Raw genomic sequence first — 121896 nt, forward strand, 5'->3', positions numbered from 1 at the left:
GCCTCCCGAGTCAGTGTGCAGAGGTGAAAGCCATCCAGCTGGCCTCGGCTATCGCCGAGCGAGAAAGGTGGCCAGTGCTCTGTCTCTGCACTGACTCATGGGTGGTGGCAAATGCGCCATGGGGGTGGTTACAGCAGTGAAACGGAGCCACTGGCAGCGCAGAGGCAAACCTGTCTGGGCTGCTGAATGATGGTGAGAGATTGCTGCTGGGGTAGGGAACCTGGCTGTGAAAGTACGTCCTGTAGATGCTCACGTACCCAGAGAGCTGGGCCACTGACGAACATCAGAACAACCAACAGGTGGATTAAGATTAAGGTGGCTCGAGTGGATCTGGACTGGCAGCATAAGGGTGAACAATTTATGGCTCGTTGGGCCCTTGACTCCTCGGGCCATCAGGGAAGAGATGGAACATATAGATGGGCTCATGACCGAGGGGTGGCCTTAACCATGGCTGCTATTGCACAGGTGATCCATGAATGTGAGACATGTGCTGCAATCAAGCAACCAAACGGTTAAAGCCCATTTGGTATGGAGGATGATGGTCAAAGTATAAATATGGGGAGGCCTGGCAGATTGATTATATCACGCTCCCACGAACTCGGCATGGCAAACACTGTGTGCTTACAGTGGTGGAAGCAGCCACTGGGTGGCTGGAAACTCATGCCGTGTCCCATGCCACTGCCCAGAACACCATTTTAGGCCTTGAGGAGAAAGTCCTGTGGCGGCATGGCACGCCAGAAAGGATTGAGTCAGATAATGGGACACATTTCCGAAACAACCTCATAGATGCCTGGGCCAAAGAGCATGGCACTGAGGGGGTGTATCACAGCCCCGATCCCACACCAGCCTCTGGGAAAATTGAGCGATACAATGGGTTGCTAAAAACTACACTGAGAGCAATGGGGGGTGGAACTCTCAAACACTGGGACGTGCATTTAGCAAAAGCCACCTGGTTAGTCAGTACCAGAGGATCTGCCAGAGCAGAAAAACCTGGACATACACACATGCACGAGTACAGCCCACGCTCTTGCCCAGACTTTGCTGACAGGAGTCATTTACTCACTAGTAAATTTTGCCCTAAGCATTCTTTTCAGATGAGGTGTTTGGGCTTTTTTGTTATTATTTTCTCAAGGTTGCGAATCTCCCTGCCTTGACTATCCAGACAGTTTGTTTAGTAGAACCAGTAACCCAAAGACCTGGCAGAATGAACAATTACATGAAGCATAAATTAGAAGGTAAACAGAGTAATATGAATCCAGGCACCAGCAAAAGGAAAAGATGGGAAGCAAAAAGTTTGACTAGGGAGATATTTTCAAACTCTAAGCACAGGTAAGAAATCAAGAAAGAAATTCAGGGCGCCATGCCTGTGCAGCACAACAAAAGCCCCGGTGATAACCCTTTTCAAACAAAACTTCATAGAAATGCACAGCTGGACCTTGATGTTCAAGGGAGGAGCCTGTGGAGAGGCAAGCCTGCTTGGCAATACAACGCTGCGAAACAACCGTTCCCCTGTCTTGTTCAGGGGGATGCTTTTTTTATAATTATTATCTTTTAAGACTGCATCCACTTTAGGGATTCTCTCTTCTGCCTACAGCTGAGACAGCCCACCCCTGCCCCCACCCCCTAAGAATTAAAAGCACAAGATCTTTGCTCTGTTTGTCACTGTATATAAAGCTCATCGACTATAAAATTACCATGCCACAGCTTCAAGAAATCACCCAGCAATAATCAGGCCTTACAAAATTGATGTAGAGACAGATGTTTAATAGTTACAATTGTCTGACTCCTCATGGTTTTACACAGACCACCGCTGTCAGGGTTAAAAATAAATTCTATGCAAACATCTTAATGATTATTCAAAAATTTGCTCCACTGCAATAAAAAAAATAAATAAATCTGCCAACACTAATATACGATTTGAAGCAACGTTATTGCCCAATGGGATTTTTTGACACTATATCCAAGTCATTTCATAAATTGCTTTCTGGAAGAAAAAGCTAATGCACACAGTGCCTCAAAGATCAACTTTCTGAAAGTGGGAAAGGAATTCTGATGACCAACTACCAGCAACCTCTTTGCCCCATGAAAAACCGCAGCCAAACTGGAAGTAAGCCAGAAAGCTGTCTTGCTGCACATCCCAACCGTGTGCTAAAAGAACTGGGAGAGCAACAGATACAGTTTAAGTACTCTAAATATTTAATTTTAAATAATTAAGATAGCTATTTCCAAGGAAGCAAGTGTGTGTCAGGGCAGGCCAGTGGTTTCTTCATGAAAGGAGAAACAACCGAAGGGCAAATAGAACTCAAACACTGAAATTCCATGTACAAAACACCGGTGCAGCTAAAGCTACCTGATAAATGCAAAATCCAACAGCTTGCTTCTTATTTACTGCTTGTTGAGCACACAGGCCACATACAGCAAGCTAAGGTGGTACCCACGGCCAACAGCCGTATCCCAGGATAAAATACTACCTGGAGTAATCTAAATGTGCACAGCCGACCTTAACGAAAGGTCAAAAAACACAGCTCAACTCTACAGTCTAAGAATTCCTTTCGAGAGTAAAAGCTCTAGGATTTTATTGTGGCTTAAGGCCACAAAATGCACCTATACACTCAGCATAATTACCTGAGTCTTTCATCATTTTGACTAGAATTAGGTAAATCACTAGAAATTGGCCACAAGCGGGCCCCCAGACAACCCCTTAATCCACACAGCTCCCCCTGCTCCAAGAGCACAGCTAAAAAGAGGCAGGTGAAGCTTGGGAGTAAACAGCAAAGCATCTCGAAGTGTTAAATAATCCTATCAATCTACCAGAGCTGGAAGTACACAGCCACAATCCGTCAGCTGTTTGCATTTTAGGAATATTTCCATATTTGTCACCAGCTCTCATACAGAATGCGTTATTTGTCACTAGTGCTGCCAGCACAGACCAAACAGGAGGTTCTACACATCCTGGCAAACCAGGATGTGACCCGAGTTATTCAAACTCTGCTGCTTTCCAACCTGAGCCACAGCAACGTCATGAACTGGCACATTGTCTGCTGGGCTTAAGGGGTCCCAGCACTGGGGGCTCCTGCACGAGGCCTCTTCACGGAAGGCAACGGCACATGCCAACGTTAGCCTGGAATAGAAACTTAGGGGAAATTTAAAGCAAATTAGGGGTTTTTTTCTGAAGTAACTGAATAAAAGGTTAATATAATTCTGAATGTGCAAAGATTAAAAGGGTTTATATAGATTTTCCCACAGTTAGAGAAAATTACACTTAAGACTTATTTTTCATTTTCTACTTCAGTTTTTAAGTGATGAATACCACCACGGTATCTGAGCTCCTTTTTTTAACCACCTCAAGGATCAAGGAGAAGAGTAGTAAGGAGTTAAGAGTATCTGAAAGAAAATACGCTTTTTTTGTTGGAGGGTTTTCATGCTTTTGAGTTCTGTTCAGCAGTTTGTATCTTCTGTTCACGCAGAAGCTGCTTAAGTCACCCCATAAATTTATTGTTACCAAGACGACAAGAAGCAGTTTTAAGCAAAGCAATAAATGGTTTTCCACAGCTTCTCTTGATAGTGTTTCTTCTGCAGGGGAATTAATCAACAAGTCAGTATGAAGGCTACGCAGGTTTGATCCCAGAAGGAGAGCAAAGTGGAGCAGTCAATGATAATGCAGACAACCTGGTCTCAAAAAAACACATAAATCAGCTTTCAGGAACATCAAAATCTCAGACTGATTCTCCAGTAGTAGGCCCAAAGCTATTGGTGGTCAAACTACTGGCAAAATCTCTACTAAACATAAATTCCCAAATTTCAGCAGAAACAGGCTCCATGTCCAGCAGCACAGCCTTATGTTGCCAGAGAGGAAACACTCCTCCAGCCCCAGTTACCAAGCGATTCAAAGAAACTTAAAAACACCCAAAACATCATTATAGACATGTTTCATCAGACCCCCAAGAAAGAAAGTTGCAAGGCTTGCTTTTTAAAAAAACAAACAAAAAACCCCCAAGATGTCAAAGCCTCTTGAACGAACTAGTTTTGTAACAACCTTAAAGTACTCAGTGAAGAAACTGGATCTGATGTCAGAGGTTGGTTTTCAAGACAGAGTCTAACCAGGGCAATAGCTGGAACTTGAGCCTTGTTTACAGTAAACCATGTGGATACCCAACCTTAATGATTCACTGCGTCAGAGCTCTGGCCCTTTAACAATCAAGGAAGACCAGAATAACGCAGCACTGCACAGAAACCTCACAAACCATTCAAGCTATTAGTCAACCCTGCATTTTTATAGTGTTTGCTGCCTACTTGAATAAGCAAATTATTTAAGAAAAGTTACACTCGCTTTGGTCAAGTCAAAAGCTTTGCAGTTCTGTGTAAGGCTGACTTACTGACCACTAGAAGTGGTATTAGGAAACTGGAAAAAGGGCTTTTGGGTGTTTCTTGGGATAACTGCTGGGAGAGGAAAACATCCTGTCAAGTGACGGGTTAGTAGAAGCTGTTAGTAGAAGCTGTAAGACAGCTTCTAGCCTACTGCAGCAATAGTTTAATAAACATTAAACAATCTAGTTGTGAAATATTAATTTTTAAACTCCAGTTTTCCACCTCAGCCATTTAGATCTGAGCAGTGAAGCAAACTGAGATATGGACTCAAAAGTGAGCCTGTCTCTAAACCTCCAGCCCCTCCGGTAACACCTCCGCTGCCTGTTCTCTCTCACTGCTCCAGACAGCGCTGCCGAACTGAGGGCAAACCTCTCACGGAGGTCGCTTTCTTTAGTGCCAAAGGCATCTATAACCTCACAGTCTGGCCTAGGAAGCCTGGTTTGCAGCATCATCACGCTCTCCTCATTAGTTCAAAACATAAACAGAAAACACGACGCATACTGCCATGCCTCCCAGACTTTGCTTTGACATCTCGTGCATCGCTGCTGTTTCTCCATCCATGAATTGTCGAGCATATTTTCCCACCACATAGCAATATAGCAAAGATTAGGGAGATAAGATCACACCTGAAGTAAAAATAAAGGGCTAAAATTCACTTTCCCTGGGGTAACCTGACAGATAAACCCCGCAGACACAACAGACCCTTACAGACAGCAAAAACCCCACCAAGTTCAAGGTAAAAGGACAAGCACAGTCACACATCAGAGCGTCTGAACAGCCTGAACTGTGACAACAAACCTTCTTTTGAAAAAAAATTCAGAACCATGAAACAGTTTGGGTTTTTAGACCAAAGCTTTCCCCTTCCCTGGTGATCCCACCACCCCCTCCAGGGAAATCGGCCCCAGCCCCTGTGCTCACCCACTGCTAGGCCGGGGCCACCACCACTAGTGCTGGGGCTGGGGCTGGGGCTGGTGCCACCTTTGCAGGAGAAAAATTCATTCAGCCATCCAGAACAAAGCGGGTGTTTGAAAAGGAGGAATTCCCACTTGCTGGGTGAACCAAATCTCTGCCTGGAACATCCCTCAGTGCAGACCACAGAGAGCTGGAGGACCTGCTGCCTAGGCCGCCTCACTGCAGACCATAGAGCCCTGGCAGACTGTCGGCAGGAAGTAGGCCCTGTGGGGGCCAGGGGTACCCCCACAGGGGCTCCAGCACGTTGTCCCCCCCCAGCACCTGCCCACACTCCGGCCTGTGCCGTGAGGGGGGATTGGGGACCTGGGGGGATTATTGGGGGGGACTTACTGGGGTTCTGTGGGAGTTGTGGGGGTTATTGGGGTCCTGGGGGGGGGGTTATTTGGGTCCTAGAGGGAGTGTAATGGAGTCAGGGAGGGTGGGGGGGTCCTGGAGGGGTTTGGGAGGTTTATTGGGGTCCTTGAGGGAGATATTGGTGTCTGAGGTGGGGTTACTGGGGACATCCTGGAGGGGGTTCTGGGGGAGATATTGGGGTCTGGGGGAGGGTCTTGCTGCTGGGGGGTGTTATTGGAGTCGTGGGGGAGTTGAGGGGGTTATTTGTGTCCGGGGGAGGGTCTAATGGTCTCCTGGGGGAGGTTTCTGGGGGAGATATACTGGTGTCCTGGGGGACAGTAATGGGGTGCAAGAAGGGTCTGGTGGGGGCTAGTGGGGTCCTGGGGGGGATCTTGTGGGGAAAAATGAAGTCCTGGGTGTCTCCTGGGGGGGCTAAGGGGCTTAGGGGAGTCCTGGGGGTGGGCTGGTAGGGTCCCAGGGAGATATTTGGGCTCTTGAGAGGTAAAATGGAGAACTGGGGGGCAAATAGGATCTGGGGGGGCACTAATGAGGTTGGGGGATAGAGGGGTGCTGAGGGTGTTTTGGAGGGACCTGAGGGTGGCAAATACTGTTTGGGTGGGTTGCAGGGGGGAGTTGGGATTCCTGGGGGTCCCAGGGGTACCTGTCCCCCACCCCCCAGCGGGTGCTGCTGCCTCAGGTGTAGCCTGAGAACATCAGCCCCGACTATCTCCGGTACCAGTGCTGGGACGCCCTGCAGGTGCTACTGGGAGCACTGGGAGGGACTGGGACAGGGCTGGGGGTCACCAGGAAGGGTACTGTGTGGGGGCTTGGGGGGATTTGGAGGTGTTGGGAGGGAGTGGGGGGGTCTGGGAGGTAACTGGGAGGGAGGCATGGGGTACTGGGAGGTAACGGGATGGCAACTGGGAATACTGGGATGGGTTGGGGGTTACTAGGAGGTAATTGGGAGGCAGCTGACGGCTACTGGGAGGGAACTCAGGGGCACTGGGATGACCTGGGAGCACCAGCAGAGGACTGCAGACACTGGAAGGTGGTTGGGGGCCACTGGGAAGAGCCATGGCAGTGCTGGGAGAGACTGGGAGGTAACTGGGAGGGAGGTGGTGTAGGTGGGGGTAACTGGGTGGTAACTGGGAGCACTGGGATGGGCTGGGGGTCACTGGTAATTGAATGTGGTGGGGGACTACTGGGAGGTGTCTGGGGCTTAAGGAGAAGGACTGGGAAGTAGCTGGGAAGGAGGTGGAGCAGGTGGGGGTAACTGGGAGGTAACTGGGGGTGACTGGGAGCACTGGGCAGGCGCTGTGCAGACCCTGATGGGCGCCCTGGCCACCCAGGTGGTCCTCCAGGCCGTGGGGGTGGGGGACGGCTCGGCCACTGTCACCGGGGCCACCCTCACCTGGGTGCTGTGGGGTGAGACTCCCAAACCTCCTTTTCACCCCAAAATCATCCATGGCCCCAGGATCCATGTTTCACCATCAAATCCCCCAATTTTACCACAAAATTTCCATGTTTGACCCCCAAATCTCCCTTTTTTGACTCCCAAATCTCCCACTTTTGATCCCAGAATTTCCCAGTTTGACACCAAATCAGCCTCAGCATCCCCCAAAATCCTATTTTTCATCCCAAAGTCTATCTTGAATCTCAAAATTCCACAGTTTTACCCCAAAATGTGCACCAGCACCCCCAAAAGCCCCCCACTTTTACCCCAAAATTCTCTTTGGACCCCAGAATCCCCCAGCTGGACCCCAGAATGTTCTAGCAACTAACCAGTGCCCAGTCAAAACCAGCCCAGCTCCCCAGTACAAGAGAGGATTTTGGTGCTGGGACAAATGGGGACGTGCCAGCTTGGCGCACGGGTGCCTTTTTGTGCCCTGAGGTGTCTCGGGAGGGGCAGGATGGGCTAAAGCTTCCCTCCTCCTCCTCCTCTCCGGGCTGGGACCGGGTGCGCGGTCCTGGGGGCAGCGGCAGAGGCCGGGGGGGACCCTGCTCAGCACACTCAGGGTGGTCCCCATGGGAAGGACACTATGGAGTCCCGGTGGCTTGTGGCTCCAGCTTTATTTAAAAAAAATAATTATTCAAGTACAGCCTTTTTCCAGAGAATTTCATCTCTGGGAGGCTCAGAAGGGCCAGCAGCACAGCGACCGCAGGCTCCATCTTGATATCAGCCTCCGCTCTGTTGTCAGGACGGAGACAGTCTCGGCTGCCAGGGACCTGACGGACAGTTCAGTGTCTTTCCTCAAGGGCAGGAGCGCTGCGAGAGAAGGGAGCAGAGCAGACGTGAACCCCCACTGCCCGCAGGGACCCCCAGGACCCCCCTCCAGCCCATGCCAGCCCCATCCATCTCCTTTCCTGGCCAGGAGGAGCCGGTGAGACAACCAGAGAGGCTGAAGCGGCTGCTCGGGAATGACCCGTGTGCCCCCGACACACAAAGGAGCTCAGGACTGGGCCAGGCCACAGAGTCATTTTTTCGTTTGCCGTACGAGCTACTCTAGAGTTGTGTGTGCCCTCAACGAGCCCGTGTATTGATCTGAGCATCACAATGTGGAGTCTGGACATCATCAGCCTCCTGGCAAGGGGCAGGACAGAGACGGATGTTCTTTCCCCACAAATTCCCTTCCTTTTTTGGTGAGAAAACAAAATTCCTCCCATTTCAAGACCTTACTAAAGAGATATGCTAACCTATGTGTTAGGACACAAACAACTTGTGAAACTGCTCTTGAAAAAAACCTTCTGAAACTGCTCGTCTGCCCCCAGAGTGTTTTCCTGGAGCGGGGCCGGGCAAGGCAGCACCTGCCCGGGCTCTGTCCCCTACTCACCGTTGCAGATCTGCCACAGCCTCTCCTGGCTGAGGATCCTCCGGCGCCTCACAGCAAGCCCTGCGACACAGAGCTAATATCAGAGCTCTGCTCGCCCTCAGCAGGGCTGTCCCCCAGCAAGGACAGCTCCCGAGGGTGCTGGGAACCACCAAGACCCCCAGCGAGCCCCACCAGTGGGGACTGGGGCTGGGTGGCCAGAAATGGGTCCCCGGAGACTCACCGATGAACCGCACGGCTGCTTCTCGCACGGTGGCCTGAGGGTTCTCCAGGTAGGGCAGGCTCTGGAGCAGATATTCATCCACCCTGCTCCTGTTGTGCGTTATCTGAGGGAGCACAAGGGCACAGGGCTGGTACGGACCCTCCGCAGCCGTCCGGACCAGTCCTTCCTGCCAGCACCCCCGCTCCCTCCCAGTGACTCCCACCTCCCAGCCAGGAGCCCCGTGGGGCTGAAGGCCAGAGAGAGCTGCAGGCAGAGGGGGCTGGGGGTGCTGAGACCCCTCCGTCCCGCTGCCAGGGCCCAAATGGGCCGGGGTCTCCTGGAGAAGAGCCCTTGGGGCTGCGTGCTGGAGGGCAGGGAAGGGGGATGCAGCTGGAGCAGTGGGGTTGGAGCAGGGCAGCGATGCAGAGCGGCACAGCCCCCTCCACGGCACGGCTGCAGCCCCCGTCCAGCCCGGCCCTGGGGTTTGGGGGTTGTCCTCACCAAGCACTCTCCAATCAGGTGTGTCTGCCATGTCTTGGCCACGGAGCTGAGCTTCCTCCAGCCCAGGAACTCTGCACAGGCGCTGAGGGTGTCCTGGGAAGCCTGTGGAGAAGCAGAGGCTGGGAGATGGCACCAGAACCGAGGGAAGGACACCTGGCGTCCTCCTCCTCTGGGCCTGGCTTTGAGCTGGAGGGATGGGGTGATCCCAGGATTGGATCCCCCTTCATTCCTGGGGCCATCCCGCATTCTGAGAGCTGGCCCTGACTGAGCAGGGAAGTGTCTGTGCCAGGTTCTCTGGCCCTGCTCATGCTGGGGCTGCAGGGACCCTTCCTGTGGGCTGAGTGGGACCCCACCTCCCCATTCAGCTCTGCAGCTGGTGGGACCAGTGCAGCGGGACCCTGCGGTGACACGCAATCCCATTGTCCCTCACACCCAGCCCACCCCCGTGGTGTCAGCACGCCCTTCCCCGCGACACCAATCGCTGGTCACTGCACCTTGGCCACGCTCTCGATCTGGTCGCTCATATGGAAGAACAGTGGGAGCAGGACACTCTGCACTGTTTTCACCATTTTTTTCTTGTTTCTCCCCACCGCAGTCTTCATCACATCTTTGAAGAGGCGGATGGAGACCTCCCGCAGCTGTCTGGACTCCTGGCAGGGAGGAGGACAGAGGGAGCTCAGCACCCTGCCCACGGGGAGCAGGGGGGTTAGCGTGGCTGATGGGAGAGGAGCTGCTCCGGGGTTGGATCCTGAACACAGGAGCTGCCAGCCAGACCTTCAGCTCCGGCTCAACGGCCCCAGAGACCTGAAAGACCCCGGAAGAGGAGCGGGGACGGGAAGAGCCCCAAAAGGCTATGCAAGAGGAGCAAGGGGGGGACCCCTGCCCAAATGCTTCCCGCATGGCCACACTGAAGGGCAGCCATCTTGCACCCATCGCCTCGGCTCAGGCTCCCATGGCAGCCTTACATCATCAAAGAGGGGCAGGATCTTCTCCGCCAGCCTCAGGGAGAAGAGGTTGGCCTCTTCCCTCTTCATGTGACCCATCACGTTGATGAACAACACCAAAGCCTTCGTCTTGACATCAGCATTGGCATCTGTCAGGGTCTCCAGTATGTCAGGCAGCAGCACCGGCATTTTTCTGGCCTGTACGAAACACACCGTTGCCTTTTTGTGAAGCGGTGAAAGAACCCCCACCGCCCCAGCCCCCGGCTGCCGATGTGGCTCCCCTTGCCAACCCCCCGCTCACCGTTTCAGGTGTTTTCGAGAGCGTGATGAGGCCCGTGAGCACCATCGAGAGCATCACTGGGCTGGGACGCCTCAGGTATCTCTGGGCTTTGTACAGGGAAGCAAACTCCTCCGTGTCAATGTCGGCGCAGACCAGGAGCTAAAATGGAGACAGTGGTGAGAGACGAGCAGAGCTGCGGGGCTCCCTCCCCACCACCAGCACGGTCCATGGCAAGTGTCTCCTCTCCCCCTGAAGTCAACTCAGAGTCCCCACATCTCTGACCCAGGACCAGCAACTGCCTTGACTCTGGTTTCTTCCCCTTCCCGGGGTCTCCAGGTTGCAGAGCTGGGCAGGGGGATGCAGGCAGGGGGGAGGGCAAAGTGCTGCCTGTGCTGGGACAGGCTTGGTGGGGCCATACCAGCATGGGGTGGGCCCAAGCATGTGGCACGGGGGTCTGGCTGGTGCTGAGCAGGGGAAGGAGGAGGAAGAGGAGGAAGGCAGAGCGCTGGGGCTGAGCGTGTGTCACTCACAGCCAAGGGGTAGATGCAGGCGTCCTCCGTGGCAGAGCTGAACACCCTGCGCACCCGCCAGTCCTGCAGCACGCTGAGCAGCTCTGACAAGACGCTCCACAAATCCCAGGGCGTGGAGATCATCACCTCCCACATGGCCATGGCAGCGCTGCAGAGCCAGAGCAAACTCGGTCAGTCGGGCTGCCTCGGCTCCTCCGCACCCCGGCCCTGCCCACCCCCCTCATTTCGGGGTGCCCGGGGAGGCAGAGGGGGGGTGAGGTTCTGTTCCCATGGGCAGGGGCTCCACTTTGGCCAGCTCTGGCTGATGGGGGAAGCATGGTGGGATGGAGAGCCCTGCTCCTCGGGGATATCCCGCAGTTTTCCGTGGGTCTGGCAGCCAGAGAGTCTTTGGGCCACTCTCCCCGTGGGGAACGAGCCCTCAAGGCTGTCAGGGACGGTACCTGTCACACGTTGGAGAGATCCTCAGAAGGCTCCTGACCACCTCCCTGGGGCTCCACCTGGTCAGCAGCAGCAGCAGTGAGTCCAGGCTGCGCCGGGCTGGCTCCGTGCAGATGTGCTCCACATTGTTGTGGATGTGTCTCATAATTTTTGGCACCTGGAGGGGACATGGGTAAAGATGGTGCTGCTGTTCCCACCCTTCCCTGCTGCCTTGAAGTGGTTTCGGGTGCCTGAGAGAGCCGGGTTAGGGCAGGAGGGAAGAACAAGACTTGACACGTCTTGATGCAGGAGGACAAGCCAGCCACGGGGCACTTACATCCATCAGCCAGGACGCTGGCTCTCTCACGGCCATGTCCACGACATCGCTGCCCATCTGCCTGTCGAGGACATCGTCTGCCGTCAAGGCCTCGATGGCCACAAGGAGAATGTCCATCCTCTGAGAAGGCCGCAGGTATTCGCCAAACACCTACGGGAGGAGACATGGCGGGGGAAGGCGTGTCACTCCGAGCATGCCGACGGTGCTGCACGGCTGAGCAGCTCCACCATCCCTGGGACCCTTTGCTCGCACAAGCTGATGCCAACGGACAAGGGGTCCCTGCGAGGGGGGAGCTCATTACCATTGTCATGTTGCTGCTGTCAAGCGAAGAAAGCAACCAGGTGCTCTCAGAATCCTGTCTTGGTTGGAGCTCTGGGTGCTCGGGATTCTCCTCCAGCAGTGTCTCACCTACATGGAAACATGGAAGAGTCGGTAGGACACACCATCTTCGCCAACAAGCCTCCCGGACAGCAAAAGGAGCTTTAAATGGCACCATGCTGAGGAAACGGGGTCCCGGCATTGAGCCAGCCCCGGGGATCCCTCTACTCACTGATCTGCAGCAGCTGGACCGTGGACACCTCACAGGGCTCTGGTGGAGAGCTGCTCTCCTGGGGAGCATCCACCTCCTCCCAAACCATCCTGGGGCAGCTGGGGGGTCTCTCTGCCATCCTCAAAAATGGAGGAAAGTGGTTGAGGGACAGTGGGTGGGTTCAGCTTAAGGGAAATGACGGGGGCGGTGGGAAAGACGGGGGCTGTGCTCAGGAGTCTCCTCGCTGCGCTCCTGCCCTGTCCCTTCCCCGTCTTGTCAGACACTGCGGGGCTGCGCTGCTTAGATACGGTGCCATGGGGTGACACGGGAGGCGTGTCACAAAGGGGTGTCACAAAGGGGGGTCACATTGTGACCCGTCACCCAGGCCGGGTGGGGCAGGGGTTCCGCTGTGGGGGGTAGGGACCCAGATCGCCATTGGGCCATGGCTCCTCTCGGGGTGCCCCCAGGCCCCCATCATGTCCCCTCAGGACCTTCCTGTACCCCCCGGCTTGTCCCAGAGGGTTCACACACCCCAGCACGGCCCCCGGACCTTCTGCTTTGATCCCAACAGAAACACTCCAGACTGCCCCGTCTCTACTTTGTGGTCACCTGAAGCGTTTGCTCGCCTGTGTCCAGTTCTTTCCCACACTCACAGAGTATGTTTAATCTGCTACAACAGTGTCCTGGTTTCAGCTGGGATAGAGTTAATTTTCTTGAGCTGGGAGGGGGTACAGCCGGAGTGCCAGGCCCAGACTGGCCACTGGAGTGTTCCATATCCCGTGACGTTATGCTCAGGATATAAAGCAGGTGCGTTCTCTCTTGCTTCCAGTTTTGCAATGGCGGGATTTCCGTTCTGTCGGGATTGCTGGCCGGGAGCGGGCTGGGTATCGGTCGGTGGGTGGTGAACAGTCGCCTTGTGCATTACCCGTTTGTACTTTCTATTGTTGTTATTGCTTTATTTTATTACAATCACTAAACTGGTGGTTTTTTATCTCAACCTACGAGTTTTCCTGGTGTCCCTCCACTCTCTTCCCCCATTCCCCCGACGGGGGGAGGGTGAGCGACCGGTTGTGTGCTGTTTGGCTCCAACCAAGTTCAAACCATGACAGTCCTTTTTGGCGCCCAGCGTGGGGTGCGAAGGGTTGAGATAACGGCAGATCTGGTCAGTGTGTCATAACAATTTGTTAGAAGCATTCATTATATTGGGTTATCAATTGCTGGTCATAATGTCAATCACTTGGCTCCTTAAAATTTCATCATCTCATTTGCTGTATATAGTCCCCGTGCTGCTGCTCACCACCCGTGGGAGCTGGATTATGTTGTTTGTTTTGCCGTACTATGTAACACTGATGAAGTTGTTGGTCCTGAGGCTACTTACAACTGCGTTTGAGAATTTGGGGAATTTTGAATATCCTCGGAGTGCTGAGACTAACATTGTCGTCTTACCACTGGGAGCCAGCATGTTCCTGCATGGGTTCAGGCTTTGTTCAGGGTTAAGCAACTATTTAAGAGTATCACCCAGATATCTACCCCAGGGTTGGAGAATTATGAGTGGCTGGGGGCGTGGGACAGCATGGGCAAGTACCCAGGACAGTGGGCACCTCTGGTGTATTGGAACTTCACTCCCAAACAGGTGCAGAATCCCAAAAAACTAGTAAAATATTTGGAAAACATATGGTGTCACCCGGGTAATTCCAGAGAGACACAGCTCACTGCAACGTGCTGGGGCCTGGCCTGTGCCTCCCGAGTCAGTGTGCAGAGGTGAAAGCCATCCAGCTGGCCTCGGCTATCGCCGAGCGAGAAAGGTGGCCAGTGCTCTGTCTCTGCACTGACTCATGGGTGGTGGCAAATGCGCCATGGGGGTGGTTACAGCAGTGAAACGGAGCCACTGGCAGCGCAGAGGCAAACCTGTCTGGGCTGCTGAATGATGGTGAGAGATTGCTGCTGGGGTAGGGAACCTGGCTGTGAAAGTACGTCCTGTAGATGCTCACGTACCCAGAGAGCTGGGCCACTGACGAACATCAGAACAACCAACAGGTGGATTAAGATTAAGGTGGCTCGAGTGGATCTGGACTGGCAGCATAAGGGTGAACAATTTATGGCTCGTTGGGCCCTTGACTCCTCGGGCCATCAGGGAAGAGATGGAACATATAGATGGGCTCATGACCGAGGGGTGGCCTTAACCATGGCTGCTATTGCACAGGTGATCCATGAATGTGAGACATGTGCTGCAATCAAGCAACCAAACGGTTAAAGCCCATTTGGTATGGAGGATGATGGTCAAAGTATAAATATGGGGAGGCCTGGCAGATTGATTATATCACGCTCCCACGAACTCGGCATGGCAAACACTGTGTGCTTACAGTGGTGGAAGCAGCCACTGGGTGGCTGGAAACTCATGCCGTGTCCCATGCCACTGCCCAGAACACCATTTTAGGCCTTGAGGAGAAAGTCCTGTGGCGGCATGGCACGCCAGAAAGGATTGAGTCAGATAATGGGACACATTTCCGAAACAACCTCATAGATGCCTGGGCCAAAGAGCATGGCACTGAGGGGGTGTATCACAGCCCCGATCCCACACCAGCCTCTGGGAAAATTGAGCGATACAATGGGTTGCTAAAAACTACACTGAGAGCAATGGGGGGTGGAACTTTCAAACACTGGGACGTGCATTTAGCAAAAGCCACCTGGTTAGTCAGTACCAGAGGATCTGCCAGAGCAGAAAAACCTGGACATACACACATGCACGAGTACAGCCCACGCTCTTGCCCAGACTTTGCTGACAGGAGTCATTTACTCACTAGTAAATTTTGCCCTAAGCATTCTTTTCAGATGAGGTGTTTGGGCTTTTTTGTTATTATTTTCTCAAGGTTGCGAATCTCCCTGCCTTGACTATCCAGACAGTTTGTTTAGTAGAACCAGTAACCCAAAGACCTGGCAGAATGAACAATTACATGAAGCATAAATTAGAAGGTAAACAGAGTAATATGAATCCAGGCACCAGCAAAAGGAAAAGATGGGAAGCAAAAAGTTTGACTAGGGAGATATTTTCAAACTCTAAGCACAGGTAAGAAATCAAGAAAGAAATTCAGGGCGCCATGCCTGTGCAGCACAACAAAAGCCCCGGTGATAACCCTTTTCAAACAAAACTTCATAGAAATGCACAGCTGGACCTTGATGTTCAAGGGAGGAGCCTGTGGAGAGGCAAGCCTGCTTGGCAATACAACGCTGCGAAACAACCGTTCCCCTGTCTTGTTCAGGGGGATGCTTTTTTTATAATTATTATCTTTTAAGACTGCATCCACTTTAGGGATTCTCTCTTCTGCCTACAGCTGAGACAGCCCACCCCTGCCCCCACCCCCTAAGAATTAAAAGCACAAGATCTTTGCTCTGTTTGTCACTGTATATAAAGCTCATCGACTATAAAATTACCATGCCACAGCTTCAAGAAATCACCCAGCAATAATCAGGCCTTACAAAATTGATGTAGAGACAGATGTTTAATAGTTACAATTGTCTGACTCCTCATGGTTTTACACAGACCACCGCTGTCAGGGTTAAAAATAAATTCTATGCAAACATCTTAATGATTATTCAAAAATTTGCTCCACTGCAATAAAAAAAATAAATAAATCTGCCAACACTAATATACGATTTGAAGCAACGTTATTGCCCAATGGGATTTTTTGACACTATATCCAAGTCATTTCATAAATTGCTTTCTGGAAGAAAAAGCTAATGCACACAGTGCCTCAAAGATCAACTTTTTGAAAGTGGGAAAGGAATTCTGATGACCAACTACCAGCAACCTCTTTGCCCCATGAAAAACCGCAGCCAAACTGGAAGTAAGCCAGAAAGCTGTCTTGCTGCACATCCCAACCGTGTGCTAAAAGAACTGGGAGAGCAACAGATACAGTTTAAGTACTCTAAATATTTAATTTTAAATAATTAAGATAGCTATTTCCAAGGAAGCAAGTGTGTGTCAGGGCAGGCCAGTGGTTTCTTCATGAAAGGAGAAACAACCGAAGGGCAAATAGAACTCAAACACTGAAATTCCATGTACAAAACACCGGTGCAGCTAAAGCTACCTGATAAATGCAAAATCCAACAGCTTGCTTCTTATTTACTGCTTGTTGAGCACACAGGCCACATACAGCAAGCTAAGGTGGTACCCACGGCCAACAGCCGTATCCCAGGATAAAATACTACCTGGAGTAATCTAAATGTGCACAGCCGACCTTAACGAAAGGTCAAAAAACACAGCTCAACTCTACAGTCTAAGAATTCCTTTCGAGAGTAAAAGCTCTAGGATTTTATTGTGGCTTAAGGCCACAAAATGCACCTATACACTCAGCATAATTACCTGAGTCTTTCATCATTTTGACTAGAATTAGGTAAATCACTAGAAATTGGCCACAAGCGGGCCCCCAGACAACCCCTTAATCCACACAGCTCCCCCTGCTCCAAGAGCACAGCTAAAAAGAGGCAGGTGAAGCTTGGGAGTAAACAGCAAAGCATCTCGAAGTGTTAAATAATCCTATCAATCTACCAGAGCTGGAAGTACACAGCCACAATCCGTCAGCTGTTTGCATTTTAGGAATATTTCCATATTTGTCACCAGCTCTCATACAGAATGCGTTATTTGTCACTAGTGCTGCCAGCACAGACCAAACAGGAGGTTCTACACATCCTGGCAAACCAGGATGTGACCCGAGTTATTCAAACTCTGCTGCTTTCCAACCTGAGCCACAGCAACGTCATGAACTGGCACATTGTCTGCTGGGCTTAAGGGGTCCCAGCACTGGGGGCTCCTGCACGAGGCCTCTTCACGGAAGGCAACGGCACATGCCAACGTTAGCCTGGAATAGAAACTTAGGGGAAATTTAAAGCAAATTAGGGGTTTTTTTCTGAAGTAACTGAATAAAAGGTTAATATAATTCTGAATGTGCAAAGATTAAAAGGGTTTATATAGATTTTCCCACAGTTAGAGAAAATTACACTTAAGACTTATTTTTCATTTTCTACTTCAGTTTTTAAGTGATGAATACCACCACGGTATCTGAGCTCCTTTTTTTAACCACCTCAAGGATCAAGGAGAAGAGTAGTAAGGAGTTAAGAGTATCTGAAAGAAAATACGCTTTTTTTGTTGGAGGGTTTTCATGCTTTTGAGTTCTGTTCAGCAGTTTGTATCTTCTGTTCACGCAGAAGCTGCTTAAGTCACCCCATAAATTTATTGTTACCAAGACGACAAGAAGCAGTTTTAAGCAAAGCAATAAATGGTTTTCCACAGCTTCTCTTGATAGTGTTTCTTCTGCAGGGGAATTAATCAACAAGTCAGTATGAAGGCTACGCAGGTTTGATCCCAGAAGGAGAGCAAAGTGGAGCAGTCAATGATAATGCAGACAACCTGGTCTCAAAAAAACACATAAATCAGCTTTCAGGAACATCAAAATCTCAGACTGATTCTCCAGTAGTAGGCCCAAAGCTATTGGTGGTCAAACTACTGGCAAAATCTCTACTAAACATAAATTCCCAAATTTCAGCAGAAACAGGCTCCATGTCCAGCAGCACAGCCTTATGTTGCCAGAGAGGAAACACTCCTCCAGCCCCAGTTACCAAGCGATTCAAAGAAACTTAAAAACACCCAAAACATCATTATAGACATGTTTCATCAGACCCCCAAGAAAGAAAGTTGCAAGGCTTGCTTTTTAAAAAAACAAACAAAAAACCCCCAAGATGTCAAAGCCTCTTGAACGAACTAGTTTTGTAACAACCTTAAAGTACTCAGTGAAGAAACTGGATCTGATGTCAGAGGTTGGTTTTCAAGACAGAGTCTAACCAGGGCAATAGCTGGAACTTGAGCCTTGTTTACAGTAAACCATGTGGATACCCAACCTTAATGATTCACTGCGTCAGAGCTCTGGCCCTTTAACAATCAAGGAAGACCAGAATAACGCAGCACTGCACAGAAACCTCACAAACCATTCAAGCTATTAGTCAACCCTGCATTTTTATAGTGTTTGCTGCCTACTTGAATAAGCAAATTATTTAAGAAAAGTTACACTCGCTTTGGTCAAGTCAAAAGCTTTGCAGTTCTGTGTAAGGCTGACTTACTGACCACTAGAAGTGGTATTAGGAAACTGGAAAAAGGGCTTTTGGGTGTTTCTTGGGATAACTGCTGGGAGAGGAAAACATCCTGTCAAGTGACGGGTTAGTAGAAGCTGTTAGTAGAAGCTGTAAGACAGCTTCTAGCCTACTGCAGCAATAGTTTAATAAACATTAAACAATCTAGTTGTGAAATATTAATTTTTAAACTCCAGTTTTCCACCTCAGCCATTTAGATCTGAGCAGTGAAGCAAACTGAGATATGGACTCAAAAGTGAGCCTGTCTCTAAACCTCCAGCCCCTCCGGTAACACCTCCGCTGCCTGTTCTCTCTCACTGCTCCAGACAGCGCTGCCGAACTGAGGGCAAACCTCTCACGGAGGTCGCTTTCTTTAGTGCCAAAGGCATCTATAACCTCACAGTCTGGCCTAGGAAGCCTGGTTTGCAGCATCATCACGCTCTCCTCATTAGTTCAAAACATAAACAGAAAACACGACGCATACTGCCATGCCTCCCAGACTTTGCTTTGACATCTCGTGCATCGCTGCTGTTTCTCCATCCATGAATTGTCGAGCATATTTTCCCACCACATAGCAATATAGCAAAGATTAGGGAGATAAGATCACACCTGAAGTAAAAATAAAGGGCTAAAATTCACTTTCCCTGGGGTAACCTGACAGATAAACCCCGCAGACACAACAGACCCTTACAGACAGCAAAAACCCCACCAAGTTCAAGGTAAAAGGACAAGCACAGTCACACATCAGAGCATCTGAACAGCCTGAACTGTGACAACAAACCTTCTTTTGAAAAAAAATTCAGAACCATGAAACAGTTTGGGTTTTTAGACCAAAGCTTTCCCCTTCCCTGGTGATCCCACCACCCCCTCCAGGGAAATCGGCCCCAGCCCCTGCGCTCACCCACTGCTAGGCCGGGGCCACCACCACTAGTGCTGGGGCTGGGGCTGGGGCTGGTGCCACCTTTGCAGGAGAAAAATTCATTCAGCCATCCAGAACAAAGCGAGTGTTTGAAAAGGAGGAATTCCCACTTGCTGGGTGAACCAAATCTCTGCCTGGAACATCCCTCAGTGCAGACCACAGAGAGCTGGAGGACCTGCTGCCTAGGCTGCCTCACTGCAGACCATAGAGCCCTGGCAGACTGTCGGCAGGAAGTAGGCCCTGTGGGAGCCAGGGGTACCCCCACAGGGGCTCCAGCACGTTGTCCCCCCCCCAGCACCTGCCCACACTCCTGCCTGTGCCGTGAGGGGGGATTGGGGACCTGGGGGGATTATTGGGGGGGTCTTACTGGGGTTCTGTGGGAGTTGTGGGGGTTATTGGGGTCCTGGGGGGGGTTATTTGGGTCCTAGAGGGAGTGTAATGGAGTCAGGGGGGGTGGGGGGGTCCTGGAGGGGTTTGGGAGGTTTATTGGGGTCCTTGAGGGGGGTCTTGAGGGAGATATTGGTGTCTGAGGTGGGGTTACTGGGGACATCCTGGAGGGGGTTCTGGGGGAGATATTGGGGTCTGGGGGAGGGTCTTGGTGCTGGGGGGTGTTATTGGAGTCGTGGGGGAGTTGAGGGGGTTATTTGTGTCCGGGGGAGGGTCTAATGGTCTCCTGGGGGAGGTTTCTGGGGGAGATATATTGGTGTCCTGGGGGACAGTAATGGAGTGCAAGAAGGGTCTGGTGGGGGCTAGTGGGGTCCTGGGGGGGATCTTGTGGGGAAAAATGAAGTCCTGGGTGTCTCCTGGGGGGGCTAAGGGGCTTAGGGGAGTCCTGGGAGTGGGCTGGTAGGGTCCCGGGGAGATATTTGGGCTCTTGAGAGGTAAAATGGAGAACTGGGGGGCAAATAGGATCTGGGGGGGCACTAATGAGATTGGGGGGTAGAGGGTGGCTGAGGGTGTTTTGGAGGGACCTGAGGGTGGCAAATGCTGTTTGGGTGGGTTGCAGGGGGGAGTTGGGATTCCTGGGGGTCCCAGGGGTACCTGTCCCCCACCCCCCAGCAGGTGCTGCTGCCCCAGGCGTAGCCTGAGATCATCAGCCCCGACTACCTCCGGTACCAGTGCTGGGACGCCCTGCAGGTGCTACTGGGAGCACTGGGAGGGACTGGGACAGGGCTGGGGGTCACCAGGAAGGGTACTGTGTGGGGGCTTGGGGGGATTTGGAGGTGTTGGGAGGGAGTGGGGGGTCTGGGAGGTAACTGGGAGGGAGGCATGGAGTACTGGGAGGTAACAGGATGGCAACTGAGAATACTGGGATGGGTTGGGGGCTACTGGGAGATAATTGAGAGGCAGCTGAGAGCTACTGGGAGGGTACTGAGAGGCACTGGGATAGACTGGGGGGGTACCAGGAGGGGACTGGAGACACTGGGAGGTAGTTGGGGGCTACTGGATAGGGCTGGTGTTTTACTGGGAGAGACTGGGACGTAGCTGGGAGGGAGGCTGGGTGGGCGGGGGTAACTGGGTGGTAACTGGGAGGTAACTGGGGGTGACTGGGAGCACCGGGCAGACATGGTGCAAACCCTGACAGGCGCCCTGTCCACCCACGGAGTGCTGCGGGGTGAGTCCCCCTGACCCCAAACCCCCCCTTTTCACCCCAAAATTGCCCTTGGTCCCCAGATCAATGTTTGACCACCAAATCACCCAGTTTTACCCCAAAAAATTCCCCATTTCACCCCCAAATCAGCCTCAGCACACCCCAAAACTCCTATGTTTCACTCCAAAAATCTATCTTGAAACTCAAAATCCCACCGTTTTACTCCAAAATCTGCTCCAGCAACCCCAAAAGCCTCCCAGTTTCACTCCAAAATCCTCCTTGGACTCGAGAATCCCCCTGTTTTACCCCAAAATGTTCTAGTTTGGCTGCCAAATCTCCCGTGCTCACCCCAAAATCTCTCTTGGATCCATAAGAATCCCCCAGTTTGACCCCAGAAATTGCTCCAGTACCCCCAAAACCCTCCAGTTTCATCCCAAATTCCCCCATTTCACCCCAAATCCCCCCATAGCCACAATAATAGGCCCTGAAACAAAGTTGACCTCTAGATGAGCCTCACAACCAAACATTATCCATTATTATTATCTGCTAATTAGTAAAATCTGCATTACCATTAGCATTAATTATTAGTATCTGATCATTAATGAAATATGAATGCTCACTAGTGACAGATGCAGCTTGGACAGAATATAATCAGCAGTGAGGATGAAATGTCGTGAGAATGTACCCAGCTTCCCTCGTTCAGCTTGTTCAAGGCTGAGAACCCAAGTGTTTGCCTTGTTAGAAACTCCCTTGGTTCTCCCCCGAGCCCTGGCCAGGCTTTGGGTGGAATCCAACAGGAGGATGAAACCAGATGTTTCTGCTCAAAGAAAAGTGCAAGTCTTTCTGCCTTGCTGATTTTTGGTCCCTAAGGCCAGACCCACTCACAGCGACTCTGGCTGCCTCAGCTACGGGTGGACGCCCCGCGTAGGATTTCCCACTCGCTGGGAAAGGCTCAACAAATCCTCGCTGCACCTGGGGCTGCCCAGCGCCTGCGGGGCTGGATGGTGGGAACGGGTGCGAGTGGGGATGGATCTTAATCACTATTCTCCCCGTCGTGTAGTAATGATTAGGTGCATTACCTTGCTTATTCTTATTTTTCTATAATTAACTGTATGGAGTAATTATTAAGTGTACTACTCTGTATTTTTCTTATTGCTTATTTTCTGTATTACTTGCTTATCTCTTTTAATTATTAACAGTAAAATAAGCCTACTCTTTTTCCTCTGGTGTCTGAATTTAATTGGCATCCTCAATCAGCAGAGCAATTCTTAGCTAGCAATTTATAATAGCATGCAAATATTGTATTGCAAATTGCTAAAAAATATAAAGGAAGCATAAATGAGTAACTTCTGAAGTAAGTAACTTGGGTTTCTATAGCTTTTTGTGTTATCAGTTGTCCTTGGACTATTGAGGGAAAAAAAAGAATATCCCTTTGCTGTAGTAAAAATCTCTGCTATGTGAAAAAGACATGTCTTATATTTAAAAGTTCAGGCTTTATTTTTTTTATTTTAGCCTTCAGTGAATGTGGCTCTTTGTAGGGATTGCTTTTTGCTTTGGTGGTGATCGTGGGTTTTTTCTTCAAATAAGGAAGTGATACAGAGTGAAAAATGGAAAGACAAAGATTTCTGCTGTGTTATTTTTATACTTCCTGTTTAGGATGATGAAGGGAGTTTTGTCAAAATTAAAGGAATTGCATAACAACAATCATCTTATGCCTTTTTTCAGGATTTACAGACTTGACAAATCAGCAGGTGGTAACTGACCTCATTTCTTGGGGTGCACAAGTGGTCACCTGGTTCTGTGGACCCAGTCTCCTTCCAGAGGGTGTAGGTGAGCCTGAACCGTGACCCGTTTGTGACCAGGAGACTCTCCAGTGAGTGATTCCGACGAACACGTGCTCAGCCCTGTTTCTGTACATGTTTCATCGATAACAAGTCGTGTTGGTTCAGCTGCAGCGTGTGTTGAAATTCTGTTCGTGAAACTGAGACTGGTCTGTTTGTTCAAACAGTGTAGAATAATGCAAGCAGTTTCTTTCCTGGATGTTTTTTAGAAAGAACAGTATGCCTCTGACTTCAGGGAGTTGCTTGTGTCCACAGCTTGAAAGACTTGTAATTTCAAACATATTACTATTAAACAAGAAATACTGTAATGCTTGTTTTTACAGTAAAAGCATTACCTACATGTTTTGAACTTTTTATTTATTGCTTGAGGAAGAAATACACCTTGGACAAACTTCTTTATTTGGATAGATTAGAAATTCAATTGTCAGCCTTAATTGTCTTACAAATGCTGATGTGACATGTTTAAAAACCATTCCCTTTGAGAATTGTTGGGATTTTTTTATAGCGACCTTCAGTTTACACTACATATTCTGAGTGCTACATCAACTTGACATGGCACTTGAGACAAGAAGGAATTGAGTCTTGTGTCTTACATCTCTTTTAGCAAAGGCAGAAACAGGACTGGCTTCTTTCAAAGTTGGAGTCTTGCCTGTGCTTGAGGCTCAGCTTGTACGATCTTCTGTCTTTTTAGTCCACAATTTTAGTTTAAAACTGTGATGTTACTTCTTTACCTTGCTTTTACTTTATTGCCGGTAGATGATGACATGCATTTGTCTAGACCTTTCTACAATTATCCTCTGATTCAGAGCTGCTATACTGGTCATCGACAGAAGCTTGAGCATTTATCAAGGTAAGCTAGAACACTTCCACTGCAAATTCAGGAGCCCTCACTTTGTTTCACTGAGCCTTGTTCAGAAATAAAACATACCAAAAGTTTAGTGTCAATGAGTCAAAGAAAACCATCCCTCTCCTCAAAAGCCTGCCCAAGCAGCAAATGATGCTGAATTGCGTTGCTCTTGTTGTTGCCCCCAGGACTGTTTGCAGCTGGGGTATGAACAGAGGTTGCCGGGAAAGGACAGGTTAGTGCTGCTGGGTGAGCACAGCACACGGGGCGCTGCCAGCCTCCGTTACAGAGGTGTCCTAGAAGAAAGAAACAAAGTGTATGATTTTTATTTTTGTTGTAAAATCCCTCATTTTCTTTGCATGGTGAAAACCTCTCAATGGGGATTTCTTAATGTCACTTCCCTAGAACCCTGCAGATAAATAATAGCATCTGCCAGTAGAAACAACAAATAATTTCAACAAAACAAGACTTCTCTTATCCTTTGAAGTTTCTGAAGAAGCACCTCTCCCCCCTTTCCTATCCCTTGCAGCCGAGCTGTGGCCTTTTCTTTCTTTTATCTCCCCGTAGTGGCCCCTGTGCTCGGCTCAGGACCGGAGGAGTCAAACCTGGTCTCCATGACCGTGGTGCCCACGTCATTGAGGTGCCTACAGACAGCTCTCAGATCACAGGGAGGGGGATGTGGCAGAGAGAAGTTCCTGTTTTCTGGACCAAGGTGGCTTTGGAAGTCCTCTCGGAACCGCCGAGGTGAGCCTGTGCTTGTTCTGCAGCGTGGCAATGGGCTTCACAGCTACAGCGCAGCAGGGCGTTAGCCAGCTGGGTTACAAGGTGCCCCATTTCTCACTGCTGGGGCAGCTCACCAGGGTGTGTGAGCAATGCAGAGTTAAGATTTTTGACCCCAAATCCTACTATAAACACTCGAGCCCTTTTTAAACCTGGAAAGCATTTCCTATCGGGAGACTTGAATCAGAATCTCCTTTTCCTTTTTTAACGGAAACTGAAAGCTGTAGACTGCATGGTCTGCATTAGGCAGGCTGAAAAATAAACCTCTGGGCACTTATGTCAAGCAGCTGGGTGTACAGAAGCTTGATGTATATGTCAACTGTGAAATAACACATGAAAAGGTGACAGTGAGTGAGCCTGTCATTCATTCTGTCTGATCTTGGCATAGAAATAAACATAAATTGTAGAAGACCCTTGCTGTATGAGACCAACACACTATTTTTTTTTTTATTTAAGAGGGACTGAGCGTGGGAGGAGAGGCCACAGCTCAGACATGACCTGGGGAAAAAAAATTGGTTTAGGGAACCTGGAGGTTTTTCTTCAGTCAACCACTTTCTCCCTCTTGTTGCTTGACAACAGGACTCCTGAGCCCCTGATGTTGCTTCCCTGTCAAACAGCAGATGATACCAGAGTTCCTGGGTAAATTCATTCCTTGCTCTTGCAGACCTGCTTGGGGCTGCACATTGAGCAGGACTTTGCACATTTGACTTCTCCCTTGTGCTGCCCTGAGGTTGGGGGCATGTGTTGGATCTCCAGACTCTTTCTGGCCCCTGGAGAGAGGTGGTGGGTGCAGGCACTCACAGGGCCCTCAGCCTGCCGCGGGGGTCTGCCTGCTGTGGCACTAGTTGGCAGAGGTGGGAGAAGAGCTCTGAGACCGTCTACCCAGCCTGACTCGCCGGTGGTTAACATCATGGCTCAAGTCACCAGCTGTAGTTGTCTGATTGCAGGGCAGCCTTCAGCGCTGTTTTATGCATTAGAAGATGAGTCAGTTTTGGCCAGTGTGTATCTGCTAGGCTATGCCTAGTTTTAAATTGAATGAAAGTGCCTCTGCTCTTTTTCTTGAGAGGTTTTTTTTTCCTCCCCATTGATCTTTGCTGCACTCTCTCTCCTCTATCACTCATAACAGTGCTGAGTGATAAAATGCCTCTTGCCTTTGAAGTCAGGTCTAATAACACCAATTTTTAAAGCAGTTTGAACTCTTTAGTGGAAGAAGATAGGACAATGATATGGCAATCATTAGTTTCTTGTTTGCCCCTAATCTGGTAGAATGTGTCTTGTGGCCTTTGATAACTGTAAGCACAGCAGCAAATAGTGATGGGTGTATCGCATTAGGATCTGCCATCTCAGTGATCATATTCTGCTTCCAGACGCCTTACAGGTCACAAAGTAATTTAACATCCAACGGCGATACATCAGGATGGTGCAGAAAATTCCCTCCTCCCTTTCAGAGAGATGATCCAGGCTGTTTGGAACCTTGGAGCAGGAGCTGACTTTTCCAAAGTCCAGCAGTATCCCAACCTGACCGTTACTGAGCAGGCTGCTGTGTAAAGGTTAATGAACTTGTCTGCCTGGATTAGTTGGAGGGGCCGTACAGGGACCAGCAGGGGGAATGAAATTCAATCTATACCAGCAGAAGAGTGGGAAAGTGACTGAAGGGGACGGGGTGTATTGGAGCTTTGGTAATAGGGCACTCCCTGTTGTGGGGTGGAGGTTTTCTTAATCCAAAAGCCTTTAAAATTTAAATATGTTTCTATTAGTTATATTTGTTTGCTGCTGGTTTGCATTCCACACTCTGGCATAGGAGCTAAACAGCACGGGGTGGCTTTTGGAGAGTAGTTAGGGGGCGGGCAGAGACATGAGTGTAACAGTAATGTGCCCTGGAATCAGAGGGAGGCATGCTGGTGCAAGAGGTCTGGGGTGAGTGTAAAGCAGGTGTGATTACGGAGGAAGTTAAAATGTCCAGCTCTTGTTCCCAAAACCTTGTAGGAAAGACTGAAAACAGCAGCAGAAGTGGTGCACTGGATGTGGTGGAGAACAGCTGTACCTTATACGAAGAACAATCGATCCTTCTTTGGAGGGTTGCTTAAATTACTTTTGGCCTCTCTGAAATGAGGAAGGTAAATGTGTCCAGTTGAATTTCCCCTTTGCTGTGTGCATAAACAAATTTAGAAAAGTGAATTTTTGCCCAGCCACAGGATGTCCTGAGATGAGTATGAGAGCAAGTGGGATAGATCGCTTCTGAGGAGCGCCTGCTATTTCCTACAGAAGTTAAAAAGACATGTCAACTTTTACATGTCTAAAGTCAGAAGAGATCTCAGTCTTTGGGGAGAGTTTGTAAAGCATTTAAGAGGATGAAACAGAGGAGTGGTTAAACTGATCGGTTGAGTTACCTCCTTAAATTGCATGTGGGTGTGTTGTTACATCTCTCGGGCACTTCAGAAAATAACCCCCTTTTCAAGAGGTCCTAAGCTGGTACCCTTCTAGACTGTGATTGCACGTAAGGATGTAATACTTCCAAGGAGAAATAGAATTTTGTTTTACATTATTTAACAAATTTGCCTGTGGCCTATCTACTACTCCCTGTTTTTCTGAACAGTTCACAAATGTGCCAGTTCTGTAGTTATGGGAATATATATAAAAAGTAAACTGTGCACACAGATACATTAGAAGAAACCAAAAACATTACACTTGAATATGAAAAGCTGCATCTTGGGATGTAGCATCTGAGCACACAACAACACAGATATGACTGAAGAGAAATACCCATGAGATCGGTTATTTACTGGAGTGTAGAGTCTGGGCCGTGCTGGAGGGAAGTTAGTGCAGGCAGAAGAATGCAAGGACGAAGACAAGGCCAGCAAAATAAGGCTGGCAAAAACACACAAGATAGCAGATAAGTGAGAAACACCTGTGGTCAGCAAAAGCACACAAGTCTGAGCAAAACAGGGTATGAGATAAGGGAGTTTTGGCAAGTTTGGGGCTTTACGTGCTAATTGCAATTAACCAATGCAAATGCTTGTAGAGGCGCATGAACAGCGCGTGCAGATAACCTGTAGCCTATTAGAAGATAGATGAGTGCGTGTACGGAACTTAGTAGAATATAAATGTAACCAGGATTGGGAAATAAAGGTGGACGATCTGATCATCACATTGATGTTGTGTCGTTCCTGTTCCCGCACGGAGAAATAAGGACCCGGGCTAATGGTGACCCCGACAAATGGTGACCCCAACGTGCCAATGTGCTGATGTGCCAACGTGCCAACATGCCGACGTGACCTGCTATCAACATGAGTGATCTGCTACCGACGTGATCAGGAGAACTGTCCTTTTGGAGCCGATGTGATTTACTATCGACGTGATTTATGACGTGATAGAATCGTCGCTGATTCGGATAGAATCGTCTGAACAGAAGCCGGAGGAAGGCGGGGGCTGTTGGCCGGCGTTACTGGAGGTAAGCCAGGCTGCCCAAGAGAGGCAGGAGCGGATCCGCGCTAAGCCGGGAAAGTAGGGGCTTAGATACCGACAGCATGGGGCTCGCTGCATCAGCGACAGAAAAGGCTGCAGTTCGAAGTTTGATGCAGCTCGCAGAGGAGAGAGGTGGATCTCAAGGAAGGGGATTTAGCCACGCTGCTTCTCTGGTGTAGACGTAGGACATTAATCACTAATACTGATCAGTTGTATGATGAAGAAGTTTGGCAATCTGTTGGGACTGATTTGTGGGAATCGATTCAAGCAGGGAACAAGGAAGCGAGAAAATTAGCACCTACTTATCGAAGTGTGCGAGTGATATTGGAAGCAATGAAAGGTCGGGCTTGTGTTGCTGCTGCCGCTGCTCGCGCAATTGCTGCCGCTGAGTGGAAGGAGAGTGACAAGGAGGAGAAAGAGAAGGAGGAAAAGAACTTGTTATTTGATGGTGTGCCTGCGTCCTCTAAAGTTGTGTGTCCTGTGTCAGAAAGGGAATTTTGGGCAGGTCCTAGGATTGAGATAGAACCCTGGGTGCCGCCAACAATGCCCTCTGCCCCACCTTTGCCTGGTTCATCTCCTCCTGATACTTTGTCGAATTCCATAGACCCAGTTAAAGTGCCACTCCCTACGGATGTGGATGATGAGTCGTCTCGGGCAGTCTATCCTAAACCTCATTCTGAACGCCTTGCTAGTCTGTTAAAAGAACAAGAGAAAGCAATGTCTGACCTTTTGGATGAAATGCAACGGCTAGATCGTGGGTCAGCCAAACAAGCTATTCGTGAGGTGTATGGAAAGGCTCATGAAGCCATAAGGGATGGTTTGAAAGCAGTCGAAGAGAGCGTCTGTGGGCTAGAAGCTAGGGGTGTGCCTGGTGGGCAAAATAATTCTGAGAGACCCCCACAAGAGACTCAGATTACTGAGGAGAAATTGAGAGAGAAGGAAAAAAGAGCCAGAGCTTGGGTAATGCAGTTGTTAGAGGATGGAGAGATGACTCCAGAAGAGGCGGATAATTATCTGAGAGGTAAATTTGGAAATGGGCTTACATCAAAGGAACGGCGAGCATACGCAAAGTATAAAGAGTTAGAGAAGGGAGGAGGGGAAGTTAGTTCAAGGACTCCATTAAAATGGGTTGCTGGATGGCTGCAGGGTAAAGACGAAAGAAAAGGACATGAAAACAATGCCGCTTCTTCGGCATCCAGTCCTCCCGTGCCTGATCCGCCCCCCCCACAGCACCCTAATTATACTGTCGGGCAGAGATGGAAGGGGGTGATTGAACATGCAGTCATAGAAGGGCAGATGCTGCCACCTAGTGTCACTGCAATGCCAGTTGTCGTGCAAGGGAACCAGCGGGTGTGGCATCCCTTTGACTGCAAGACTGTGAATCAGTTACAAAGAACAGTCATGGACTTTGGGTATGATAATAAACAAGTTATGACCGTGATACAATCTTTTTTTCGCAATCAAGATTTAGTGCCAACTGATATCAGAGCACTTTTGGAGATTATTCTTCCCCCTACTGCTTTTATGATGTTTAAAGATAGATGGCAGGAAAAATGTGAGATTTCAATGGTAAACAACCTCCATCAGTTGGATGGACATGATCCTTTAAGATTTGTTACACTTGATCAACTTATGGGGACAGGACAGTATTGTAATGGAGCAGCACAGGCAGCCTTGCACCCTCGTATAACACAACACTCTCAGGCACTGGCCTTAGAGGCGCTTCAAGAGCTGCCTCAAATTGGAAAACCGAGACTGCCTTATCATCAAGTGAAGCAAAAGCCAGATGAGCCATATATGCAATTTATTGATTGATTGAAAGAGGCACTGGATACTGCACCTAATCTTACACCTGATGCTAAAACAGCAGTGGGGAAAGATCTGGCATATCAAAGTGCAAATCAAAGATGCCAACAAGTGATTGCCAGTCTCCCACGAGGTGCTAGCCTGACACAGATGGTTGAGGCATGTTCACGATTGCCACCGTTATTGGAGGAGCAAGAAAAGGCTACTATCCACGCAAGAGCCCTTGCTGCAGCTTTAAGACCTGTTACAAGTCAGGGAAAAGGAGATCCTGGACATAAAAATGCTAGCAAAAAGGAAGGATGTTTTTCATGTGGTAAACCTGATCATTTTAAGCGACAATGTCCTCACGCAAAGAAAGCTACCATAACAGCGCCATGTGCCGGTACCTGTAACCGATGTGATAAATTTGGGCATAAGGCCAGTGAGTGTCGATCAAAATGCAAGAAAGACGGGAGCTCCTTGCCGGGAAACTCCTCGCAGAGCGCCTTTCCGGGGGGCGCCAAGACACTCAAATTCCCCCAAGGGGCGGCTGCCTTGACGAGCTCTCAGCAGCCACCCGAGGAAGTGCAGGCCTCGATTTGGCCGTGGGAGTTGACATCACAATAGTAGATGATTCAGTGCATGTAGTTCCTTCCGCAGTTACAGGACCGTTAGGACATGGACTTAGTGCATTATTGATAGGACGATCCTCGGCATCGAAGCAAGGAATTATGATTATTCCTGGATTAATTGATTCTGATTATACTGGACAAATTGGGATAATGGTGAGAACTCTAAACCCTCCAGCCACATTGCATAAAGGTGATCGTATTGCTCAATTTATTCCGTTTCGAGCACATGTTATTAAGAGTCAAGATCGTGAAAGAGGCGATCAAGGATTTGGGTCTACTGGACCAGTGACTGTTGCCTTTTCACAATTGATCACCAACAATAAGCCTATGAGAACAGTCACAATACTTGGGAATGATGGAGTTAAGATCTGCTCTGAACAAGTCATGCTTGACACTGGAGCTGATGTCACCATTATACCATATGCTGCATGGCCACCTTCTTGGCCTTTGATTATGGCATCCAGCATGGTTGTAGGAATTGGAGGAGCATCCCCTACACAGCAAAGTGCACATTTTGTTACCATTATAGATGACAAAGAAGGTCTCAGAGCACAAGTGAAACCATGTGTACTGCATACGACACTCTGGTTATTAGGGTGAGATGTCTTGTCTCAGTGGGGATGGGTATTACAAACGCCTTTCTAGGGGCGGCCATTGTAGTGAGCGACTCCCGTCCTGTTTTAAAACTGAGCTGGTTAACTGATACTCCTGTATGGGTGGAGCAATGGCCGCTACCAACTGAGAAGCTTGCTCATTTAAGGGATCTCGTGCAAGAACAATTGAATGCTGGACACCTTGTCCCTTCTACCAGTCCATGGAATACACCTGTGTTTACCATCAAAAAGAAGTCTGGAAAATGGAGACTGTTACAAGATCTGCGAGCAGTTAATGCAGTTCTGCAGGACATGGGAGCACTTCAGCCAGGATTACCCAATCCATCCATGCTCCCTCAGGGCTGGGACATTATGGTTATTGATTTGATTGTTTTTTTACAATACCTTTACATCTGGAGGATTATGAAAAATTTGACCTCTCTGTCTCTTCTACAAATAGAGCAAAACCTTCTGAGAGATATCATTGAGTAGTGTTACCACAGGGCATGAAAAATTCTCCCACAATATGTCAATGGTATGTGGATTTAGATCTACGACCCCTTTGAGAACATCATATCAACTGTATTTTGTATCACTACATGGATGATTTGTTGCTTTGCCAAAAAACACCCATTTCTGAAGAATTGATTCAAGAACTGATAGAAGGTCTAAATATAATGGGACTCATTGTGGCCCCTGAAAAGGTGCAACGGACTGAGCCATGGAAATACCTAGGGATGACTATCTGAATCTACTGTTAGGTCACAGAAGCTATCAATAGTACAGAAAGTAGAAACATTAAATGATCTACAGAAATTGGTGGGAGATATTCAGTGGATCCGCAGTATTTGTGGCATTACTAACACAGCTGTGTAGAAAACCAGGGCTCGAAAACAGAACTGCTTCTTTTCAGCTCATCAGTGAAAATCCCCCTGCGAAGAGCCTGGGGCACCTTCTTCCATCTTCCCATTCCAGTGATTCAGGGAGTTCCAGAGATGGACTCTCCCGGTGGATCCCACCTCGCCTAAGAGCCAACACACGCACACGGCAGTGAGGAAGTTCACCAAGTTGGGACAGTTCTGGATCAGATCCCGTCTATCGTGCCAGCCGTGGGAGTGGGTTAGGGTCTGGGTGCCAGCAAAGGGCACAGGTGACAGTGAGGGTCTCAGCTCCAGCCGCTGGGACACGACCAGTAGGTGTGTCCCGGGTGCAGCTACTGGAGGAACTGGGTGAGTAAAGCGAGCAAGTTGCGGCAGCAGCAGGCGAAGCAGGACTGCAGGTCACAGCCCGTGGGCCTGGTGCTGCCTCTGGGGAGCCAAAGCGATCGCATCTCCCCCAGACGCCAGGAGAAGTGCGGGGATGTCACGTTTAACCGACTCCAAGGGGGGCGGCTGGTGAGCAGGAGGCCCCAGGAAAGCAGCACCGCGGCGGCAGCACCGGCGGGACAGAACACGGCGCGCTGGCGGCGGCAGCCCCGGGACCCCCCCCGGTACCCGCCAGGTCCCGGTGTCCGCTGCCGCCGCCCAGAGGGACGCCCGGCCCCGCTCCCCGCCTGCCCGCGGGCGGGAAACCCGCCCTCCAGGCCGGGCGGCCTCAGGCCCGCCGCCCCCCCGCCCCGGGCGGCGCGCTCGGACCTGCCCCCGCCGCGGCTCCCGCCGGCCCCGGCACGCCCCGGGCGGCAGAACGGGCGCGGGTCCCGCCGCCCCGGCAGAGCCGCGCCGCGCCGGGCCCGGCCCCTCCGCGGCCTCCTCCGCTCGGCAGCGCCCGCGGCCCCCGGCCAGGCCCAGCCGCCGCCGCCGCCGCCGCCGGAAGTGACGCTACGACGGGGCGCCCGCGCGCCGCTCCCGGCAGGCAGCGGGGGGCAGCGGCTGCCATGGCAACGGCTCCCGCGGCGTCGGTCCCGCGGCAACGCCGCCGCCGCCGCCGCCCGCTCGGGAGGAGCCGCAGGACACTCCCGGCTCCGGACGCTGCCGGGCGCGCCGCGGGCTGGAGGCGGCCGCGGCCCCGGCCCCGGCCCGGACGGGAGCGGTGAGCTGGGGGCGGGGAGCGGCGCCGGAGCCCTCCGGGTGGGCCGGCGGCCCGGGACGGGGCGGGCGGGAGGCGCGGGGGAGGGCGCTGGGCGGGGCGGCGTCCCGCGGCGGGCGGGCGCTGTCGCCCCGGGGAGGCGGGAGCCCCTTTCCCCCCCTCCCCGTGTCCGTGCGGGTGTGCCCCGGGGTGTGCGCGACCGTCCCTGTCCGTGTGTCTCGCTGCCCCGCACGGCAGACTCGGTGCCCGGTGTCCGGCGGGCGGGTACGACGCGCTCCCGAGCTCGCTGGGAAACCCGGGCTGCGGGTCTGGGAGCAGCGCGGGGACTGATCTCCGCTGCGGAATGCCTTAAGGGAATGGGGATCCCCGAAATAACTGCAAAATAGGCGGATTTCTGGCCAATCGTGCTCGACAGCCTGACTAGATCCACAGGTGGCGTGTACCCGAGGCTGGGGGTGGGAAGGACCCCCGGCTGCTTCTGCTTCACTCCTGAAAACAAAGACTCGTTTGGGCTGGAAAACATCCCTGGGGGTGGCTCAGCCCAAGGAGCCGTATGTGGTCCAGCACGAGTGCCCGGCAGAGGCTCGTGCGGCTGCTCGTGGGCAGGGGGCAGGAGCAGGACAGGGCCAGCACAGCTTGGAGAGTTTAGTTCCAGCGCAATTACTTGGTTTGACTTTTGTCAAAATATGCTCTCGTCTTTTTCCTGTCTAAACCCTGGTCTCCCTTGGAAGTGTGTTTCAAAGGACACCGTGTTAATCATAAACTCACTGCATCCAAGCAGTTGTTTATGAGTGGGGTGGCAGACAGAGCCCTGCCTGTGCCCTTCACACACACCGGCATTAGTCACGCTCTGTTCAAAACTTGAACCCTGAAGAGCCAGATCTCACCGTGAGGAGAAGCCAAGCCGAGCGGTCAGGTCGTGCTGCGTCTCTGTTCGGTTCTCTCGGTGCCCACACAGGGTTCTGCAGCCTTGAAGGTGACTGTTAGAGGTTCCTGTGTCTAAACTGTAACATTTTTGTCTCTCTGAGATAGCGATGATCTTTGGTGTCTTTCTCTCGTAGAACATGGCTTCAGCAGATAAGGAGTTTTCAGAAGATGGCAATTTTTCGCCAAAAGGTGGCACCAGCAAGCTGCCAGCAGATGCATCTCCTGACTCGAGATGCCCCATCTGCTTGGACAGATGTGACAATGTCGCCTATCTAGATCGCTGCTTGCACAGGTTCTGTTTCAGCTGTGTGCAGGAGTGGTCAGACAGCAAAGCAGAATGCCCCCTCTGCAAGCGACCCTTTCTTTCCATTTTCCATACGATTCGTGCTGACGATGCCGTTGAAGAGTATATACCCAGCCCGTCAGAAAACAGCTCTGCCTTAGCGGGGGAACGCCGCGCTGGCAGTTCACCTTCCCCAAGGACGCTGTCACCAGATAACGGGGTACTGTTTGACGGGCTGTCTGACCAACCCGTGCGGGAGAGGGTCGGAGAGATCCAGCTTATGCTAAGGACTCTGGCCTGGATGAGGCAGGCGAGCGCAGAGGGCACCTCTCTGCCGCGGATTCCGGAGGAGGACATGATCAGCTTCCGCAGAGCTCTGTACCGCAGCGCTGGGTGGATTCGTAGCATTCAGGGCGGTGGCCGCTATCGAGACGTTTCAGCAGAGTTTTTCCGCCGCAACCCTGCTTGCCTTCACAGGTTGGCTCCTTGGTTGAAGCGAGAACTTACAGTCCAGCTCGGTGCCCGAGGATCGTTGGCAAACGTTGTGCAGCGCGTTATCGTGAGTAACGTGACCAGGTATGATCTGGACAGTCAGGCCTTTGCTGACGAGCTAAAGCCATTGTTGCTGAATCGCACTGAACGCTTCTTACATGAATTCATCGCGTTTGCCCGGTGTCCTTTTAACTTAGAAGCATACGATCTACACGCCAATTATGACTGTCCTGCACCATCATACGCTGAAGGAAACCACTCAGACTTACCAATTCTTACATCCCCAGATATGGCGTATGGGCTCCACAGAGAGACTCGGATAGATTGGATCGGTGGCCAACGTCAACGGGATGGGCTTCAACAAGGGCAAGTGCCAGGTCCTGCACTTGGGCCACAACAACCCCCTGCATGGCTCCAGGCTCGGGGAGCTGTGGCTGGAGCTGTCTGGAAGAGAAGGATCTGGGGGTTCTAATTGACAAGTGTAGGGAATGGCACTCGGAAGATCTCGCGATGTACGGAAAGAGTAGTTACAACCTCCCCTCCTTTCCTTTGTTACTAAATAAGGTAATGGGTAGGCCTGTAATGCCGAGGGCACACCCACGGAGGAGGTGCTTGGCGAGCATATATATGCAAGTTGGGCAGTTCAATAAACAGACATTTTGTATCCACCACATTGGTGTCTGTACTGATGTCCCCGAGAAGGTCTTAACCCCCTGTGGTATCTGGCCCTGCGACCTGAGCGCCACCAACAGGTGGATAGGCAGGCTTAAAGATGCAGAGCCAGCTACAATAAGTGGTGACCCCGACGTGATCTACAGTTATCGTCGTCGGTGCCCAGCAGGGGGTGAAGGAGCTCCACGCAGCACGGGAGACCCCCCCGGCGCGCCATGGGTGCCATAATTCAGGTACTGAAAAGATGGGGTGAGCAACATAAGACTTCTATGAAGTCAAAGACACTGAAAGCTATGCTACAAAAACTGATAGGGCTCGGCATGTTGCCGGAACCAATAGACTGCATGAAGCCGGAGCTCTGGCCACAGATAGAGGCGGTGCTGACGGAGCAGGCGAAGCTGGGAAGGCCAGAGCACTTAGTGGCTTGGGGGAAGGCAAACGCGATGATGATAGCTACCCGGGAGGAGCAACAGGCGTGGCGGGATGCGAAGAAGGGTCTGCGGGGTCTCGCGGAGGAGACCACCCAAACGGAGGAGCTCACAGCGAGCTCCGACGATGAGGAGGGGGAAGACATAGTAGGGAACTAGAGGCGTGGCCCATAGAAGGCAAGCCATCGGGGGGAGACGGGGGCGGAGAACAGGGGAAGAAGGGTGCGATCCCGTCTGCGCCCCCGGCACCCCCCCCGTGTACCCTTGGGAGGAGATGTGGAAGGTGGAAACCGAGTGCGTAAACAAGAATCAGCAGAAAAGGGGCGCGCGAACATGCAGCGTTCGGGGGTGGATATGGGGGCGGTCCGGCAGCCACAAGAGCAGGGGCAAGTCGCCCAAGGGCCGGGCCAAGGAGGGCAACCTGGGCAGGACCCGCTCCTTGATTGGTTGCCGGGTGCTCCTCAAACCCCCGTGCGTGCCCGCCATGGAGTGCAGTGGGGCCGGCAGAGCCTCGCCATATAAGGGAACTGAGCGACCCGTTCGCTCATTGGCGGGAGCCAAGGACCCGGATAGGGTCGGATGGCGAATCGGAGAGCGACGAAGCAGAACATGACCAAAAATGGAAGCATGAGAGAGGTTGGGGGGCGCGGCCCAACCAGCGGGAGGTCCAGTCACCGTTAGAGCCGCCGGCGGAGGGAATGAAAGGGCTGACAACGAACTCGCTAGGGCGGTGCAGGAACTATCCGCTGCAGTTAGAGAGAACAGGCGGCTGGTGGGGGGGGGCTTGGCGCCATCCTCTGTGCCAAGGACACCCACAGATTGGCAACTCATAGCCAAGGAGTGCATTATGTTGGCGGTGAAGCTTGAGCCTGCAGCAATACATGCCTACCCAGTCAGGGTTACCCCCACAGGGCAGCAGGAGTGGTATCCGCTTGACGCGAAGGCCGTGCAAACCCTATTTAAGGCAGTTGCTGAACTTAGGACACCCAGGAACAACTTTGCTATTAGAAACCGTTTTGGCATTGCCACTGACCCCCTCTGACATGCGACAGCTGGCGAAAGCGGTGTTAAAACCGGCAATGTATTTGCTGTGGAAGGAGGCATGGGGAAGCCGAGTTACTGCTGTAGTCCATGCGGCCACCGATCAACAGCACCCCTTACATGGGCCTACCCATGACCGCCTATTAGGGCGGGGCGCTTTTGCAACGATGCCAGCTCAGTTACAACTGCGGCCCAGAGAATTCACGGCCGCTACGGAAGCTGGCAAACAGACCTCACAGGACGTTTACGCAACATGGCTCTGTTACACTTTGGAAAGGAACCTGATACAATCCTCATCCCCTGGAAGCAGCAGATGTGGGAAAATATGGTTGCTCGTTCTGAAGACTTACAATGTGCCATCTTTGACTTTCCGGGCTCCATAACAACAGGAAAAGGCCTACAGTGGATTACTCACCTGAAAACGCTCCAGTTACAACTTACCCTACCTCTATCAATGCGCCCTCTTCAGGGCACAACATATTTTACAGACACCTCGTCGCCATCTCAGACAGCCCCAGTTGTGTGGAAGACTGAGGGACGCTGGGAAAAGAGGATGTGAACCCAGACCGACAAATCTGTACAGTGGCTGGAGGCCAAAGCGGTACAAATGGCACTCCAACAGCAGCCAGAAAATCCTATTAATGTTGTTACGGACCCTTTGTATGTCTATAAGCTCGTGCACAAAATGACAACAGTAGGGTTCGTGCAAACGGAAGCCTCGACTCTACTTTATGAGGCTCTACAACAACGCACAGGACAGGCCTTTATTACCCAGTCACCAATCCCTACCGGGTCCAATTATAGAAGGCAACCATCAGGCGGATCAGGCGGCGCAGGGTGTGTGGTCAAGAGACGCCGCAAAGAACCTACACGCCTTCCTACACCTTGGAGCGAAAGCCCTAGCAAAAACATGCCAGACTCCCCTGTCACAAGCAAAGAATATAGTGGCACTTTGCCCCTATTGCCAAAAAGGCCCACTGTGGGAGGCAGGCGTCAACCCGCGAGGCCTCTCCTCTAACCAGATTTGGCAAACCGACATAACGGAATGTGACTTGTTAAAGCCAAATAAATACCTTATAGTAACTATCAACACCTTTAGTTCCACAATACTAGCCACGATGAGTCGTAAACAGACAGCCAGACACGTCATTGTTCATTGGGAGGGCGTTATTGCATTATTAGGAAAACCACAGGAAATCAAGACAGACAATGGCCCTTGCTTCATTGCTAAGCGCACAAAAGAATGGTGCGCGTTATGGGACATCAAGTTAGTACACGGCCTCCCTTACAATAGTCAAGGTCAAGCCGTAGTGGAGCGTGCACATCGCACCCTAAAAACGAAACTCCAACAGCTTGGGGAGGGGGAAGGCCACGCAGGAACAATGCCTGTAGACCGCCAACAAGCTCTCCTGTCACGCGCCCTGTATACTCTAAATCATTTCGTTAGGGGTGAGGAATCCACACCTCCCCTGTGGAAACACTTTATGCCAACGCAGGAGACGAAAAACTATCCCTTAGTCCAAATCAGGGAACCAGGCTCGATAACTTGGGAGACGGGGTGGTCGCTGAGAGTGCTTGGGCGTGGGTACGCGGCAGTGGAAAAGGATGGTATAATTAAGTGGGTACCTGCACGGTGTGTAAAACCTGATCTAACATGAGATGGAGCTTTGTTTTACAGCATTGGTGGTGAATCACCCTCCTTGGCTGTGCATTGCTGAGTCACGCAGGACACTGGAGGGAGTGGGCGCGAGCACGTCACCGCAAAGACGTCTGCTTTCCCTTAGGTACGGGAGCGGAATCCTGCTATGTCTTCATCACAGCCGCCTTTCATAACGGGTCTAGAGAGCCAGTGCCCATATCTGAATCTAAGTATGGAACCGAACTCATGCATAAGGATGTACGAGAGCGCTTCCAAAAAACGCAGTATGTCTTAGAGACCATTAACATGCTGATTGACATAACTGCGCAGGGAGGCTGTAAATGTGTGATGTTTAGAAACATAACCTTTTGTTGTATACAAGACAAAGACTATGATAAAATTGGGAGAGAAAATGTACTAATTACGCAGCTGTTGGAGAACATCAAGAAAACAGCTACCTTTACGAAACCGGAATGGTTTGGGCAGCTTGACAAGGTGTGGGCTTGGTTCACTGGTTGGTTTACTTGGGATTGGCTCATTTGGGGAGTCATTGGGGTATGTAGCGTACTCCTTGTTATTTGCATTGCTTTTACCTGTATTAGCGCTATGGTTCGTAAGATGTTTAAGAAGGTTAACGTTTTATTAACAAGATAATGTTATAAAGCATGGGGGGGGGAAGTGTAGGGAATGGCACTTGGAAGATCTCGCGATGTACGGAAAGAGTAGTTACAACCTCCCCTCCTTTCCTTTGTTACTAAATAAGGTAATGGGTAGGCCTGTAATGCCGAGGGCACACCCACGGAGGAGGTGCTTGGCGAGCATATATATGCAAGTTGGGCAGTTCAATAAACAGACATTTTGTATCCACCACATTGGTGTCTGTACTGATGTCCCCGAGAAGGTCTTAACCCCCTGCGGTATCTGGCCCTGCGACCTGAGCGCCACCAACAGGTGGATAGGCAGGCTTAAAGATGCAGAGCCAGCTGCAATAGACAAGCAGCTGACCATGAGCCAGCAGTGTGCCCAGGGGGCCAAGAAAGCCAACGGCATCCTGGCTTGTGTTAGAAATAGTGTGACCAGCAGAAGCAGGGAGGTGATAGTCCCCCTGTGCTCTGCACTGGTGAGGCCACACCTGGAGTGTTGTGTCCAGTTTTGGGCACCTCAATACGAGAGAGATCTCGAGGTGCTGGAGCAAGTGCAGAGGAGGGCAACGAGGCTGGGGAAGGGCCTGGAGAATAAATCCTGTGAGGAGAGATTGAAGGAGCTGGGGCTGTTCAGTGTGAGGAGGAGAAGAATGTGTCAAAGTTATATGAAGTAAGCAAGCAAATTTATCAGGGCCCGCTTGCTGTGCTCACTGGGTGCTTTGGGCACTGAGCATCCCTGTCCCCTCTGTCCCCGGGGTCCCAGAGCTGCCCCCACCGCGTCCCTGGGAGCAGGGCGGAGCAGGGACCGGGGCTGCGGGGGAGCTCGGGGGGGGGGGGGGCGGTGACACCCCCTGCCCCAGGCCTCGGGGCTGGGGACATCCCTTGTGCGAGAGGGGATGCCTGGGGCAGGGGGGTGCCTGGGGCAGGGGGTTGCACTCGTCCTCCTGCAGGATCTGTGTCCCTGCACAGAAGCTGCTTTTTTGGGGAGGATCTGGGGAGGGGGTTACTGATGGAGCTCAGTGTGTGGGGGCTCTTGTGCTGGGCGAGAGGCACCTGAAGGCTTCCATGTCGGGGGCTGGGAGCTGGAGCCCCTTCTCCCCCCCAGCGGAGCCGGGCAGGGAGCAAGCTTTGCTCCCGGAGAGAGAAAGTGCCGGCCTGTCTCCCTTTCTTCCCCGGGCCTGCGCTGTGAGTGCACCCGGGCTGTGGGTGAAACGTGGAGGGGACGGGGGCTGCCTGCCTCGTGCCGCTGGCCTTGCCCGCCTTGGTTTGCACAGGGCCTTTGGGCTGTTTTGGCCTGGAATCTCTTTTGCACGGTGTGTACCTGAGGGCTTAGCTTCTTCTTGCTCTGTCTATACAATGCTGTGGAGGCTGAGGATGAAAAGTGCAGCAGGTGGCCTAGCTGGGAGGGACTGCAAAGCCAACTCCCCCTCCCTGTCCTTTCCCTGCATTTGAACTCCGTAGGTGATTTTCTGAGCAGCAGTTCCTGCGTACATCCAGGGAAAGCAGTGGCGGGCTTGGCAGTGCTAGGTCTACAGCTGCACTCGATGATCTTAAAGGTCTTTTCCAACCTAAATGGTTCTATGAAATGTGGTCCAGATGCCAGAAAAAGAGTAAATAAGGAGTTGCAAAGTTGCCGAGCCAGGATGAGAGAGGTCAGGTGCTGGGAAAGGGAAAATAGTACTGTAAATACTTAAGGCAGGAGCCACAGCTGTAAATGAGAGTATGTGGAGCTGGGGACTCTCCAGCAGACCCTTGGAAGGGACCCTTGGTCCATCTCAGTGTCAGCAGACAGCTGAAGTTCATTAAATAACAGGAAGGTGTAACACTGGGCTCCTATTCATTCTCTCAGCTATGGTAGAGCTTTTGTCATTAATTGCAGGATGACAGTACCAAAGTGATAAAATCCAGAGGGACTGGAATATAAAGGTGACGGGTGAGGCTTCCTGGGTAGCGAGACTTGATTTAGAAAGCACTCAGCCACTTAGCAGTGGGCTGGAGGGGCAAGAGATTAGTCCTGGAAATTCTCCTCCTCCTTTCCTGGCTCCCTTGAGATGCAACATCTAGAAGATCTTGATGGGTCTTCATCTAGATGAGAAAATAGAGTGAAATAACCATCTCACAATGTCCACCTGGTGTAATGGTGGCGAGTAAGCTGACCTTACGTTGGTAATGACGCCGTTTATGTGATAATTATAGCTAAGCAGGTGATTCCTGGGCAAGAACTGTGACCTTTCTACTTAAGCCTGAACAGGGCAAGATGATATAACTGAACAAAATGGTTCAATAGAACCCTGAGTCTCATCCCAGCCCAACACCAGCAGCCGTCCCTCGCCCCTGGACAGCCAGACCGTCCACCCCGGCACCCCGAGAGCTGGGCCCGACACCAGCAGCCATCGCCTGTGCTGGAAACCTGTCCCGCCTGCCACAGAGCCCCAGGGGCCTGGCCCTCGCCAGCCCGGACAAGCGCCCGGCCCGCCCGCCTCCAGCCCGGCCTCCACGCCCAGCCAGCACAGGCAGCCAGCTGCTGTGGCACCAGCCCAGCACCCTCCAGCCCCCAGAATAATGGAATCCACAGCCCCGGCCCCGAGCCCATTGCCCCAGCCCTCCTGCAAGGGCCGGAGGCAGCCCCGCCAGGGCTCGGGTTGGGAGAGACGACACACTCCCGACTGACAGCTCCATGGGCCAACCGTTTATTTCAGAAGAACTGCACAGCAATAAACACAGCTGAGAGGCACAAAAGAGTCTGAAGGCAAGCAGAGAGAGGTCCCCGTGGAGTGGAGTCCTTGGAGATTGATGCCTTTGGGGGACGATTCTCGCTCAGGACAGGCCAGGAAACCAGATGAAACTCGGAGTGGGAAGACTCCAGCAGCCCCTCTGCTAACAGCCACGCCTGGAGCCTGCTGACACTTCCCTGTCCGCTGCCGTACCAGCATCTAGTGCGGGGAGGAAGAAAGAGAAGTGTGAGATGTTACGGGCAGGGAGAAGGCAGAGAAGTCCCGCAGGCTGAGCTCCAGCCACCCGGGATGGGATCTGCGTGCGATGGAGCCTCAAGGCGTCTGTGAGCTGGGAGAGGCCCCTTGTGCCCAAGCCCCTGAGCAGGTCCCAGGGGCAGCTGCTCAGCCAAGGGCAGCCAAGACCTTGGGTGTCCCATGCAGGTGTCCCGCCTCGGGGCAAGGTGTCTTGGGGCAGGACTGTGCCAGGGAAGGACACGCTCTCTGGTTTGGAAAGGGGAGAGCCAGCCATCAGAGGGATCCCTCTGTCTGCAGCCAGGACTTTTACATGCCACATGGAAAGCCTCTTCTGGGTGCCCAGGCAGTCCCCCTTGGGTTGGTCCAGCCCAAAGCCAGCCTCCAGATGCTGCTGCTGCCTCATGAGGGGTGTCAGAGAAATCCCCTCTTTCCCCCAGGGCTGCCCTCAGTGGAGGGATGGGCCTTGCAGCCAGGGGAAGCACAGCCCTTTTTGGAGACAATTACCAGGGGAGCTGCCTCTGCTGCTCTTGACACCGCCTGTTGTTCTCAGTGACCTGCTTGAATATGTCCCTCCGTTGGTGATACGGCTCCAGCCTTCTGAGGACCTGGACCGCTCGTGGGGAAAGGTGGCTGCAACAACAGGGAACAACAGCCCTCAGCCTCTGCCGGAGACCCCCTCTGCCTCTCCCCTCGTCCAGCCCCTGCACCCCCCAGTCCCGCGTGTACCCACCCTTTCACCCTGGGGTGAGTTTTGGGCCTTGGCCCGGAGAGGGGTAAGCCAGGTCACGGCCATGTCAGGAGACATCAGAGGGTCTCCTGTGGAACCCCAGGACGCAGGGATGGAGGACCTGGCCGTCTCTGCGGGGTCACGGCTGCTCGACTGCCCCAGGCTGTGTCCAGAGCTGGTGCACACTTACTCAGTCTGGAGTCTTCCCAGCTGGGCGGCTGCTGCTGTCATCTGCTCTGCTGGGAGAGGGTTTTCAGCCTGTCTCCACCTCTTGTTGGCCTCCTTTCTCCTGGGCTGGGCTGGAGGGTGAGGAGTCCAAGAGCCAAGTGCCTGCCAAGGAGGAGACAGTCTCAGCAAACAGATGGGAAACAGAGGTGCTGCTTCCCAGAAGACTCTTGAAAGGGGCCTGCAGCAGGACCTGGAGTCAGGAGACTCAGCACCGCGTGCCTGCCATCCTGGCTGACGGCTGCTCCTGCCCCTTGGATCCTGCTGCCAATCTCTCCCCCACAGGGATGAGCAGGCAAAGCCCTGCCCTGCAGCTGGGTGTTAGTCCTGCTCCCATCCCCTGGAGACCTGCTGCCCTGGGTGCCCCGACAGAAAGAGTCGCTGCTGCTCTCCGCAGTGCCCACCACTGCCCATACCTGGGGTGGCTGTCGGTGCTCCCCTGCAGACCAGGCTTCCCTTGCCTCCCATTCTGCCTTTGCTTGCTCTCGCCACTCCTTCCACCAGTTCTGCCCTTTCTCCCACTCTGCAGACAGCTGCCGGACCTCCTGGAGGGGACAGAAATGCAGCAGCAGGCAGGATTAGTCTCAGCTCCTGGAGGGGCTTCCGTCGGGTCTGACCCGTGTTGCTGCCCCTTGCCTCAGCTTTGCCCTTGACATGCCAGGGGCCGTGGAGTCACGCCAGGCTCCTCAGCTCATGACAAACACAGCTGCGTGACCAAAGATCTCCGCTGCCAACACCCTAGAAAGGACTTGTACATTTTCCATAGCCCCTGGCCAGGGCAAAGTGTTTCATGACAACCCAGGGGGCAATAACAGGCGGGGAGGGTGTGCAGCACCTTCCTTTTTGTGAAGAAGACCTGAAGGAGGTGACAGACAGGTTCCAAGGAACGCAAGGGATCCTTTCAGGAGGACTCTCTGCACAAAGAGGCTTCTGCCAAGTCTCAAACAGCACGGTAGTCACGGCAAGGCACGTACCTGCAGTGCTCTCCTGCAGCCTTCGGATGCCGGGAGCGCAGCGGTGGACCTGTCTGGAGAAGCTGGCCCCTGCCGGCCTGTCTCCTTTGTCCTGGGGGAGCTGCCTGGGCACGGGGGGAGCACACTGCAAAGAGACACCGGGAGGAGTAGGCATGAGCGTGGGGAGGTTGGTCTCCCATTTTCACTGGGCATCAAAGCTCCCCAGGCTGGCAGAAGCAGCGGGAGAGGTGGGGCCATTTCCCAGGGCAGGGGGGAGCCTTTCCTGAGCCCCATTAGATGGGTGGGAGAGGAGTGCCCCTCCGCTCTGTTGTAAGGACAAGGGAGCTAGAGTGCACAAACATCCCCTGCCTTCCTCACTGAGGGGCCTGCGATGGGGCAGACAAGCTCTGAAAAACCGTGGGACATGTGCCAGGGACCCTCCCGAGTCCCTGGAGCCAGAGTGTCCCAAGGGGATGTCTCTCCTGCGTGAGTGCAGGGATCCCTTTCATCCCTTCCCACAAGGGTCTCACCTGGCAGAAGGCTTCTTGCCTGTGTCTTGCTGCCTGGTGCCTGGCCCCTGCGTTGGCAGCACAGGCAGGGGAAGTGCCACCCGTCTCTGCAGCAGCTTCCCAGGACACGCCTCTGCAGCTGGGAGGAAGCTCTCTGGAGCAGCCCCATGGGGAGGGCATTTCAACTGGGCTGTGGTCAGCCCTGGACAGCACGGACCCGTTCCCGTACTTCTTCTGGGCCTGTGCTTTTCTCCAGCCTTCTTGTGCCAGGTGGAGAAATCCTTGGCCGCTGCTCCGCCTGTAACAATGAACCGAAACCTGGAAAGCAAATGATGACACAGGCCTGAAGAAGGGTGACCGTTACCCCCTGCAGCTTCCCAGCACTAATCCTGACTGTCGTGCCAGGCATGGCATCCCTTTCCCGTGGTGGCCATGCACAGGTTCTGTTGGCAACCTCCCCCCAGCACCAGAAAGTGGAGCTTTAACCCTGTGCAGTTGGTTCTGTCTGATGTGGACGACGTCAGGCTGGGCATGAGAAACACTCGCCGTGCCCGATCACTCCGGGAGAACACAGGCCTCGCCCCAGCTCAGCACCAGCTAACCAGAAACCAGTCACTGCAGGGCTGATCCCTGACTTGGTGCTGAGCGTCGAGCCCCGACAACTCCGGAGCAGGAGCTGGGAAGCCGCGGGCTCAGTCTGCCGAGGGCTGCAGAGGAAACGCACTCACCTGGGGAACGCGTGGGCAGGAGCAGCCTCCATCCCCTGAGCAGTGGGTGCTCCCCTGGAGAGAGCCCCGCTCGGCATCCACAGCCTCTGCAAAGCCACACGGAGCTGTCAGAAGGTTTCCAAGGCAGTTTTCTCTCGGCTCCCAGAGAAAGCAGAGCTGTCTCCCGCTCCAAAAGAGAGCCACTTCTCCAAACCTCTCTCCCAAATCCTCCCCCATGAACTTTAGCCCTTGCTCTGCTCTGGAGGAGCTGCACAGCAAACACTGACACTGCGCAATAACCCTGCAGGGCTCTTTGTTGGGCAAGGACCCAGAAACTCAGGAGAAACTTTCTGTGCTCACGGAGAGCTCAGTGGGGGTGAGCACAGGGACAGGCATTGGACTGGCCTGCCACGTCCAGGCTGGCCAGTGACAACTGGGTGGCTCACCCTTCACCAGGCTTCCCGAAGACGCTGAAGCAGCCCTCAAAACCTGAGCGACTTACAGTGTGAAGCAGCGCGATCTGGCTGGCCTCGCTCTCCAGCCCCGTGACGCAGTCGTAATAAAACCGCATGCACAGGACGTCATCTCTGCAGGACAGCACGCCAATGTCCTTGAAGGCGAAGGCCAGGCGCTGCCTGTTCCTCAGCTGGAAAGAGTACAGGAAGATGGTCTCTTGCACACAGTCCTGCACCACGTGCGGCGGGAAGGAGGTGGCTTGCGATAGCCACCCGTAGTTCAGCGTCTTGATCTCAATGTTGCCTGCGAGGAGGAGGAACATCGTCAGTGCCACAGCAGGCCAAATTTCCATGTCAGGTTCCTGACAAACTGCCAGAGCAAAGGTCATTTACAGAAACAGCTCGTGGGGAGTGCTTTGTTTTGGGGGAGCTCAAGCCACCCCCTGACCCTTGGAGGCAATTCTCGACTTCTCCTCTCCCTTTCCAAAGAGCAGAGAGCACGCACCCCGCCCCCAGACATGGAGGGGGCAAGTGGAGGTTGGCCACTGTCTTCTCACCAGGGATAGCCACTGTGGGGAATGCGAGCTCCTGCAGACATATCGTGTCAATGTCCAGCTGGAAGACTGGTCTTCGAACCACATACACCTCTTCTTCGCCGCTGAATCGCTCTTGGACCACAGCGAAGGTCCCGAGTCCTGTGACCAGGACACCCTGCCCAGGAAAAAGACAAAAAGGCTGATGAGTGCAGACTTCAGAGATGGGAAAAGTGAAAGCTTTGGGAAGAGCCCACGTTCTCCATTTCTTGTCTTCCCCTCCTCAAGATATTTGCTAACATCCTTCGGCTAGAGAAGATCCCCGGCATTTCCAGCACAGGGAATAGCCCTTGGACTGATTCCCAGCGATTATCCTTGGCATGGACCCAGCATAATCCCGTGTCTCTCTGCTTGGTCTCGTCGCTCTGATCACAGGAAAAGGGAAGCCCGCATCCTGTGTGCCAAATGCTTTCTCAGACTAGATCTGGACTTGCTTTCTCTCCTGGCTGACCAAGAAGCAGCTGTGGGCACACGGGGTTGTCTTGGTGTGCTGCCATGATGCTCAGGGAGGGATTGCTCGCCGGGGCCCGGGATCGGGAGAGAAAAGGGGGACCAAGACGCCAGCCCACCTTGTCCAGTTTCAGCTGTCCCAGGATGTATGCAGACACGGCATCCCAGATAGCCACAACCTCTGCAAAGCAAGGGAAGGAAAGAGGTGTCAGGCTCCAGGCCAGCCATCTCACAGCCTCCTGGCAAGGTCCTCGCCCAGGGGGTGCCAGATGCAGGTGTCCAAAACCAGCCCAGACAAACGCTGCCGTGGCTGCGGAGCTGGGCTGTGCCCCAATTTATGACTGCCAGCCTTACGCTGCTCCTGGGGCAGGGCTGAAGCAGAAATGGGGATGTGAGAAGGGCTGAGGACCAGGGCTGTGGCCATCTAACGCAGCTGGGATGCAGGACCCCTTTTCATCCCAGAGCCAGAACCCCAAGAGGTACCAGCTCCCAGGGGAAGCTGGCCCTGGATGGCCCCCTTCACAAGGGGAACATGCCAACCGTGGGTCCTGGTTGCCACATGGTCCCCTGAGCCCGGTGGGACCCTCAGGCAGGGCTCTCGCAGCAGCCCCCAGCCCTGTCCAGCCACTCCCACAACCCAGCAGCCCCAGCTTTTGACAGTGGACAGCCCCACTGTCCTTTGGGAAGGAGCTCCTGAAAACCTTACCCTCGGGGGAGAGCTGCAGGAGCGTGGGGAACAAGCTGCACAGCTCAAAGCTGACAGCCACGGTGCAGCAACCCTCCATTGCACTTGTTGCTCGTCTGCAGCTCCGGTAAAAAGATGCTCTTCAGAGAGTGTCTCCTCTCTTCTCCGATGTGCCCCTGCTCCTCTTGCCTGTCAGCGAGGGTCCGCCAGTGCAGCCCTGCTGCCTCCCGACCCTGGTGCTGGCTCTGGAGCAGCTCCGAAGGGCAGCACTGGGGAGCCCTTGAGCAGTGTCCAGCAGCGCCCAGGCCTTGCTGGGAAGTGCTGGCACGGCTGCGGCACCGGGGAGACATCCCCTGTGATGTGGGGCATCCCCCTGTGACATCAGTCCGCATCACTGGAAGGTGCATTTATGACATCAGCAGGGAGGCGGGACAGCTGGTGAGAGAGGAGAGAGATTTTACCTCTTGTCCTGGGAAAGCCATCCCCTTTCTCACCAGTCTTTTTCCAAAAATCCCGTCTGTCTCTGCTGCTGGAGCCAGTCCAGGCAGGGGGGTTTGGGGGTTGGCTGCGGTTGGGCAGTTACAAGAGATGGCATCGAAGGCCTGTGGGGAGCAAAAAAGGAAAAATTGCTTTGCTTACCTGCGAGAAAAAGAAGATCTTTTGCTTCCAACAGCAGACACGTGGACTTCAGGGGCTAAAATACTGCACATGCCTCTTGAAGAGCTGAAATCGGCTTCACTCCCTGGAAAGAAGGGAAGAGTAAAAACATGATGGAAATTAGAACTCAAAGACTGTTTGCAAAATCACAATGAATCATAAGCGTCCTTCCTTTGTCCGTCCCCCCGCTACAGAAGCCACGTTAGGACTCGGCTGGGAACATTTGTTGTGACGACCTGTTTTCTTTCTCACAGCCTCCTTTTCCAGAGGCAGGAACACTTCCCCAAAATTCAGTGACTGCCTCAAAAATGAAGATAGCCTTTCAGGCAATGGAGCAAGCAGCGAGACAAAGTGTAAGAAAAAGAAAAAAAAGGTGAGGAGTGCGAGTGTGGAGATCTACTGACACAACAGAGCCATTTAACTTCCAGAACTGCTTCTTTTCAGCTCATCAGTGAAAATCCCCCTGCGAAGAGCCTGGGGCACCTTCTTCCATCTTCCCATTCCGGTGATTCAGGGAGTTCCAGAGATGGACTCTCCCGGTGGATCCCACCTCGCCTAAGAGCCAACACACGCACACGGCAGTGAGGAAGTTCACCAAGTTGGGACGGTTCTGGATCAGATCCCGTCTATCGTGCCAGCCGTGGGAGTGGGTTAGGGTCTGGGTGCCAGCAAAGGGCACAGGTGACAGTGAGGGTCTCAGCTCCAGCCGCTGGGACACGACCAGTAGGTGTGTCCCGGGTGCAGCTACTGGAGGAACTGGGTGAGTAAAGCGAGCAAGTTGCGGCAGCAGCAGGCGAAGCAGGACTGCAGGTCACAGCCCGTGGGCCTGGTGCTGCCTCTGGGGAGCCAAAGCGATCGCATCTCCCCCAGACGCCAGGAGAAGTGCGGGGATGTCACGTTTAACCGACTCCAAGGGGGGCGGCTGGTGAGCAGGAGGCCCCAGGAAAGCAGCACCGCGGCGGCAGCACCGGCGGGACAGAACACGGCGCGCTGGCGGCGGCAGCCCCGGGACCCCCCCCGGTACCCGCCAGGTCCCGGTGTCCGCTGCCGCCGCCCAGAGGGACGCCCGGCCCCGCTCCCCGCCTGCCCGCGGGCGGGAAACCCGCCCTCCAGGCCGGGCGGCCTCAGGCCCGCCGCCCCCCCGCCCCGGGCGGCGCGCTCGGACCTGCCCCCGCCGCGGCTCCCGCCGGCCCCGGCACGCCCCGGGCGGCAGAACGGGCGCGGGTCCCGCCGCCCCGGCAGAGCCGCGCCGCGCCGGGCCCGGCCCCTCCGCGGCCTCCTCCGCTCGGCAGCGCCCGCGGCCCCCGGCCAGGCCCAGCCGCCGCCGCCGCCGCCGCCGGAAGTGACGCTACGACGGGGCGCCCGCGCGCCGCTCCCGGCAGGCAGCGGGGGGCAGCGGCTGCCATGGCAACGGCTCCCGCGGCGTCGGTCCCGCGGCAACGCCGCCGCCGCCGCCGCCCGCTCGGGAGGAGCCGCAGGACACTCCCGGCTCCGGACGCTGCCGGGCGCGCCGCGGGCTGGAGGCGGCCGCGGCCCCGGCCCCGGCCCGGACGGGAGCGGTGAGCTGGGGGCGGGGAGCGGCGCCGGAGCCCTCCGGGTGGGCCGGCGGCCCGGGACGGGGCGGGCGGGAGGCGCGGGGGAGGGCGCTGGGCGGGGCGGCGTCCCGCGGCGGGCGGGCGCTGTCGCCCCGGGGAGGCGGGAGCCCCTTTCCCCCCCTCCCCGTGTCCGTGCGGGTGTGCCCCGGGGTGTGCGCGACCGTCCCTGTCCGTGTGTCTCGCTGCCCCGCACGGCAGACTCGGTGCCCGGTGTCCGGCGGGCGGGTACGACGCGCTCCCGAGCTCGCTGGGAAACCCGGGCTGCGGGTCTGGGAGCAGCGCGGGGACTGATCTCCGCTGCGGAATGCCTCAAGGGAATGGGGATCCCCGAAATAACTGCAAAATAGGCGGATTTCTGGCCAATCGTGCTCGACAGCCTGACTAGATCCACAGGTGGCGTGTACCCGAGGCTGGGGGTGGGAAGGACCCCCGGCTGCTTCTGCTTCACTCCTGAAAACAAAGACTCGTTTGGGCTGGAAAACATCCCTGGGGGTGGCTCAGCCCAAGGAGCCGTATGTGGTCCAGCACGAGTGCCCGGCAGAGGCTCGTGCGGCTGCTCGTGGGCAGGGGGCAGGAGCAGGACAGGGCCAGCACAGCTTGGAGAGTTTAGTTCCAGCGCAATTACTTGGTTTGACTTTTGTCAAAATATGCTCTCGTCTTTTTCCTGTCTAAACCCTGGTCTCCCTTGGAAGTGTGTTTCAAAGGACACCGTGTTAATCATAAACTCACTGCATCCAAGCAGTTGTTTATGAGTGGGGTGGCAGACAGAGCCCTGCCTGTGCCCTTCACACACACCGGCATTAGTCACGCTCTGTTCAAAACTTGAACCCTGAAGAGCCAGATCTCACCGTGAGGAGAAGCCAAGCCGAGCGGTCAGGTCGTGCTGCGTCTCTGTTCGGTTCTCTCGGTGCCCACACAGGGTTCTGCAGCCTTGAAGGTGACTGTTAGAGGTTCCTGTGTCTAAACTGTAACATTTTTGTCTCTCTGAGATAGCGATGATCTTTGGTGTCTTTCTCTCGTAGAACATGGCTTCAGCAGATAAGGAGTTTTCAGAAGATGGCAATTTTTCGCCAAAAGGTGGCACCAGCAAGCTGCCAGCAGATGCATCTCCTGACTCGAGATGCCCCATCTGCTTGGACAGATGTGACAATGTCGCCTATCTAGATCGCTGCTTGCACAGGTTCTGTTTCAGCTGTGTGCAGGAGTGGTCAGACAGCAAAGCAGAATGCCCCCTCTGCAAGCGACCCTTTCTTTCCATTTTCCATACGATTCGTGCTGACGATGCCGTTGAAGAGTATATACCCAGCCCGTCAGAAAACAGCTCTGCCTTAGCGGGGGAACGCCGCGCTGGCAGTTCACCTTCCCCAAGGACGCTGTCACCAGATAACGGGGTACTGTTTGACGGGCTGTCTGACCAACCCGTGCGGGAGAGGGTCGGAGAGATCCAGCTTATGCTAAGGACTCTGGCCTGGATGAGGCAGGCGAGCGCAGAGGGCACCTCTCTGCCGCGGATTCCGGAGGAGGACATGATCAGCTTCCGCAGAGCTCTGTACCGCAGCGCTGGGTGGATTCGTAGCATTCAGGGCGGTGGCCGCTATCGAGACGTTTCAGCAGAGTTTTTCCGCCGCAACCCTGCTTGCCTTCACAGGTTGGCTCCTTGGTTGAAGCGAGAACTTACAGTCCAGCTCGGTGCCCGAGGATCGTTGGCAAACGTTGTGCAGCGCGTTATCGTGAGTAACGTGACCAGGTATGATCTGGACAGTCAGGCCTTTGCTGACGAGCTAAAGCCATTGTTGCTGAATCGCACTGAACGCTTCTTACATGAATTCATCGCGTTTGCCCGGTGTCCTTTTAACTTAGAAGCATACGATCTACACGCCAATTATGACTGTCCTGCACCATCATACGCTGAAGGAAACCACTCAGACTTACCAATTCTTACATCCCCAGATATGGCGTATGGGCTCCACAGAGAGACTCGGATAGATTGGATCGGTGGCCAACGTCAACGGGATGGGCTTCAACAAGGGCAAGTGCCAGGTCCTGCACTTGGGCCACAACAACCCCCTGCATGGCTCCAGGCTCGGGGAGCTGTGGCTGGAGCTGTCTGGAAGAGAAGGATCTGGGGGTTCTAATTGACAAGTGTGTCGGGGTCACCATTAGCCGGCGTCCTTATTTCTCCATGCAGGAACAGAAACGACGCAACACCAGTGTGATGATCAGGTCGTCCATGTTTGTTTTTTTTTTTCCTTTTCTGGTTACATTTATATTCTACTAAGTTCCGTACATGCACTCATCTATCTTCTAATAGGCTACAGGTCATCTACACGAGCTGTTCACGCGCCTCTACAAGCATTTGCATTGGTTAATTTCAATTAGCACATAAAGCCCAAAACTTGCCAAAACTCCCTTATCTCATACCCTGTTTTGCTCAGACTTGTGTGCTTTTGCTGACCACAGGTGTTTCTCACTTATCTGCTATCTTGTGTGTTTTTGCCAGCCTTATTTTGCTGGCCTTGTCTTCCTCCTTGCATTCTTCTGTCTGCACTAACTTTCTCCCAGCGCGGCCCAGACTCCTACACAAGCGTAGGGAATGGCACTCGGAAGATCTCGCGATGTACGGAAAGAGTAGTTACAACCTCCCCTCCTTTCCTTTGTTATTAAATAAGGTAATGGGTAGGCCTGTAATGCCGAGGGCACACCCACGGAGGAGGTGCTTGGCGAGCATATATATGCAAGTTGGGCAGTTCAATAAACGGACATTTTGTATCCACCACATTGGTGTCTGTACTGATGTCCCCGAGAAGGTCTTAACCCCCTGCGGTATCTGGCCCTGCGACCTGAGCGCCACCAACAGGTGGATAGGCAGGCTTAAAGATGCAGAGCCAGCTGCAATAGACAAGCAGCTGACCATGAGCCAGCAGTGTGCCCAGGGGGCCAAGAAAGCCAACGGCATCCTGGCTTGTGTTAGAAATAGTGTGACCAGCAGAAGCAGGGAGGTGATAGTCCCCCTGTGCTCTGCACTGGTGAGGCCACACCTGGAGTGTTGTGTCCAGTTTTGGGCACCTCAATACGAGAGAGATCTCGAGGTGCTGGAGCAAGTGCAGAGGAGGGCAACGAGGCTGGGGAAGGGCCTGGAGAATAAATCCTGTGAGGAGAGATTGAAGGAGCTGGGGCTGTTCAGTGTGAGGAGGAGAAGAATGTGTCAAAGTTATATGAAGTAAGCAAGCAAATTTATCAGGGCCCGCTTGCTGTGCTCACTGGGTGCTTTGGGCACTGAGCATCCCTGTCCCCTCTGTCCCCGGGGTCCCAGAGCTGCCCCCACCGCGTCCCTGGGAGCAGGGCGGAGCAGGGACCGGGGCTGCGGGGGAGCTCGGGGGGGGGGGCGGTGACACCCCCTGCCCCAGGCCTCGGGGCTGGGGACATCCCTTGTGCGAGAGGGGATGCCTGGGGCAGGGGGGTGCCTGGGGCAGGGGGTTGCACTCGTCCTCCTGCAGGATCTGTGTCCCTGCACAGAAGCTGCTTTTTTGGGGAGGATCTGGGGAGGGGGTTACTGATGGAGCTCAGTGTGTGGGGGCTCTTGTGCTGGGCGAGAGGCACCTGAAGGCTTCCATGTCGGGGGCTGGGAGCTGGAGCCCCTTCTCCCCCCCAGCGGAGCCGGGCAGGGAGCAAGCTTTGCTCCCGGAGAGAGAAAGTGCCGGCCTGTCTCCCTTTCTTCCCCGGGCCTGCGCTGTGAGTGCACCCGGGCTGTGGGTGAAACGTGGAGGGGACGGGGGCTGCCTGCCTCGTGCCGCTGGCCTTGCCCGCCTTGGTTTGCACAGGGCCTTTGGGCTGTTTTGGCCTGGAATCTCTTTTGCACGGTGTGTACCTGAGGGCTTAGCTTCTTCTTGCTCTGTCTATACAATGCTGTGGAGGCTGAGGATGAAAAGTGCAGCAGGTGGCCTAGCTGGGAGGGACTGCAAAGCCAACTCCCCCTCCCTGTCCTTTCCCTGCATTTGAACTCCGTAGGTGATTTTCTGAGCAGCAGTTCCTGCGTACATCCAGGGAAAGCAGTGGCGGGCTTGGCAGTGCTAGGTCTACAGCTGCACTCGATGATCTTAAAGGTCTTTTCCAACCTAAATGGTTCTATGAAATGTGGTCCAGATGCCAGAAAAAGAGTAAATAAGGAGTTGCAAAGTTGCCGAGCCAGGATGAGAGAGGTCAGGTGCTGGGAAAGGGAAAATAGTACTGTAAATACTTAAGGCAGGAGCCACAGCTGTAAATGAGAGTATGTGGAGCTGGGGACTCTCCAGCAGACCCTTGGAAGGGACCCTTGGTCCATCTCAGTGTCAGCTGACAGCTGAAGTTCATTAAATAACAGGAAGGTGTAACACTGGGCTCCTATTCATTCTCTCAGCTATGGTAGAGCTTTTGTCATTAATTGCAGGATGACAGTACCAAAGTGATAAAATCCAGAGGGACTGGAATATAAAGGTGACGGGTGAGGCTTCCTGGGTAGCGAGACTTGATTTAGAAAGCACTCAGCCACTTAGCAGTGGGCTGGAGGGGCAAGAGATTAGTCCTGGAAATTCTCCTCCTCCTTTCCTGGCTCCCTTGAGATGCAACATCTAGAAGATCTTGATGGGTCTTCATCTAGATGAGAAAATAGAGTGAAATAACCATCTCACAATGTCCACCTGGTGTAATGGTGGCGAGTAAGCTGACCTTACGTTGGTAATGACGCCGTTTATGTGATAATTATAGCTAAGCAGGTGATTCCTGGGCAAGAACTGTGACCTTTCTACTTAAGCCTGAACAGGGCAAGATGATATAACTGAACAAAATGGTTCAATAGAACCCTGAGTCTCATCCCAGCCCAACACCAGCAGCCGTCCCTCGCCCCTGGACAGCCAGACCGTCCACCCCGGCACCCCGAGAGCTGGGCCCGACACCAGCAGCCATCGCCTGTGCTGGAAACCTGTCCCGCCTGCCACAGAGCCCCAGGGGCCTGGCCCTCGCCAGCCCGGACAAGCGCCCGGCCCGCCCGCCTCCAGCCCGGCCTCCACGCCCAGCCAGCACAGGCAGCCAGCTGCTGTGGCACCAGCCCAGCACCCTCCAGCCCCCAGAATAATGGAATCCACAGCCCCGGCCCCGAGCCCATTGCCCCAGCCCTCCTGCAAGGGCCGGAGGCAGCCCCGCCAGGGCTCGGGTTGGGAGAGACGACACACTCCCGACTGACAGCTCCATGGGCCAACCGTTTATTTCAGAAGAACTGCACAGCAATAAACACAGCTGAGAGGCACAAAAGAGTCTGAAGGCAAGCAGAGAGAGGTCCCCGTGGAGTGGAGTCCTTGGAGATTGATGCCTTTGGGGGACGATTCTCGCTCAGGACAGGCCAGGAAACCAGATGAAACTCGGAGTGGGAAGACTCCAGCAGCCCCTCTGCTAACAGCCACGCCTGGAGCCTGCTGACACTTCCCTGTCCGCTGCCGTACCAGCATCTAGTGCGGGGAGGAAGAAAGAGAAGTGTGAGATGTTACGGGCAGGGAGAAGGCAGAGAAGTCCCGCAGGCTGAGCTCCAGCCACCCGGGATGGGATCTGCGTGCGATGGAGCCTCAAGGCGTCTGTGAGCTGGGAGAGGCCCCTTGTGCCCAAGCCCCTGAGCAGGTCCCAGGGGCAGCTGCTCAGCCAAGGGCAGCCAAGACCTTGGGTGTCCCATGCAGGTGTCCCGCCTCGGGGCAAGGTGTCTTGGGGCAGGACTGTGCCAGGGAAGGACACGCTCTCTGGTTTGGAAAGGGGAGAGCCAGCCATCAGAGGGATCCCTCTGTCTGCAGCCAGGACTTTTACATGCCACATGGAAAGCCTCTTCTGGGTGCCCAGGCAGTCCCCCTTGGGTTGGTCCAGCCCAAAGCCAGCCTCCAGATGCTGCTGCTGCCTCATGAGGGGTGTCAGAGAAATCCCCTCTTTCCCCCAGGGCTGCCCTCAGTGGAGGGATGGGCCTTGCAGCCAGGGGAAGCACAGCCCTTTTTGGAGACAATTACCAGGGGAGCTGCCTCTGCTGCTCTTGACACCGCCTGTTGTTCTCAGTGACCTGCTTGAATATGTCCCTCCGTTGGTGATACGGCTCCAGCCTTCTGAGGACCTGGACCGCTCGTGGGGAAAGGTGGCTGCAACAACAGGGAACAACAGCCCTCAGCCTCTGCCGGAGACCCCCTCTGCCTCTCCCCTCGTCCAGCCCCTGCACCCCCCAGTCCCGCGTGTACCCACCCTTTCACCCTGGGGTGAGTTTTGGGCCTTGGCCCGGAGAGGGGTAAGCCAGGTCACGGCCATGTCAGGAGACATCAGAGGGTCTCCTGTGGAACCCCAGGACGCAGGGATGGAGGACCTGGCCGTCTCTGCGGGGTCACGGCTGCTCGACTGCCCCAGGCTGTGTCCAGAGCTGGTGCACACTTACTCAGTCTGGAGTCTTCCCAGCTGGGCGGCTGCTGCTGTCATCTGCTCTGCTGGGAGAGGGTTTTCAGCCTGTCTCCACCTCTTGTTGGCCTCCTTTCTCCTGGGCTGGGCTGGAGGGTGAGGAGTCCAAGAGCCAAGTGCCTGCCAAGGAGGAGACAGTCTCAGCAAACAGATGGGAAACAGAGGTGCTGCTTCCCAGAAGACTCTTGAAAGGGGCCTGCAGCAGGACCTGGAGTCAGGAGACTCAGCACCGCGTGCCTGCCATCCTGGCTGACGGCTGCTCCTGCCCCTTGGATCCTGCTGCCAATCTCTCCCCCACAGGGATGAGCAGGCAAAGCCCTGCCCTGCAGCTGGGTGTTAGTCCTGCTCCCATCCCCTGGAGACCTGCTGCCCTGGGTGCCCCGACAGAAAGAGTCGCTGCTGCTCTCCGCAGTGCCCACCACTGCCCATACCTGGGGTGGCTGTCGGTGCTCCCCTGCAGACCAGGCTTCCCTTGCCTCCCATTCTGCCTTTGCTTGCTCTCGCCACTCCTTCCACCAGTTCTGCCCTTTCTCCCACTCTGCAGACAGCTGCCGGACCTCCTGGAGGGGACAGAAATGCAGCAGCAGGCAGGATTAGTCTCAGCTCCTGGAGGGGCTTCCGTCGGGTCTGACCCGTGTTGCTGCCCCTTGCCTCAGCTTTGCCCTTGACATGCCAGGGGCCGTGGAGTCACGCCAGGCTCCTCAGCTCATGACAAACACAGCTGCGTGACCAAAGATCTCCGCTGCCAACACCCTAGAAAGGACTTGTACATTTTCCATAGCCCCTGGCCAGGGCAAAGTGTTTCATGACAACCCAGGGGGCAATAACAGGCGGGGAGGGTGTGCAGCACCTTCCTTTTTGTGAAGAAGACCTGAAGGAGGTGACAGACAGGTTCCAAGGAACGCAAGGGATCCTTTCAGGAGGACTCTCTGCACAAAGAGGCTTCTGCCAAGTCTCAAACAGCACGGTAGTCACGGCAAGGCACGTACCTGCAGTGCTCTCCTGCAGCCTTCGGATGCCGGGAGCGCAGCGGTGGACCTGTCTGGAGAAGCTGGCCCCTGCCGGCCTGTCTCCTTTGTCCTGGGGGAGCTGCCTGGGCACGGGGGGAGCACACTGCAAAGAGACACCGGGAGGAGTAGGCATGAGCGTGGGGAGGTTGGTCTCCCATTTTCACTGGGCATCAAAGCTCCCCAGGCTGGCAGAAGCAGCGGGAGAGGTGGGGCCATTTCCCAGGGCAGGGGGGAGCCTTTCCTGAGCCCCATTAGATGGGTGGGAGAGGAGTGCCCCTCCGCTCTGTTGTAAGGACAAGGGAGCTAGAGTGCACAAACATCCCCTGCCTTCCTCACTGAGGGGCCTGCGATGGGGCAGACAAGCTCTGAAAAACCGTGGGACATGTGCCAGGGACCCTCCCGAGTCCCTGGAGCCAGAGTGTCCCAAGGGGATGTCTCTCCTGCGTGAGTGCAGGGATCCCTTTCATCCCTTCCCACAAGGGTCTCACCTGGCAGAAGGCTTCTTGCCTGTGTCTTGCTGCCTGGTGCCTGGCCCCTGCGTTGGCAGCACAGGCAGGGGAAGTGCCACCCGTCTCTGCAGCAGCTTCCCAGGACACGCCTCTGCAGCTGGGAGGAAGCTCTCTGGAGCAGCCCCATGGGGAGGGCATTTCAACTGGGCTGTGGTCAGCCCTGGACAGCACGGACCCGTTCCCGTACTTCTTCTGGGCCTGTGCTTTTCTCCAGCCTTCTTGTGCCAGGTGGAGAAATCCTTGGCCGCTGCTCCGCCTGTAACAATGAACCGAAACCTGGAAAGCAAATGATGACACAGGCCTGAAGAAGGGTGACCGTTACCCCCTGCAGCTTCCCAGCACTAATCCTGACTGTCGTGCCAGGCATGGCATCCCTTTCCCGTGGTGGCCATGCACAGGTTCTGTTGGCAACCTCCCCCCAGCACCAGAAAGTGGAGCTTTAACCCTGTGCAGTTGGTTCTGTCTGATGTGGACGACGTCAGGCTGGGCATGAGAAACACTCGCCGTGCCCGATCACTCCGGGAGAACACAGGCCTCGCCCCAGCTCAGCACCAGCTAACCAGAAACCAGTCACTGCAGGGCTGATCCCTGACTTGGTGCTGAGCGTCGAGCCCCGACAACTCCGGAGCAGGAGCTGGGAAGCCGCGGGCTCAGTCTGCCGAGGGCTGCAGAGGAAACGCACTCACCTGGGGAACGCGTGGGCAGGAGCAGCCTCCATCCCCTGAGCAGTGGGTGCTCCCCTGGAGAGAGCCCCGCTCGGCATCCACAGCCTCTGCAAAGCCACACGGAGCTGTCAGAAGGTTTCCAAGGCAGTTTTCTCTCGGCTCCCAGAGAAAGCAGAGCTGTCTCCCGCTCCAAAAGAGAGCCACTTCTCCAAACCTCTCTCCCAAATCCTCCCCCATGAACTTTAGCCCTTGCTCTGCTCTGGAGGAGCTGCACAGCAAACACTGACACTGCGCAATAACCCTGCAGGGCTCTTTGTTGGGCAAGGACCCAGAAACTCAGGAGAAACTTTCTGTGCTCACGGAGAGCTCAGTGGGGGTGAGCACAGGGACAGGCATTGGACTGGCCTGCCACGTCCAGGCTGGCCAGTGACAACTGGGTGGCTCACCCTTCACCAGGCTTCCCGAAGACGCTGAAGCAGCCCTCAAAACCTGAGCGACTTACAGTGTGAAGCAGCGCGATCTGGCTGGCCTCGCTCTCCAGCCCCGTGACGCAGTCGTAATAAAACCGCATGCACAGGACGTCATCTCTGCAGGACAGCACGCCAATGTCCTTGAAGGCGAAGGCCAGGCGCTGCCTGTTCCTCAGCTGGAAAGAGTACAGGAAGATGGTCTCTTGCACACAGTCCTGCACCACGTGCGGCGGGAAGGAGGTGGCTTGCGATAGCCACCCATAGTTCAGCGTCTTGATCTCAATGTTGCCTGCGAGGAGGAGGAACATCGTCAGTGCCACAGCAGGCCAAATTTCCATGTCAGGTTCCTGACAAACTGCCAGAGCAAAGGTCATTTACAGAAACAGCTCGTGGGGAGTGCTTTGTTTTGGGGGAGCTCAAGCCACCCCCTGACCCTTGGAGGCAATTCTCGACTTCTCCTCTCCCTTTCCAAAGAGCAGAGAGCACGCACCCCGCCCCCAGACATGGAGGGGGCAAGTGGAGGTTGGCCACTGTCTTCTCACCAGGGATAGCCACTGTGGGGAATGCGAGCTCCTGCAGACATATCGTGTCAATGTCCAGCTGGAAGACTGGTCTTCGAACCACATACACCTCTTCTTCGCCGCTGAATCGCTCTTGGACCACAGCGAAGGTCCCGAGTCCTGTGACCAGGACACCCTGCCCAGGAAAAAGACAAAAAGGCTGATGAGTGCAGACTTCAGAGATGGGAAAAGTGAAAGCTTTGGGAAGAGCCCACGTTCTCCATTTCTTGTCTTCCCCTCCTCAAGATATTTGCTAACATCCTTCGGCTAGAGAAGATCCCCGGCATTTCCAGCACAGGGAATAGCCCTTGGACTGATTCCCAGCGATTATCCTTGGCATGGACCCAGCATAATCCCGTGTCTCTCTGCTTGGTCTCGTCGCTCTGATCACAGGAAAAGGGAAGCCCGCATCCTGTGTGCCAAATGCTTTCTCAGACTAGATCTGGACTTGCTTTCTCTCCTGGCTGACCAAGAAGCAGCTGTGGGCACACGGGGTTGTCTTGGTGTGCTGCCATGATGCTCAGGGAGGGATTGCTCGCCGGGGCCCGGGATCGGGAGAGAAAAGGGGGACCAAGACGCCAGCCCACCTTGTCCAGTTTCAGCTGTCCCAGGATGTATGCAGACACGGCATCCCAGATAGCCACAACCTCTGCAAAGCAAGGGAAGGAAAGAGGTGTCAGGCTCCAGGCCAGCCATCTCACAGCCTCCTGGCAAGGTCCTCGCCCAGGGGGTGCCAGATGCAGGTGTCCAAAACCAGCCCAGACAAACGCTGCCGTGGCTGCGGAGCTGGGCTGTGCCCCAATTTATGACTGCCAGCCTTACGCTGCTCCTGGGGCAGGGCTGAAGCAGAAATGGGGATGTGAGAAGGGCTGAGGACCAGGGCTGTGGCCATCTAACGCAGCTGGGATGCAGGACCCCTTTTCATCCCAGAGCCAGAACCCCAAGAGGTACCAGCTCCCAGGGGAAGCTGGCCCTGGATGGCCCCCTTCACAAGGGGAACATGCCAACCGTGGGTCCTGGTTGCCACATGGTCCCCTGAGCCCGGTGGGACCCTCAGGCAGGGCTCTCGCAGCAGCCCCCAGCCCTGTCCAGCCACTCCCACAACCCAGCAGCCCCAGCTTTTGACAGTGGACAGCCCCACTGTCCTTTGGGAAGGAGCTCCTGAAAACCTTACCCTCGGGGGAGAGCTGCAGGAGCGTGGGGAACAAGCTGCACAGCTCAAAGCTGACAGCCACGGTGCAGCAACCCTCCATTGCACTTGTTGCTCGTCTGCAGCTCCGGTAAAAAGATGCTCTTCAGAGAGTGTCTCCTCTCTTCTCCGATGTGCCCCTGCTCCTCTTGCCTGTCAGCGAGGGTCCGCCAGTGCAGCCCTGCTGCCTCCCGACCCTGGTGCTGGCTCTGGAGCAGCTCCGAAGGGCAGCACTGGGGAGCCCTTGAGCAGTGTCCAGCAGCGCCCAGGCCTTGCTGGGAAGTGCTGGCACGGCTGCGGCACCGGGGAGACATCCCCTGTGATGTGGGGCATCCCCCTGTGACATCAGTCCGCATCACTGGAAGGTGCATTTATGACATCAGCAGGGAGGCGGGACAGCTGGTGAGAGAGGAGAGAGATTTTACCTCTTGTCCTGGGAAAGCCATCCCCTTTCTCACCAGTCTTTTTCCAAAAATCCCGTCTGTCTCTGCTGCTGGAGCCAGTCCAGGCAGGGGGGTTTGGGGGTTGGCTGCGGTTGGGCAGTTACAAGAGATGGCATCGAAGGCCTGTGGGGAGCAAAAAAGGAAAAATTGCTTTGCTTACCTGCGAGAAAAAGAAGATCTTTTGCTTCCAACAGCAGACACGTGGACTTCAGGGGCTAAAATACTGCACATGCCTCTTGAAGAGCTGAAATCGGCTTCACTCCCTGGAAAGAAGGGAAGAGTAAAAACATGATGGAAATTAGAACTCAAAGACTGTTTGCAAAATCACAATGAATCATAAGCGTCCTTCCTTTGTCCGTCCCCCCGCTACAGAAGCCACGTTAGGACTCGGCTGGGAACATTTGTTGTGACGACCTGTTTTCTTTCTCACAGCCTCCTTTTCCAGAGGCAGGAACACTTCCCCAAAATTCAGTGACTGCCTCAAAAATGAAGATAGCCTTTCAGGCAATGGAGCAAGCAGCGAGACAAAGTGTAAGAAAAAGAAAAAAAAGGTGAGGAGTGCGAGTGTGGAGATCTACTGACACAACAGAGCCATTTAACTTCCAGAACTGCTTCTTTTCAGCTCATCAGTGAAAATCCCCCTGCGAAGAGCCTGGGGCACCTTCTTCCATCTTCCCATTCCGGTGATTCAGGGAGTTCCAGAGATGGACTCTCCCGGTGGATCCCACCTCGCCTAAGAGCCAACACACGCACACGGCAGTGAGGAAGTTCACCAAGTTGGGACGGTTCTGGATCAGATCCCGTCTATCGTGCCAGCCGTGGGAGTGGGTTAGGGTCTGGGTGCCAGCAAAGGGCACAGGTGACAGTGAGGGTCTCAGCTCCAGCCGCTGGGACACGACCAGTAGGTGTGTCCCGGGTGCAGCTACTGGAGGAACTGGGTGAGTAAAGCGAGCAAGTTGCGGCAGCAGCAGGCGAAGCAGGACTGCAGGTCACAGCCCGTGGGCCTGGTGCTGCCTCTGGGGAGCCAAAGCGATCGCATCTCCCCCAGACGCCAGGAGAAGTGCGGGGATGTCACGTTTAACCGACTCCAAGGGGGGCGGCTGGTGAGCAGGAGGCCCCAGGAAAGCAGCACCGCGGCGGCAGCACCGGCGGGACAGAACACGGCGCGCTGGCGGCGGCAGCCCCGGGACCCCCCCCGGTACCCGCCAGGTCCCGGTGTCCGCTGCCGCCGCCCAGAGGGACGCCCGGCCCCGCTCCCCGCCTGCCCGCGGGCGGGAAACCCGCCCTCCAGGCCGGGCGGCCTCAGGCCCGCCGCCCCCCCGCCCCGGGCGGCGCGCTCGGACCTGCCCCCGCCGCGGCTCCCGCCGGCCCCGGCACGCCCCGGGCGGCAGAACGGGCGCGGGTCCCGCCGCCCCGGCAGAGCCGCGCCGCGCCGGGCCCGGCCCCTCCGCGGCCTCCTCCGCTCGGCAGCGCCCGCGGCCCCCGGCCAGGCCCAGCCGCCGCCGCCGCCGCCGCCGGAAGTGACGCTACGACGGGGCGCCCGCGCGCCGCTCCCGGCAGGCAGCGGGGGGCAGCGGCTGCCATGGCAACGGCTCCCGCGGCGTCGGTCCCGCGGCAACGCCGCCGCCGCCGCCGCCCGCTCGGGAGGAGCCGCAGGACACTCCCGGCTCCGGACGCTGCCGGGCGCGCCGCGGGCTGGAGGCGGCCGCGGCCCCGGCCCCGGCCCGGACGGGAGCGGTGAGCTGGGGGCGGGGAGCGGCGCCGGAGCCCTCCGGGTGGGCCGGCGGCCCGGGACGGGGCGGGCGGGAGGCGCGGGGGAGGGCGCTGGGCGGGGCGGCGTCCCGCGGCGGGCGGGCGCTGTCGCCCCGGGGAGGCGGGAGCCCCTTTCCCCCCCTCCCCGTGTCCGTGCGGGTGTGCCCCGGGGTGTGCGCGACCGTCCCTGTCCGTGTGTCTCGCTGCCCCGCACGGCAGACTCGGTGCCCGGTGTCCGGCGGGCGGGTACGACGCGCTCCCGAGCTCGCTGGGAAACCCGGGCTGCGGGTCTGGGAGCAGCGCGGGGACTGATCTCCGCTGCGGAATGCCTCAAGGGAATGGGGATCCCCGAAATAACTGCAAAATAGGCGGATTTCTGGCCAATCGTGCTCGACAGCCTGACTAGATCCACAGGTGGCGTGTACCCGAGGCTGGGGGTGGGAAGGACCCCCGGCTGCTTCTGCTTCACTCCTGAAAACAAAGACTCGTTTGGGCTGGAAAACATCCCTGGGGGTGGCTCAGCCCAAGGAGCCGTATGTGGTCCAGCACGAGTGCCCGGCAGAGGCTCGTGCGGCTGCTCGTGGGCAGGGGGCAGGAGCAGGACAGGGCCAGCACAGCTTGGAGAGTTTAGTTCCAGCGCAATTACTTGGTTTGACTTTTGTCAAAATATGCTCTCGTCTTTTTCCTGTCTAAACCCTGGTCTCCCTTGGAAGTGTGTTTCAAAGGACACCGTGTTAATCATAAACTCACTGCATCCAAGCAGTTGTTTATGAGTGGGGTGGCAGACAGAGCCCTGCCTGTGCCCTTCACACACACCGGCATTAGTCACGCTCTGTTCAAAACTTGAACCCTGAAGAGCCAGATCTCACCGTGAGGAGAAGCCAAGCCGAGCGGTCAGGTCGTGCTGCGTCTCTGTTCGGTTCTCTCGGTGCCCACACAGGGTTCTGCAGCCTTGAAGGTGACTGTTAGAGGTTCCTGTGTCTAAACTGTAACATTTTTGTCTCTCTGAGATAGCGATGATCTTTGGTGTCTTTCTCTCGTAGAACATGGCTTCAGCAGATAAGGAGTTTTCAGAAGATGGCAATTTTTCGCCAAAAGGTGGCACCAGCAAGCTGCCAGCAGATGCATCTCCTGACTCGAGATGCCCCATCTGCTTGGACAGATGTGACAATGTCGCCTATCTAGATCGCTGCTTGCACAGGTTCTGTTTCAGCTGTGTGCAGGAGTGGTCAGACAGCAAAGCAGAATGCCCCCTCTGCAAGCGACCCTTTCTTTCCATTTTCCATACGATTCGTGCTGACGATGCCGTTGAAGAGTATATACCCAGCCCGTCAGAAAACAGCTCTGCCTTAGCGGGGGAACGCCGCGCTGGCAGTTCACCTTCCCCAAGGACGCTGTCACCAGATAACGGGGTACTGTTTGACGGGCTGTCTGACCAACCCGTGCGGGAGAGGGTCGGAGAGATCCAGCTTATGCTAAGGACTCTGGCCTGGATGAGGCAGGCGAGCGCAGAGGGCACCTCTCTGCCGCGGATTCCGGAGGAGGACATGATCAGCTTCCGCAGAGCTCTGTACCGCAGCGCTGGGTGGATTCGTAGCATTCAGGGCGGTGGCCGCTATCGAGACGTTTCAGCAGAGTTTTTCCGCCGCAACCCTGCTTGCCTTCACAGGTTGGCTCCTTGGTTGAAGCGAGAACTTACAGTCCAGCTCGGTGCCCGAGGATCGTTGGCAAACGTTGTGCAGCGCGTTATCGTGAGTAACGTGACCAGGTATGATCTGGACAGTCAGGCCTTTGCTGACGAGCTAAAGCCATTGTTGCTGAATCGCACTGAACGCTTCTTACATGAATTCATCGCGTTTGCCCGGTGTCCTTTTAACTTAGAAGCATACGATCTACACGCCAATTATGACTGTCCTGCACCATCATACGCTGAAGGAAACCACTCAGACTTACCAATTCTTACATCCCCAGATATGGCGTATGGGCTCCACAGAGAGACTCGGATAGATTGGATCGGTGGCCAACGTCAACGGGATGGGCTTCAACAAGGGCAAGTGCCAGGTCCTGCACTTGGGCCACAACAACCCCCTGCATGGCTCCAGGCTCGGGGAGCTGTGGCTGGAGCTGTCTGGAAGAGAAGGATCTGGGGGTTCTAATTGACAAGTGTGTCGGGGTCACCATTAGCCGGCGTCCTTATTTCTCCATGCGGGAACAGAAACGACGCAACACCAGTGTGATGATCAGGTCGTCCATGTTTGTTTTTTTTTTTTCCTTTTCTGGTTACATTTATATTCTACTAAGTTCCGTACACGCACTCATCTATCTTCTAATAGGCTACAGGTCATCTACACGAGCTGTTCACGCGCCTCTACAAGCATTTGCATTGGTTAATTTCAATTAGCACATAAAGCCCAAAACTTGCCAAAACTCCCTTATCTCATACCCTGTTTTGCTCAGACTTGTGTGCTTTTGCTGACCACAGGTGTTTCTCACTTATCTGCTATCTTGTGTGTTTTTGCCAGCCTTATTTTGCTGGCCTTGTCTTCCTCCTTGCATTCTTCTGTCTGCACTAACTTTCTCCCAGCGCGGCCCAGACTCCTACACAAGCGTAGGGAATGGCACTCGGAAGATCTCGCGATGTACGGAAAGAGTAGTTACAACCTCCCCTCCTTTCCTTTGTTACTAAATAAGGTAATGGGTAGGCCTGTAATGCCGAGGGCACACCCACGGAGGAGGTGCTTGGCGAGCATATATATGCAAGTTGGGCAGTTCAATAAACAGACATTTTGTATCCACCACATTGGTGTCTGTACTGATGTCCCCGAGAAGGTCTTAACCCCCTGTGGTATCTGGCCCTGCGACCTGAGCGCCACCAACAGGTGGATAGGCAGGCTTAAAGATGCAGAGCCAGCTACAATAAGTGGTGACCCCGACGTGATCTACAGTTATCGTCGTCGGTGCCCAGCAGGGGGTGAAGGAGCTCCACGCAGCACGGGAGACCCCCCCGGCGCGCCATGGGTGCCATAATTCAGGTACTGAAAAGATGGGGTGAGCAACATAAGACTTCTATGAAGTCAAAGACACTGAAAGCTATGCTACAAAAACTGATAGGGCTCGGCATGTTGCCGGAACCAATAGACTGCATGAAGCCGGAGCTCTGGCCACAGATAGAGGCGGTGCTGACGGAGCAGGCGAAGCTGGGAAGGCCAGAGCACTTAGTGGCTTGGGGGAAGGCAAACGCGATGATGATAGCTACCCGGGAGGAGCAACAGGCGTGGCGGGATGCGAAGAAGGGTCTGCGGGGTCTCGCGGAGGAGACCACCCAAACGGAGGAGCTCACAGCGAGCTCCGACGATGAGGAGGGGGAAGACATAGTAGGGAACTAGAGGCGTGGCCCATAGAAGGCAAGCCATCGGGGGGAGACGGGGGCGGAGAACAGGGGAAGAAGGGTGCGATCCCGTCTGCGCCCCCGGCACCCCCCCCGTGTACCCTTGGGAGGAGATGTGGAAGGTGGAAACCGAGTGCGTAAACAAGAATCAGCAGAAAAGGGGCGCGCGAACATGCAGCGTTCGGGGGTGGATATGGGGGCGGTCCGGCAGCCACAAGAGCAGGGGCAAGTCGCCCAAGGGCCGGGCCAAGGAGGGCAACCTGGGCAGGACCCGCTCCTTGATTGGTTGCCGGGTGCTCCTCAAACCCCCGTGCGTGCCCGCCATGGAGTGCAGTGGGGCCGGCAGAGCCTCGCCATATAAGGGAACTGAGCGACCCGTTCGCTCATTGGCGGGAGCCAAGGACCCGGATAGGGTCGGATGGCGAATCGGAGAGCGACGAAGCAGAACATGACCAAAAATGGAAGCATGAGAGAGGTTGGGGGGCGCGGCCCAACCAGCGGGAGGTCCAGTCACCGTTAGAGCCGCCGGCGGAGGGAATGAAAGGGCTGACAACGAACTCGCTAGGGCGGTGCAGGAACTATCCGCTGCAGTTAGAGAGAACAGGCGGCTGGTGGGGGGGGGCTTGGCGCCATCCTCTGTGCCAAGGACACCCACAGATTGGCAACTCATAGCCAAGGAGTGCATTATGTTGGCGGTGAAGCTTGAGCCTGCAGCAATACATGCCTACCCAGTCAGGGTTACCCCCACAGGGCAGCAGGAGTGGTATCCGCTTGACGCGAAGGCCGTGCAAACCCTATTTAAGGCAGTTGCTGAACTTAGGACACCCAGGAACAACTTTGCTATTAGAAACCGTTTTGGCATTGCCACTGACCCCCTCTGACATGCGACAGCTGGCGAAAGCGGTGTTAAAACCGGCAATGTATTTGCTGTGGAAGGAGGCATGGGGAAGCCGAGTTACTGCTGTAGTCCATGCGGCCACCGATCAACAGCACCCCTTACATGGGCCTACCCATGACCGCCTATTAGGGCGGGGCGCTTTTGCAACGATGCCAGCTCAGTTACAACTGCGGCCCAGAGAATTCACGGCCGCTACGGAAGCTGGCAAACAGACCTCACAGGACGTTTACGCAACATGGCTCTGTTACACTTTGGAAAGGAACCTGATACAATCCTCATCCCCTGGAAGCAGCAGATGTGGGAAAATATGGTTGCTCGTTCTGAAGACTTACAATGTGCCATCTTTGACTTTCCGGGCTCCATAACAACAGGAAAAGGCCTACAGTGGATTACTCACCTGAAAACGCTCCAGTTACAACTTACCCTACCTCTATCAATGCGCCCTCTTCAGGGCACAACATATTTTACAGACACCTCGTCGCCATCTCAGACAGCCCCAGTTGTGTGGAAGACTGAGGGACGCTGGGAAAAGAGGATGTGAACCCAGACCGACAAATCTGTACAGTGGCTGGAGGCCAAAGCGGTACAAATGGCACTCCAACAGCAGCCAGAAAATCCTATTAATGTTGTTACGGACCCTTTGTATGTCTATAAGCTCGTGCACAAAATGACAACAGTAGGGTTCGTGCAAACGGAAGCCTCGACTCTACTTTATGAGGCTCTACAACAACGCACAGGACAGGCCTTTATTACCCAGTCACCAATCCCTACCGGGTCCAATTATAGAAGGCAACCATCAGGCGGATCAGGCGGCGCAGGGTGTGTGGTCAAGAGACGCCGCAAAGAACCTACACGCCTTCCTACACCTTGGAGCGAAAGCCCTAGCAAAAACATGCCAGACTCCCCTGTCACAAGCAAAGAATATAGTGGCACTTTGCCCCTATTGCCAAAAAGGCCCACTGTGGGAGGCAGGCGTCAACCCGCGAGGCCTCTCCTCTAACCAGATTTGGCAAACCGACATAACGGAATGTGACTTGTTAAAGCCAAATAAATACCTTATAGTAACTATCAACACCTTTAGTTCCACAATACTAGCCACGATGAGTCGTAAACAGACAGCCAGACACGTCATTGTTCATTGGGAGGGCGTTATTGCATTATTAGGAAAACCACAGGAAATCAAGACAGACAATGGCCCTTGCTTCATTGCTAAGCGCACAAAAGAATGGTGCGCGTTATGGGACATCAAGTTAGTACACGGCCTCCCTTACAATAGTCAAGGTCAAGCCGTAGTGGAGCGTGCACATCGCACCCTAAAAACGAAACTCCAACAGCTTGGGGAGGGGGAAGGCCACGCAGGAACAATGCCTGTAGACCGCCAACAAGCTCTCCTGTCACGCGCCCTGTATACTCTAAATCATTTCGTTAGGGGTGAGGAATCCACACCTCCCCTGTGGAAACACTTTATGCCAACGCAGGAGACGAAAAACTATCCCTTAGTCCAAATCAGGGAACCAGGCTCGATAACTTGGGAGACGGGGTGGTCGCTGAGAGTGCTTGGGCGTGGGTACGCGGCAGTGGAAAAGGATGGTATAATTAAGTGGGTACCTGCACGGTGTGTAAAACCTGATCTAACATGAGATGGAGCTTTGTTTTACAGCATTGGTGGTGAATCACCCTCCTTGGCTGTGCATTGCTGAGTCACGCAGGACACTGGAGGGAGTGGGCGCGAGCACGTCACCGCAAAGACGTCTGCTTTCCCTTAGGTACGGGAGCGGAATCCTGCTATGTCTTCATCACAGCCGCCTTTCATAACGGGTCTAGAGAGCCAGTGCCCATATCTGAATCTAAGTATGGAACCGAACTCATGCATAAGGATGTACGAGAGCGCTTCCAAAAAACGCAGTATGTCTTAGAGACCATTAACATGCTGATTGACATAACTGCGCAGGGAGGCTGTAAATGTGTGATGTTTAGAAACATAACCTTTTGTTGTATACAAGACAAAGACTATGATAAAATTGGGAGAGAAAATGTACTAATTACGCAGCTGTTGGAGAACATCAAGAAAACAGCTACCTTTACGAAACCGGAATGGTTTGGGCAGCTTGACAAGGTGTGGGCTTGGTTCACTGGTTGGTTTACTTGGGATTGGCTCATTTGGGGAGTCATTGGGGTATGTAGCGTACTCCTTGTTATTTGCATTGCTTTTACCTGTATTAGCGCTATGGTTCGTAAGATGTTTAAGAAGGTTAACGTTTTATTAACAAGATAATGTTATAAAGCATGGGGGGGGGAAGTGTAGGGAATGGCACTTGGAAGATCTCGCGATGTACGGAAAGAGTAGTTACAACCTCCCCTCCTTTCCTTTGTTACTAAATAAGGTAATGGGTAGGCCTGTAATGCCGAGGGCACACCCACGGAGGAGGTGCTTGGCGAGCATATATATGCAAGTTGGGCAGTTCAATAAACAGACATTTTGTATCCACCACATTGGTGTCTGTACTGATGTCCCCGAGAAGGTCTTAACCCCCTGCGGTATCTGGCCCTGCGACCTGAGCGCCACCAACAGGTGGATAGGCAGGCTTAAAGATGCAGAGCCAGCTGCAATAGACAAGCAGCTGACCATGAGCCAGCAGTGTGCCCAGGGGGCCAAGAAAGCCAACGGCATCCTGGCTTGTGTTAGAAATAGTGTGACCAGCAGAAGCAGGGAGGTGATAGTCCCCCTGTGCTCTGCACTGGTGAGGCCACACCTGGAGTGTTGTGTCCAGTTTTGGGCACCTCAATACGAGAGAGATCTCGAGGTGCTGGAGCAAGTGCAGAGGAGGGCAACGAGGCTGGGGAAGGGCCTGGAGAATAAATCCTGTGAGGAGAGATTGAAGGAGCTGGGGCTGTTCAGTGTGAGGAGGAGAAGAATGTGTCAAAGTTATATGAAGTAAGCAAGCAAATTTATCAGGGCCCGCTTGCTGTGCTCACTGGGTGCTTTGGGCACTGAGCATCCCTGTCCCCTCTGTCCCCGGGGTCCCAGAGCTGCCCCCACCGCGTCCCTGGGAGCAGGGCGGAGCAGGGACCGGGGCTGCGGGGGAGCTCGGGGGGGGGGGGGCGGTGACACCCCCTGCCCCAGGCCTCGGGGCTGGGGACATCCCTTGTGCGAGAGGGGATGCCTGGGGCAGGGGGGTGCCTGGGGCAGGGGGTTGCACTCGTCCTCCTGCAGGATCTGTGTCCCTGCACAGAAGCTGCTTTTTTGGGGAGGATCTGGGGAGGGGGTTACTGATGGAGCTCAGTGTGTGGGGGCTCTTGTGCTGGGCGAGAGGCACCTGAAGGCTTCCATGTCGGGGGCTGGGAGCTGGAGCCCCTTCTCCCCCCCAGCGGAGCCGGGCAGGGAGCAAGCTTTGCTCCCGGAGAGAGAAAGTGCCGGCCTGTCTCCCTTTCTTCCCCGGGCCTGCGCTGTGAGTGCACCCGGGCTGTGGGTGAAACGTGGAGGGGACGGGGGCTGCCTGCCTCGTGCCGCTGGCCTTGCCCGCCTTGGTTTGCACAGGGCCTTTGGGCTGTTTTGGCCTGGAATCTCTTTTGCACGGTGTGTACCTGAGGGCTTAGCTTCTTCTTGCTCTGTCTATACAATGCTGTGGAGGCTGAGGATGAAAAGTGCAGCAGGTGGCCTAGCTGGGAGGGACTGCAAAGCCAACTCCCCCTCCCTGTCCTTTCCCTGCATTTGAACTCCGTAGGTGATTTTCTGAGCAGCAGTTCCTGCGTACATCCAGGGAAAGCAGTGGCGGGCTTGGCAGTGCTAGGTCTACAGCTGCACTCGATGATCTTAAAGGTCTTTTCCAACCTAAATGGTTCTATGAAATGTGGTCCAGATGCCAGAAAAAGAGTAAATAAGGAGTTGCAAAGTTGCCGAGCCAGGATGAGAGAGGTCAGGTGCTGGGAAAGGGAAAATAGTACTGTAAATACTTAAGGCAGGAGCCACAGCTGTAAATGAGAGTATGTGGAGCTGGGGACTCTCCAGCAGACCCTTGGAAGGGACCCTTGGTCCATCTCAGTGTCAGCTGACAGCTGAAGTTCATTAAATAACAGGAAGGTGTAACACTGGGCTCCTATTCATTCTCTCAGCTATGGTAGAGCTTTTGTCATTAATTGCAGGATGACAGTACCAAAGTGATAAAATCCAGAGGGACTGGAATATAAAGGTGACGGGTGAGGCTTCCTGGGTAGCGAGACTTGATTTAGAAAGCACTCAGCCACTTAGCAGTGGGCTGGAGGGGCAAGAGATTAGTCCTGGAAATTCTCCTCCTCCTTTCCTGGCTCCCTTGAGATGCAACATCTAGAAGATCTTGATGGGTCTTCATCTAGATGAGAAAATAGAGTGAAATAACCATCTCACAATGTCCACCTGGTGTAATGGTGGCGAGTAAGCTGACCTTACGTTGGTAATGACGCCGTTTATGTGATAATTATAGCTAAGCAGGTGATTCCTGGGCAAGAACTGTGACCTTTCTACTTAAGCCTGAACAGGGCAAGATGATATAACTGAACAAAATGGTTCAATAGAACCCTGAGTCTCATCCCAGCCCAACACCAGCAGCCGTCCCTCGCCCCTGGACAGCCAGACCGTCCACCCCGGCACCCCGAGAGCTGGGCCCGACACCAGCAGCCATCGCCTGTGCTGGAAACCTGTCCCGCCTGCCACAGAGCCCCAGGGGCCTGGCCCTCGCCAGCCCGGACAAGCGCCCGGCCCGCCCGCCTCCAGCCCGGCCTCCACGCCCAGCCAGCACAGGCAGCCAGCTGCTGTGGCACCAGCCCAGCACCCTCCAGCCCCCAGAATAATGGAATCCACAGCCCCGGCCCCGAGCCCATTGCCCCAGCCCTCCTGCAAGGGCCGGAGGCAGCCCCGCCAGGGCTCGGGTTGGGAGAGACGACACACTCCCGACTGACAGCTCCATGGGCCAACCGTTTATTTCAGAAGAACTGCACAGCAATAAACACAGCTGAGAGGCACAAAAGAGTCTGAAGGCAAGCAGAGAGAGGTCCCCGTGGAGTGGAGTCCTTGGAGATTGATGCCTTTGGGGGACGATTCTCGCTCAGGACAGGCCAGGAAACCAGATGAAACTCGGAGTGGGAAGACTCCAGCAGCCCCTCTGCTAACAGCCACGCCTGGAGCCTGCTGACACTTCCCTGTCCGCTGCCGTACCAGCATCTAGTGCGGGGAGGAAGAAAGAGAAGTGTGAGATGTTACGGGCAGGGAGAAGGCAGAGAAGTCCCGCAGGCTGAGCTCCAGCCACCCGGGATGGGATCTGCGTGCGATGGAGCCTCAAGGCGTCTGTGAGCTGGGAGAGGCCCCTTGTGCCCAAGCCCCTGAGCAGGTCCCAGGGGCAGCTGCTCAGCCAAGGGCAGCCAAGACCTTGGGTGTCCCATGCAGGTGTCCCGCCTCGGGGCAAGGTGTCTTGGGGCAGGACTGTGCCAGGGAAGGACACGCTCTCTGGTTTGGAAAGGGGAGAGCCAGCCATCAGAGGGATCCCTCTGTCTGCAGCCAGGACTTTTACATGCCACATGGAAAGCCTCTTCTGGGTGCCCAGGCAGTCCCCCTTGGGTTGGTCCAGCCCAAAGCCAGCCTCCAGATGCTGCTGCTGCCTCATGAGGGGTGTCAGAGAAATCCCCTCTTTCCCCCAGGGCTGCCCTCAGTGGAGGGATGGGCCTTGCAGCCAGGGGAAGCACAGCCCTTTTTGGAGACAATTACCAGGGGAGCTGCCTCTGCTGCTCTTGACACCGCCTGTTGTTCTCAGTGACCTGCTTGAATATGTCCCTCCGTTGGTGATACGGCTCCAGCCTTCTGAGGACCTGGACCGCTCGTGGGGAAAGGTGGCTGCAACAACAGGGAACAACAGCCCTCAGCCTCTGCCGGAGACCCCCTCTGCCTCTCCCCTCGTCCAGCCCCTGCACCCCCCAGTCCCGCGTGTACCCACCCTTTCACCCTGGGGTGAGTTTTGGGCCTTGGCCCGGAGAGGGGTAAGCCAGGTCACGGCCATGTCAGGAGACATCAGAGGGTCTCCTGTGGAACCCCAGGACGCAGGGATGGAGGACCTGGCCGTCTCTGCGGGGTCACGGCTGCTCGACTGCCCCAGGCTGTGTCCAGAGCTGGTGCACACTTACTCAGTCTGGAGTCTTCCCAGCTGGGCGGCTGCTGCTGTCATCTGCTCTGCTGGGAGAGGGTTTTCAGCCTGTCTCCACCTCTTGTTGGCCTCCTTTCTCCTGGGCTGGGCTGGAGGGTGAGGAGTCCAAGAGCCAAGTGCCTGCCAAGGAGGAGACAGTCTCAGCAAACAGATGGGAAACAGAGGTGCTGCTTCCCAGAAGACTCTTGAAAGGGGCCTGCAGCAGGACCTGGAGTCAGGAGACTCAGCACCGCGTGCCTGCCATCCTGGCTGACGGCTGCTCCTGCCCCTTGGATCCTGCTGCCAATCTCTCCCCCACAGGGATGAGCAGGCAAAGCCCTGCCCTGCAGCTGGGTGTTAGTCCTGCTCCCATCCCCTGGAGACCTGCTGCCCTGGGTGCCCCGACAGAAAGAGTCGCTGCTGCTCTCTGCAGTGCCCACCACTGCCCATACCTGGGGTGGCTGTCGGTGCTCCCCTGCAGACCAGGCTTCCCTTGCCTCCCATTCTGCCTTTGCTTGCTCTCGCCACTCCTTCCACCAGTTCTGCCCTTTCTCCCACTCTGCAGACAGCTGCCGGACCTCCTGGAGGGGACAGAAATGCAGCAGCAGGCAGGATTAGTCTCAGCTCCTGGAGGGGCTTCCGTCGGGTCTGACCCGTGTTGCTGCCCCTTGCCTCAGCTTTGCCCTTGACATGCCAGGGGCCGTGGAGTCACGCCAGGCTCCTCAGCTCATGACAAACACAGCTGCGTGACCAAAGATCTCCGCTGCCAACACCCTAGAAAGGACTTGTACATTTTCCATAGCCCCTGGCCAGGGCAAAGTGTTTCATGACAACCCAGGGGGCAATAACAGGCGGGGAGGGTGTGCAGCACCTTCCTTTTTGTGAAGAAGACCTGAAGGAGGTGACAGACAGGTTCCAAGGAACGCAAGGGATCCTTTCAGGAGGACTCTCTGCACAAAGAGGCTTCTGCCAAGTCTCAAACAGCACGGTAGTCACGGCAAGGCACGTACCTGCAGTGCTCTCCTGCAGCCTTCGGATGCCGGGAGCGCAGCGGTGGACCTGTCTGGAGAAGCTGGCCCCTGCCGGCCTGTCTCCTTTGTCCTGGGGGAGCTGCCTGGGCACGGGGGGAGCACACTGCAAAGAGACACCGGGAGGAGTAGGCATGAGCGTGGGGAGGTTGGTCTCCCATTTTCACTGGGCATCAAAGCTCCCCAGGCTGGCAGAAGCAGCGGGAGAGGTGGGGCCATTTCCCAGGGCAGGGGGGAGCCTTTCCTGAGCCCCATTAGATGGGTGGGAGAGGAGTGCCCCTCCGCTCTGTTGTAAGGACAAGGGAGCTAGAGTGCACAAACATCCCCTGCCTTCCTCACTGAGGGGCCTGCGATGGGGCAGACAAGCTCTGAAAAACCGTGGGACATGTGCCAGGGACCCTCCCGAGTCCCTGGAGCCAGAGTGTCCCAAGGGGATGTCTCTCCTGCGTGAGTGCAGGGATCCCTTTCATCCCTTCCCACAAGGGTCTCACCTGGCAGAAGGCTTCTTGCCTGTGTCTTGCTGCCTGGTGCCTGGCCCCTGCGTTGGCAGCACAGGCAGGGGAAGTGCCACCCGTCTCTGCAGCAGCTTCCCAGGACACGCCTCTGCAGCTGGGAGGAAGCTCTCTGGAGCAGCCCCATGGGGAGGGCATTTCAACTGGGCTGTGGTCAGCCCTGGACAGCACGGACCCGTTCCCGTGCTTCTTCTGGGCCTGTGCTTTTCTCCAGCCTTCTTGTGCCAGGTGGAGAAATCCTTGGCCGCTGCTCCGCCTGTAACAATGAACCGAAACCTGGAAAGCAAATGATGACACAGGCCTGAAGAAGGGTGACCGTTACCCCCTGCAGCTTCCCAGCACTAATCCTGACTGTCGTGCCAGGCATGGCATCCCTTTCCCCGTGGTGGCCATGCACAGGTTCTGTTGGCAACCTCCCCCCAGCACCAGAAAGTGGAGCTTTAACCCTGTGCAGTTGGTTCTGTCTGATGTGGACGACGTCAGGCTGGGCATGAGAAACACTCGCCGTGCCCGATCACTCCGGGAGAACACAGGCCTCGCCCCAGCTCAGCACCAGCTAACCAGAAACCAGTCACTGCAGGGCTGATCCCTGACTTGGTGCTGAGCGTCGAGCCCCGACAACTCCGGAGCAGGAGCTGGGAAGCCGCGGGCTCAGTCTGCCGAGGGCTGCAGAGGAAACGCACTCACCTGGGGAACGCGTGGGCAGGAGCAGCCTCCATCCCCTGAGCAGTGGGTGCTCCCCTGGAGAGAGCCCCGCTCGGCATCCACAGCCTCTGCAAAGCCACACGGAGCTGTCAGAAGGTTTCCAAGGCAGTTTTCTCTCGGCTCCCAGAGAAAGCAGAGCTGTCTCCCGCTCCAAAAGAGAGCCACTTCTCCAAACCTCTCTCCCAAATCCTCCCCCATGAACTTTAGCCCTTGCTCTGCTCTGGAGGAGCTGCACAGCAAACACTGACACTGCGCAATAACCCTGCAGGGCTCTTTGTTGGGCAAGGACCCAGAAACTCGGGAGAAACTTTCTGTGCTCACGGAGAGCTCAGTGGGGGTGAGCACAGGGACAGGCATTGGACTGGCCTGCCACGTCCAGGCTGGCCAGTGACAACTGGGTGGCTCACCCTTCACCAGGCTTCCCGAAGACGCTGAAGCAGCCCTCAAAACCTGAGCGACTTACAGTGTGAAGCAGCGCGATCTGGCTGGCCTCGCTCTCCAGCCCCGTGACGCAGTCGTAATAAAACCGCATGCACAGGACGTCATCTCTGCAGGACAGCACGCCAATGTCCTTGAAGGCGAAGGCCAGGCGCTGCCTGTTCCTCAGCTGGAAAGAGTACAGGAAGATGGTCTCTTGCACACAGTCCTGCACCACGTGCGGCGGGAAGGAGGTGGCTTGCGATAGCCACCCGTAGTTCAGCGTCTTGATCTCAATGTTGCCTGCGAGGAGGAGGAACATCGTCAGTGCCACAGCAGGCCAAATTTCCATGTCAGGTTCCTGACAAACTGCCAGAGCAAAGGTCATTTACAGAAACAGCTCGTGGGGAGTACTTTGTTTTGGGGGAGCTCAAGCCACCCCCTGACCCTTGGAGGCAATTCTCGACTTCTCCTCTCCCTTTCCAAAGAGCAGAGAGCACGCACCCCGCCCCCAGACATGGAGGGGGCAAGTGGAGGTTGGCCACTGTCTTCTCACCAGGGATAGCCACTGTGGGGAATGCGAGCTCCTGCAGACATATCGTGTCAATGTCCAGCTGGAAGACTGGTCTTCGAACCACATACACCTCTTCTTCGCCGCTGAATCGCTCTTGGACCACAGCGAAGGTCCCGAGTCCTGTGACCAGGACACCCTGCCCAGGAAAAAGACAAAAAGGCTGATGAGTGCAGACTTCAGAGATGGGAAAAGTGAAAGCTTTGGGAAGAGCCCACGTTCTCCATTTCTTGTCTTCCCCTCCTCAAGATATTTGCTAACATCCTTCGGCTAGAGAAGATCCCCGGCATTTCCAGCACAGGGAATAGCCCTTGGACTGATTCCCAGCGATTATCCTTGGCATGGACCCAGCATAATCCCGTGTCTCTCTGCTTGGTCTCGTCGCTCTGATCACAGGAAAAGGGAAGCCCGCATCCTGTGTGCCAAATGCTTTCTCAGACTAGATCTGGACTTGCTTTCTCTCCTGGCTGACCAAGAAGCAGCTGTGGGCACACGGGGTTGTCTTGGTGTGCTGCCATGATGCTCAGGGAGGGATTGCTCGCCGGGGCCCGGGATCGGGAGAGAAAAGGGGGACCAAGACGCCAGCCCACCTTGTCCAGTTTCAGCTGTCCCAGGATGTATGCAGACACGGCATCCCAGATAGCCACAACCTCTGCAAAGCAAGGGAAGGAAAGAGGTGTCAGGCTCCAGGCCAGCCATCTCACAGCCTCCTGGCAAGGTCCTCGCCCAGGGGGTGCCAGATGCAGGTGTCCAAAACCAGCCCAGACAAACGCTGCCGTGGCTGCGGAGCTGGGCTGTGCCCCAATTTATGACTGCCAGCCTTACGCTGCTCCTGGGGCAGGGCTGAAGCAGAAATGGGGATGTGAGAAGGGCTGAGGACCAGGGCTGTGGCCATCTAACGCAGCTGGGATGCAGGACCCCTTTTCATCCCAGAGCCAGAACCCCAAGAGGTACCAGCTCCCAGGGGAAGCTGGCCCTGGATGGCCCCCTTCACAAGGGGAACATGCCAACCGTGGGTCCTGGTTGCCACATGGTCCCCTGAGCCCGGTGGGACCCTCAGGCAGGGCTCTCGCAGCAGCCCCCAGCCCTGTCCAGCCACTCCCACAACCCAGCAGCCCCAGCTTTTGACAGTGGACAGCCCCACTGTCCTTTGGGAAGGAGCTCCTGAAAACCTTACCCTCGGGGGAGAGCTGCAGGAGCGTGGGGAACAAGCTGCACAGCTCAAAGCTGACAGCCACGGTGCAGCAACCCTCCATTGCACTTGTTGCTCGTCTGCAGCTCCGGTAAAAAGATGCTCTTCAGAGAGTGTCTCCTCTCTTCTCCGATGTGCCCCTGCTCCTCTTGCCTGTCAGCGAGGGTCCGCCAGTGCAGCCCTGCTGCCTCCCGACCCTGGTGCTGGCTCTGGAGCAGCTCCGAAGGGCAGCACTGGGGAGCCCTTGAGCAGTGTCCAGCAGCGCCCAGGCCTTGCTGGGAAGTGCTGGCACGGCTGCGGCACCGGGGAGACATCCCCTGTGATGTGGGGCATCCCCCTGTGACATCAGTCCGCATCACTGGAAGGTGCATTTATGACATCAGCAGGGAGGCGGGACAGCTGGTGAGAGAGGAGAGAGATTTTACCTCTTGTCCTGGGAAAGCCATCCCCTTTCTCACCAGTCTTTTTCCAAAAATCCCGTCTGTCTCTGCTGCTGGAGCCAGTCCAGGCAGGGGGGTTTGGGGGTTGGCTGCGGTTGGGCAGTTACAAGAGATGGCATCGAAGGCCTGTGGGGAGCAAAAAAGGAAAAATTGCTTTGCTTACCTGCGAGAAAAAGAAGATCTTTTGCTTCCAACAGCAGACACGTGGACTTCAGGGGCTAAAATACTGCACATGCCTCTTGAAGAGCTGAAATCGGCTTCACTCCCTGGAAAGAAGGGAAGAGTAAAAACATGATGGAAATTAGAACTCAAAGACTGTTTGCAAAATCACAATGAATCATAAGCGTCCTTCCTTTGTCCGTCCCCCCGCTACAGAAGCCACGTTAGGACTCGGCTGGGAACATTTGTTGTGACGACCTGTTTTCTTTCTCACAGCCTCCTTTTCCAGAGGCAGGAACACTTCCCCAAAATTCAGTGACTGCCTCAAAAATGAAGATAGCCTTTCAGGCAATGGAGCAAGCAGCGAGACAAAGTGTAAGAAAAAGAAAAAAAAGGTGAGGAGTGCGAGTGTGGAGATCTACTGACACAACAGAGCCATTTAACTTCCAGAACTGCTTCTTTTCAGCTCATCAGTGAAAATCCCCCTGCGAAGAGCCTGGGGCACCTTCTTCCATCTTCCCATTCCGGTGATTCAGGGAGTTCCAGAGATGGACTCTCCCGGTGGATCCCACCTCGCCTAAGAGCCAACACACGCACACGGCAGTGAGGAAGTTCACCAAGTTGGGACGGTTCTGGATCAGATCCCGTCTATCGTGCCAGCCGTGGGAGTGGGTTAGGGTCTGGGTGCCAGCAAAGGGCACAGGTGACAGTGAGGGTCTCAGCTCCAGCCGCTGGGACACGACCAGTAGGTGTGTCCCGGGTGCAGCTACTGGAGGAACTGGGTGAGTAAAGCGAGCAAGTTGCGGCAGCAGCAGGCGAAGCAGGACTGCAGGTCACAGCCCGTGGGCCTGGTGCTGCCTCTGGGGAGCCAAAGCGATCGCATCTCCCCCAGACGCCAGGAGAAGTGCGGGGATGTCACGTTTAACCGACTCCAAGGGGGGCGGCTGGTGAGCAGGAGGCCCCAGGAAAGCAGCACCGCGGCGGCAGCACCGGCGGGACAGAACACGGCGCGCTGGCGGCGGCAGCCCCGGGACCCCCCCCGGTACCCGCCAGGTCCCGGTGTCCGCTGCCGCCGCCCAGAGGGACGCCCGGCCCCGCTCCCCGCCTGCCCGCGGGCGGGAAACCCGCCCTCCAGGCCGGGCGGCCTCAGGCCCGCCGCCCCCCCGCCCCGGGCGGCGCGCTCGGACCTGCCCCCGCCGCGGCTCCCGCCGGCCCCGGCACGCCCCGGGCGGCAGAACGGGCGCGGGTCCCGCCGCCCCGGCAGAGCCGCGCCGCGCCGGGCCCGGCCCCTCCGCGGCCTCCTCCGCTCGGCAGCGCCCGCGGCCCCCGGCCAGGCCCAGCCGCCGCCGCCGCCGCCGCCGGAAGTGACGCTACGACGGGGCGCCCGCGCGCCGCTCCCGGCAGGCAGCGGGGGGCAGCGGCTGCCATGGCAACGGCTCCCGCGGCGTCGGTCCCGCGGCAACGCCGCCGCCGCCGCCGCCCGCTCGGGAGGAGCCGCAGGACACTCCCGGCTCCGGACGCTGCCGGGCGCGCCGCGGGCTGGAGGCGGCCGCGGCCCCGGCCCCGGCCCGGACGGGAGCGGTGAGCTGGGGGCGGGGAGCGGCGCCGGAGCCCTCCGGGTGGGCCGGCGGCCCGGGACGGGGCGGGCGGGAGGCGCGGGGGAGGGCGCTGGGCGGGGCGGCGTCCCGCGGCGGGCGGGCGCTGTCGCCCCGGGGAGGCGGGAGCCCCTTTCCCCCCCTCCCCGTGTCCGTGCGGGTGTGCCCCGGGGTGTGCGCGACCGTCCCTGTCCGTGTGTCTCGCTGCCCCGCACGGCAGACTCGGTGCCCGGTGTCCGGCGGGCGGGTACGACGCGCTCCCGAGCTCGCTGGGAAACCCGGGCTGCGGGTCTGGGAGCAGCGCGGGGACTGATCTCCGCTGCGGAATGCCTCAAGGGAATGGGGATCCCCGAAATAACTGCAAAATAGGCGGATTTCTGGCCAATCGTGCTCGACAGCCTGACTAGATCCACAGGTGGCGTGTACCCGAGGCTGGGGGTGGGAAGGACCCCCGGCTGCTTCTGCTTCACTCCTGAAAACAAAGACTCGTTTGGGCTGGAAAACATCCCTGGGGGTGGCTCAGCCCAAGGAGCCGTATGTGGTCCAGCACGAGTGCCCGGCAGAGGCTCGTGCGGCTGCTCGTGGGCAGGGGGCAGGAGCAGGACAGGGCCAGCACAGCTTGGAGAGTTTAGTTCCAGCGCAATTACTTGGTTTGACTTTTGTCAAAATATGCTCTCGTCTTTTTCCTGTCTAAACCCTGGTCTCCCTTGGAAGTGTGTTTCAAAGGACACCGTGTTAATCATAAACTCACTGCATCCAAGCAGTTGTTTATGAGTGGGGTGGCAGACAGAGCCCTGCCTGTGCCCTTCACACACACCGGCATTAGTCACGCTCTGTTCAAAACTTGAACCCTGAAGAGCCAGATCTCACCGTGAGGAGAAGCCAAGCCGAGCGGTCAGGTCGTGCTGCGTCTCTGTTCGGTTCTCTCGGTGCCCACACAGGGTTCTGCAGCCTTGAAGGTGACTGTTAGAGGTTCCTGTGTCTAAACTGTAACATTTTTGTCTCTCTGAGATAGCGATGATCTTTGGTGTCTTTCTCTCGTAGAACATGGCTTCAGCAGATAAGGAGTTTTCAGAAGATGGCAATTTTTCGCCAAAAGGTGGCACCAGCAAGCTGCCAGCAGATGCATCTCCTGACTCGAGATGCCCCATCTGCTTGGACAGATGTGACAATGTCGCCTATCTAGATCGCTGCTTGCACAGGTTCTGTTTCAGCTGTGTGCAGGAGTGGTCAGACAGCAAAGCAGAATGCCCCCTCTGCAAGCGACCCTTTCTTTCCATTTTCCATACGATTCGTGCTGACGATGCCGTTGAAGAGTATATACCCAGCCCGTCAGAAAACAGCTCTGCCTTAGCGGGGGAACGCCGCGCTGGCAGTTCACCTTCCCCAAGGACGCTGTCACCAGATAACGGGGTACTGTTTGACGGGCTGTCTGACCAACCCGTGCGGGAGAGGGTCGGAGAGATCCAGCTTATGCTAAGGACTCTGGCCTGGATGAGGCAGGCGAGCGCAGAGGGCACCTCTCTGCCGCGGATTCCGGAGGAGGACATGATCAGCTTCCGCAGAGCTCTGTACCGCAGCGCTGGGTGGATTCGTAGCATTCAGGGCGGTGGCCGCTATCGAGACGTTTCAGCAGAGTTTTTCCGCCGCAACCCTGCTTGCCTTCACAGGTTGGCTCCTTGGTTGAAGCGAGAACTTACAGTCCAGCTCGGTGCCCGAGGATCGTTGGCAAACGTTGTGCAGCGCGTTATCGTGAGTAACGTGACCAGGTATGATCTGGACAGTCAGGCCTTTGCTGACGAGCTAAAGCCATTGTTGCTGAATCGCACTGAACGCTTCTTACATGAATTCATCGCGTTTGCCCGGTGTCCTTTTAACTTAGAAGCATACGATCTACACGCCAATTATGACTGTCCTGCACCATCATACGCTGAAGGAAACCACTCAGACTTACCAATTCTTACATCCCCAGATATGGCGTATGGGCTCCACAGAGAGACTCGGATAGATTGGATCGGTGGCCAACGTCAACGGGATGGGCTTCAACAAGGGCAAGTGCCAGGTCCTGCACTTGGGCCACAACAACCCCCTGCATGGCTCCAGGCTCGGGGAGCTGTGGCTGGAGCTGTCTGGAAGAGAAGGATCTGGGGGTTCTAATTGACAAGTGTGTCGGGGTCACCATTAGCCGGCGTCCTTATTTCTCCATGCGGGAACAGAAACGACGCAACACCAGTGTGATGATCAGGTCGTCCATGTTTGTTTTTTTTTTTTCCTTTTCTGGTTACATTTATATTCTACTAAGTTCCGTACACGCACTCATCTATCTTCTAATAGGCTACAGGTCATCTACACGAGCTGTTCACGCGCCTCTACAAGCATTTGCATTGGTTAATTTCAATTAGCACATAAAGCCCAAAACTTGCCAAAACTCCCTTATCTCATACCCTGTTTTGCTCAGACTTGTGTGCTTTTGCTGACCACAGGTGTTTCTCACTTATCTGCTATCTTGTGTGTTTTTGCCAGCCTTATTTTGCTGGCCTTGTCTTCCTCCTTGCATTCTTCTGTCTGCACTAACTTTCTCCCAGCGCGGCCCAGACTCCTACACAAGCGTAGGGAATGGCACTCGGAAGATCTCGCGATGTACGGAAAGAGTAGTTACAACCTCCCCTCCTTTCCTTTGTTACTAAATAAGGTAATGGGTAGGCCTGTAATGCCGAGGGCACACCCACGGAGGCGGTGCTTGGCGAGTATATATATGCAAGTTGGGCAGTTCAATAAACGGACATTTTGTATCCACCACATTGGTGTCTGTACTGATGTCCCCGAGAAGGTCTTAACCCCCTGCGGTATCTGGCCCTGCGACCTGAGCGCCACCAACAGGTGGATAGGCAGGCTTAAAGATGCAGAGCCAGCTGCAATAGACAAGCAGCTGACCATGAGCCAGCAGTGTGCCCAGGGGGCCAAGAAAGCCAACGGCATCCTGGCTTGTGTTAGAAATAGTGTGACCAGCAGAAGCAGGGAGGTGATAGTCCCCCTGTGCTCTGCACTGGTGAGGCCACACCTGGAGTGTTGTGTCCAGTTTTGGGCACCTCAATCCGAGAGAGATCTCGAGGTGCTGGAGCAAGTGCAGAGGAGGGCAACGAGGCTGGGGAAGGGCCTGGAGAATAAATCCTGTGAGGAGAGATTGAAGGAGCTGGGGCTGTTCAGTGTGAGGAGTAGAAGAATGTGTCAAAGTTATATGAAGTAAGCAAGCAAATTTATCAGGGCCCGCTTGCTGTGCTCACTGGGTGCTTTGGGCACTGAGCATCCCTGTCCCCTCTGTCCCCGGGGTCCCAGAGCTGCCCCCACCGCGTCCCTGGGAGCAGGGCGGAGCAGGGACCGGGGCTGCGGGGGAGCTCGGGGGGGGGGGCGGTGACACCCCCTGCCCCAGGCCTCGGGGCTGGGGACATCCCTTGTGCGAGAGGGGATGCCTGGGGCAGGGGGGTGCCTGGGGCAGGGGGTTGCACTCGTCCTCCTGCAGGATCTGTGTCCCTGCACAGAAGCTGCTTTTTTGGGGAGGATCTGGGGAGGGGGTTACTGATGGAGCTCAGTGTATGGGGGCTCTTGTGCTGGGCGAGAGGCACCTGAAGGCTTCCATGTCGGGGGCTGGGAGCTGGAGCCCCTTCTCCCCCCCAGCGGAGCCGGGCAGGGAGCAAGCTTTGCTCCCGGAGAGAGAAAGTGCCGGCCTGTCTCCCTTTCTTCCCCGGGCCTGCGCTGTGAGTGCACCCGGGCTGTGGGTGAAACGTGGAGGGGACGGGGGCTGCCTGCCTCGTGCCGCTGGCCTTGCCCGCCTTGGTTTGCACAGGGCCTTTGGGCTGTTTTGGCCTGGAATCTCTTTTGCACGGTGTGTACCTGAGGGCTTAGCTTCTTCTTGCTCTGTCTATACAATGCTGTGGAGGCTGAGGATGAAAAGTGCAGCAGGTGGCCTAGCTGGGAGGGACTGCAAAGCCAACTCCCCCTCCCTGTCCTTTCCCTGCATTTGAACTCCGTAGGTGATTTTCTGAGCAGCAGTTCCTGCGTACATCCAGGGAAAGCAGTGGCGGGCTTGGCAGTGCTAGATCTACAGCTGCACTCGATGATCTTAAAGGTCTTTTCCAACCTAAATGGTTCTATGAAATGTGGTCCAGATGCCAGAAAAAGAGTAAATAAGGAGTTGCAAAGTTGCCGAGCCAGGATGAGAGAGGTCAGGTGCTGGGAAAGGGAAAATAGTACTGTAAATACTTAAGGCAGGAGCCACAGCTGTAAATGAGAGTATGTGGAGCTGGGGACTCTCCAGCAGACCCTTGGAAGGGACCCTTGGTCCATCTCAGTGTCAGCTGACAGCTGAAGTTCATTAAATAACAGGAAGGTGTAACACTGGGCTCCTATTCATTCTCTCAGCTATGGTAGAGCAGAGAGCTATGACAGAGCACCACTTTACTGCAATCGCAAAAGAGATTTCGGTGTTGTTTCACTTACAGCTCATTCTCGGGAGCAGCACGCAGAGCCTGCTGAAAGCTCAGAGCATCCTCTGAGGACACGCACACCACGACAGAAGCAGCGCTACTGAAATCACACGGCGGGGGTTATTCCAGACAAGAGGGGACGGGCAGTTCTGCACGGGGAGGGGAGGTGCCCGAGGGAAAAACTTCAGCTCCGGGGCACTTGGAGGCCCAGCACTGCGGCCTTCCCCGTCCCTCCCTGGGTACCAGCTCCCAGGGCCAACAGGACGCAGCACTGGCCTGGCAGGACATGCCAAAAGCAAAGACAGCTGCGCTCACTCCTTGGCTCCAAACGGCTCTCTCCAGGAGAAGGGAACAGGGCTCTCTAGCAATTCCTTCTGTTTTCCCCTTCCTGTTGCCAGGAGACGGGCGCCAGGCTGCCATGTCACTGGGATGCAGCACTGTCGTCATGGCGACGTTGGCACCTGGCACCAGGGCCCTTCATTCTGCTGACCGGCACAACCCAGACCGGTCAGAGAAAGGGCCATGGATGGACGCGTGAGCCAAGATATGAAAAAACAAATTAAAATGGAGCCGCCTTCGCCGGAGACATCCCAGGCTTCCGACCCTGAGGGGTCAGCTTGGTGGCCAGCTTCACCCTCTCCCAGCCATCCAGGAGGGGATACAGGAGTATCTTGGGACGCTGCCACCGGGCGTCTCCTGCAAGAAAATGCCCTCCAAGCTTTTGCGGATGACTCCCGGGCCCCCATGACATGCCATCTCCTCCTAGATGACATCTGTGCAAACATGTTTTGCTGATCAGGCATATCAGTTAAACTCAGACACCAGAGTGAAAAGAGCAGGCGTATTTACGAGAAATAACTAAATAATATAACAGAATAATATAGAAAACATACAGTAAGAAAAGACAAAGTAGCGCGCTTAAACAAATAGGAAAATACAGGGTAATGCATCAAATCATTACTACAAGAGAGAGAGAATAGTGATTAAGAAAAATACATCACCACTTGCATACTTTACCATCATCCAGATCTGCAGTCGCTGGGCAGCCCCGGTTACAGCGAGGATTTGGAGAGCCTGTCCCTGCAAGTGGGAAATCCTACGTGGTGCGTCCACCCATAGGTGAGGCTTCCAAAGTCGCTGTGAGCAGGCCCAGCCTTTTATACCTGAAATCAGTAAGCCAGAAGAGCTGGCACCTTTTGTTTTAAGCGAAAATATCTGAAGTCAGTCTCACGTTAGATTTTCCCAGAGCCTGGCCAGGGCTCAGGGAAAAAACTAAGGGAGTTTTCCCAGCTTATCGAGGTGATTTATGAGCAAGGTCACACGCCAGGTCACAGGGTCAGACAATTGTCTTTGTGGCCCTGTTATTGTGGTCTTGTTACCTTGTTTACACACACAAAGAAGGATACATGTTTTATGATGTTTAAGTTACATTTTCTATACATATTTCACTAATGACTACATACGGAGTTAGCAATTTCGGTTCAAGACCTATTGTTCAGGTTTCAATATTCCCACCTTTTACATCCAGACAGGTGGTTTGTTATAATTCTAGTACAATACCTATTGATACAATGCTTGTCAGTTATAAAACATACAGGATTCATCTATAGGTCAACTCTGGCTTGGGCTTATTGTCCAAGCCTTAGCACTTCAAAACACGAGCCCAGCTTCAGTCCAGCTGTTCTTCCAGAAGCTCTGGGAGGTTGTCAACAGCCAGCACTTCCAGTCCATCTGGTGGGCCGACGATGGCAACTGCGTCGTCATTGCCAAAAAACTCTTCCGAACGGAAGTGCTGGGCAGGAGGGGACACCGCAAGATCTTTGAAACCGAGTCCATGGGAAGCTTCATTCTCCAACTCTACCTCCATGGATTCTGCACAATGGAGAGGGATTCCATCATCTCCATCTCCATCGAGGAGCTGCAGGCAGTAGCAGCAGCAGGGCCTGCTCTGGGCAAGGTATGTCAGGTCCTCCGCACATGAGCGAACCCTCGGGACAGCTGGGGAGGGGGAGAGGTTCACCTTCACATAAAATAAACCTTCTCAAGGTAGGGAGCAAGCATGGCACTGGGAGAAAATCACCTGATTTTGGCTCACGGGTCATTTTCAGCAATTCTCAGTGCAGGATTTCGGAGGAACAGAAATGCTGACAAAATGGATTTGGGTTATTTCTGCTTGCTTTGAACCCAGAAAACGCAGAGACCATCCCATCGATTGTGCTTGCTCCGTACCCGGCTGCACCAAACATTTCAATCTTCTCGCGGCATCAGCTGAATGCTGACAAGATACACGCCAGCCTCACATTATTCCCAACGTGTCCATTCCATGCTGAGGAGCCTGAAAACTAGTGGTGCATGGCTTTCTCCATCGCTTTTTAGGCCTTTGAAAACCCTGCACTTCTCTGCTCCCAAGAGCCCAAAACACAAGGCTGGTTATTGCTTAACAAAACCCGATACTAACATTTGATTCAGCCAAAACTTGGCTGTTAAAATGCCCCGGAGAGCCCTTTTTCATACGCACCCATGTTTGTCTTTTCTGATGCAGATGCTTAGTTATGGGACCTCTGTCTTTCTCCTTCCTGCAGTGATGGCAACTAACTCCTCTCCTTTGCATTCTGTAGCTGCTCTTCTACTACAACCCCCTCTTCAACAGAGATGACCCCAGCCTCCTCACGATGTTCACGCAGTGTGCCGGTGGCAGAAAGAGAGCCCCAGCTGCACGCCCACTGGGCCCTGACATGGAGGAAGACCGCCCGAGAAGAAGAAGACGCCCTGAGGCTCAGCCGCCGGTGGGAGCTGCGCAGGAGGACAACGACACTCAGCCATCGGCAACCACCAGTCAACGTGGTGCAGAAAAACCTGGTGCTGCTCATCTACCTCATGGGGATGGCGAAGGCTCTGATGGACAACCCCACCCTCTCTCTGGAGAAATACGTGACTCTGGGGGACACCACCCCCCAGACTGTCCCCTCCCCTGGGACCCCCTGGGGGATGTCACCAGCCTGTCCTGGTCACCCAGGGTTGCTGTAAACCCCCCTGTGTCCCCCTCCATGTCCCACCATGTCCGCAGTCTCCACCAGCTCATCCCCATCATCACGACACGCGTCAGGAGCCACCAGCTCTTCCAGTGTCCCAATGTGGGGCCATCCCCGTGCCCCCCCATGTAAGCACAGTGTCCCCATGTGTTGTGACAGCATCATGTTTGTCTTTGGGCTTCCTGGGGAGGGACTGCAGCCAGGCAAGACCTGTTGGGGAGCTCAGTCTTCTTTGGGGATGCTCTGTGGGACAGGAGGACAATTGCTTTGAGCTGCCAATATTTCTGGAAGGATTTCCCACATTTGCCTGCCATCTGGAATACTGTTCAGTGGCACTTGTTTTAAAAATAAAAATAGGGTGTGCATGAATAGCTGTGTGCTAGATACAGTGAATAATCTCCTCCTGCATGGAGTGAATGGCTTTATAATTAAAAATCTCCATTCAGTGTTACAAAAAGGGGTTCCCTTAAAGATCCAAGTGCTTGCTGATGGATTCCTGGCTGACAAAATCCCCTCCCAGCTTGCCTAAATATTAAACCCTCTTTCAAGTGGCATTCAGATTATCTAGTGTGATTTCGTCCACTTAATCATAGTAGTCTAAAGTGAGTATTGTTCTTAAAAACTAGGGTCAGAAGTTTGTAGAAGCATCTTCTGTGTCTGGTTTAAATGAGTTAAAGCTGTTGTTGTGTCAGGTGGAGGCTTTCTAATGCCGTTTTTTCCTCTCTCAGCGGGAGATGACCGTGCACATCTCACCTCCAGCAGCCAGGACGCTGTGTCCGGGTTCTAGCCCGTGCTGTCCCCAGAGCTCACATCCTCGAGGTGAGCAGGGAGGGCGTCACCCCGCGAGGGGTTGGTGTGTTGCAGCAGTCAGTGCTGTGAGGGCTGGCAGGTGACCAGCGCTGTGAGGGCTGGGGATGGCAGGGGGTGGCAGTGGCTGTTGGGGTCCCTCATTTGCACAGCCCTGCCCCTGCCCGCTGGGGAATCTCTGGGTCCCTGGGGCAGTTTTTGAAGGGTCCCTCCCAGTTGGGTCAACGGACCCAGCGCAGCCAGGAGATGTGGTGGGAGCTGCTCAGCCTGGCAGAAATCCCTCGGTACTTGTGATTCAGAAGAGGTAGAATTTGGACCCACAGGTCTCCTTAGATGACCTTAGGAGCTGGGGGCTGTGGGGGGACAGGCTCTCTGTCTCTGGTCCAGTGACTGGTCCCATTGCTCGCAGGAAGGGGAAGAGCTTTAACAGATGAATCTGCCATTTCCCTTCTTCTGGGGGTTACAGGAGCTGTTCTGGGGGTGAGGGAGGTGTAAATTCACCAGACTGGGTAGAGCAGAGATGGGCTGTCATTTCTCTGACCTCAGCGGTGTGTCTGTGCTGTAGCTGTAATCGTCTCTGCCTGCACAAGTGGCCTGGGGGCCTATTTTGTTTTAAAGGAGATATAATGAATAAAATCAGTGAATCCAGTGCATGGTCTCTCTGACCGATCATATAAGCATTTACTTGAGGGTAAGATAAACAGTTCCTTGAACTCACTGGTTATACTGACTAACTCCCCGTTGCCTGAAATGGGACCAGGGTTGGCTGGGACGTGGGCGCCTCCATTAGAGACATCCACGTTGAGGCAGATGAATTCCACCGCAGGCTCCTGTGTTCCTCACCAGGTCTCTGACCACTCTGCTCTTGGCCCTCACTGAAGCTGGGTACAGGCCCTGTCTCATTTATTTGTATCTTTTTTTCTATTTTTTTTTTTTTTAACAGAATGGAGATTCTTAGACATTCAGTTGCAGAAGCTTCTGTTTGAAGATCACGCTTGGATCTCCAGGTAGGTCTAATTAGATGCCTTTTCCTCTTCTGTTCATCCCTGATAAGCTCAGGCCCTCTCTGTCCTGTTTCTGAGCACCGCTGTCCGAGGCGCCTGGCACTGCCCGGGGAGATTCTGCATCTCATTGTGCACCATGAATTTTGTTGATCAGCAGGAATTAAGTCTTTTTAGGACATAAACTACCTAAATTGCACTGAAGTGAAAAAGGTGCTCTGTAACTTCTGAGAGATAACACTGGAATATAATCAGAATATAAGCATTTTGAGCACAAGATGCTTAAAAAGTTAGGTAAAAGTTATAAGCACAGCACTATTTTTTTAGTTGGGATTTTTATCTATTTTACATTTAAAGTTTGAATTTAAACAAACTTAGTTGAATTGATGTGGAAAATATGTTCAAATCACCAAGTATTTCTTTCAAACAAGAATAAGCAAAGTAGCAGTTACAAAGAGTGTTTTGGCTTTAAAGCGTTTTGTATTTTTGAAACCAAATCTACAAGTTCCTGTTAAATCAAAGTGGCTTAGAAAAACGATCTTTTAATTCTGTGCCACAAATGTTATGACCCGCCGCCTTCTAAAACATTATTGTCGAAGCTGTGTGGTAGAGACGCAGGCGATCAGTGGTTGGGCTGTGGCCTCTCAGGCCATGGATCTCCTTTTGCTCAGAAGACTCTCAGGCTGCAGCAAGCGCCCAGACGTCACAGCGAACACGGAGGGTCTGAAAGAGAAATCAGCAAGATACAAAGGAGGAATGGGCAAGAAAAAGGTGAAAGCCTGAATCCCATCTGTCCTAAATAATGAACTGCTCAGCTCCGGGCTGGCCGCACAGGCCACCTGCAGTTCAGGGTCTCGGGCACAAATCTTCTGCAGGTCGGTACTTACCTCCTTCCTTACAAACTAAAAATAAACCAATAAAAGGAGATGCCTGTTCCTTAGTTCACTGAAGGGAAAAGCAACTTCTCTTGAGGTCTGTTTGCCTTTTTTGGAGGATGGGCCGGAGCCCGAAGGAGAAGAGTGCCCCAACAGCAGCTGCTGGGCAGGCTGAGGGGATGCGGGGGGTCTGCTCCCGGGGGAGCTGCACCACTGTGTGTAGCTCAGTCGCTGTTATTGGGGGTCGGAAGCCAGTTCCCAGCAGGCACACCGTATCTCCTTGCTCTCTCTCTCTGCCCGCTGATGGTCATGGTACCACTCCAGATGTGCAGCCAGTGGGACGCCAACCGCTAACGGGAGATTCTCGCCTCAGGACGCTGCAGCCCTGAGCTTCGTCCTGCGCTTGGCCCGTGAGGAGCCGCAGCTCCGGCTGCAAACCCCAGTGAGGGGGGGATGCGGGTGTGGGGCTTGTGCAGGGAGTGCCTGAGCCACCAGGTGCTGGGCAGGGGCAGACCCGTGCCAGTCAATTCGCCTTTTAGCCCGAAACGCCTGTTGGTAGAGGTGCTGGTCTCCTGGGGGCGGTGGGGACGTGCTTCTGCCTCTGGAAAAGGAGGCTGTGAGAAAGAAAACAGGTCGTCACAACAAATGTTCCCAGCCGAGTCCTAACGTGGCTTCTGTAGCGGGGGGACGGACAAAGGAAGGACGCTTATGATTCATTGTGATTTTGCAAACAGTCTTTGAGTTCTAATTTCCATCATGTTTTTACTCTTCCCTTCTTTCCAGGGAGTGAAGCCGATTTCAGCTCTTCAAGAGGCATGTGCAGTATTTTAGCCCCTGAAGTCCACGTGTCTGCTGTTGGAAGCAAAAGATCTTCTTTTTCTCGCAGGTAAGCAAAGCAATTTTTCCTTTTTTGCTCCCCACAGGCCTTCGATGCCATCTCTTGTAACTGCCCAACCGCAGCCAACCCCCAAACCCCCCTGCCTGGACTGGCTCCAGCAGCAGAGACAGACGGGATTTTTGGAAAAAGACTGGTGAGAAAGGGGATGGCTTTCCCAGGACAAGAGGTAAAATCTCTCTCCTCTCTCACCAGCTGTCCCGCCTCCCTGCTGATGTCATAAATGCACCTTCCAGTGATGCGGACTGATGTCACAGGGGGATGCCCCACATCACAGGGGATGTCTCCCCGGTGCCGCAGCCGTGCCAGCACTTCCCAGCAAGGCCTGGGCGCTGCTGGACACTGCTCAAGGGCTCCCCAGTGCTGCCCTTCGGAGCTGCTCCAGAGCCAGCACCAGGGTCGGGAGGCAGCAGGGCTGCACTGGCGGACCCTCGCTGACAGGCAAGAGGAGCAGGGGCACATCGGAGAAGAGAGGAGACACTCTCTGAAGAGCATCTTTTTACCGGAGCTGCAGACGAGCAACAAGTGCAATGGAGGGTTGCTGCACCGTGGCTGTCAGCTTTGAGCTGTGCAGCTTGTTCCCCACGCTCCTGCAGCTCTCCCCCGAGGGTAAGGTTTTCAGGAGCTCCTTCCCAAAGGACAGTGGGGCTGTCCACTGTCAAAAGCTGGGGCTGCTGGGTTGTGGGAGTGGCTGGACAGGGCTGGGGGCTGCTGCGAGAGCCCTGCCTGAGGGTCCCACCGGGCTCAGGGGACCATGTGGCAACCAGGACCCACGGTTGGCATGTTCCCCTTGTGAAGGGGGCCATCCAGGGCCAGCTTCCCCTGGGAGCTGGTACCTCTTGGGGTTCTGGCTCTGGGATGAAAAGGGGTCCTGCATCCCAGCTGCGTTAGATGGCCACAGCCCTGGTCCTCAGCCCTTCTCACATCCCCATTTCTGCTTCAGCCCTGCCCCAGGAGCAGCGTAAGGCTGGCAGTCATAAATTGGGGCACAGCCCAGCTCCGCAGCCACGGCAGCGTTTGTCTGGGCTGGTTTTGGACACCTGCATCTGGCACCCCCTGGGCGAGGACCTTGCCAGGAGGCTGTGAGATGGCTGGCCTGGAGCCTGACACCTCTTTCCTTCCCTTGCTTTGCAGAGGTTGTGGCTATCTGGGATGCCGTGTCTGCATACATCCTGGGACAGCTGAAACTGGACAAGGTGGGCTGGCGTCTTGGTCCCCCTTTTCTCTCCCGATCCCGGGCCCCAGCGAGCAATCCCTCCCTGAGCATCATGGCAGCACACCAAGACAACCCCGTGTGCCCACAGCTGCTTCTTGGTCAGCCAGGAGAGAAAGCAAGTCCAGATCTAGTCTGAGAAAGCATTTGGCACACAGGATGCGGGCTTCCCTTTTCCTGTGATCAGAGCGACGAGACCAAGCAGAGAGACACGGGATTATGCTGGGTCCATGCCAAGGATAATCGCTGGGAATCAGTCCAAGGGCTATTCCCTGTGCTGGAAATGCCGGGGATCTTCTCTAGCCGAAGGATGTTAGCAAATATCTTGAGGAGGGGAAGACAAGAAATGGAGAACGTGGGCTCTTCCCAAAGCTTTCACTTTTCCCATCTCTGAAGTCTGCACTCATCAGCCTTTTTGTCTTTTTCCTGGGCAGGGTGTCCTGGTCACAGGACTCGGGACCTTCGCTGTGGTCCAAGAGCGATTCAGCGGCGAAGAAGAGGTGTATGTGGTTCGAAGACCAGTCTTCCAGCTGGACATTGACACGATATGTCTGCAGGAGCTCGCATTCCCCACAGTGGCTATCCCTGGTGAGAAGACAGTGGCCAACCTCCACTTGCCCCCTCCATGTCTGGGGGCGGGGTGCGTGCTCTCTGCTCTTTGGAAAGGGAGAGGAGAAGTCGAGAATTGCCTCCAAGGGTCAGGGTGTGGCTTGAGCTCCCCCAAAACAAAGCACTCACCACGAGCTCTTTCTGTAAATGACCTTTGCTCTGGCAGTTTGTCAGGAACCTGACATGGAAATTTGGCCTGCTGTGGCACTGACGATGTTCCTCCTCCTCGCAGGCAACATTGAGATCAAGACGCTGAACTACGGGTGGCTATCGCAAGCCACCTCCTTCCCGCCGCACGTGGTGCAGGACTGTGTGCAAGAGACCATCTTCCTGTACTCTTTCCAGCTGAGGAACAGGCAGCGCCTGGCCTTCGCCTTCAAGGACATTGGCGTGCTGTCCTGCAGAGATGACGTCCTGTGCATGCGGTTTTATTACGACTGCGTCACGGGGCTGGAGAGCGAGGCCAGCCAGATCGCGCTGCTTCACACTGTAAGTCGCTCAGGTTTTGAGGGCTGCTTCAGCGTCTTCGGGAAGCCTGGTGAAGGGTGAGCCACCCAGTTGTCACTGGCCAGCCTGGACGTGGCAGGCCAGTCCAATGCCTGTCCCTGTGCTCACCCCCACTGAGCTCTCCGTGAGCACAGAAAGTTTCTCCTGAGTTTCTGGGTCCTTGCCCAACAAAGAGCCCTGCAGGGTTATTGCGCAGTGTCAGTGTTTGCTGTGCAGCTCCTCCAGAGCAGAGCAAGGGCTAAAGTTCATGGGGGAGGATTTGGGAGAGAGGTTTGGAGAAGTGGCTCTCTTTTGGAGCGGGAGACAGCTCTGCTTTCTCTGGGAGCCGAGAGAAAACTGCCTTGGAAACCTTCTGACAGCTCCGTGTGGCTTTGCAGAGGCTGTGGATGCCGAGCGGGGCTCTCTCCAGGGGAGCACCCACTGCTCAGGGGATGGAGGCTGCTCCTGCCCACGCGTTCCCCAGGTGAGTGCGTTTCCTCTGCAGCCCTCGGCAGACTGAGCCCGCGGCTTCCCAGCTCCTGCTCCGGAGTTGTCGGGGCTCGACGCTCAGCACCAAGTCAGGGATCAGCCCTGCAGTGACTGGTTTCTGGTTAGCTGGTGCTGAGCTGGGGCGAGGCCTGTGTTCTCCCGGAGTGATCGGGCACGGCGAGTGTTTCTCATGCCCAGCCTGACATCGTCCACATCAGACAGAACCAACTGCACAGGGTTAAAGCTCCACTTTCTGGTGCTGGGGGGAGGTTGCCAACAGAACCTGTGCATGGCCACCACGGGAAAGGGATGCCATGCCTGGCACGACAGTCAGGATTAGTGCTGGGAAGCTGCAGGGGGTAACGGTCACCCTTCTTCAGGCCTGTGTCATCATTTGCTTTCCAGGTTTCGGTTCATTGTTACAGGCGGAGCAGCGGCCAAGGATTTCTCCACCTGGCACAAGAAGGCTGGAGAAAAGCACAGGCCCAGAAGAAGCACGGGAACGGGTCCGTGCTGTCCAGGGCTGACCACAGCCCAGTTGAAATGCCCTCCCCATGGGGCTGCTCCAGAGAGCTTCCTCCCAGCTGCAGAGGCGTGTCCTGGGAAGCTGCTGCAGAGACGGGTGGCACTTCCCCTGCCTGTGCTGCCAACGCAGGGGCCAGGCACCAGGCAGCAAGACACAGGCAAGAAGCCTTCTGCCAGGTGAGACCCTTGTGGGAAGGGATGAAAGGGATCCCTGCACTCACGCAGGAGAGACATCCCCTTGGGACACTCTGGCTCCAGGGACTCGGGAGGGTCCCTGGCACATGTCCCACGGTTTTTCAGAGCTTGTCTGCCCCATCGCAGGCCCCTCAGTGAGGAAGGCAGGGGATGTTTGTGCACTCTAGCTCCCTTGTCCTTACAACAGAGCGGAGGGGCACTCCTCTCCCACCCATCTAATGGGGCTCAGGAAAGGCTCCCCCCTGCCCTGGGAAATGGCCCCACCTCTCCCGCTGCTTCTGCCAGCCTGGGGAGCTTTGATGCCCAGTGAAAATGGGAGACCAACCTCCCCACGCTCATGCCTACTCCTCCCGGTGTCTCTTTGCAGTGTGCTCCCCCCGTGCCCAGGCAGCTCCCCCAGGACAAAGGAGACAGGCCGGCAGGGGCCAGCTTCTCCAGACAGGTCCACCGCTGCGCTCCCGGCATCCGAAGGCTGCAGGAGAGCACTGCAGGTACGTGCCTTGCCGTGACTACCGTGCTGTTTGAGACTTGGCAGAAGCCTCTTTGTGCAGAGAGTCCTCCTGAAAGGATCCCTTGCGTTCCTTGGAACCTGTCTGTCACCTCCTTCAGGTCTTCTTCACAAAAAGGAAGGTGCTGCACACCCTCCCCGCCTGTTATTGCCCCCTGGGTTGTCATGAAACACTTTGCCCTGGCCAGGGGCTATGGAAAATGTACAAGTCCTTTCTAGGGTGTTGGCAGCGGAGATCTTTGGTCACGCAGCTGTGTTTGTCATGAGCTGAGGAGCCTGGCGTGACTCCACGGCCCCTGGCATGTCAAGGGCAAAGCTGAGGCAAGGGGCAGCAACACGGGTCAGACCCGACGGAAGCCCCTCCAGGAGCTGAGACTAATCCTGCCTGCTGCTGCATTTCTGTCCCCTCCAGGAGGTCCGGCAGCTGTCTGCAGAGTGGGAGAAAGGGCAGAACTGGTGGAAGGAGTGGCGAGAGCAAGCAAAGGCAGAATGGGAGGCAAGGGAAGCCTGGTCTGCAGGGGAGCACCGACAGCCACCCCAGGTATGGGCAGTGGTGGGCACTGCGGAGAGCAGCAGCGACTCTTTCTGTCGGGGCACCCAGGGCAGCAGGTCTCCAGGGGATGGGAGCAGGACTAACACCCAGCTGCAGGGCAGGGCTTTGCCTGCTCATCCCTGTGGGGGAGAGATTGGCAGCAGGATCCAAGGGGCAGGAGCAGCCGTCAGCCAGGATGGCAGGCACGCGGTGCTGAGTCTCCTGACTCCAGGTCCTGCTGCAGGCCCCTTTCAAGAGTCTTCTGGGAAGCAGCACCTCTGTTTCCCATCTGTTTGCTGAGACTGTCTCCTCCTTGGCAGGCACTTGGCTCTTGGACTCCTCACCCTCCAGCCCAGCCCAGGAGAAAGGAGGCCAACAAGAGGTGGAGACAGGCTGAAAACCCTCTCCCAGCAGAGCAGATGACAGCAGCAGCCGCCCAGCTGGGAAGACTCCAGACTGAGTAAGTGTGCACCAGCTCTGGACACAGCCTGGGGCAGTCGAGCAGCCGTGACCCCGCAGAGACGGCCAGGTCCTCCATCCCTGCGTCCTGGGGTTCCACAGGAGACCCTCTGATGTCTCCTGACATGGCCGTGACCTGGCTTACCCCTCTCCGGGCCAAGGCCCAAAACTCACCCCAGGGTGAAAGGGTGGGTACACGCGGGACTGGGGGGTGCAGGGGCTGGACGAGGGGAGAGGCAGAGGGGGTCTCCGGCAGAGGCTGAGGGCTGTTGTTCCCTGTTGTTGCAGCCACCTTTCCCCACGAGCGGTCCAGGTCCTCAGAAGGCTGGAGCCGTATCACCAACGGAGGGACATATTCAAGCAGGTCACTGAGAACAACAGGCGGCGTCAAGAGCAGCAGAGGCAGCTCCCCTGGTAATTGTCTCCAAAAAGGGCTGTGCTTCCCCTGGCTGCAAGGCCCATCCCTCCACTGAGGGCAGCCCTGGGGGAAAGAGGGGATTTCTCTGACACCCCTCATGAGGCAGCAGCAGCATCTGGAGGCTGGCTTTGGGCTGGACCAACCCAAGGGGGACTGCCTGGGCACCCAGAAGAGGCTTTCCATGTGGCATGTAAAAGTCCTGGCTGCAGACAGAGGGATCCCTCTGATGGCTGGCTCTCCCCTTTCCAAACCAGAGAGCGTGTCCTTCCCTGGCACAGTCCTGCCCCAAGACACCTTGCCCCGAGGCGGGACACCTGCATGGGACACCCAAGGTCTTGGCTGCCCTTGGCTGAGCAGCTGCCCCTGGGACCTGCTCAGGGGCTTGGGCACAAGGGGCCTCTCCCAGCTCACAGACGCCTTGAGGCTCCATCGCACGCAGATCCCATCCCGGGTGGCTGGAGCTCAGCCTGCGGGACTTCTCTGCCTTCTCCCTGCCCGTAACATCTCACACTTCTCTTTCTTCCTCCCCGCACTAGATGCTGGTACGGCAGCGGACAGGGAAGTGTCAGCAGGCTCCAGGCGTGGCTGTTAGCAGAGGGGCTGCTGGAGTCTTCCCACTCCGAGTTTCATCTGGTTTCCTGGCCTGTCCTGAGCGAGAATCGTCCCCCAAAGGCATCAATCTCCAAGGACTCCACTCCACGGGGACCTCTCTCTGCTTGCCTTCAGACTCTTTTGTGCCTCTCAGCTGTGTTTATTGCTGTGCAGTTCTTCTGAAATAAACGGTTGGCCCATGGAGCTGTCAGTCGGGAGTGTGTCGTCTCTCCCAACCCGAGCCCTGGCGGGGCTGCCTCCGGCCCTTGCAGGAGGGCTGGGGCAATGGGCTCGGGGCCGGGGCTGTGGATTCCATTATTCTGGGGGCTGGAGGGTGCTGGGCTGGTGCCACAGCAGCTGGCTGCCTGTGCTGGCTGGGCGTGGAGGCCGGGCTGGAGGCGGGCGGGCCGGGCGCTTGTCCGGGCTGGCGAGGGCCAGGCCCCTGGGGCTCTGTGGCAGGCGGGACAGGTTTCCAGCACAGGCGATGGCTGCTGGTGTCGGGCCCAGCTCTCGGGGTGCCGGGGTGGACGGTCTGGCTGTCCAGGGGCGAGGGACGGCTGCTGGTGTTGGGCTGGGATGAGACTCAGGGTTCTATTGAACCATTTTGTTCAGTTATATCATCTTGCCCTGTTCAGGCTTAAGTAGAAAGGTCACAGTTCTTGCCCAGGAATCACCTGCTTAGCTATAATTATCACATAAACGGCGTCATTACCAACGTAAGGTCAGCTTACTCGCCACCATTACACCAGGTGGACATTGTGAGATGGTTATTTCACTCTATTTTCTCATCTAGATGAAGACCCATCAAGATCTTCTAGATGTTGCATCTCAAGGGAGCCAGGAAAGGAGGAGGAGAATTTCCAGGACTAATCTCTTGCCCCTCCAGCCCACTGCTAAGTGGCTGAGTGCTTTCTAAATCAAGTCTCGCTACCCAGGAAGCCTCACCCGTCACCTTTATATTCCAGTCCCTCTGGATTTTATCACTTTGGTACTGTCATCCTGCAATTAATGACAAAAGCTCTACCATAGCTGAGAGAATGAATAGGAGCCCAGTGTTACACCTTCCTGTTATTTAATGAACTTCAGCTGTCAGCTGACACTGAGATGGACCAAGGGTCCCTTCCAAGGGTCTGCTGGAGAGTCCCCAGCTCCACATACTCTCATTTACAGCTGTGGCTCCTGCCTTAAGTATTTACAGTACTATTTTCCCTTTCCCAGCACCTGACCTCTCTCATCCTGGCTCGGCAACTTTGCAACTCCTTATTTACTCTTTTTCTGGCATCTGGACCACATTTCATAGAACCATTTAGGTTGGAAAAGACCTTTAAGATCATCGAGTGCAGCTGTAGACCTAGCACTGCCAAGCCCGCCACTGCTTTCCCTGGATGTACGCAGGAACTGCTGCTCAGAAAATCACCTACGGAGTTCAAATGCAGGGAAAGGACAGGGAGGGGGAGTTGGCTTTGCAGTCCCTCCCAGCTAGGCCACCTGCTGCACTTTTCATCCTCAGCCTCCACAGCATTGTATAGACAGAGCAAGAAGAAGCTAAGCCCTCAGGTACACACCGTGCAAAAGAGATTCCAGGCCAAAACAGCCCAAAGGCCCTGTGCAAACCAAGGCGGGCAAGGCCAGCGGCACGAGGCAGGCAGCCCCCGTCCCCTCCACGTTTCACCCACAGCCCGGGTGCACTCACAGCGCAGGCCCGGGGAAGAAAGGGAGACAGGCCGGCACTTTCTCTCTCCGGGAGCAAAGCTTGCTCCCTGCCCGGCTCCGCTGGGGGGGAGAAGGGGCTCCAGCTCCCAGCCCCCGACATGGAAGCCTTCAGGTGCCTCTCGCCCAGCACAAGAGCCCCCACACACTGAGCTCCATCAGTAACCCCCTCCCCAGATCCTCCCCAAAAAAGCAGCTTCTGTGCAGGGACACAGATCCTGCAGGAGGACGAGTGCAACCCCCTGCCCCAGGCACCCCCCTGCCCCAGGCATCCCCTCTCGCACAAGGGATGTCCCCAGCCCCGAGGCCTGGGGCAGGGGGTGTCACCGCCCCCCCCCCCGAGCTCCCCCGCAGCCCCGGTCCCTGCTCCGCCCTGCTCCCAGGGACGCGGTGGGGGCAGCTCTGGGACCCCGGGGACAGAGGGGACAGGGATGCTCAGTGCCCAAAGCACCCAGTGAGCACAGCAAGCGGGCCCTGATAAATTTGCTTGCTTACTTCATATAACTTTGACACATTCTTCTCCTCCTCACACTGAACAGCCCCAGCTCCTTCAATCTCTCCTCACAGGATTTATTCTCCAGGCCCTTCCCCAGCCTCGTTGCCCTCCTCTGCACTTGCTCCAGCACCTCGAGATCTCTCTCGTATTGAGGTGCCCAAAACTGGACACAACACTCCAGGTGTGGCCTCACCAGTGCAGAGCACAGGGGGACTATCACCTCCCTGCTTCTGCTGGTCACACTATTTCTAACACAAGCCAGGATGCCGTTGGCTTTCTTGGCCCCCTGGGCACACTGCTGGCTCATGGTCAGCTGCTTGTCTATTGCAGCTGGCTCTGCATCTTTAAGCCTGCCTATCCACCTGTTGGTGGCGCTCAGGTCGCAGGGCCAGATACCGCAGGGGGTTAAGACCTTCTCGGGGACATCAGTACAGACACCAATGTGGTGGATACAAAATGTCCGTTTATTGAACTGCCCAACTTGCATATATATGCTCGCCAAGCACCTCCTCCGTGGGTGTGCCCTCGGCATTACAGGCCTACCCATTACCTTATTTAATAACAAAGGAAAGGAGGGGAGGTTGTAACTACTCTTTCCGTACATCGCGAGATCTTCCGAGTGCCATTCCCTACGCTTGTGTAGGAGTCTGGGCCGCGCTGGGAGAAAGTTAGTGCAGACAGAAGAATGCAAGGAGGAAGACAAGGCCAGCAAAATAAGGCTGGCAAAAACACACAAGATAGCAGATAAGTGAGAAACACCTGTGGTCAGCAAAAGCACACAAGTCTGAGCAAAACAGGGTATGAGATAAGGGAGTTTTGGCAAGTTTTGGGCTTTATGTGCTAATTGAAATTAACCAATGCAAATGCTTGTAGAGGCGCGTGAACAGCTCGTGTAGATGACCTGTAGCCTATTAGAAGATAGATGAGTGCATGTACGGAACTTAGTAGAATATAAATGTAACCAGAAAAGGAAAAAAAAAAACAAACATGGACGACCTGATCATCACACTGGTGTTGCGTCGTTTCTGTTCCCGCATGGAGAAATAAGGACGCCGGCTAATGGTGACCCCGACACACTTGTCAATTAGAACCCCCAGATCCTTCTCTTCCAGACAGCTCCAGCCACAGCTCCCCGAGCCTGGAGCCATGCAGGGGGTTGTTGTGGCCCAAGTGCAGGACCTGGCACTTGCCCTTGTTGAAGCCCATCCCGTTGACGTTGGCCACCGATCCAATCTATCCGAGTCTCTCTGTGGAGCCCATACGCCATATCTGGGGATGTAAGAATTGGTAAGTCTGAGTGGTTTCCTTCAGCGTATGATGGTGCAGGACAGTCATAATTGGCGTGTAGATCGTATGCTTCTAAGTTAAAAGGACACCGGGCAAACGCGATGAATTCATGTAAGAAGCGTTCAGTGCGATTCAGCAACAATGGCTTTAGCTCGTCAGCAAAGGCCTGACTGTCCAGATCATACCTGGTCACGTTACTCACGATAACGCGCTGCACAACGTTTGCCAACGATCCTCGGGCACCGAGCTGGACTGTAAGTTCTCGCTTCAACCAAGGAGCCAACCTGTGAAGGCAAGCAGGGTTGCGGCGGAAAAACTCTGCTGAAACGTCTCGATAGCGGCCACCGCCCTGAATGCTACGAATCCACCCAGCGCTGCGGTACAGAGCTCTGCGGAAGCTGATCATGTCCTCCTCCGGAATCCGCGGCAGAGAGGTGCCCTCTGCGCTCGCCTGCCTCATCCAGGCCAGAGTCCTTAGCATAAGCTGGATCTCTCCGACCCTCTCCCGCACGGGTTGGTCAGACAGCCCGTCAAACAGTACCCCGTTATCTGGTGACAGCGTCCTTGGGGAAGGTGAACTGCCAGCGCGGCGTTCCCCCGCTAAGGCAGAGCTGTTTTCTGACGGGCTGGGTATATACTCTTCAACGGCATCGTCAGCACGAATCGTATGGAAAATGGAAAGAAAGGGTCGCTTGCAGAGGGGGCATTCTGCTTTGCTGTCTGACCACTCCTGCACACAGCTGAAACAGAACCTGTGCAAGCAGCGATCTAGATAGGCGACATTGTCACATCTGTCCAAGCAGATGGGGCATCTCGAGTCAGGAGATGCATCTGCTGGCAGCTTGCTGGTGCCACCTTTTGGCGAAAAATTGCCATCTTCTGAAAACTCCTTATCTGCTGAAGCCATGTTCTACGAGAGAAAGACACCAAAGATCATCGCTATCTCAGAGAGACAAAAATGTTACAGTTTAGACACAGGAACCTCTAACAGTCACCTTCAAGGCTGCAGAACCCTGTGTGGGCACCGAGAGAACCGAACAGAGACGCAGCACGACCTGACCGCTCGGCTTGGCTTCTCCTCACGGTGAGATCTGGCTCTTCAGGGTTCAAGTTTTGAACAGAGCGTGACTAATGCCGGTGTGTGTGAAGGGCACAGGCAGGGCTCTGTCTGCCACCCCACTCATAAACAACTGCTTGGATGCAGTGAGTTTATGATTAACACGGTGTCCTTTGAAACACACTTCCAAGGGAGACCAGGGTTTAGACAGGAAAAAGACGAGAGCATATTTTGACAAAAGTCAAACCAAGTAATTGCGCTGGAACTAAACTCTCCAAGCTGTGCTGGCCCTGTCCTGCTCCTGCCCCCTGCCCACGAGCAGCCGCACGAGCCTCTGCCGGGCACTCGTGCTGGACCACATACGGCTCCTTGGGCTGAGCCACCCCCAGGGATGTTTTCCAGCCCAAACGAGTCTTTGTTTTCAGGAGTGAAGCAGAAGCAGCCGGGGGTCCTTCCCACCCCCAGCCTCGGGTACACGCCACCTGTGGATCTAGTCAGGCTGTCGAGCACGATTGGCCAGAAATCCGCCTATTTTGCAGTTATTTCGGGGATCCCCATTCCCTTAAGGCATTCCGCAGCGGAGATCAGTCCCCGCGCTGCTCCCAGACCCGCAGCCCGGGTTTCCCAGCGAGCTCGGGAGCGCGTCGTACCCGCCCGCCGGACACCGGGCACCGAGTCTGCCGTGCGGGGCAGCGAGACACACGGACAGGGACGGTCGCGCACACCCCGGGGCACACCCGCACGGACACGGGGAGGGGGGGAAAGGGGCTCCCGCCTCCCCGGGGCGACAGCGCCCGCCCGCCGCGGGACGCCGCCCCGCCCAGCGCCCTCCCCCGCGCCTCCCGCCCGCCCCGTCCCGGGCCGCCGGCCCACCCGGAGGGCTCCGGCGCCGCTCCCCGCCCCCAGCTCACCGCTCCCGTCCGGGCCGGGGCCGGGGCCGCGGCCGCCTCCAGCCCGCGGCGCGCCCGGCAGCGTCCGGAGCCGGGAGTGTCCTGCGGCTCCTCCCGAGCGGGCGGCGGCGGCGGCGGCGTTGCCGCGGGACCGACGCCGCGGGAGCCGTTGCCATGGCAGCCGCTGCCCCCCGCTGCCTGCCGGGAGCGGCGCGCGGGCGCCCCGTCGTAGCGTCACTTCCGGCGGCGGCGGCGGCGGCGGCTGGGCCTGGCCGGGGGCCGCGGGCGCTGCCGAGCGGAGGAGGCCGCGGAGGGGCCGGGCCCGGCGCGGCGCGGCTCTGCCGGGGCGGCGGGACCCGCGCCCGTTCTGCCGCCCGGGGCGTGCCGGGGCCGGCGGGAGCCGCGGCGGGGGCAGGTCCGAGCGCGCCGCCCGGGGCGGGGGGGCGGCGGGCCTGAGGCCGCCCGGCCTGGAGGGCGGGTTTCCCGCCCGCGGGCAGGCGGGGAGCGGGGCCGGGCGTCCCTCTGGGCGGCGGCAGCGGACACCGGGACCTGGCGGGTACCGGGGGGGGTCCCGGGGCTGCCGCCGCCAGCGCGCCGTGTTCTGTCCCGCCGGTGCTGCCGCCGCGGTGCTGCTTTCCTGGGGCCTCCTGCTCACCAGCCGCCCCCCTTGGAGTCGGTTAAACGTGACATCCCCGCACTTCTCCTGGCGTCTGGGGGAGATGCGATCGCTTTGGCTCCCCAGAGGCAGCACCAGGCCCACGGGCTGTGACCTGCAGTCCTGCTTCGCCTGCTGCTGCCGCAACTTGCTCGCTTTACTCACCCAGTTCCTCCAGTAGCTGCACCCGGGACACACCTACTGGTCGTGTCCCAGCGGCTGGAGCTGAGACCCTCACTGTCACCTGTGCCCTTTGCTGGCACCCAGACCCTAACCCACTCCCACGGCTGGCACGATAGACGGGATCTGATCCAGAACCGTCCCAACTTGGTGAACTTCCTCACTGCCGTGTGCGTGTGTTGGCTCTTAGGCGAGGTGGGATCCACCGGGAGAGTCCATCTCTGGAACTCCCTGAATCACCGGAATGGGAAGATGGAAGAAGGTGCCCCAGGCTCTTCGCAGGGGGATTTTCACTGATGAGCTGAAAAGAAGCAGTTCTGGAAGTTAAATGGCTCTGTTGTGTCAGTAGATCTCCACACTCGCACTCCTCACCTTTTTTTTCTTTTTCTTACACTTTGTCTCGCTGCTTGCTCCATTGCCTGAAAGGCTATCTTCATTTTTGAGGCAGTCACTGAATTTTGGGGAAGTGTTCCTGCCTCTGGAAAAGGAGGCTGTGAGAAAGAAAACAGGTCGTCACAACAAATGTTCCCAGCCGAGTCCTAACGTGGCTTCTGTAGCGGGGGGACGGACAAAGGAAGGACGCTTATGATTCATTGTGATTTTGCAAACAGTCTTTGAGTTCTAATTTCCATCATGTTTTTACTCTTCCCTTCTTTCCAGGGAGTGAAGCCGATTTCAGCTCTTCAAGAGGCATGTGCAGTATTTTAGCCCCTGAAGTCCACGTGTCTGCTGTTGGAAGCAAAAGATCTTCTTTTTCTCGCAGGTAAGCAAAGCAATTTTTCCTTTTTTGCTCCCCACAGGCCTTCGATGCCATCTCTTGTAACTGCCCAACCGCAGCCAACCCCCAAACCCCCCTGCCTGGACTGGCTCCAGCAGCAGAGACAGACGGGATTTTTGGAAAAAGACTGGTGAGAAAGGGGATGGCTTTCCCAGGACAAGAGGTAAAATCTCTCTCCTCTCTCACCAGCTGTCCCGCCTCCCTGCTGATGTCATAAATGCACCTTCCAGTGATGCGGACTGATGTCACAGGGGGATGCCCCACATCACAGGGGATGTCTCCCCGGTGCCGCAGCCGTGCCAGCACTTCCCAGCAAGGCCTGGGCGCTGCTGGACACTGCTCAAGGGCTCCCCAGTGCTGCCCTTCGGAGCTGCTCCAGAGCCAGCACCAGGGTCGGGAGGCAGCAGGGCTGCACTGGCGGACCCTCGCTGACAGGCAAGAGGAGCAGGGGCACATCGGAGAAGAGAGGAGACACTCTCTGAAGAGCATCTTTTTACCGGAGCTGCAGACGAGCAACAAGTGCAATGGAGGGTTGCTGCACCGTGGCTGTCAGCTTTGAGCTGTGCAGCTTGTTCCCCACGCTCCTGCAGCTCTCCCCCGAGGGTAAGGTTTTCAGGAGCTCCTTCCCAAAGGACAGTGGGGCTGTCCACTGTCAAAAGCTGGGGCTGCTGGGTTGTGGGAGTGGCTGGACAGGGCTGGGGGCTGCTGCGAGAGCCCTGCCTGAGGGTCCCACCGGGCTCAGGGGACCATGTGGCAACCAGGACCCACGGTTGGCATGTTCCCCTTGTGAAGGGGGCCATCCAGGGCCAGCTTCCCCTGGGAGCTGGTACCTCTTGGGGTTCTGGCTCTGGGATGAAAAGGGGTCCTGCATCCCAGCTGCGTTAGATGGCCACAGCCCTGGTCCTCAGCCCTTCTCACATCCCCATTTCTGCTTCAGCCCTGCCCCAGGAGCAGCGTAAGGCTGGCAGTCATAAATTGGGGCACAGCCCAGCTCCGCAGCCACGGCAGCGTTTGTCTGGGCTGGTTTTGGACACCTGCATCTGGCACCCCCTGGGCGAGGACCTTGCCAGGAGGCTGTGAGATGGCTGGCCTGGAGCCTGACACCTCTTTCCTTCCCTTGCTTTGCAGAGGTTGTGGCTATCTGGGATGCCGTGTCTGCATACATCCTGGGACAGCTGAAACTGGACAAGGTGGGCTGGCGTCTTGGTCCCCCTTTTCTCTCCCGATCCCGGGCCCCGGCGAGCAATCCCTCCCTGAGCATCATGGCAGCACACCAAGACAACCCCGTGTGCCCACAGCTGCTTCTTGGTCAGCCAGGAGAGAAAGCAAGTCCAGATCTAGTCTGAGAAAGCATTTGGCACACAGGATGCGGGCTTCCCTTTTCCTGTGATCAGAGCGACGAGACCAAGCAGAGAGACACGGGATTATGCTGGGTCCATGCCAAGGATAATCGCTGGGAATCAGTCCAAGGGCTATTCCCTGTGCTGGAAATGCCGGGGATCTTCTCTAGCCGAAGGATGTTAGCAAATATCTTGAGGAGGGGAAGACAAGAAATGGAGAACGTGGGCTCTTCCCAAAGCTTTCACTTTTCCCATCTCTGAAGTCTGCACTCATCAGCCTTTTTGTCTTTTTCCTGGGCAGGGTGTCCTGGTCACAGGACTCGGGACCTTCGCTGTGGTCCAAGAGCGATTCAGCGGCGAAGAAGAGGTGTATGTGGTTCGAAGACCAGTCTTCCAGCTGGACATTGACACGATATGTCTGCAGGAGCTCGCATTCCCCACAGTGGCTATCCCTGGTGAGAAGACAGTGGCCAACCTCCACTTGCCCCCTCCATGTCTGGGGGCGGGGTGCGTGCTCTCTGCTCTTTGGAAAGGGAGAGGAGAAGTCGAGAATTGCCTCCAAGGGTCAGGGGGTGGCTTGAGCTCCCCCAAAACAAAGCACTCCCCACGAGCTGTTTCTGTAAATGACCTTTGCTCTGGCAGTTTGTCAGGAACCTGACATGGAAATTTGGCCTGCTGTGGCACTGACGATGTTCCTCCTCCTCGCAGGCAACATTGAGATCAAGACGCTGAACTACGGGTGGCTATCGCAAGCCACCTCCTTCCCGCCGCACGTGGTGCAGGACTGTGTGCAAGAGACCATCTTCCTGTACTCTTTCCAGCTGAGGAACAGGCAGCGCCTGGCCTTCGCCTTCAAGGACATTGGCGTGCTGTCCTGCAGAGATGACGTCCTGTGCATGCGGTTTTATTACGACTGCGTCACGGGGCTGGAGAGCGAGGCCAGCCAGATCGCGCTGCTTCACACTGTAAGTCGCTCAGGTTTTGAGGGCTGCTTCAGCGTCTTCGGGAAGCCTGGTGAAGGGTGAGCCACCCAGTTGTCACTGGCCAGCCTGGACGTGGCAGGCCAGTCCAATGCCTGTCCCTGTGCTCACCCCCACTGAGCTCTCCGTGAGCACAGAAAGTTTCTCCCGAGTTTCTGGGTCCTTGCCCAACAAAGAGCCCTGCAGGGTTATTGCGCAGTGTCAGTGTTTGCTGTGCAGCTCCTCCAGAGCAGAGCAAGGGCTAAAGTTCATGGGGGAGGATTTGGGAGAGAGGTTTGGAGAAGTGGCTCTCTTTTGGAGCGGGAGACAGCTCTGCTTTCTCTGGGAGCCGAGAGAAAACTGCCTTGGAAACCTTCTGACAGCTCCGTGTGGCTTTGCAGAGGCTGTGGATGCCGAGCGGGGCTCTCTCCAGGGGAGCACCCACTGCTCAGGGGATGGAGGCTGCTCCTGCCCACGCGTTCCCCAGGTGAGTGCGTTTCCTCTGCAGCCCTCGGCAGACTGAGCCCGCGGCTTCCCAGCTCCTGCTCCGGAGTTGTCGGGGCTCGACGCTCAGCACCAAGTCAGGGATCAGCCCTGCAGTGACTGGTTTCTGGTTAGCTGGTGCTGAGCTGGGGCGAGGCCTGTGTTCTCCCGGAGTGATCGGGCACGGCGAGTGTTTCTCATGCCCAGCCTGACGTCGTCCACATCAGACAGAACCAACTGCACAGGGTTAAAGCTCCACTTTCTGGTGCTGGGGGGAGGTTGCCAACAGAACCTGTGCATGGCCACCACGGGGAAAGGGATGCCATGCCTGGCACGACAGTCAGGATTAGTGCTGGGAAGCTGCAGGGGGTAACGGTCACCCTTCTTCAGGCCTGTGTCATCATTTGCTTTCCAGGTTTCGGTTCATTGTTACAGGCGGAGCAGCGGCCAAGGATTTCTCCACCTGGCACAAGAAGGCTGGAGAAAAGCACAGGCCCAGAAGAAGCACGGGAACGGGTCCGTGCTGTCCAGGGCTGACCACAGCCCAGTTGAAATGCCCTCCCCATGGGGCTGCTCCAGAGAGCTTCCTCCCAGCTGCAGAGGCGTGTCCTGGGAAGCTGCTGCAGAGACGGGTGGCACTTCCCCTGCCTGTGCTGCCAACGCAGGGGCCAGGCACCAGGCAGCAAGACACAGGCAAGAAGCCTTCTGCCAGGTGAGACCCTTGTGGGAAGGGATGAAAGGGATCCCTGCACTCACGCAGGAGAGACATCCCCTTGGGACACTCTGGCTCCAGGGACTCGGGAGGGTCCCTGGCACATGTCCCACGGTTTTTCAGAGCTTGTCTGCCCCATCGCAGGCCCCTCAGTGAGGAAGGCAGGGGATGTTTGTGCACTCTAGCTCCCTTGTCCTTACAACAGAGCGGAGGGGCACTCCTCTCCCACCCATCTAATGGGGCTCAGGAAAGGCTCCCCCCTGCCCTGGGAAATGGCCCCACCTCTCCCGCTGCTTCTGCCAGCCTGGGGAGCTTTGATGCCCAGTGAAAATGGGAGACCAACCTCCCCACGCTCATGCCTACTCCTCCCGGTGTCTCTTTGCAGTGTGCTCCCCCCGTGCCCAGGCAGCTCCCCCAGGACAAAGGAGACAGGCCGGCAGGGGCCAGCTTCTCCAGACAGGTCCACCGCTGCGCTCCCGGCATCCGAAGGCTGCAGGAGAGCACTGCAGGTACGTGCCTTGCCGTGACTACCGTGCTGTTTGAGACTTGGCAGAAGCCTCTTTGTGCAGAGAGTCCTCCTGAAAGGATCCCTTGCGTTCCTTGGAACCTGTCTGTCACCTCCTTCAGGTCTTCTTCACAAAAAGGAAGGTGCTGCACACCCTCCCCGCCTGTTATTGCCCCCTGGGTTGTCATGAAACACTTTGCCCTGGCCAGGGGCTATGGAAAATGTACAAGTCCTTTCTAGGGTGTTGGCAGCGGAGATCTTTGGTCACGCAGCTGTGTTTGTCATGAGCTGAGGAGCCTGGCGTGACTCCACGGCCCCTGGCATGTCAAGGGCAAAGCTGAGGCAAGGGGCAGCAACACGGGTCAGACCCGACGGAAGCCCCTCCAGGAGCTGAGACTAATCCTGCCTGCTGCTGCATTTCTGTCCCCTCCAGGAGGTCCGGCAGCTGTCTGCAGAGTGGGAGAAAGGGCAGAACTGGTGGAAGGAGTGGCGAGAGCAAGCAAAGGCAGAATGGGAGGCAAGGGAAGCCTGGTCTGCAGGGGAGCACCGACAGCCACCCCAGGTATGGGCAGTGGTGGGCACTGCGGAGAGCAGCAGCGACTCTTTCTGTCGGGGCACCCAGGGCAGCAGGTCTCCAGGGGATGGGAGCAGGACTAACACCCAGCTGCAGGGCAGGGCTTTGCCTGCTCATCCCTGTGGGGGAGAGATTGGCAGCAGGATCCAAGGGGCAGGAGCAGCCGTCAGCCAGGATGGCAGGCACGCGGTGCTGAGTCTCCTGACTCCAGGTCCTGCTGCAGGCCCCTTTCAAGAGTCTTCTGGGAAGCAGCACCTCTGTTTCCCATCTGTTTGCTGAGACTGTCTCCTCCTTGGCAGGCACTTGGCTCTTGGACTCCTCACCCTCCAGCCCAGCCCAGGAGAAAGGAGGCCAACAAGAGGTGGAGACAGGCTGAAAACCCTCTCCCAGCAGAGCAGATGACAGCAGCAGCCGCCCAGCTGGGAAGACTCCAGACTGAGTAAGTGTGCACCAGCTCTGGACACAGCCTGGGGCAGTCGAGCAGCCGTGACCCCGCAGAGACGGCCAGGTCCTCCATCCCTGCGTCCTGGGGTTCCACAGGAGACCCTCTGATGTCTCCTGACATGGCCGTGACCTGGCTTACCCCTCTCCGGGCCAAGGCCCAAAACTCACCCCAGGGTGAAAGGGTGGGTACACGCGGGACTGGGGGGTGCAGGGGCTGGACGAGGGGAGAGGCAGAGGGGGTCTCCGGCAGAGGCTGAGGGCTGTTGTTCCCTGTTGTTGCAGCCACCTTTCCCCACGAGCGGTCCAGGTCCTCAGAAGGCTGGAGCCGTATCACCAACGGAGGGACATATTCAAGCAGGTCACTGAGAACAACAGGCGGCGTCAAGAGCAGCAGAGGCAGCTCCCCTGGTAATTGTCTCCAAAAAGGGCTGTGCTTCCCCTGGCTGCAAGGCCCATCCCTCCACTGAGGGCAGCCCTGGGGGAAAGAGGGGATTTCTCTGACACCCCTCATGAGGCAGCAGCAGCATCTGGAGGCTGGCTTTGGGCTGGACCAACCCAAGGGGGACTGCCTGGGCACCCAGAAGAGGCTTTCCATGTGGCATGTAAAAGTCCTGGCTGCAGACAGAGGGATCCCTCTGATGGCTGGCTCTCCCCTTTCCAAACCAGAGAGCGTGTCCTTCCCTGGCACAGTCCTGCCCCAAGACACCTTGCCCCGAGGCGGGACACCTGCACGGGACACCCAAGGTCTTGGCTGCCCTTGGCTGAGCAGCTGCCTCTGGGACCTGCTCAGGGGCTTGGGCACAAGGGGCCTCTCCCAGCTCACAGACGCCTTGAGGCTCCATCGCACGCAGATCCCATCCCGGGTGGCTGGAGCTCAGCCTGCGGGACTTCTCTGCCTTCTCCCTGCCCGTAACATCTCACACTTCTCTTTCTTCCTCCCCGCACTAGATGCTGGTACGGCAGCGGACAGGGAAGTGTCAGCAGGCTCCAGGCGTGGCTGTTAGCAGAGGGGCTGCTGGAGTCTTCCCACTCCGAGTTTCATCTGGTTTCCTGGCCTGTCCTGAGCGAGAATCGTCCCCCAAAGGCATCAATCTCCAAGGACTCCACTCCACGGGGACCTCTCTCTGCTTGCCTTCAGACTCTTTTGTGCCTCTCAGCTGTGTTTATTGCTGTGCAGTTCTTCTGAAATAAACGGTTGGCCCATGGAGCTGTCAGTCGGGAGTGTGTCGTCTCTCCCAACCCGAGCCCTGGCGGGGCTGCCTCCGGCCCTTGCAGGAGGGCTGGGGCAATGGGCTCGGGGCCGGGGCTGTGGATTCCATTATTCTGGGGGCTGGAGGGTGCTGGGCTGGTGCCACAGCAGCTGGCTGCCTGTGCTGGCTGGGCGTGGAGGCCGGGCTGGAGGCGGGCGGGCCGGGCGCTTGTCCGGGCTGGCGAGGGCCAGGCCCCTGGGGCTCTGTGGCAGGCGGGACAGGTTTCCAGCACAGGCGATGGCTGCTGGTGTCGGGCCCAGCTCTCGGGGTGCCGGGGTGGACGGTCTGGCTGTCCAGGGGCGAGGGACGGCTGCTGGTGTTGGGCTGGGATGAGACTCAGGGTTCTATTGAACCATTTTGTTCAGTTATATCATCTTGCCCTGTTCAGGCTTAAGTAGAAAGGTCACAGTTCTTGCCCAGGAATCACCTGCTTAGCTATAATTATCACATAAACGGCGTCATTACCAACGTAAGGTCAGCTTACTCGCCACCATTACACCAGGTGGACATTGTGAGATGGTTATTTCACTCTATTTTCTCATCTAGATGAAGACCCATCAAGATCTTCTAGATGTTGCATCTCAAGGGAGCCAGGAAAGGAGGAGGAGAATTTCCAGGACTAATCTCTTGCCCCTCCAGCCCACTGCTAAGTGGCTGAGTGCTTTCTAAATCAAGTCTCGCTACCCAGGAAGCCTCACCCGTCACCTTTATATTCCAGTCCCTCTGGATTTTATCACTTTGGTACTGTCATCCTGCAATTAATGACAAAAGCTCTACCATAGCTGAGAGAATGAATAGGAGCCCAGTGTTACACCTTCCTGTTATTTAATGAACTTCAGCTGTCAGCTGACACTGAGATGGACCAAGGGTCCCTTCCAAGGGTCTGCTGGAGAGTCCCCAGCTCCACATACTCTCATTTACAGCTGTGGCTCCTGCCTTAAGTATTTACAGTACTATTTTCCCTTTCCCAGCACCTGACCTCTCTCATCCTGGCTCGGCAACTTTGCAACTCCTTATTTACTCTTTTTCTGGCATCTGGACCACATTTCATAGAACCATTTAGGTTGGAAAAGACCTTTAAGATCATCGAGTGCAGCTGTAGACCTAGCACTGCCAAGCCCGCCACTGCTTTCCCTGGATGTACGCAGGAACTGCTGCTCAGAAAATCACCTACGGAGTTCAAATGCAGGGAAAGGACAGGGAGGGGGAGTTGGCTTTGCAGTCCCTCCCAGCTAGGCCACCTGCTGCACTTTTCATCCTCAGCCTCCACAGCATTGTATAGACAGAGCAAGAAGAAGCTAAGCCCTCAGGTACACACCGTGCAAAAGAGATTCCAGGCCAAAACAGCCCAAAGGCCCTGTGCAAACCAAGGCGGGCAAGGCCAGCGGCACGAGGCAGGCAGCCCCCGTCCCCTCCACGTTTCACCCACAGCCCGGGTGCACTCACAGCGCAGGCCCGGGGAAGAAAGGGAGACAGGCCGGCACTTTCTCTCTCCGGGAGCAAAGCTTGCTCCCTGCCCGGCTCCGCTGGGGGGGAGAAGGGGCTCCAGCTCCCAGCCCCCGACATGGAAGCCTTCAGGTGCCTCTCGCCCAGCACAAGAGCCCCCACACACTGAGCTCCATCAGTAACCCCCTCCCCAGATCCTCCCCAAAAAAGCAGCTTCTGTGCAGGGACACAGATCCTGCAGGAGGACGAGTGCAACCCCCTGCCCCAGGCACCCCCCTGCCCCAGGCATCCCCTCTCGCACAAGGGATGTCCCCAGCCCCGAGGCCTGGGGCAGGGGGTGTCACCGCCCCCCCCCCCGAGCTCCCCCGCAGCCCCGGTCCCTGCTCCGCCCTGCTCCCAGGGACGCGGTGGGGGCAGCTCTGGGACCCCGGGGACAGAGGGGACAGGGATGCTCAGTGCCCAAAGCACCCAGTGAGCACAGCAAGCGGGCCCTGATAAATTTGCTTGCTTACTTCATATAACTTTGACACATTCTTCTCCTCCTCACACTGAACAGCCCCAGCTCCTTCAATCTCTCCTCACAGGATTTATTCTCCAGGCCCTTCCCCAGCCTCGTTGCCCTCCTCTGCACTTGCTCCAGCACCTCGAGATCTCTCTCGTATTGAGGTGCCCAAAACTGGACACAACACTCCAGGTGTGGCCTCACCAGTGCAGAGCACAGGGGGACTATCACCTCCCTGCTTCTGCTGGTCACACTATTTCTAACACAAGCCAGGATGCCGTTGGCTTTCTTGGCCCCCTGGGCACACTGCTGGCTCATGGTCAGCTGCTTGTCTATTGCAGCTGGCTCTGCATCTTTAAGCCTGCCTATCCACCTGTTGGTGGCGCTCAGGTCGCAGGGCCAGATACCGCAGGGGGTTAAGACCTTCTCGGGGACATCAGTACAGACACCAATGTGGTGGATACAAAATGTCCGTTTATTGAACTGCCCAACTTGCATATATATGCTCGCCAAGCACCTCCTCCGTGGGTGTGCCCTCGGCATTACAGGCCTACCCATTACCTTATTTAATAACAAAGGAAAGGAGGGGAGGTTGTAACTACTCTTTCCGTACATCGCGAGATCTTCCGAGTGCCATTCCCTACGCTTGTGTAGGAGTCTGGGCCGCGCTGGGAGAAAGTTAGTGCAGACAGAAGAATGCAAGGAGGAAGACAAGGCCAGCAAAATAAGGCTGGCAAAAACACACAAGATAGCAGATAAGTGAGAAACACCTGTGGTCAGCAAAAGCACACAAGTCTGAGCAAAACAGGGTATGAGATAAGGGAGTTTTGGCAAGTTTTGGGCTTTATGTGCTAATTGAAATTAACCAATGCAAATGCTTGTAGAGGCGCGTGAACAGCTCGTGTAGATGACCTGTAGCCTATTAGAAGATAGATGAGTGCATGTACGGAACTTAGTAGAATATAAATGTAACCAGAAAAGGAAAAAAAAAAACAAACATGGACGACCTGATCATCACACTGGTGTTGCGTCGTTTCTGTTCCCGCATGGAGAAATAAGGACGCCGGCTAATGGTGACCCCGACACACTTGTCAATTAGAACCCCCAGATCCTTCTCTTCCAGACAGCTCCAGCCACAGCTCCCCGAGCCTGGAGCCATGCAGGGGGTTGTTGTGGCCCAAGTGCAGGACCTGGCACTTGCCCTTGTTGAAGCCCATCCCGTTGACGTTGGCCACCGATCCAATCTATCCGAGTCTCTCTGTGGAGCCCATACGCCATATCTGGGGATGTAAGAATTGGTAAGTCTGAGTGGTTTCCTTCAGCGTATGATGGTGCAGGACAGTCATAATTGGCGTGTAGATCGTATGCTTCTAAGTTAAAAGGACACCGGGCAAACGCGATGAATTCATGTAAGAAGCGTTCAGTGCGATTCAGCAACAATGGCTTTAGCTCGTCAGCAAAGGCCTGACTGTCCAGATCATACCTGGTCACGTTACTCACGATAACGCGCTGCACAACGTTTGCCAACGATCCTCGGGCACCGAGCTGGACTGTAAGTTCTCGCTTCAACCAAGGAGCCAACCTGTGAAGGCAAGCAGGGTTGCGGCGGAAAAACTCTGCTGAAACGTCTCGATAGCGGCCACCGCCCTGAATGCTACGAATCCACCCAGCGCTGCGGTACAGAGCTCTGCGGAAGCTGATCATGTCCTCCTCCGGAATCCGCGGCAGAGAGGTGCCCTCTGCGCTCGCCTGCCTCATCCAGGCCAGAGTCCTTAGCATAAGCTGGATCTCTCCGACCCTCTCCCGCACGGGTTGGTCAGACAGCCCGTCAAACAGTACCCCGTTATCTGGTGACAGCGTCCTTGGGGAAGGTGAACTGCCAGCGCGGCGTTCCCCCGCTAAGGCAGAGCTGTTTTCTGACGGGCTGGGTATATACTCTTCAACGGCATCGTCAGCACGAATCGTATGGAAAATGGAAAGAAAGGGTCGCTTGCAGAGGGGGCATTCTGCTTTGCTGTCTGACCACTCCTGCACACAGCTGAAACAGAACCTGTGCAAGCAGCGATCTAGATAGGCGACATTGTCACATCTGTCCAAGCAGATGGGGCATCTCGAGTCAGGAGATGCATCTGCTGGCAGCTTGCTGGTGCCACCTTTTGGCGAAAAATTGCCATCTTCTGAAAACTCCTTATCTGCTGAAGCCATGTTCTACGAGAGAAAGACACCAAAGATCATCGCTATCTCAGAGAGACAAAAATGTTACAGTTTAGACACAGGAACCTCTAACAGTCACCTTCAAGGCTGCAGAACCCTGTGTGGGCACCGAGAGAACCGAACAGAGACGCAGCACGACCTGACCGCTCGGCTTGGCTTCTCCTCACGGTGAGATCTGGCTCTTCAGGGTTCAAGTTTTGAACAGAGCGTGACTAATGCCGGTGTGTGTGAAGGGCACAGGCAGGGCTCTGTCTGCCACCCCACTCATAAACAACTGCTTGGATGCAGTGAGTTTATGATTAACACGGTGTCCTTTGAAACACACTTCCAAGGGAGACCAGGGTTTAGACAGGAAAAAGACGAGAGCATATTTTGACAAAAGTCAAACCAAGTAATTGCGCTGGAACTAAACTCTCCAAGCTGTGCTGGCCCTGTCCTGCTCCTGCCCCCTGCCCACGAGCAGCCGCACGAGCCTCTGCCGGGCACTCGTGCTGGACCACATACGGCTCCTTGGGCTGAGCCACCCCCAGGGATGTTTTCCAGCCCAAACGAGTCTTTGTTTTCAGGAGTGAAGCAGAAGCAGCCGGGGGTCCTTCCCACCCCCAGCCTCGGGTACACGCCACCTGTGGATCTAGTCAGGCTGTCGAGCACGATTGGCCAGAAATCCGCCTATTTTGCAGTTATTTCGGGGATCCCCATTCCCTTAAGGCATTCCGCAGCGGAGATCAGTCCCCGCGCTGCTCCCAGACCCGCAGCCCGGGTTTCCCAGCGAGCTCGGGAGCGCGTCGTACCCGCCCGCCGGACACCGGGCACCGAGTCTGCCGTGCGGGGCAGCGAGACACACGGACAGGGACGGTCGCGCACACCCCGGGGCACACCCGCACGGACACGGGGAGGGGGGGAAAGGGGCTCCCGCCTCCCCGGGGCGACAGCGCCCGCCCGCCGCGGGACGCCGCCCCGCCCAGCGCCCTCCCCCGCGCCTCCCGCCCGCCCCGTCCCGGGCCGCCGGCCCACCCGGAGGGCTCCGGCGCCGCTCCCCGCCCCCAGCTCACCGCTCCCGTCCGGGCCGGGGCCGGGGCCGCGGCCGCCTCCAGCCCGCGGCGCGCCCGGCAGCGTCCGGAGCCGGGAGTGTCCTGCGGCTCCTCCCGAGCGGGCGGCGGCGGCGGCGGCGTTGCCGCGGGACCGACGCCGCGGGAGCCGTTGCCATGGCAGCCGCTGCCCCCCGCTGCCTGCCGGGAGCGGCGCGCGGGCGCCCCGTCGTAGCGTCACTTCCGGCGGCGGCGGCGGCGGCGGCTGGGCCTGGCCGGGGGCCGCGGGCGCTGCCGAGCGGAGGAGGCCGCGGAGGGGCCGGGCCCGGCGCGGCGCGGCTCTGCCGGGGCGGCGGGACCCGCGCCCGTTCTGCCGCCCGGGGCGTGCCGGGGCCGGCGGGAGCCGCGGCGGGGGCAGGTCCGAGCGCGCCGCCCGGGGCGGGGGGGCGGCGGGCCTGAGGCCGCCCGGCCTGGAGGGCGGGTTTCCCGCCCGCGGGCAGGCGGGGAGCGGGGCCGGGCGTCCCTCTGGGCGGCGGCAGCGGACACCGGGACCTGGCGGGTACCGGGGGGGGTCCCGGGGCTGCCGCCGCCAGCGCGCCGTGTTCTGTCCCGCCGGTGCTGCCGCCGCGGTGCTGCTTTCCTGGGGCCTCCTGCTCACCAGCCGCCCCCCTTGGAGTCGGTTAAACGTGACATCCCCGCACTTCTCCTGGCGTCTGGGGGAGATGCGATCGCTTTGGCTCCCCAGAGGCAGCACCAGGCCCACGGGCTGTGACCTGCAGTCCTGCTTCGCCTGCTGCTGCCGCAACTTGCTCGCTTTACTCACCCAGTTCCTCCAGTAGCTGCACCCGGGACACACCTACTGGTCGTGTCCCAGCGGCTGGAGCTGAGACCCTCACTGTCACCTGTGCCCTTTGCTGGCACCCAGACCCTAACCCACTCCCACGGCTGGCACGATAGACGGGATCTGATCCAGAACCGTCCCAACTTGGTGAACTTCCTCACTGCCGTGTGCGTGTGTTGGCTCTTAGGCGAGGTGGGATCCACCGGGAGAGTCCATCTCTGGAACTCCCTGAATCACCGGAATGGGAAGATGGAAGAAGGTGCCCCAGGCTCTTCGCAGGGGGATTTTCACTGATGAGCTGAAAAGAAGCAGTTCTGGAAGTTAAATGGCTCTGTTGTGTCAGTAGATCTCCACACTCGCACTCCTCACCTTTTTTTTCTTTTTCTTACACTTTGTCTCGCTGCTTGCTCCATTGCCTGAAAGGCTATCTTCATTTTTGAGGCAGTCACTGAATTTTGGGGAAGTGTTCCTGCCTCTGGAAAAGGAGGCTGTGAGAAAGAAAACAGGTCGTCACAACAAATGTTCCCAGCCGAGTCCTAACGTGGCTTCTGTAGCGGGGGGACGGACAAAGGAAGGACGCTTATGACGAGTGCAACCCCCTGCCCCAGGCACCCCCCTGCCCCAGGCATCCCCTCTCGCACAAGGGATGTCCCCAGCCCCGAGGCCTGGGGCAGGGGGTGTCACCGCCCGCCCCCCCGAGCTCCCCCGCAGCCCCGGTCCCTGCTCCGCCCTGCTCCCAGGGACGCGGTGGGGGCAGCTCTGGGACCCCGGGGACAGAGGGGACAGGGATGCTCAGTGCCCAAAGCACCCAGTGAGCACAGCAAGCGGGCCCTGATAAATTTGCTTGCTTACTTCATATAACTTTGACACATTCTTCTACTCCTCACACTGAACAGCCCCAGCTCCTTCAATCTCTCCTCACAGGATTTATTCTCCAGGCCCTTCCCCAGCCTCGTTGCCCTCCTCTGCACTCGCTCCAGCACCTCGAGATCTCTCTCGTATTGAGGTGCCCAAAACTGGACACAACACTCCAGGTGTGGCCTCACCAGTGCAGAGCACAGGGGGACTATCACCTCCCTGCTTCTGCTGGTCACACTATTTCTAACACAAGCCAGGATGCCGTTGGCTTTCTTGGCCCCCTGGGCACACTGCTGGCTCATGGTCAGCTGCTTGTCAATTACAACCCCCAGATCCTTCTCTTCCAGACAGCTCCAGCCACAGCTCCCCGAGCCTGGAGCCATGCAGGGGGTTGTTGTAGCCCAAGTGCAGGACGTGGCACTTGCCCTTGTTGAAGCCCATCCCGTTGATGTTGGTCACCAATCCAATCTATCCAAGTCTCTCTGTAGATCCTCCCTATCCTCATGCAGATCGACGCTCCCGCTTAACTTGGTGTCATCTGCGAACTCACTGATGATACACTCTGTGTCCTTATCAAGATCATCAGTAAAGATGTTGAACAGAAATGGTCCCAACACCGAGCCCTGAGGAACACCACTTGTGACTGGCTGCCAGCTGGATTTAGCTCCATTGGCCACCACTCTCTGGGACTGTCCATCCAGCCAGTGCTTGACCCAGCAGACTGTTCGCTCATCCAGGCCATGGGCAGCCAGTTTTTCTGAAGGAAACTTGGTAGCAAGTGATGAGGGGAAGACTGAAGTACTTAATGCCTTCTTTGCCTCAGTCTTTAATAACAAGACTAGTTGTATTGAGGGAATCCAGCCCCCTCAGCCAGATGATAGAGACTGGGAGAACGACCCCCCCCCGCATTCCAGAACCTGCTACATCACATAGACACACACAAGTCTGTGGGACCGGATGGGATACACCCAAGAGTGCTGAAGGAGCTGACTGGGGTGCTCACCAAGCCACTTTCCATCATTTCCCAGCAGTCCTGGCTTACCGGGGAGGTCCCAACAGATTGGAGATTGGCCAATGTGACACCCGTCTATAAGAAGGGTCGGAAGGATGATCCGGGAAATTACAGGCCTGTCAGCTTGACTTCGGTACTCGGGAAGCTGATGGAGCAGCTCATCCAGAGTACCATCTCACAACACATGCAGGACAACCAGGGGATCAGGCCCAGTCAGCATGGGTTTATGAAAGGCAGGTCCTGCTTGACAAACCTGATCTCCTTCTACGACAGGGCGACCTGCTTATTGGATGAGGGAAAGGCTGTGGATGTTGTTTACCTTGACTTTAGCAAGGCCTTTGACACCATTTCCCACAGCATTCTCCTGGCGAAACTGGCTGCTCGAGGCTTAGATGATCGCACGCTTTGCTGGGTAAAAAACTGGCTGGATGGATGGGGCCAAAGAGTTGTGGTGAACGGAGTTAAATCCAGTTGGAGGCCGGTCACGAGTGGTGTCCCCCAGGGCTGGGTTTTGGGGTCACTCTTGTTTAACATCTTTATTGATGATCTAGACAAGGGGATCAAATGCACCCTCAGTAAGTTTGCAGATGACACCCAGTTGGGTGGGAGTGTTGATCTGCTCGAGGGTAGGGAGGCTCTGCAGAGAGACCTGGACAGGCTGGAGCGATGGGCTGAGGCCAACTGGATGAGGTTCAATAAGGCCAAATGCCGGGTGCTGCCCTTGGGCCACAACAACCCCCAACAGCACTACAGGCTTGGGGAGGAGTGGCTGGAGAGCTGCCAGTCAGAGAGGGACCTGGGGGTGTTGATTGACAGCCGGCTGAACATGAGCCAGCAGTGTGCCCAGGTGGCCAAGAAGGCCAATGGCATCCTGGCCTGTATCAGCACTAGCGTGGCCAGCAGGGACAGGGAGGGGATCTTGCCCCTGTTCTCGGCACTGGTAAGGCCGCCCCTCGATTCCTGGGTTCAGTTTTGGGCCCCTCACTCCAAAAAGGCCATTGAATGACTCGAGCGTGTCCAGAGAAGGGCAACGGAGCTGGTGCAGGGTCTGGAGCACAGGTCTGATGGGGAGCGGCTGAGGGAACTGGGGGGGTTTAGTCTGGAGAAGAGGAGGCTGAGGGGAGACCTCATGGCCCTCTGCAACTCCCTGAAAGGAGGTTGCAGAGAGCTGGGGATGAGCCTCTTTAACCAAGTAATGAGCGATAAGACAAGAGGGAATGGCCTCAAGTTGCGCCAGGGAAGGTTTAGACTAGATGTCAGGAAGTATTTCTTTACAGAACGGATTATTAGGCAGTGGAATGTATTGCCCAGGGAGGTGGTGGAGTCCCCATCCCTGGAGGTGTTTAAGAGTAGGGTCGACATAGCGCTGAGAGATATGGTGTAGATGGGAACTGGCAGTGTTAGGTTAATGGTTGGACTAGATGATCTTCAAGGTCCTTTCTAACCGTGATGATTCTGTGATTCTGTGATTCTATAATTTTATGGGGAACTGTGTTGAATGCTTTTCAAAAGTCCAGGTAGACAATATTGACAGCTTTTCCCTCGTCCAATAGTCAAGTCATCTTGTCATAGAAGGAGATCAGGTTTGTCAGGCAGGACCTGCCTTTCATAAACCCATGCTGACCAGGCCTGATCCCCTGGTTGTCCATTATATGACTTTTAATGGCACTCGAGATGACCTGCTCCATGACCTTCCCTGGCACCGAGGTCAGACTGACAGGTCTATAGTTTCCTGGATCCTCCTTCCTGCCTCTCTTGTAGATGGGTGTCACATTTGCCACCCTCCAGTCCAATGGGACCTCCCCAGTCAGCCATGATTTCAGGTAAATCATGGAAAGCGGCTTGGCGAGCACATCTGCCAACTCTTTCAGCACCCTTGGGTGTAACCCATCTGGTCCCACAGACTTGTGTGCATCCAAGTGGTGTAGCAGGTCTCTGACCACCTCCTCTTCAACTGTGCTGACCTCAATCTGCTTCCCCTCCCCATCTCCCAGCTCATGAGGCTGGGTGTCCAGGGAACAGCCAGTTCCACTGCTAAAGACTGAGGCAAAGTAGGCGTTGAGCACCTCAGCCTTTTCCTCATCCTTAGTTACCATGTTTCCCTCTGCATCCAGTAAAGGAGGGAGATTTTCCCTAATCCTCCTTTTGTTGTTAATGAATTTATAGAAACATTTTTTATTATCCTTAACAGCTGTACCCAGGTTGAGCTCTAGCTGCGCTTTGGCTCTCCTAATGCTCTCCCTGCATAGCTTCACTACATCTTTATAGTCTTCATGAGAGACCTACCCCCTCTTCCACAGGTCATAGATTCTCCTTTAGTTCTTGAGATCCAGCCAAAGGTCCCTGTTTAGCCAGGCCGGTCTCCTTCCCCTCCTGCTTGTTTTCCAGCACATGGGAACAGCCCGCTCCTGTGCCTTTAAGACTTCTTTCTTGAAGTATGTCCAGCCTTCCTGGACTCCCATATCCTTCAGGGCAGCCTCCCAAGGGATTTTGTTAACTAGTCTTTTGAGCAGGTCAAAGTCTGCCCTCCGGAAGTCTAAGGTGGCAGTTTTACTAACCCCTCTCCTTGTTTCTCCAAGGATCGAAAACTCAATCATCTCATGATCACTGCACCCCAGATGGCCTCCAACTTTACCTCCCCCACAAGCTCTTCCCTGTTCACAAGAAGCAGGTCCAGGAGGGCACCTTCCCTGGTCGGTTCACTCACCAGCTGTGTGAGGAAGTTATCCTCCACACATTCCAGGAACCTCCTGGATTGTTCCCCCTCTGCTGCGTTGTGATCCCAGCAGATACCCGGGAGCTTAAAGTCCCCCACAAGAACAACGGCAAGTGACCGTGAGATTTCTCCCAACTGTTTATAGAAAGCTTCATCCCCCTCACTGCTTTGGTTGGGGGGTCTATAGCAGACTCCCACAGCAAGATCTGCTTTATTGGCCCTTAACCTAACCCAAACACTCTCCACCCCGTTATCACTGTATTTGATTTCTGAGCTGTCACAGCATTCTCTTACATATAGGGCCACTCCACCACCTCTCCTTCCCTGTCTGTCCCTCCTGAAGAGCTTGTAGCCATCGATTGCAGCACTCCAGTCGTGTGAGGCATCCCACCACGTGTCTGTTATAGCTGCTATGTCATAGTTCTCGTGCTGCATCATGGCCTCAAGCTCCCCCTGGTTGTTGCTCATACTGGTGCATTGGTATAGATGCACTTGAGATGAGCTCATGAATCCAACACCTTTTTGTGAGTGTGGGCCCCATTCCCTACCAGACCCTTCTCAGGTGCTTCCACGGTTCCTAAACATCTTTCCCTTCTCTCAAATGAAGTGGCAGAGGGAGAGCCCTCACCAGTCCACCATCCTTCAAGCTTTGGCATGGTTCCCTTGAGCTTATTCCTAACAGGCCCAGTTATCTCTCCGTCCCCCCTCAGATCTAGTTTAAACCCTGTCAATAAGCCCTGCTAACTCCTGCCCCAGAATCCTTTTCCCCCTCTGGGACAGCTGCATCCCACCTGTCTCTTTTGTCACCAGCAGACCAGGTGTCTTATAAACCTTGCCATGATTGAAGAACCCAAAATTCCAATGGTGGCACCAGTCTCTGAGCCACGTGTTAATCAGATGTGTTTTCCACCCTCTCTCAGTGGTTTTCCCTTCCACTTGAGGGATTGATGAAAACACGACCTGAGCTCCCGAGCCTTCAATTAGCCACCCAAGTGCCTTGAAGTCCTTTTTGAGTGACTTAAGACTTCTCTCTACCACCTCATCGTTACCTGCCTGGATAGCCAACAAGGGGTAGTAATCAGAGGGCTGCACCAGAGCAGTGACCTTCCTTTTAATGTCTCTGACCCGAGCCCCAGGGAGGCAGCAGACCTCTCTATGGTATGGGTCTGGTCGACATATGGGCCCCTCCGTACCCCTCAGAACAGTAATACCTTATGTGCAGCTCCCTCTTGTGCTGTTTATCAC

General features: G+C 55.7%; 11 protein-coding genes across 20 annotated transcripts; 6 read left to right on the forward strand and 5 right to left on the reverse strand.

Annotated features, from left to right (window-relative positions):
* Positions 1 to 41632: 41632 nt before the first annotated feature.
* LOC141954735 (uncharacterized) lies at positions 41633 to 49188 on the reverse strand. Of its 4 annotated transcripts, none has more exons than XM_074894526.1 (13): positions 49061 to 49188; positions 47878 to 47980; positions 47260 to 47673; positions 46673 to 46734; positions 46068 to 46221; positions 45558 to 45814; positions 45077 to 45162; positions 44370 to 44666; positions 43861 to 43984; positions 43303 to 43431; positions 42852 to 42991; positions 42439 to 42564; positions 41633 to 41898 (listed from the first exon to the last, which is right to left on the reverse strand). In XM_074894526.1, coding segments are annotated over exons 3-13 (1455 nt in total). In that variant the 5' UTR covers positions 47339 to 47673; positions 47878 to 47980; positions 49061 to 49188; the 3' UTR covers positions 41633 to 41897. The 4 variants fall into 4 exon arrangements, with proteins under 4 accessions (XP_074750627.1, XP_074750629.1, XP_074750628.1 ...); XM_074894528.1 differs by having other exon boundaries at positions 47260 to 47840; positions 47951 to 47980; positions 49061 to 49160; XM_074894527.1 differs by lacking the exon at positions 49061 to 49188 and having other exon boundaries at positions 47260 to 47840; positions 47951 to 48901.
* LOC141954495 (uncharacterized) lies at positions 47827 to 51666 on the forward strand. Its single transcript, XM_074894097.1, has 6 exons — positions 47827 to 47997; positions 48150 to 48268; positions 48410 to 48541; positions 48640 to 49090; positions 49278 to 49454; positions 50513 to 51666. The coding sequence occupies exons 1-6, from the start codon at positions 47827 to 47829 to the stop codon at positions 51623 to 51625; spliced, it is 2163 nt and encodes a 720-aa protein (XP_074750198.1). The 3' UTR covers positions 51626 to 51666.
* Positions 51667 to 54704: 3038 nt separating this feature from the next.
* Positions 54705 to 61991, reverse strand: LOC141954496 (uncharacterized). The gene is made up of 12 exons (XM_074894098.1): positions 60950 to 61991; positions 60332 to 60745; positions 59745 to 59806; positions 59140 to 59293; positions 58630 to 58886; positions 58149 to 58234; positions 57442 to 57738; positions 56933 to 57056; positions 56375 to 56503; positions 55924 to 56063; positions 55511 to 55636; positions 54705 to 54970 (listed from the first exon to the last, which is right to left on the reverse strand). Coding segments are annotated over exons 2-12 (1455 nt in total). The 5' UTR covers positions 60411 to 60745; positions 60950 to 61991; the 3' UTR covers positions 54705 to 54969.
* On the forward strand, positions 60899 to 69318 carry LOC141954497 (uncharacterized). Its single transcript, XM_074894099.1, has 7 exons — positions 60899 to 61069; positions 61222 to 61340; positions 61482 to 61613; positions 61712 to 62162; positions 62350 to 62526; positions 63585 to 65573; positions 68488 to 69318. Exons 1-6 carry the CDS (start codon positions 60899 to 60901, stop codon positions 64695 to 64697), a joined length of 2163 nt encoding a protein of 720 aa, XP_074750200.1. The 3' UTR covers positions 64698 to 65573; positions 68488 to 69318.
* A 2440-nt stretch (positions 69319 to 71758) lies between these two features.
* On the reverse strand, positions 71759 to 79317 carry LOC141954736 (uncharacterized). Of its 4 annotated transcripts, none has more exons than XM_074894530.1 (13): positions 79188 to 79317; positions 78005 to 78107; positions 77387 to 77800; positions 76800 to 76861; positions 76195 to 76348; positions 75685 to 75941; positions 75204 to 75289; positions 74496 to 74792; positions 73987 to 74110; positions 73429 to 73557; positions 72978 to 73117; positions 72565 to 72690; positions 71759 to 72024 (listed from the first exon to the last, which is right to left on the reverse strand). In XM_074894530.1, coding segments are annotated over exons 3-13 (1455 nt in total). In that variant the 5' UTR covers positions 77466 to 77800; positions 78005 to 78107; positions 79188 to 79317; the 3' UTR covers positions 71759 to 72023. The 4 variants fall into 4 exon arrangements, with proteins under 4 accessions (XP_074750631.1, XP_074750633.1, XP_074750632.1 ...); XM_074894532.1 differs by having other exon boundaries at positions 77387 to 77967; positions 78078 to 78107; positions 79188 to 79287; XM_074894531.1 differs by lacking the exon at positions 79188 to 79317 and having other exon boundaries at positions 77387 to 77967; positions 78078 to 79033.
* LOC141954498 (uncharacterized) lies at positions 77954 to 82394 on the forward strand. The gene is made up of 6 exons (XM_074894100.1): positions 77954 to 78124; positions 78277 to 78395; positions 78537 to 78668; positions 78767 to 79217; positions 79405 to 79581; positions 80640 to 82394. The coding sequence occupies exons 1-6, from the start codon at positions 77954 to 77956 to the stop codon at positions 81750 to 81752; spliced, it is 2163 nt and encodes a 720-aa protein (XP_074750201.1). The 3' UTR covers positions 81753 to 82394.
* Positions 82395 to 84524: 2130 nt separating this feature from the next.
* Positions 84525 to 87849, forward strand: LOC141954499 (uncharacterized). The gene is made up of 4 exons (XM_074894101.1): positions 84525 to 84586; positions 85793 to 86036; positions 86698 to 87239; positions 87840 to 87849. Exons 1-4 carry the CDS (start codon positions 84525 to 84527, stop codon positions 87847 to 87849), a joined length of 858 nt encoding a protein of 285 aa, XP_074750202.1.
* Positions 87850 to 90436: 2587 nt separating this feature from the next.
* On the forward strand, positions 90437 to 96925 carry LOC141954697 (uncharacterized). 2 transcript variants are annotated; one of them, XM_074894462.1, is made up of 12 exons: positions 90437 to 90680; positions 90885 to 91298; positions 91824 to 91885; positions 92337 to 92490; positions 92744 to 93000; positions 93396 to 93481; positions 93892 to 94188; positions 94574 to 94697; positions 95127 to 95255; positions 95567 to 95706; positions 95994 to 96119; positions 96660 to 96925. In XM_074894462.1, coding segments are annotated over exons 2-12 (1455 nt in total). In that variant the 5' UTR covers positions 90437 to 90680; positions 90885 to 91219; the 3' UTR covers positions 96661 to 96925. The 2 variants fall into 2 exon arrangements, with proteins under 2 accessions (XP_074750563.1, XP_074750564.1); XM_074894463.1 differs by having other exon boundaries at positions 90437 to 90607; positions 90718 to 91298.
* A 2438-nt stretch (positions 96926 to 99363) lies between these two features.
* On the reverse strand, positions 99364 to 103803 carry LOC141954500 (uncharacterized). Its single transcript, XM_074894102.1, has 6 exons — positions 103633 to 103803; positions 103362 to 103480; positions 103089 to 103220; positions 102540 to 102990; positions 102176 to 102352; positions 99364 to 101117 (listed from the first exon to the last, which is right to left on the reverse strand). Exons 1-6 carry the CDS (start codon positions 103801 to 103803, stop codon positions 100005 to 100007), a joined length of 2163 nt encoding a protein of 720 aa, XP_074750203.1. The 3' UTR covers positions 99364 to 100004.
* On the forward strand, positions 102440 to 109998 carry LOC141954574 (uncharacterized). 3 transcript variants are annotated; one of them, XM_074894240.1, is made up of 13 exons: positions 102440 to 102569; positions 103650 to 103752; positions 103957 to 104370; positions 104896 to 104957; positions 105409 to 105562; positions 105816 to 106072; positions 106468 to 106553; positions 106965 to 107261; positions 107647 to 107770; positions 108200 to 108328; positions 108640 to 108779; positions 109067 to 109192; positions 109733 to 109998. In XM_074894240.1, coding segments are annotated over exons 3-13 (1455 nt in total). In that variant the 5' UTR covers positions 102440 to 102569; positions 103650 to 103752; positions 103957 to 104291; the 3' UTR covers positions 109734 to 109998. The 3 variants fall into 3 exon arrangements, with proteins under 3 accessions (XP_074750341.1, XP_074750342.1, XP_074750340.1); XM_074894241.1 differs by having other exon boundaries at positions 102469 to 102569; positions 103650 to 103679; positions 103790 to 104370; XM_074894239.1 differs by lacking the exon at positions 102440 to 102569 and having other exon boundaries at positions 102729 to 103752.
* Positions 109999 to 112436: 2438 nt separating this feature from the next.
* Positions 112437 to 121086, reverse strand: LOC141954502 (E3 ubiquitin-protein ligase Topors-like). Its single transcript, XM_074894103.1, has 5 exons — positions 121043 to 121086; positions 116162 to 116293; positions 115613 to 116063; positions 115249 to 115425; positions 112437 to 114190 (listed from the first exon to the last, which is right to left on the reverse strand). The coding sequence occupies exons 1-5, from the start codon at positions 121084 to 121086 to the stop codon at positions 113078 to 113080; spliced, it is 1917 nt and encodes a 638-aa protein (XP_074750204.1). The 3' UTR covers positions 112437 to 113077.
* Between the last annotated feature and the right edge of the window lie 810 nt (positions 121087 to 121896).

Source organism: Strix uralensis, chromosome 25, assembly GCF_047716275.1.
Source record: "Strix uralensis isolate ZFMK-TIS-50842 chromosome 25, bStrUra1, whole genome shotgun sequence".
NCBI lineage: Eukaryota > Metazoa > Chordata > Aves > Strigiformes > Strigidae > Strix > Strix uralensis.

Bases quoted from the DNA above. Each gene is read 5' to 3' on its own strand.
- LOC141954735 (XM_074894526.1), bottom strand. From the start codon at position 47,338: ATGGAGGGTTGCTGCACCGTGGCTGTCAGCTTTGAGCTGTGCAGCTTG. The intron at 46,735-47,259 runs GTAAGGTTTTCA...CTTGCTTTGCAG, and splicing joins CCTGCAGCTCTCCCCCGAGG to AGGTTGTGGCTATCTGGGAT. The intron at 42,992-43,302 runs GTATGGGCAGTG...CCTCCTTGGCAG, and splicing joins AGCACCGACAGCCACCCCAG to GCACTTGGCTCTTGGACTCC.
- LOC141954495 (XM_074894097.1), top strand. From the start codon at position 47,827: ATGGCATCGAAGGCCTGTGGGGAGCAAAAAAGGAAAAATTGCTTTGCT. The intron at 47,998-48,149 runs GTAAAAACATGA...TCTTTCTCACAG, and splicing joins TCCCTGGAAAGAAGGGAAGA to CCTCCTTTTCCAGAGGCAGG. The intron at 49,091-49,277 runs GCACGCCCCGGG...CGCTCCCGGCAG, and splicing joins CGCGGCTCCCGCCGGCCCCG to GCAGCGGGGGGCAGCGGCTG.
- LOC141954496 (XM_074894098.1), bottom strand. From the start codon at position 60,410: ATGGAGGGTTGCTGCACCGTGGCTGTCAGCTTTGAGCTGTGCAGCTTG. The intron at 58,887-59,139 runs GTGAGAAGACAG...TCCTCCTCGCAG, and splicing joins CCCCACAGTGGCTATCCCTG to GCAACATTGAGATCAAGACG. The intron at 57,739-58,148 runs GTGAGTGCGTTT...TTTGCTTTCCAG, and splicing joins CCTGCCCACGCGTTCCCCAG to GTTTCGGTTCATTGTTACAG.
- LOC141954497 (XM_074894099.1), top strand. From the start codon at position 60,899: ATGGCATCGAAGGCCTGTGGGGAGCAAAAAAGGAAAAATTGCTTTGCT. The intron at 61,070-61,221 runs GTAAAAACATGA...TCTTTCTCACAG, and splicing joins TCCCTGGAAAGAAGGGAAGA to CCTCCTTTTCCAGAGGCAGG. The intron at 62,527-63,584 runs GTGAGCTGGGGG...TTTCTCTCGTAG, and splicing joins CCCCGGCCCGGACGGGAGCG to AACATGGCTTCAGCAGATAA.
- LOC141954736 (XM_074894530.1), bottom strand. From the start codon at position 77,465: ATGGAGGGTTGCTGCACCGTGGCTGTCAGCTTTGAGCTGTGCAGCTTG. The intron at 74,111-74,495 runs GTGAGACCCTTG...GTCTCTTTGCAG, and splicing joins GGCAAGAAGCCTTCTGCCAG to TGTGCTCCCCCCGTGCCCAG. The intron at 73,118-73,428 runs GTATGGGCAGTG...CCTCCTTGGCAG, and splicing joins AGCACCGACAGCCACCCCAG to GCACTTGGCTCTTGGACTCC.
- LOC141954498 (XM_074894100.1), top strand. From the start codon at position 77,954: ATGGCATCGAAGGCCTGTGGGGAGCAAAAAAGGAAAAATTGCTTTGCT. The intron at 78,396-78,536 runs GTGAGGAGTGCG...CCGGTGATTCAG, and splicing joins GTAAGAAAAAGAAAAAAAAG to GGAGTTCCAGAGATGGACTC. The intron at 79,582-80,639 runs GTGAGCTGGGGG...TTTCTCTCGTAG, and splicing joins CCCCGGCCCGGACGGGAGCG to AACATGGCTTCAGCAGATAA.
- LOC141954499 (XM_074894101.1), top strand. From the start codon at position 84,525: ATGGCGACGTTGGCACCTGGCACCAGGGCCCTTCATTCTGCTGACCGG. The intron at 84,587-85,792 runs GTCAGAGAAAGG...GGTTGTCAACAG, and splicing joins GACCGGCACAACCCAGACCG to CCAGCACTTCCAGTCCATCT. The intron at 86,037-86,697 runs GTATGTCAGGTC...TGCATTCTGTAG, and splicing joins CAGGGCCTGCTCTGGGCAAG to CTGCTCTTCTACTACAACCC.
- LOC141954697 (XM_074894462.1), top strand. From the start codon at position 91,220: ATGGAGGGTTGCTGCACCGTGGCTGTCAGCTTTGAGCTGTGCAGCTTG. The intron at 91,886-92,336 runs GTGGGCTGGCGT...TTTCCTGGGCAG, and splicing joins GACAGCTGAAACTGGACAAG to GGTGTCCTGGTCACAGGACT. The intron at 93,001-93,395 runs GTAAGTCGCTCA...GTGGCTTTGCAG, and splicing joins AGATCGCGCTGCTTCACACT to AGGCTGTGGATGCCGAGCGG.
- LOC141954500 (XM_074894102.1), bottom strand. From the start codon at position 103,803: ATGGCATCGAAGGCCTGTGGGGAGCAAAAAAGGAAAAATTGCTTTGCT. The intron at 103,221-103,361 runs GTGAGGAGTGCG...CCGGTGATTCAG, and splicing joins GTAAGAAAAAGAAAAAAAAG to GGAGTTCCAGAGATGGACTC. The intron at 102,353-102,539 runs GCACGCCCCGGG...CGCTCCCGGCAG, and splicing joins CGCGGCTCCCGCCGGCCCCG to GCAGCGGGGGGCAGCGGCTG.
- LOC141954574 (XM_074894240.1), top strand. From the start codon at position 104,292: ATGGAGGGTTGCTGCACCGTGGCTGTCAGCTTTGAGCTGTGCAGCTTG. The intron at 106,073-106,467 runs GTAAGTCGCTCA...GTGGCTTTGCAG, and splicing joins AGATCGCGCTGCTTCACACT to AGGCTGTGGATGCCGAGCGG. The intron at 108,780-109,066 runs GTAAGTGTGCAC...CTGTTGTTGCAG, and splicing joins CTGGGAAGACTCCAGACTGA to CCACCTTTCCCCACGAGCGG.
- LOC141954502 (XM_074894103.1), bottom strand. From the start codon at position 121,086: ATGCAGCACGAGAACTATGACATAGCAGCTATAACAGACACGTG. The intron at 116,294-121,042 runs GTGGGATGCCTC...CCGGTGATTCAG, and splicing joins GCAGCTATAACAGACACGTG to GGAGTTCCAGAGATGGACTC. The intron at 115,426-115,612 runs GCACGCCCCGGG...CGCTCCCGGCAG, and splicing joins CGCGGCTCCCGCCGGCCCCG to GCAGCGGGGGGCAGCGGCTG.